The sequence below is a fragment of the Vanessa atalanta genome, chromosome 15 (genome assembly GCF_905147765.1).
Source record: "Vanessa atalanta chromosome 15, ilVanAtal1.2, whole genome shotgun sequence".
In the NCBI taxonomy this organism is placed as follows: domain Eukaryota; kingdom Metazoa; phylum Arthropoda; class Insecta; order Lepidoptera; family Nymphalidae; genus Vanessa; species Vanessa atalanta.
In genome coordinates this window covers 6,192,346-6,316,257 of record NC_061885.1, presented here as the reverse complement: position 1 = coordinate 6,316,257, position 123,912 = coordinate 6,192,346, and the positions used below count along the sequence as shown (strand labels likewise).

General features: G+C 31.3%; 21 protein-coding genes and 1 long non-coding RNA gene across 22 annotated transcripts; 11 read left to right on the top strand and 11 right to left on the bottom strand.

The window, feature by feature from the left end:
• Positions 1–5,804: 5,804 nt before the first annotated feature.
• On the top strand, positions 5,805–6,722 carry LOC125069222 (cuticle protein 38-like). Its single transcript, XM_047678634.1, has one exon. It carries the CDS (start codon positions 5,857–5,859, stop codon positions 6,619–6,621), a length of 765 nt encoding a protein of 254 aa, XP_047534590.1. The 5' UTR covers positions 5,805–5,856; the 3' UTR covers positions 6,622–6,722.
• Positions 6,723–9,218: 2,496 nt separating this feature from the next.
• On the top strand, positions 9,219–10,505 carry LOC125069221 (cuticle protein LPCP-23-like). Its single transcript, XM_047678633.1, has one exon. The coding sequence runs from the start codon at positions 9,277–9,279 to the stop codon at positions 10,417–10,419; it is 1,143 nt and encodes a 380-aa protein (XP_047534589.1). The 5' UTR covers positions 9,219–9,276; the 3' UTR covers positions 10,420–10,505.
• Positions 10,506–14,066: 3,561 nt separating this feature from the next.
• On the bottom strand, positions 14,067–14,997 carry LOC125069185 (cuticle protein 16.5-like). The gene has a single exon (XM_047678585.1). The coding sequence runs from the start codon at positions 14,924–14,926 to the stop codon at positions 14,099–14,101; it is 828 nt and encodes a 275-aa protein (XP_047534541.1). The 5' UTR covers positions 14,927–14,997; the 3' UTR covers positions 14,067–14,098.
• A 23,467-nt stretch (positions 14,998–38,464) lies between these two features.
• LOC125069292 lies at positions 38,465–39,044 on the top strand. Its single transcript, XM_047678730.1, has one exon. It carries the CDS (start codon positions 38,472–38,474, stop codon positions 38,985–38,987), a length of 516 nt encoding a protein of 171 aa, XP_047534686.1. The 5' UTR covers positions 38,465–38,471; the 3' UTR covers positions 38,988–39,044.
• A 4,438-nt stretch (positions 39,045–43,482) lies between these two features.
• LOC125069336 lies at positions 43,483–44,112 on the top strand. Its single transcript, XM_047678797.1, has one exon. It carries the CDS (start codon positions 43,516–43,518, stop codon positions 44,047–44,049), a length of 534 nt encoding a protein of 177 aa, XP_047534753.1. The 5' UTR covers positions 43,483–43,515; the 3' UTR covers positions 44,050–44,112.
• Positions 44,113–47,926: 3,814 nt separating this feature from the next.
• On the bottom strand, positions 47,927–48,720 carry LOC125069096. Its single transcript, XM_047678457.1, has one exon. The coding sequence runs from the start codon at positions 48,688–48,690 to the stop codon at positions 47,989–47,991; it is 702 nt and encodes a 233-aa protein (XP_047534413.1). The 5' UTR covers positions 48,691–48,720; the 3' UTR covers positions 47,927–47,988.
• Positions 48,721–53,565: 4,845 nt separating this feature from the next.
• On the bottom strand, positions 53,566–57,887 carry LOC125069540. Its single transcript, XM_047679060.1, has 4 exons — positions 57,197–57,887; positions 56,870–56,880; positions 55,957–55,979; positions 53,566–54,314 (listed from the first exon to the last, which is right to left on the bottom strand). Exons 1-4 carry the CDS (start codon positions 57,847–57,849, stop codon positions 53,601–53,603), a joined length of 1,401 nt encoding a protein of 466 aa, XP_047535016.1. The 5' UTR covers positions 57,850–57,887; the 3' UTR covers positions 53,566–53,600.
• A 7,251-nt stretch (positions 57,888–65,138) lies between these two features.
• Positions 65,139–65,939, top strand: LOC125069095 (cuticle protein 38-like). Its single transcript, XM_047678456.1, has one exon. The coding sequence runs from the start codon at positions 65,160–65,162 to the stop codon at positions 65,889–65,891; it is 732 nt and encodes a 243-aa protein (XP_047534412.1). The 5' UTR covers positions 65,139–65,159; the 3' UTR covers positions 65,892–65,939.
• Positions 65,940–67,915: 1,976 nt separating this feature from the next.
• LOC125069097 (cuticle protein 18.7-like) lies at positions 67,916–68,534 on the bottom strand. The gene has a single exon (XM_047678458.1). The coding sequence runs from the start codon at positions 68,517–68,519 to the stop codon at positions 68,007–68,009; it is 513 nt and encodes a 170-aa protein (XP_047534414.1). The 5' UTR covers positions 68,520–68,534; the 3' UTR covers positions 67,916–68,006.
• A 2,591-nt stretch (positions 68,535–71,125) lies between these two features.
• LOC125069094 (cuticle protein 16.5-like) lies at positions 71,126–72,083 on the bottom strand. Its single transcript, XM_047678455.1, has one exon. It carries the CDS (start codon positions 72,034–72,036, stop codon positions 71,227–71,229), a length of 810 nt encoding a protein of 269 aa, XP_047534411.1. The 5' UTR covers positions 72,037–72,083; the 3' UTR covers positions 71,126–71,226.
• A 2,896-nt stretch (positions 72,084–74,979) lies between these two features.
• LOC125069100 (cuticle protein 70, isoforms A and B-like) lies at positions 74,980–79,449 on the bottom strand. Its single transcript, XM_047678461.1, has 3 exons — positions 79,388–79,449; positions 75,656–75,835; positions 74,980–75,171 (listed from the first exon to the last, which is right to left on the bottom strand). Exons 1-3 carry the CDS (start codon positions 79,397–79,399, stop codon positions 75,067–75,069), a joined length of 297 nt encoding a protein of 98 aa, XP_047534417.1. The 5' UTR covers positions 79,400–79,449; the 3' UTR covers positions 74,980–75,066.
• A 3,013-nt stretch (positions 79,450–82,462) lies between these two features.
• On the bottom strand, positions 82,463–82,999 carry LOC125069099 (cuticle protein 63-like). Its single transcript, XM_047678460.1, has 2 exons — positions 82,921–82,999; positions 82,463–82,801 (listed from the first exon to the last, which is right to left on the bottom strand). The coding sequence occupies exons 1-2, from the start codon at positions 82,936–82,938 to the stop codon at positions 82,493–82,495; spliced, it is 327 nt and encodes a 108-aa protein (XP_047534416.1). The 5' UTR covers positions 82,939–82,999; the 3' UTR covers positions 82,463–82,492.
• Positions 83,000–83,895: 896 nt separating this feature from the next.
• Positions 83,896–84,454, top strand: LOC125069098 (cuticle protein 12.5-like). Its single transcript, XM_047678459.1, has 2 exons — positions 83,896–83,913; positions 84,008–84,454. The coding sequence occupies exons 1-2, from the start codon at positions 83,896–83,898 to the stop codon at positions 84,431–84,433; spliced, it is 444 nt and encodes a 147-aa protein (XP_047534415.1). The 3' UTR covers positions 84,434–84,454.
• A 1,041-nt stretch (positions 84,455–85,495) lies between these two features.
• On the bottom strand, positions 85,496–86,228 carry LOC125069539 (calphotin-like). The gene is made up of 2 exons (XM_047679059.1): positions 86,211–86,228; positions 85,496–86,128 (listed from the first exon to the last, which is right to left on the bottom strand). Exons 1-2 carry the CDS (start codon positions 86,226–86,228, stop codon positions 85,496–85,498), a joined length of 651 nt encoding a protein of 216 aa, XP_047535015.1.
• Positions 86,229–89,632: 3,404 nt separating this feature from the next.
• On the bottom strand, positions 89,633–97,311 carry LOC125069538 (calphotin-like). The gene is made up of 4 exons (XM_047679058.1): positions 97,262–97,311; positions 96,893–97,156; positions 92,517–93,545; positions 89,633–89,975 (listed from the first exon to the last, which is right to left on the bottom strand). The coding sequence occupies exons 1-4, from the start codon at positions 97,271–97,273 to the stop codon at positions 89,643–89,645; spliced, it is 1,638 nt and encodes a 545-aa protein (XP_047535014.1). The 5' UTR covers positions 97,274–97,311; the 3' UTR covers positions 89,633–89,642.
• On the bottom strand, positions 92,511–93,653 carry LOC125069093 (vegetative cell wall protein gp1-like). Its single transcript, XM_047678454.1, has 2 exons — positions 93,642–93,653; positions 92,511–93,545 (listed from the first exon to the last, which is right to left on the bottom strand). The coding sequence occupies exons 1-2, from the start codon at positions 93,651–93,653 to the stop codon at positions 92,511–92,513; spliced, it is 1,047 nt and encodes a 348-aa protein (XP_047534410.1).
• Positions 97,312–105,128: 7,817 nt separating the features above from the next.
• On the bottom strand, positions 105,129–105,971 carry LOC125069472. Its single transcript, XR_007119841.1, has 2 exons — positions 105,909–105,971; positions 105,129–105,382 (listed from the first exon to the last, which is right to left on the bottom strand). It is a non-coding gene; the product is annotated as an uncharacterized LOC125069472 (long non-coding RNA).
• Positions 105,972–108,772: 2,801 nt separating this feature from the next.
• LOC125069440 (vitelline membrane protein Vm26Ab-like) lies at positions 108,773–109,292 on the top strand. The gene is made up of 2 exons (XM_047678936.1): positions 108,773–108,799; positions 109,006–109,292. The coding sequence occupies exons 1-2, from the start codon at positions 108,788–108,790 to the stop codon at positions 109,246–109,248; spliced, it is 255 nt and encodes an 84-aa protein (XP_047534892.1). The 5' UTR covers positions 108,773–108,787; the 3' UTR covers positions 109,249–109,292.
• Positions 109,293–111,595: 2,303 nt separating this feature from the next.
• On the top strand, positions 111,596–112,072 carry LOC125069442 (vitelline membrane protein Vm26Ab-like). Its single transcript, XM_047678938.1, has 2 exons — positions 111,596–111,616; positions 111,775–112,072. The coding sequence occupies exons 1-2, from the start codon at positions 111,605–111,607 to the stop codon at positions 112,015–112,017; spliced, it is 255 nt and encodes an 84-aa protein (XP_047534894.1). The 5' UTR covers positions 111,596–111,604; the 3' UTR covers positions 112,018–112,072.
• A 2,559-nt stretch (positions 112,073–114,631) lies between these two features.
• Positions 114,632–115,399, top strand: LOC125069441 (vitelline membrane protein Vm26Ab-like). Its single transcript, XM_047678937.1, has 2 exons — positions 114,632–114,658; positions 115,134–115,399. The coding sequence occupies exons 1-2, from the start codon at positions 114,647–114,649 to the stop codon at positions 115,374–115,376; spliced, it is 255 nt and encodes an 84-aa protein (XP_047534893.1). The 5' UTR covers positions 114,632–114,646; the 3' UTR covers positions 115,377–115,399.
• A 2,731-nt stretch (positions 115,400–118,130) lies between these two features.
• On the top strand, positions 118,131–118,615 carry LOC125069439 (vitelline membrane protein Vm26Ab-like). Its single transcript, XM_047678935.1, has 2 exons — positions 118,131–118,157; positions 118,333–118,615. The coding sequence occupies exons 1-2, from the start codon at positions 118,146–118,148 to the stop codon at positions 118,573–118,575; spliced, it is 255 nt and encodes an 84-aa protein (XP_047534891.1). The 5' UTR covers positions 118,131–118,145; the 3' UTR covers positions 118,576–118,615.
• A 3,771-nt stretch (positions 118,616–122,386) lies between these two features.
• Positions 122,387–122,852, top strand: LOC125069444 (pupal cuticle protein C1B-like). Its single transcript, XM_047678940.1, has 2 exons — positions 122,387–122,439; positions 122,617–122,852. Exons 1-2 carry the CDS (start codon positions 122,428–122,430, stop codon positions 122,839–122,841), a joined length of 237 nt encoding a protein of 78 aa, XP_047534896.1. The 5' UTR covers positions 122,387–122,427; the 3' UTR covers positions 122,842–122,852.
• Positions 122,853–123,912: the final 1,060 nt, after the last annotated feature.

Below are 123,912 nucleotides of genomic sequence, written 5' to 3'. Positions count from 1 at the left end.
TTGTGTGTTTGCACAAGACGGGCTTTCCAGTGCAGCGTGAACCGGACCTGTGCGGGCGCAACAATCTGACGTTAACGCTTGAGCTTGCGCAAGAGTTCGCTGAACCATTTCTATGTCTTGCCGCATTGTGTATACTCGCCGGCTTACTTAGGGTTAAATATTTCTTTTTTCAAGCTACTATATCGTAATTTCATCATAGGAATAAGTTCGGATGCAGTTCAATAAATGAAAAATAATAATAATTGTACCAAAACAGACCGAAAATATCACGACAAGACTTGAAGCTAATTAGATATCTAGCGGGTTTCAAACGGAAACATAATAGATAAACATAATATACTAGCGAACATAATGCCATAGCGTTCTCAAATGATACGCTTTCTGCTTTAGTTGAAACGTATTATCTGTGACAATAAAATAGTATTCGTATATTACATGATGGACAACTTCTATTTTTATTAATACCTTCTTAGTGTAGGAAACTCTATACTTGTCACTTTTGTCACTAAAACTGTCTTTGATTAAATTATGAATTTTTTTAACGAATGTAACATTAAAAAACAATAGAAACTTGAAAGTGACACCCAGTTAAGTTACTTTAGGAGTTTTTTGAAAAATAGAATTATATTTTATAGATTCATATGGATCGATTTGTAAAATGGTATTTTAATTCACATAAAAACGAAAGGCTGCTCTTTAAAGGAAGAGGTTAAGAACTTATTCTTCACGCTGTTTTACTATGGATTGGTGGATATGGCTTTCGAATTATAAAGAACAATAGCTCCGCAAATATATAATAAGGAAATACGTATCGAAAAATTGCATGTTAACATTATATAAAATACATTACATATTTTATGTATAATACTTAATAAACTTACTGATTTGCTTTAAATCTCGTTTTATTTACGATAAGAAAAGCTATCTAAAAAATATAATATAAGTAAAAGAGTAATCGACGTTTCATAGGTTCATACAAACAGTGACCCTCTTGCTACACACTGGCCGAGCTGAGATCATCGGCACCGCGATTATGTAATAACCGCTTGCGGCTACTCACTTCGGAACGTTATTTACATTTTTTATGCTATCTTCTGTCTTCTCGTGAAATGAATCAATCACGATGTAGGTTGTTAAACCTATACAGCCTATTTCGTGGAATGTGGTTCTGTTTTTGTTTATTATAAAACAAATATAAAAATAGTATTTTTTTATATTTGTTTTGAATTGTATATACAGTAGATTATTAGTAAAGTTTTGGAGTATTTTCTTATATAAAGCTCCCCTTTTATGTAAATAGCGTACAACATATCAATTCATACATACAAACATATTTACAAAAAATGTAAACAAATCTAGGATGTCAATTTTATTCTACTTTAGAATATCTATCAATAGTCATATTCAAATATCCATTTTTGCAATAAATTCTTAAAGACTCTTTAGTAAATACTATTAACTACTAATATTTTTACCAAATTACTAGAAAATTTATGTTGCAAATTGAACACGGGTTTTCCGAATGCCGTCTATTGCAACTCGCAGTGGAGGCCGTGCAAGCCTTATACAAAGACGAAAAAACTGTAGAATTGTTCAATATATTTTTTTAAATATATTATATAATTATAAATTATGAGCGACCAGAAAATGAATATAACAAATAGTATTAAGTGTCCGTCCGTCTAATGAATAGTTCGATTAATAAATTTAAATAAAAATTGTTTCTTAATGTTGTGCTATAATTTTCCGTATTTATACGGAGATATTCATAGTTAGGTACTTTTAGAGTTTATTATTGGTTTTTATTATGTCTTTATTGCATAACTGCGAGTATTACGTAACAATAAAATGGAATAACTAAATAATTATTGCGTCATGTATATACTTTAATCAAGACGTATTCCAATACCGTGTTTGACTAATATTTTTTATTTATCATTAACAAATATTTAATAAAATTTTTAGTAGCACGGATACTCGCGGATTTCGCTGCGCCGATTTGTTCGATGGCCTACATTTCGTTGATTGAACGGCCCGCCACGTAACAGTGGGCTTCCCTGCGTTCCTGTCAAGGTCTATTTCGTACAGGGACGCTATTAGGTTTTTACGCTTATTCATTTAATATTTCGATTGCATGCTAAGTGCAACTACATGAAGTGTAAGAACAAATACATAAAATTAAATTTTCATGTTTATGATTTTATTATTATCTTTATATCATAACTTACATTATAAATGCGAAAGTGAGCTTAGGCATTTGTTTGTTAGTTACGCTTTTACGTCTTAACTGCTGTACCGTTCAGCATGAAATTTAGCATACTCGTAGTCCGCTGCATGATAGGACATAGGGTACCTAACACTTGCCTCTTCCCCGTCATGCACGTCTTTACTCGAGCACGCCAATTCCAAGCCAAGTCGCAGGTAGAAACTGGTAAGTTAAGTTAAGTCAAGTTTAAGTTAATTAAAATGTACATATGTTCTACTATATAAATGAATAATAACAGATTTTTTAAATTGTGAGCAATAATGATATATGTGGTTGATTAGCTCGTCTGTGCAAAGTTCGAGTTATACGGGAAATAATTATTTACTATTTTTTAAAAGAAATCCCTATTTCAAACATTTCCCATAAATAAGGTGTTTTATGAGCATTATTATACTATTACGGAAATTATAATCATACTATTACATGCTATTACTAGATCCGACTTACGATACTTCCCGCTTTACGATACTGCTCTCTCTAAGACACATTACTTGATGACTCATAGTAGAAAAGTAAATTTAAGAATAAGCGCCCTATTACTGGACCACGGCCCCTTAAAGAAGCTAGAAATTTCACGATTTAATAACGCGGGTTGGTGGATACCTCTGTGGTAGAATATTACTCAGCACTGACCCGAGACTAGCGACATAGAACTCCGTATTTTTATCCACGTGGTATCACATATTATTAGAGCCAATGCCGCCGTACATGTCTTAATCATAACCTTTTATCAGTCATCAACTTCAAATATAAATAAACTCATAGAGCCTAAACATTGCATTCTCTATGCGCTGCCTTTGCTATCTCAAATAATATCTAAATCATTTTGTTTTGTAGACATTATTATACAAATATGTCTTGGCGTTTAGAGGAAATCTTTTAACTCTACAGAAGCCCTGAGGCCTTCATTTACCTTTAAGCAGTAGCGATGCTGATTATCCAGCAAGAATAGGTTTTCTCATGATGTTTTCATCCGATGCGAAATGAATTATAAGCACAAATTCAGCCGCAATCCTTATATAGATTCAAGTGCTTTACACACTTCACTACAGGTCGTATTAATAATAAGGTTTACATAACTATAAAAAATAAACCACTCGCATAACAATAAAAAAATACTGTACTTAATACTGATTTTGTTAAAGTAAAAATTAGGGCTTTATCGGTGTCAGGTTGCATGCACGAGGTGCTTTTAGTAATTGGCCTACGGCCTTTTTTTTAGTTTGAATAGAAGTAGTTAGACATAAATTTAGACTTTTAAAATTGGTTGGTGGATGTTATGAAATACCTACATGTAATGTATATGTATTGAAAAAACAGCAGAATTAATTTTAGAAGTCCTTTAAATATATATGTCGTTTAATAAACTTAAATTATAACAAAATTGAAAAAGATTTATCAATAAAAAATTGTACTGCAGATTTTATTATTTAACCTATTTTCAAAATCATACGTGTTAGGTTTTGGGATCGATGATTACGATTCTGACGTCATCATTATAACATTTAAAAAAAGCCCAAGAGTTGATAAAACCGTTTTACGTGATACTGTAAATTAAATCAATTCGATAATTCGTTTAAGAACAACTAAATTTGTTCTGAAAACGATGCGAGCCTTTTCCGAATGAATTATTTATAACTAATTATTAAACGACTAATATATACTTTTTTCCATAAACATGTTATAACTTGAACATTCAAGAAACTACTTAGAAGTGTAAAGTATTGCAAAATAAAACGGCCAAAACTGCAGAGAATATGATTGTAGGTATATCTAACACTGGACAGGGTTACAACTCAAAGGGTTACATAATTTAGATTTTTCATTAGTTATATCTAAGTTTTCATGTTGTTTAAAAATTTTCTTTTATAAGAAAAAAAAAATTAAATCACTTTACTGACATCTATTGTATAATAAGAGAACCTAATAGTTGGAACGTGAACAAGGAGTTGGCTTAATACATTGCCGTGTAATTCTACAAAAAACTGTCTGCATTGTATTTAGTTCCTGCAGTATCTACTAGATGGCAGCGCTTTATTTAAAGATTAATGTGTTGTTTCTTATTATATTTATTTCAATATTACTTCCCTTTATACAGGATTTTCCATTTATTATTACAAGTAAATTGAGAAACTTGATGAAAAGAGAAACTAATAAGGTTTTTATTGGTTTTTCTCGGTAGAATCTATATTTCGAATAAATTTAAATTAATCTTGTAAAAGGAGTACTTGCCTATATTTTGAAATATTTTTTTAAATCGTAATATATTATTACTTCATGCTTTAAAATTCGAGGTTTTTAACTTTATGAATATAATTATTAGTTCTCGATATGTAAAAAAGTTTACATTAATATATATTTCAATTGAAGGTTTTATTCAATTCTACAAGATATTGAAAAGTTATCAAATAAATATGTATTATTTGATTACAAGTAATAAATCTAGTTTATTTAAATAATAATTAAAACTAATAGTAGAGTTCTACATATTCACGCTCAAACACACAAGACACAGAGATGTATATATTCTAAAGTTATAGCAGATTTTTTTTAGATATTAAATTTGTTCCATTTTCATTATATTCTTCTATTAAACAATATTTTTAATAATATTTTATTTATTGTAATCCTATGTGGCCTTATAAGTTAAGTTAAATTCAAATGTAAATATGATTTTTGTTGATTACAAATAAATCATTGAGACTACATAATACTTTCAAAGTGAATCTCTCATTCATGTTTCGGCTCTTTTAGAATTGAATGTAAAGTATAATAATAGTTAATGAAACTCAATATTTATAAGTTACCGTAATCGATGTTTAAGATTTAAAAAATAATTTATTTTATATTTTTTTAGATTATCTATATATGTAAGAAATACTTAGGCCGCCTAAGGGACTGAAATTTTCTTTTTAATATTAGTTGATTCATTAGTTGTAAAATTATAAAATACCGTGAGATACGTGCCTAATCGGGTTCCAATATTTGCATTGGTTGATACTTACAAAGAAAGAAACATATAGCTCATTGTACGTTTCTTTTTTAAATTATATTTAATTTAAAAAAGAACGGAACTATTTTCATAATTCGGTTTGTTTTCAAGGAAATAACTAATAGTTTATTTGTTATAAAAAATATTAATATAACTACATATTTAAATATTTCTATAAAAATCTTGTTCTACAAGTTAATTTAATAGATAGATAACGCAAAAAAATCGTTAATGGCTCTTAATATGACTTTGTATTGAATACCGGATATTAGTTTTAATAAATGTATATCCTACTACATCCTGATTTGACTTTAGCATTTTGATATTATTCATTTACAAAATGTCAATTGCCTCAAGTTGCCACTTAAACAAAGCGACGTGTATCAACATCGACCTTTTTAGACGCCTTTTTCGGCGATAGTTTTCAAGGACACCAACATTTATGTTCCTGTACGCCCAGTATTAAATGATCTAAATACAGTTTTGCATAGATTATACACACTTGTATAAATAGTTGAACATCTATGAGATGAACATCAGTCGACCGTGACGGTTTGAAGTGATCTTTCTAAGTCTCCTTACACAGACCACGTTCATAATGAGATCGCTGGTGGTGTTAAGTGCATTATTTGCGGTATCTATTGCTGCCCCATCGTATAGTGCGTTGCATTATCAAGCAAAGGCTTTAGGAGGCCACGATGCTATTACTGCTACCGTTTATGAGCCCGTAGTTGAAACTCACGCATTATATGCTGCACCTTCTGCTGTATATGCAGCTCCGGCAGCTGTTTCTCATCAGTCTCGAGTAGATGTACGTACTTCTTCGCCCACGGTGGTTGCCGCCGCACCTGCCGTTATTGCTGCACGGACTGTTGTAGAACCCGCTGTTGTTGCACCTGTACAGACAGTAGTTGCAGCTCCTGCAGCAGTATCTCACCAATCTCGTGTAGATGTACGATCGTCAGCACCAACAGTTGTAGCAGCTGGACCAGCCGTTGTTGCTGCAAAGACTTACGGATCTGGACAAACAGTTATTGCTACTCCAACTTTAGTTAATGTGGTTCCATCTGCTACTGTGTACTCAGGAGGTTCTGCTGTGTCACATCAATCTCGCGTAGATGTTAAGACATCACCTGCTGTGATTACGGAGCAAGTAGTTGAACCTACATATGTTGCTTCACCAGTTGTCGAAGTTGCTCCAGCTGTTGTTGATGCCCGATCTGTATACGTGTCTCCTTCTAACGCAGTTTATTCTGCCGGCTCAGCTGTTTCTCATCAATCTCGAGTGGATGTCAAATCTTCACCAGCTGTAGTTGCAGAAAAAATAGTTTATGGTCCGTCGGTATACGCTACGACTTGGTAATGAACAAAACAAATAATAACGATCCTTTAGAAATATTTTCTATTGTAAAATGTTCGTATTTTTTTTTTGAAAGAAATAAAATAAATAATATTTAAAACAAATGTGTATTTTATTGTCGTATATTTATACTCTCGTATATTTTTAAGTTTTTATATTTTTGCGGAAATATGTAATTATATAAAAATATTCATTATTATTCATAAAACTTAATTTTTAAAATTTACTTTCGAAATCGCTTTAAAGAAAAAAGAAAAAAATAACAATGTCCAATATAAAAAAAGAGATAGGCCTTGGATCTTCCGACCTTGGACCTATGCGATGTATTTTTAATGTATTTTTTCTAACCCATATAAAACAATGGTTACATTAGAGCATTTCATATAGTTAGTGTCTTTGTCCTTTAGTGAAACTTTCAAATGTTTTAACTAATAAATTATGCAATATGCTTGTAATCGTTTTTGTTAGTAGTTTTATAAATAAACAAATATTAGTTCCCGAAAAGTTTGATTAGTACTATTTCTTATCTAAGTCGTACCGGCACAAAATATCCATTTTACACAGAAAGCAAAAGTATGAACTCAATAAACAGCTGTTAAGTGTTTAGTGTTATTTGGAAAGCAGGCGATCTTCAGACCTTTTCAAATACAAATCTATACAATGTAAACAACTGTCCAAAAAAAAAAAATTAATCTCGTGAAGTTCGCTGGTTTCTTTTCGGTCTGAGGCTTCTTTCCGAACCGATAGTAGATTATTATTGACAAACAACAAGTAATGGTAATACATTTTGAATTATAAATATTCTGACTTAAACTATAATATATTTAATCCAAAGTGCTAAATAGATATGACTTTTTTTTTAATGGTATAGTTGGCAAACGGACAGGATGCTGATCTGATGGAAAGTAAATACCAGCGCCCATGGACATCTGCTATACCAGGGAACTAGCAGATGCGTTGCCGGCCTTTAAAAATGTATGTCAATTGTTTTCGCTACAATTATATTATTATTAGTTTTTTAACTCATAATGTGTTCAAAAGATCTTAAAAAGACGTGTATGTGGTCAAGTTGTTTACACCTTTAATGACGTATCACTTTGTATGTTACCCAAGGCAGATATTAATTTTAAGTGCTTAGTGATAAGTTGATGGTGTAACTTTTCCAATAAATAAATAAAATAAATAAATAAGCCTAACGACGAGGATGTCAAAAAATATTTACATAAATTAAAATGTATGTCAAATGTAATATCTAATGTAATAGCTCCAGATCTATTTAATTAAATTATTATTATTAGTCTTAAAATGTGTTTAACTCGTGTATAAAACTTTAGCCATTTTAATGTATCTTTCATTTCTTTAGTGTTCAGCCATAAAGTAAAGAAATGATTATTAAAAGACAATTGTTATATTATTGGTAGGAGATTTTTTTCTTATAAAATACAATTACCTACGTGTCATATTATAAAATTGTATTAGAGTAGAATACATTTTTATAGTTTATTTTAAGGTTTTGTTGATAAGGCTGTAACGATTTTATAAAATTTTATCCAAGGTTTTGGAGCAATGGAACCTACAACATTATTTTGATCAATCTTTTTTGACGAGTTATATTTTCGTTACTCATTTTCCAAGTGACTGTGGCTATATTATAAATAGAATTTATATATAATAGGAAATGATCTATTACTGTTTTTGGGTTCACGAGAAACATGATAGCAAAAGCTACAATTATTTTGGAACTTTTAAATAACGATAAGTTATAGTTCTAGCAGATAGATACAGGTATATCCATTTAATATATTGAATATACAGCTTCTTATTTAAATATAGTTACAGACAGAAAACTGGCGGTTCAGGTTATCCAACTGAACACAAATTTATACCAGATACAACAATAGTGCCACTTTGCTTTGAAAAATAGATTAAGTTCAATATAAATTCTTGTAAAATTTTAAAAGCAGATGAATTTTAATAATTTACATAAAAATTAAGGCGCGCAAGACGCACAGTACGCGTGTATAGATAGTATGGCTCCATACTGTTTGTATTATAACACTACTAGATCTATTTATTTACATGTAGATATGTCTATTGCTTATACCATTATAGAATACTTTATCATTTGTAAGACCTGAACGTTCTAAGTAGAATTTACTAATTATAATAAAATATATATTTTTGTTTTTATAATGGTTTGGTCTAAATAACAAATCAACGATGCAATTGTAAATTTAGTTTTAGTAAAAAGTGAAATACGAAGTAAGATTAAAGCCCTTGTATCAACATACAAGGGCTTTAATCTTCACGATTTAATGCTATTTGCTTAAAATGTTTTTGTATCAGTAAGTTAAATATATCGGGTAACCAGGAATGAAAAAATAAAACAAATACAAACGATTCTTATGTAACATCTAAAAAAATTTAATTAAAAAACAATTATTTTAGTCACACCAGAGGTACAAGGAACAAGGCATAACAGAAATATGACACTTGACATTGGCCTTTCACTCATTATAAATTTAAAGACCATGTGTAAAATTGAAATCTGATAATGCTGTCAGTATAAAAACCGCCGAGTGCATATTAAAACTATCAGTCGGCCGAGAACGGTTTGAAGTGATCTAGTTCGTCAGAAAAACACAGACCACGTTTATAATGCATTCGCTGGTGGTGTTCTTTGCTCTCGCCGCTGTGGCTTACGGCTCAATCATCCCGTTGGCGCAGCCCGCGCATCACCCTGCACTGGTACTGGACCCCCACGGTCGTCCCCTCGACACCGCTGAAGTCATCAACGCTCGCGCCATCCACCTGCAGGCTAAGGCCCTGGAGCCCGTTGGACATGCTGCTTACGCTCCTTTGGCCCATGCTGCCGTCGTAGCCGCCCCCATCGCTCACTCGGCAATCGTCGCCCCTGCAGTGGTCGCCGCTCCTGCTGCTGCTGTGTCCCACCAGTCTCGTGTGGATGTGCGCACCAGCCCTGCCATCGTAGCTCACGCCGCTCCCGTCGTAGCTGCTGCTCCCGTTCTCGGTGCTCACTCCCTCGCCGCTCCTTGGTTGGGTCACTCTGCTCACGGACTCGTTGCTCACGGACTTGCTGGACACGGTCACTACCTTAAGAAACGTTCCCTGGGACACATTGCCTACAGTGCACCCATCCTCGCTCCCTCTGCCGTGTCTCACCAGTCCCGTGTTGATGTAATCTCCAGCCCCGCTATCGTATCTCACGCCGTGGCCGCCCCAGTGCTGTCTCACGCTGTCGCTGCACCCGTCGTAGCTCACGCTATCGCCCCTGCTGCGGTATCTCACCAATCCCGTGTTGATGTGCGCACCAGCCCCGCTATCACAGTTGCTGCAGTCGCACCCGTAGCTCACAGTGTCGTTGCTGCCACTCCTCTTATTTCTGCTCACTCTTACGCTTCTCCTTTGTTGGGCTACTCCGCTCACGGTCTTAGTCATCTTATTAAGAGACGCTCCCTTGGACACCTGGTTTACAGCGCTCCCGTTGTCGCCCCTGCTGCGGTCTCTCACCAATCCCGTGTTGATGTAATCTCCAGCCCCGCTATTGTTTCTCACGCTGTGGCCACCCCAGTGTTCTCTCACGCGGTAGCTGCACCCATCGTAGCTCACGCTGTTGCACCTGCCGCAGTATCTCACCAATCCCGAGTTGATGTGCGCACCAGCCCCGCTATCACTGTCGCTGCTGTCGCCCCTGTCGCCCACAGTGTCGTCGCTGCTTCTCCACTCATCCACTCCGCTCCTTTGGCGCATGGTGCTGGTCACTTAGTTCACAGCTGGTAGAGAGCTAATCTGGCGAACTAATATCGATAAAAATAATTACAATAATATAAAAATATTTATATACAATAAAGTATTTTACAACAAACTATTGTTTTATCACTAACCTGCATTTTGGCCCGAGCTATATTAGTTTTTGTGCCGCGAATGAATATTTTAAATGTACTTGACACTCTTTTAATCGTATTTATGAAGACGTTATTCAATTGGATTTTTAGTAGCTCAATGTTTAATATTTTCATTGTCTATAAGAACAAAACCTTATATTGTATTTGATTGATCTCTACAAGATTTCCAAATACTTAGCAACTGCGGGCTTGATTGTTAACTAATTCATAGTATCAATAAAACGCTCTGTTGCGAGCATCAACAATAACTCTAATTCTACACTATATTCTATCACTGTACTGTTCTGAGGGTAAAAGCATAATGGAGCTGAGATTCACAATATTATATAAAAACATAAATATGATGCAATCACATTTTTGTCTAACAATAATGTTTTAGATAAGCATTTACAGAAAGTTTTGTCCTATAAGATAATTGGGATAAGAACTCAAAATACGGACGTATTGTCTATGAGTTAAAATATGAGATTTGTTATTTTAGAAAGTTTATAATTATTATACAATGTGTGTAATGGTTTTTTTCAAAACGACTGCATATTTTATTATGTGTATAATCTGAACCGCAGAAAAAATTGCTGAACAGTTTGGTACTAATTAAAAATCATAAAATTGTTTTACATTCAAAATTAAGAATATTAAATTACACGTAATATATTGTTGTAATGAAACATATGTATTTTTAACAAAGCTGATATATTTACCCTAAATAGTCTTCAAAATGCCGTAAGAAAGCATCTTGTTAGCTAGGTTATTTATTCGATTTATAGTATAAAAACTTAAATCTTCCTTACGTATATTTCCATTGATTATTATGGTAGCATTGTATAGTTCTGACAAGTATCGTGTAAAACATAAGAGAACTACATATTTTTGAGGCTTTGTTAATATCGACTATGTATATACGTCAATACAATTCAAACTAGTGATACTTTTTTTAAAAAGTCGTCAGATAGCAATGACTACGATTTTTTTTTATAATAACAGCTTGTTAACAGGTGATATACTTTCGATCAAACCTTTCTAAAATGTTAAGTATTATAATTTAGCCTCGGCGATTTTTATAAATTAAATTATGACTTTAATTTTTGAATTTTTAAACGCAGTATTATGAGCAACATTTCGTTTTTGTATTTAATTATTCGTTTTGTTATAATTTTCATACTAACGAAAGACAATATCGTGAGGAAGCATTTGTATATATACTTTAATCCAATCATAACAGGAAAAAAACCAAATAAACAAAATTTGACAGCAAATTAACGCGATATCATTGGTCGAGAGCTTGATTAATCTATGATATTCACTATGGATTAGCGAAAAAATGGCGTTTTGCATGTCGACGAAACTGTTATAGGTATTTTGGAAGTAAAGTGTTGTATTATAAATAATGATATATTAATCATAAACTCTTAGTAGTGCACAATAGAGCTGAGTTATTAGCAAGTCCTTTATTCCTACTTCCATTGGAATATAGAAGAAGCTTTTACTTAATATATGCCAAAGATAACTCTGGGGACCGGGTCTCTGGGCTTAGTATCATGTTGTTGTGCATAAATATATAATACGTTGTGTGGTAACAATCGTAGTTATCAAGAATTATATAAATAAATATTTTTTTATATGTAAATGTAATTCTTTATACATAAAATATTATTAAATGTTAATCATATTTTTTATTGTTATTATCACAGTCAAAAAATGGGCAAGTGCGAGTCGGATTCGCGCACGAAGGGTTCCGTACCATTATCTATAAAATATTTTAAAAAATCACGCCTGTTGTATTCGACGCCCCTTAAATATTTATTGTATTCTATTTTTGAGTATTTGTTATTATAGCGGCAATATAAATACATACTTTTTTACAATTTCAAGAGTCTAACTATCATGGTTCATTAGATGATACAGCCTGAGAGACGGACGGACAGAGTCTTAGTAATAGGGTTCCGTTTTGCCCTTTGGGTACGGACCCTAAAAAGTAAGATATATATAGCTATTGGTTTGTGATAATATAAATAAGAAATTATTAATATAATCAAAGATTTTTTAATTTACTATTTCATAGCAAATAGCGTGAGGAAATGTTTTAATTATATAATAAAAGCCTCGATTTTATTATATAATTAAAACATTTCCTCAATAATTTTTAATTGTTTTACGTTTTGACTCCCTCAGTGTCTAGTTTATTACGGATATCAACGACCGGCTTCGAATCTTGGCCTTATATATTATTACAATAATATACAATATATTATTTCATTTCTTAAGAACTTTTCAGTAACAGCCCAGAGTAAGATAATTGACAGATACCTGCGCCTGACTTCTCTACGGTTGGTCTTATTGATCTTTTGAGAAAAATAAAATAACTAGTACAGCTGTGTCTGCGCATACGCTTTTACACTAATATCATCATCATTCATATCATATATCATTATATATATGTGGTATAATAAGATATTTAGGTTAATTATTTTAATGTTAAACCTCCTTATTAGATGATTTATTGTTTATAAAGATGATATACTGGACAGTGGTCAGGGAATGTAAGGCAATGTAAGACGTGTTAATTGAAAATCCGAGATTATTAAAGAAATATTACTTTTGAAAACGTGTCACTCACAATAATCCCACAATCCCACATATATATGTATGTATATGTTCATTACTTAACCGCTTTTTCATGGTTCTATTGCGGTTTCATGATTAAAGTGTATCTGAATGTTAATTGTTAAATTATTTATTGTAAGTACTTTAAGTAATTTTATTATATACGGGAAATATATATAAACATGCATGACATATTAAATTATTGATTTTTATAGAAATAAAAAACAAATGAAATGGAAAATACCTTACGTATAATAAATAATATGTATGAAATAATATGTCGTACTTAATATGTCGGAAAATTATATAGATTCACAGAGGTGACAGCTCGGCTTCATGCACAAAATATTTGACGCAAGAATAGTTAATTATCTGTGTTTGAAGTAAAAACTACTAACTGATATTTATTTTACTTATTAATATTTTTTTCGCATAAGCAAGTTGAAGCTGTCTGTTAAGTTGATTGTATTGAACTTGACAATGACTCACATGCCATATAAAATATTCATATTAATAATAATGAAAATTTTATAATGGCTAATGTGTTTGTATGTAACGAATTTGTTTTTGACATATAATTTAAAAAAGTTAGAACTTTTAAAATCTTATGTAACAAATGTTTTATCACTGAATTATTTATTCTGTTAAAAGTTTAAAGTGATATTTGTATTTCTGTTTTTCTCTAAAGTATGCTAATTTCTGTTTTTTTCTAAAAAAAAAAAAACAGAAATTAGCATTAGCAAAAAAAAAAATGCTAATTTCTGTTTTTCTCTAAAGTACTGAGTTATTTAGTATTGTTTGGAATAATTTTTTTTTTTATTAAGAAGACAAAATATAAGCACTGGAATAATGAAAGTAAAGAAGTTTCCTTGTTTAATATTTTATTATTTATAAATATTTTTTTTATTATTTTAAATATTGCATTAATAGGAGTTCGCCAGATTTGCTCTTCACCAACCATGAACTAAGTGACCAGCACCGTGCGCCAAAGGAGCAGCGTGGATGAGGGGAGCTGAGTGGTAGAGGGGGGCAGCAGCGACGACACTGTGGGCGACAGGGGCGACAGCAGCGACGGTGATAGCGGGGCTGGTGCGCACATCAACACGGGATTGGTGAGATACCGCAGCAGGGGCGATAGCGTGAGCTACGACGGGTGCAGCGACAGCGTGAGACAGCACTGGGGCGGCCACGGCGTGAGATACGATAGCGGGGCTGGAGATTACATCAACACGGGACTGATGAGACACGGCAGAGGGGGCGAGGATGGGTGCGCTGTAGGCAATGTGTCCCAGGGAACGTTTCTTGAGGTAGTGACCGTGTCCAGCGAGTCCATGTCCAGCAAGTCCGTGGGCAACGAGTCCGTGAGCAGAGTGACCCAACCAAGGAGCGGCGAGGGAGTGAGCACCGAGAACGGGAGCGGCAGCTACGACGGGAGCGGCGTGAGCTACGATGGCAGGGCTGGTGCGCACATCCACACGAGACTGGTGGGACACAGCAGCAGCAGGAGCGGCGACCACTGCAGGGGCGACGATTGCCGAGTGAGCGATGGGGGCGGCTACGACGGCAGCATGGGCCAAAGGAGCGTAAGCAGCATGTCCAACGGGTTCCAGAGCCTTAGCCTGCAGGTGGATGGCACGAGCGTTGATGACTTCAGCGGTGTCGAGGGGACGACCGTGGGGGTCCAGCACCAGCGCAGGGTGATGCGCGGGCTGCGCCAACGGGATGATTGAGCCGCAAGCCACAGCGGCGAGAGCAAAGAACACCACCAGCGATTGCATTGTAAACGTGGTCTGTGTTTTTCTGACGAACTAGATCACTTCAAACCGTGCACGGCCGACTGATAAATTCGACTCGCGTTCAACCATATTTATACTGAACGGACATAATTAAAAAGTAAGGCAATTTCAGTGGGTAATTGGTCAGTAATGCTAGAACAATGTCAGGTGTCAATAAAATGTTTGACCTCGGAACGCTTGGCGGTCATAATAAAAGAATTTCGTGGTCACAGCATGTAGTGCGCAACGTGTGTACGTCTTACCTATGCAGCGATAACATCGGTTAGCTAACCGACGACGTTATAGTATTTTAAAAAGTACATTTTTAAAGCTTTACTCGAGTTATTTTGGATTTGTGCGTTATGGCCGACTTATTTAGTATAAATTTGCAATATCTTCGACTCTATATGCGATTAAGCTATTTCGAAATATGCAGTTGCACAGTTGTTCAAAATTCAGGTTAGCCCATAGATATCCTATAATTCATTCACTAGTAAATTTATATAGAATGAGAATAGAAAGGCAGCCTTGTTTGTGCAAGCGGCGTCGGGTATACACAAAGAAAGGTAGGTATTGGCCGGCCTCTCAACTTAGCCGCTGTCGATACCTACATAAGTACAAGGAACTTATTATACCTACTTACCTACTCATAGACTACTTCATGACTGTTTGGTTCCGGGTTTTTTGATACTTATACAAAATGTTATTGTAATTGAATTTTATGAAAAAAATACTGTTATTAAAAGTTAGAATAACTAAAATTACTAAATATATTGTAGAAATTGTGTTAATATCGTGATATTAACACAATTTCTTTTGTTTTCAGATCATAACAGTTCGTTTTCAAATATAATTAATGGTTATTAAATAAGACTTTAAAGGTTACAAAAACACAGAATTAAGAAAGTTTAGTGATAATATTATGAATGGCAGAGAGTTTTCAAAAGATTGTTTTATCTGGGATTATTCAAATTCAATAAAATTAACGATTCTAGTATTTGTATTGAATACGTTGATAAGTATATTCTGTTATAAATAGAACGCTCAAAGTGTCGTAATACAATTAAAAGGTGCAGAAAAAAACACTTTTGGGTGCTTTTCAAGTAACGAGTGTGTAATTGCTGTTAACTTGCAAATTCAGGGTTAGTACCAGGAGTTTTTAAATAGAAAATCCTCACTTTTTATGGCCAGACTCGAGCATTGTACTTAGGCCTTGGTTATTGACAATTATAAGATAGCCAGTAAAGGATCGAAGTTAGTATATAGGCATAAATAATATGATATAGTTATGTTAATAGTATAAGTAACAGTTTGCCTATTAAAATGAAACATTACGGATGTCAAAGGGTGGGTGTCGTGAGATAAAGGATCTACTCGATTGTTTCTAAGAACTTGTTTATTGTCACAGTCGGAACGTGCATTTACATTTATTACTAAACCTCCACATTAATTATTCGTTATGTATTTTAGTACTGGAAGTTTAATAAAACTTTCTTTAACGCGAAGTTTTAACAATATTTAGACTTTGAATGTGTGTAATATTATATATAAGGATTCCCAGTAGGAGGCAATATTTAATAAAGTTCTACTATAAGTAGTCTCGCTCTTTATATATTAAGTCTTATGGAATATTGTTTTGTGTATTTTCATTTTTACGAGCATTTATCGAGATGAGTCAATAAAAAAATATCCCATGCATAAATGTTATATTTGTTTTTGGCTTGCTATTAGGCTTAGTGTATATACGAGGGAGCCACAATTGCGCCGGACCACATTTCTATCTATACACGACGAACACGCATCGCAACCTCAACTATTCATTAAAAGATACAACAATGCTGTAAGACAATAATTATAGGCATAAATGTGCTGACGTCTGATAATTAACAACGATAATAATCAATTCTAAGGAATTGATTTAATTAATTAATACATCCAAATAACCTACAAATAACGGCGATTCTACATAAGCGGTGAAGAAGAATAAAAATGATATATCTTTTACTAAAATATTTTTTTTAGTATATATGGAAGTAGGAAGAAGTGTATGTTTGTTTAAGTTTAATAATATTACGATTACATTTTGAAGAAGATACGTATAGTCGTATAACTTACACAGAATTGTGGTGGTAGGTAAACATGTATGTAAAGTTGTGGTTTTGTAATCCGGTGCGGCTTCAGCCCGAAGTTAACTAACCCTATAATAACCCTATTGGTATGATGGCTTCTGTCTAAAAAAACAGTCTTATAAAAAAAATTATACATATATACAGACAACATTTGTAGTCTAAATTTGTGTGTTGTGTAATAAAGCTTTTGTATAAAACCATTACAATTTTAGCAATGTATTCGTATGTACTATATGTTAACATTTGATTTATAATCACTTGGTCATATTCTTCTGTACTGGATTTTAAAAAAGGGTGGAATTACGAATTAGTTAATTCAAACTTCAACCTATTTAAAAAATATTCTTGGGTAAAAAAATCTAACACGTTTTTCTCAGCAGAAAAAAATATTTTGATTTTAATCTAATTAGTGAACAATGAAAATTGTCGGGCATATTTTTAGTACCTATTTATTACAAAATTACGGTAATGAATTTAAATTTTTCTTTATTATTATTTCTATTATTAGGTAATTATTAATAATATTGATATTACCATTTTAATATTTCATAATTTGTATTAATACTTTGATAATAATATGTATTCAAAGAATCGCAGTTGAAATCGCGACATTGTACTGTGGAATTTGGAATTACATTGTAATAATATAGTTCCGTGTCGTTGCCCTGTCAAGGCGTCGTCATTATTCTTGAGATTTAATACAATTATTTGTAATAATGAATTAATTATAACCAATTGTATAATTTCGGGTGTTTCGAATATCGTCAATAATTTTACTTATAAGTAGTGGTTGCCAAGTGATTAGGATTCCATAAATTAATTCTTAATAAAAATGAGACAATGTAGACGAATAAGATATTAAAAAAAATAGTGTGGAAGTAGTATCTGAGAGTAACTACTTAGTTTCTTGCATGTTCTTCTCGGTAGGATCCACATTCCGAACGGATGTGGTAGTTTCAAATTTAATAATGACGATTGAATAGTGCTCGCAATTTACATTGTTGTTAATTTCAATTCAAAACTTATTTTTTTAATTATATGCATTAAAATTCGGAAAGATAGGCAAAGAGAGGCCGACATAAACATTGCTTTCCGTATGCGCAATATTCTTCAAATGTGAAACAAAGGTTTTGATATTTATGTAATTGTCATAAAAATTACACAAAATGTCTTTATAAATGCAGTGCATTTAAAAACGACGTATAAAAGAATTGTTGGTTATAAGGTTATTTATTAAGCATGTCTAAGGTCATTGAATACTAAATATACAAGTATAGAGGTATGGATCGCAATATAAAGTAAACTGGGCCATTTTATTCTGCATTATAAAATACCCTTTTGTATGCGTCGTACGACTTCGCGAAAAAGGAGGCCTCGCTCTCATTACAACATTGAGAGTTAAAACAAACGACTTCCAAATGAGGTTTTGGATATTAGTTCAACACCTTTTAAGTATTCCGTAGCTCTTGTCAACCTCATTTAATTTTGTACTTGTCGTTTTGAACAAAACTTATAATTTTGACTTTTATGTTTTATGTTTAGGCGGAAATGAAAATTTCGGGTAAAAATAAACTAATAAATTAAGAAAGGATGAATCTTGTAGCTCAGTAATCTGCATTCAAATTAAAGCGTTTTATTTTAACATTGATTGTAACTGTATTAAAACGACATTGCAGCAACTTGTCTCTTTACTATTATTACTATTTAATAATTTGCTCCACAACTCAACACGACTGGTTATTTTGCGGAAGGATATTGTTTAAATTCTTTGTCGTATTCGATTGCGAGAGTAATGTTTTTCGTAGACGAAAATTGTAATATTTGTAAGTAGTCGATGTAACTTTTCATTTTTTGATATTTCGTATACCTAATGCGGTAATGTTACGTGTAGGTATATAATAATTTTATTATACAAATGACAGTTATTGTTTTCATTAACTATCGTTTCTTTATTATTAGGTATTTTTTTTTTAAATTTCGCCGATCAGCAATACCAAGTAAGTATGGTTAAATCTAGTACAAATTAGTTGTGACAGCTTGAAATAAAATAAAATCAAAATATACTTTATTCAAGTAGGCTAACAAGCACTTTTGAATCGTCATTTAACAAACTATATTAAGTAAAGCTACCACCGGTTCGGAATGCAGATTCTACCGAGAAGAACCGGCAATAAACTTAGTAGTTACTCTTTTCCAACATCTAAAAATACAGTTATGTTAGTTAAATACAATTATATATGTATGTAATGTATCCTGCCTGGAAGTCAACAAGCATTAAACATAAAACATTGAAGCGTGTTTAATGATAAATTAAAATGAGGAAGGATGGAAAACAGTTATTCAATCGCATTTTAAGCCGGTTTCTTTATCATTTATTAACGAAAAATTATATATAGATATATACAGGGTTATTGGTAATTCGACGTATTACTGTTAGTAATAGGGGTGACTCCTAAGTTCCTAGTTGTAATACATTTTTGGAGAGTTAAGAAAACGGTGATGTTTTTAAATAATCTGCAGGACAGGTGATATAACGATTTTTTTTTGTTTTTAAGGCATCTTTTTGGAAAAAAAACAAAGAATATTGAAATAATATCGTTTTACGTCTCAAATTTTTAAATTTGGAGCGATAATTATTGTTTTAATACTGACAAATAACTAGTATTTAATTAGTTTTTATAAATCAGAAGAAGTAATTAAATTTAAATAGATAAATCAATTAATTTAAAATAAATCTTTGAAGTTTCATTTTCAAAGAAAAAAGTTAAAAAAGCATGATAACTCAAAAATGGTTCACTCTTGCATTATGTTTGGGGGGGGTTAAAATTATCGCAAGTAGTCACCTCCTAACGGGAATACGTCGAATTACCATTAACCCTGTATAGATGATTGTAGCAACGAACTGTATATATACATATTGTTGGTTAAATCATAAAACTATATTTGTTTTTAAATAAATTAAATACATTTATATATTCTTTTCTTCATCTAAAGTTAGGAACTGACGAATTAGTAAAGAGTAGTAATTATTTACTTTATTAAAAAATCACCCTTTCTAAAAATATTTGTAAGAAACGATTTAGAAATAAAATTGTTAAGAATATTTCTTTATGAGGCACTTTTGAAGGGATAGCGAAGTGAAATGAACGAAATAAGGTCGTCAACCTTGATTCAACATTAAGCCGCAAATAGGAACTATTTACCCTCCATCCCTTGTGAACCCATCATAAGCACATTAATGTAATTTAAATTTCTGAACTTTCTGAATTTTTTATCATTGTTATAATAATTGTCAAGATTGAAAGTCGAGAACATATTTACTAAGGATATCGTTTTGTTAAACTAAATTCCATGTAAAGACTATTAGATTTTTATTAGAAATTCGCGGGTTTGTGTTGCATGAATAATAATAATATTTAAATTTAATAGATTAATTATCAATAGTACGTTTTTCTTCATAAGATTACTAATATGATAAATATACTTGATATTAATTTCGCTTGTATGTAATTAACAAATTCAGAATGTATACAAATTCAGGAAGCCGATTTTAACCTTCGAACTGTTGTTATTTAAAGTGTACACTGTACATATATTTCGGATGACAATACTTTATTGGTTTAACAATGGAATAGGTAGGCGGTCAAAGATATCTTCGATACCTGTTTGAATACTCGGGTTTGTCTTGTTTCAACGAGTCCCGTAGATACTTTGCCAAAGTGTGATTTTTACTTATGTTATATTTTGGGGAATAAGGTAGGTTTTACCGTGAACAAAACATGATTATATACTGTGTGTAAGCCTGCAAATTAATTTAAAAAATAGGTTACTAAGGATGTATTTTAGTAATAAAATAAATTACTTATTGGATATATATTGGCGGACGGGCATTTGGGCTACCTAACTTTAAGTGTTCACTACCGCCTATAAAAATTGCCACCACAATGCGCCACCAACCTTTACAACTAAGGTTAATTATCTTCCTTGTGCCTGTAGATACATTGGTTCACTCACTCTTCAAACCGGAACAATAATATTAAGTATTTCTATTTGGGGGTAGCATATATGATCAACGATGAGTGGGGTTTCTACCCAGACAGCCTTGCACAAAGCTCTACTACCAAGTAACATATATAAACTTACGTTTGTTTATTTTTTTAATTTAAAATAAGTCAAGGTAAGTTTGATTCTCACATAACTATTGCAAATATTTCGCTATTGTTGTTCTTGCTAAATCATAATTATGCGTCAATGTTTCACAACAAGAATTTCATGTGTGACGTGGTGATGTTCCTGCAGCGCTTCATTATTTTTTACTTATGTAAATCTCTATATTTATATCATATAATAAAACTGTAACGAATGTTATTAAAAAAGTCATTATTATTTATAATGAGTCAAGATTATTTTTTTAAATATTGTCTGCGCACGCAACAGACCACCTCTTTACATCTGTATTTTATGTGATATTGGTAATTATGACAATGAAGGAGAAAATCTTCGCTTCCTTGTGCTTCCTCCTTGCTTTCTGTAAGAAACAAGGTAAACAATGGTTAAGTATAAAATCCCTGAGTTTTTAATGATATTTATATGATCATATATAATTTTTTGTCATTATCTTATTTATTTTTATGACTAAGTGCATAAATTACATATATATCAACCTTGTTATTTCCCCTTCACAACCTTTAAACTTATTACGCAGAGTAAATAATATAGTATATTTGTAAAAGTTAAAAATGAACTCATTTATGTACAATATATAAAGCAATTTTAAAGAATATAATAAATAAAGAATATAAGAAAAAATATCAAGATTTCAATACATATTATTTCGATTAGAAGTATTTAGAAAAATTGCTAGTTACTAATTGTGATCCACCCCGGTATTCATTTTTAACAAAAACAAGAAAAAAAATACATTTACAATCTGAAAATTAACCAAAATAATTTTAATTTAACTTATATAATAAATATAAAATTATTAGACCGTAAATATCAGACTATGCTACATTGTTAAGCATGCTTGGAAATTTGTTTCATTAAAAAAAAAACACATTTAGAGTTATGTTGATCTGGCGTAAAATATTGCGTTAATATTTGTTACTATATATATTATTATCTGTGAGTATAATTTAAAACGCTTAAAAATGAAGTAAATCTTAGCTTAAGATTTCGAAAATTAAATGTAGTCTTGTATTGTTTTATTTAGTAGCAATTGTAATTAATGTTCTCATCATATTATATATTTTCTAGTGGCCTGTCATTTTTATATTTTCATTGATGTCCTATGATACACAGTTTTAGCAGAAACACTAGCCTTTCATATTCACGTAAAATTTATTAGGCAAATATCTTCTTTTCATTTTTTAAGTTAATATATAACGATGAATACATCGACTCTCGTAAATTACTGAAATGAGATGATATTTTACATACTTAATTAAATCAGATTTTTCTTGCGTATTTAAGTTTTTTAAAGTAATCGATTATAAACCTACATAAAATAAAACAAAACATTAACAACAGTGAAAGGCGTTTAATTTTAAAATCTTCTAAATAATATTATCTTCCAAGTAAAATTAGTAACATATAAGTATACATATATATTACAATTATAATTGCTTTGGTATAAAATCACAGAACCCATTAATATATACAAATGAGGCACATAGAAGTTCTCATTATCAAAGTAAAAGTCTTCTATGTGGTAAGAGCTCTGAAAATGAAATATTTTTCGGTAAACATTGGTAACTCGGTATAAATGTGAAAGTAACTCTGTCTGTCTGTCTGTCTTTCACTACCAAACCAATGAACCGAATTTGACGAAAATCGGTGACGAAGCCGCTGGCAACAACTAGTATTTAATAAAAAACAACAGTTGTAAAACTAAAACAAGTAAACTACATACAATATTAAAATAAGTGACGAGACTTAAGATTAATACAATAGATTTTAATTTAATTTAAAAAAATATATATAACAATTTTCTTTATTTGCTAAAATTAATGTTGTTCTGCTTATATAAAAGATTTGGATTTTCTTATTTGTATATTATGTATATATTAGCGTTTATATTGTTCTGCTTTGTTCGGGAACCGCAACTTCGTCTGTGTGAAAGTAGGTTTTAACGCACCCCTGATCTTTAAAGGTCAATAACTTTTATTATCTGATTTTATTAAAACAAAGGCTAAATTTTGCTCAAAGATAAGCCTAAACTATCTGTAAAACTGTCAAGAAAATTCCTTAAGTTGTTTCGGACGTTAGCATAAATACAAAAAGATATTTATTTTCTATAGAAATGATATCTTGTGTCTTGTTACGCTTTTTATTGCCCACTTAACATACGATTTCGACTGCTCTATTATGTATATAAATTAAAAAAACGAAATTTAAACAATAATCTCTTTGAAAAACTTAAATCAATTTGTAATATGTGTTCGAACCTTTGGTTGACACGAAACCAGAACGAACTCGTACTAAGTAACGATTTCAATTGAAAATTGCGGAACTATTATTTCGCCTTTCAATACTTATATTGAAAATAAAATAACTTCCTAGAGAATGATTTAATATAATATAGTCTGGTCAAAAAGACAATATAATAGTAAGCTTACAATAATTAGCATAAATGTGAACATGAAATATCAAAAGTACAACCGACCCCCCGTTTGCAAAAAGAAAATTCAAGGTCAAATGTCAAAAGTAATGGGTGTGTATTTTCCTCCTAAATGGTGAGATTTATAAAGATAGAGTGAAGTAAAATAACAGCCTGTAAATGTCCCACTGCTGGGCTTAGAACCCCTCTCCCTTTTGAGGAAAAGGTTTAGAGCTCATTCCTCTATGCTGCTCTAATGCGGATTATTTGATACACGAGCGGCAGAATTTAATTGAAATTAGACACATACATATAGATTTCCTCACGATGTTTTCTTCACCGCCAAGCACAAGGTGAAATATAAATACAAATTAAGCAAGTTGTATTATTGTCTTTATTCTTATTCATATATTATAAACATTACTGACAAGTAATTGCTTATTGTATATTATGAAAGTGAAACTTACAGCTATTATTGGACAATCTACAAAACCCGTGGCGTTCAGGAAATCATCAAAAACATTTCTCAGAGCAACATGGAACGCTTTGCAAAGCGGTTTTCTCATTAGGAATGATCCTTGTTTGTATCCTCCTTCTTTTGTCAAAGCTCCCTTCATTTCATCTGTAAATAAAATCACAACAAGGAATCGTTAATATGGCAGTGGCTATATTTTGAAACTAAAATAAATGTAGACAGCACAACTGCTCAATATGAGAACGTTCTTGGGCTAAGTAACATATATAGGTATAGATAATTCTTGACGACGATTTCCATATCTATATTTTGCATATAATATAGTTTATTAACGTTTCTGTTAATACAGCTAAATGTGCGAAAGTTCAACAATTAGCGGCATATTTACAAAAAATCCCATTGAATTATATGCCCTTAGATATTTGTAAAATAGCAACGAGGTATTTAGTATATGCGCTGGAAGTATGAAAGAGCATCATGCTCTTTGTTGTTAGATCTTAATTTAAGAATATTTATTGGATATTACATATTTAGATTTTTTATTTGCAAACTTACCAACATACGATTAAAGTTGAAGTGTATTTAAATGGTATAATAATAAATAAAATCAACCAATTTAAAACAATTCAACTAAACAAAGTAACTAATTATTGTTCGGTTTTATTTATTATTAGTAGCGTGTTTATTTGTATTTGATAATTGATTGTTATGAAATGACTTCTATTCACTATATTTTTTCAATTGGTATGTTATAAATGAGTGTCTACTTTAAACATTTGTTATTTATATCACATATTATTGCATGATAATATCATTATTTCATATTGCTGTTCCAGATAATGACTTTATTGTTTATTAATCCAATGATTTTCGTTCTTTATAAGACATAGTAAACACTGCCAAGTTCAATCTGTTACTGGGAATTTCAGGATAAAAATTTCAGGCACTTTTTTGCGCCGATTCGGAGCTTTCTAGTCTAGGATCTCGGGATCGACAGTGTTATAAGATAGCTACAAAAATCGCGCACCATAATGGAGTAAAAGCAGGGAGCGAATGTGTTTGTTCACCACTTGCATTTGACGAGAATTATAACATTAAATGATGGTAATGTTCACTATTAGGCTTAAGCCTAACTTAGTAAAGAAGTAGAGTTTTTGTAGGCAGCAAGCAGCAGCAGTCTTCAATATAGAAGAATCAGTGCTGATGATCAGCGCACACTGACAGAGTCATATCAGAGTTGCTTGAGGCAGAGCAGACACTTATCCTAAAAGAGTATCATCAAACAAGGCTTACAATTAAACAAGGATTCTTACCTTGTTTGATTGTGCAACTTTGAGATGAATTAACGTGGTACTGTTTTTCAAGAAAGGTGTTAAATACTACTGGGCTAGATAGGCTTTCTCTAGTCATGAAGATAAGTAAAAAATATAAAAGTTGTCACTAATCCGATTAAGCATAATCATAGCATACATAGCCATCTACAAAATATGTATTGGGCAGAAGACCAAAATGTCCAACCAAAGGTATATTCATTGCAAGGCTTTTATGGATTACGAGAGAGCCTTTGACTCTAGTACCTAAGTAGTGCTTAACTTGCTGAGGTCAAGATGTCCTAGCTATAATCAAAATCCAGGAGTAAAAATTACGGTAATTCTGAAATATTTTGAGCAGAGGGACAGACAGAGGTATTTCATATTACCGAAACTGTTAATTAGTGTTGGGTTATTTCAAGAGAGAACAAGATATATCAGGGCAGCTTAGACTAATTTTCATAGCTTGACGCATTAGCAGACTAAAAATAGAACCATTAACGTTCATTAAGGCAGACGAGTCCTAGAGTCGAATCGACAAACCCTGCAGCAGTGACCTGAAGAAGGCGATGAACCGGAAGCTTAGGTGTACCTTGAATGTTGAATGATTGCTGTTTATTTAATTATTCTTAATAATTTGACCGCCGGTGCAAATCAGTGCAATTCGTGCAATCGTAATCGTCAATTTCGGCGTTTACTAGTATATTTCGGCGTCGGCCAAAAATTTGTATTTTGCAATAATTTGTTTAATGATTACTATTTTACATAAATTGTAAGAATCGTTTTTAGATGAACATTCTATATTTTCTATTATTTTAATAAATGCCTAATAATCTACTTTGGTAATAATAAGTAGCATTAAGATTATAATTTCGGAAAATTTGATGGTACCATTTCATGGTCAACTAGTAACGTGTGCGTTCATTGGTCAAATCAAATAACACGCGCTTCCCTACCTATAAAACACTTCCATCCCTTTTCACGTAATTGCTTCCACAGGTTGCAGGAAAATGAGAGATGACAAATGAAAATGAAAATATTTTTTTATTTTCAATAAAAAATAAAAATGTATATACATACATGATTTTATTATTTCAAAGATAATAAAATAGGACCACAGCATAAACAAAGACAATAGTTACCCCGAAATAAATACAAATAATAAAACCTGCATTTATGGAAAGTAATGGTAAAATAAATATTTTTTATGCACGTCTAACGTGTTTCGCAGTCTAAATACCTAACGTGTTATAAAAAATGACAATGTAACATTTAATTCACACCTTATAAGGAATAATTGCTTTACAGTCCGCTAATATGCCTTTATACATACATGAACTGATTGTATCTGTATGCGTGAGAGTTTTATTTTTATTACTAACGTGTTTTATCTTTTTATTTGTGGGGAATCAAGCAATGACACATTCGCTTATCTATATATTTTTATTTATTATCTGCGTACTATTGTATTTCTTTTATTTAAATAACTTTCATAATTTTTCTTAAGTAAATATTAAAAACATTTTGACTTATAACGAACTGATATTTTAAACAGTAGATGTGAACATAAAAGTTATTTTATAATTAACATGTTCTAAGTTAAAGCTAGATCGTCAGGAAACGGTATTCGAACAGTTATAATAATCCACCTTGACCAAGATTGTCTTTATGAATTGCATAATAGCACACAACATTTTAAGAGTTAATGTCATCACGAAACCGCAAGAGTTCGGTACGATAAAATGATTAAGTTCAAAATTAATAAGACATCACAAATATATATAGGGTTCCGTTGTAATCCCGTTGAATGAAAACTTTTTTTTTTTAATTATTTATTTTAGCCAATCGGCCTCCTCTAGCTAAGTGGTTAAAATAAACATTGTTACTAAAACTAGTCCAGTCATTATTTACATTTGGAAATGCAAATGAACCGAGAAGGCTTTTTGAATATTTTGTAGGGAGGACTTAGAAAAGCTTTACTCGAAATTGTCGACCTCGATATCATATGTGCGTTCGCCACCATCTTGAAAAAAGGGTTGAATTTCATTTTTTTACGATAACTCGGCTGTCCTTCGTGATATGCGAATTATGAATACATATTTTTTTGTTGCTTTATTTATGTTCTACAATTTAGATTCTATACATTTTTAACCTACCGTTGATGGTTATTGAGATATCGAGGGCGACATTGAAAAATAATACCTACTGTTATTATTATGGTAAAAAGGTTTTTATTTAATATTTGCGCAATAAATGCGAATATTTGCAGCGGAAATAAGATCCGTTCTGATATTGCGTTCAAAATGTTTTCTATAAATACTAATATCCTGCCTTGAATTAGCACAAGTAAAAGTTGAATGTCAATGATGTAAGTTAGAGGGTTATTTCATCACCCAACCTAATGGCCCTAAGAAATAAATTAATAACCCACAAACATAAAGCTGTTATCACACTAAGTATTTTAAAACAAGCCAGATCTATTTAATTAGGAAGGTACGCCCGCCCACGTTAAATTCTATGTTATTATTAATAGCTAATTGCTTTAAAAAAATATAGATCTATTTAATTAGGAAGGTATGTTCGCCCGCCCACGTTAAATTAAATTATTTTTAATAAATTAAACTTTACTAATAAAATTTGTGAATAAATCACGCACCCTGATAATAATTTAAAGTGAAGAGACGCGCTTCGTGAGTAAATAAATCTGTGATTTCAATAATTAACTAACATAATTATTCAACCTTTTATACATATACTCTATTCCAACCATAAGAGGTGAAAAGCCAAATAAGCAACATTTGATATCAAATTGTCGCGATATCGTTGGTCAAGACCTTGATTAAACTATGGATCTGCGAAATAATGGCGTTAAACTATAATGGATATAAGTAGTCAAGTGTAATAGTGTTGTATTATAAATAAAGATATATTAATCGTAAACTCTTAGTAGATCAAAATATGGCTGAGTTATTAGCAAATCGCCTGAAATAATAATCATTACCTGTGATATTTTATTTTAGTTACCTTTTATTTACCTCTGGCTCAGTGATCAGCATTATAAAACTGTCTGTAGCAACCCGGAGCATGGAAGTTCTGTGACATCGAAAATGTATAAGCCAATGGTTCAACGTCTGAAATTAGTATGGTCTTTTCAGAAGTGCCGTCTCCTCGAATTATGATAGTTAAGAAAGGATAAAAGAGTGCATCTGTTTGTTTGTACTTCAGTCGGCTATGGATAATATTAAGACATCAGGATCAATTTCGGTAGCCATCATCACAATTAATAGTGTATTGCTTGCTTAGGTCTTGCGAATATAATTTAATGAAAAATCTCATTAAATATATTTTTTTACGTCAAATTACATCAAGATTAGTTTAAACAGTTTCGTATTCTTCATACAATTTTTACTTCAGGCCATTACTCTCAAATTGAGTTCACGTTCGTAACATAAGGTATCAAATAAAATAAAGTAGCAAAGCAGTGTTGTAAGATTGAGCAATCATACATCATATAGATCTGCTTTCATGGATCTACGAGATCGCTCAATCTAAAAAGATATAATAAAATGTTGGTCTTTTGTTCTTTGGGCACTGGTTGAAATTTGTTTCTTAATCGAATAAAATTATCGTTGTTAGATTTTTATCAATAATAAACTTTTGAAATCATGAATTTGTCAATTTTTTAAGTGCTTACAACAAAACAAAATGATCTATTTGATAAATTTGAAACTTTTATAAAATATTTATGTTATAATAAAATTTTAGCCATTTTAGAATCTTCGATTTTAAAATGGCGCTCAGTGTGAACAGAACAAAAAATAATAATTAAATAGTAAGTACTTTTTTTGTGATTTTGATGGTTAAACACAATATTTTCGAACAACTTTAAATTTTATTAATATCTTATGTTACTTACACGTCAAAATTATATAATACAATAACATCATTGGGTCTGAAAACTTGTTCCGAAGTTGTTTGTTCGAAGTTCATAATATGTGTGTAGGTTAAACAATAGTAAACACATTATGAACGTAAACTTATGAAGCTAAAAGTAAGATTTATGGAGGATGAGGGATTAGTATGTAATTTACAATTAACTTTTACACAATATATTTTAAGGTTTTAGAGTTTTTAACAAAACACATATTTGTTAAGTATGTTATTTATAGCTAATATAATATTGATTTGTTTGTTGTTTGTTTGCTTCATAAGCGTTCCTTTACCATTCATCGGATTTACTTTGAACTTTGTATCGTTCACACTTATCGCTGACACATTTTGCTCAGATTATGTATAGTTTAAGTAACATTCTTATAAATAATATAATACATACTTAATTAATATTATATAAATATATATATTATCTTGGAGACGCATTTAACAATTAACCCTGCGCGAGTAAATCGTAAACCTTTGTCTCGGAAATCAAAAACAATGGAAGGTGTAAAAGGAAATAAAAACAACGCCAACAGATCGATCACAGATTTATTTGTTCAACAATCGTATTTATTTATACATGTCACTTGTAATTCTTGTCTCACTTTACTGGATCAAGGTAATCCGCGCGGTCGACCAGTCGCCATAAAGGTGGAATCAGACGGTTTCATTTTCGTTCATTTTGTTAATTCACGCAAAGTATTACGTCTAACCAAAACAATGACAAAAGAGTGTCAAATGAATTGTTTGTGGAGCAGATTCAACGATATTATATATTGGCATTCGGCATACAAATTAATATTCACTCGACTCAACATTCTTCAAAGTGAATGTGTATGAAATAACCTTAAGCTCCCTAGCGTAGTAACTATGTATTTGGTCACTTGTACAGATTGTAACTTACTTTGTTCCTTATTTAGTTTAAGTAATTATTATACATTTAATGTAATAAGGATATCCTTGATTAATACAAAGCGAGGAATTTTTTACAAAGATTCCTTTATTAAAAAAATCCTCGCTGTGTACAAATAATAGAATTATAAATTTATAATTAAATTTTATATTTATACAAACAAATATTTTTATAAAAATTATTTTTAAGTAATATCTGCTGAGCTAGTTGCTTTACATTTAGGCGTTAAGATCTGGGTTGAAATTTGGGCTTTATTTGTCCTTATACCGTACATATATAAACTAATGATATGTGCTTATTATTACGAGTGTAACCTTATTTTGCCCAAATATATTACGTGCAATTTTTTTGCTTAAAACGTTTCTATATAAGATAAAATTTAAAAGTATAAAACATATATAAAAAAATCGTGTATAGTCTTCTTATACCATAAACTGCCATAATATGAAATTCTTATAACGATTGGATAATAGCTTTTATTCGGTATAAACAAATGAAACTTACCTCTTTGTGATAATTTGTTAAAGAGTCAGGTTATTTTTAGCATGTAGCCGCGCTTATTATATAAAACCAGTACAAAAATTAAGAACCAGAAGCTTTTATAAACACATTATTCTGTAAAGACAAACTGACACCGCAGATCACTATCTTGAAATGTCAGTAAATGATGTGCGACACAGACTTTAATAACTATAATATTGAAAGGATACATGCATTAAACTCTAATTCATTTATTAAATGTGAAGCATTACATTTAATTATTGATGGTAATTGTAAAAACTGTAACCAAATGTCAGCACTATCTCAATTACCATCAAAATAGCGTCGATTCGTAAGTTGAATTTTCGAGTTCGACATTTCTCACGCGAGCGTAATACGAAGTGAGTTCCAGAGTAGCAATGCAAAACATAGCTTATTATTCAGCTCAATATAAAAACTACCTTTAAAGAAATAATATCACGAAAATAATTTTATTTTTTCTTTAATTTCATTCGATTAAATCAGATGAAGGAAGTAGGCTGGTCATTGGTTGAACGAAGTTTTTTACAATGTGTTTATACTTGTACATAGAGCATAGCCTTGAATTGTACGCCGTCCGGTCTCGCTTGATAGCGGAAATTGTTACATATTAAATTGCGTATAGCGAACAATTTGTTTTTCTTTTGTGAATTCTATTCCTGTATTTAATATTTTTAATCTAATTTAATTTATTTTATACAATTATTATGCATAATTTGTTTAATTTCTTATTAATTACGTTAGATACATAAAAATACACTTATGTACATAATAATTACACAAAGGATGCAATTAAAAATATATATATATTTGTTATGAAAACATGATATTTCTATTTAGAACTCAAGGAACCCCTTGATTTTTACTTTGCTTGACCCTGATGAAATAGCTCAACAAAATTTAAATCATTGATAGTTTCATTGTTTTCATATAGTACTTAGACCTATAATTTTCTATAATTTTTGTTAAGTAAATATTGTATGTTACACATGCTAAATAAGACTGTAAGTGTAGTATACAATGTAAGACATTTTTAGTAAATTTTATCTACTTACTACTAAAAATTTAATTGTTATTGGCGATTTTCTTTTTTTTTCTTTGTCATAATCTATTTAACTTATTAATATTTTAGATTACAAAGAATAAAAAAGAAACTACTATCGACATTTAAACGTAATTTAAATTTTAACAATGGAGCTGCCATTGAACATAAATCAAAATGTCTTTATAATAAGATGAATCTGAAACGGAAATACATACGTAATTATTATATTACTTATAGGTCACTTTGTTTATGTTTCCATAGTAAGCAAAGTATCAAAATTAAGGCAGATTATTAATAGATTATTCACATAAACATGTACAAGTGATGAATGTGTATTTTATGTAATGTTACAGCTAGAATATATAATCAGGTATTTCGTAAAGTGTCCACATTATTGAAACTTCGAATTTAAGCGAGTAAGGCTGTAATCAGTTGCTTTAATCGTAGTGGAGGTGGTTTAGCGTGGTAAATATAATTGAGCTGTATTCTATTAAGTGGAGTTTACCTTGAAGTTTTGTAATACAAAGAAAACGTATACGACTAATTCCTATTTTTAAACTATTTTATTTAATATTTTTAGGTAGCGAAAATAAAACATAATTTGTGTTGATTACAATTTAAATTCTTACGGATTTGTACTTTTAGGTATAAATAATCCCGTTGATGTATATCTGAGTATTATGGTTGGTTTTCTCAGTAACTTCATGACCGATTTATTTTTTTATAAAAGTTCGCAACTGTAAAACTAAAAAAAGATTTGGAACATAGCGATAAAATCTACTACGATACATAGCTAGCGTTCTATTTCTACTAGCAAGCTTTAGGTATAGTGTCTCGATTTGTACACTGATAGAAATGTTATCAAAATATCTCATCATATGTTTATGTTAAATGATCTTTAGCTTTTATAGTTTTATATCCGTCGTTTTTGTTTCGAGGAAACATATAATACGTGAAGGTTGTGATAGAAAAGGAATAAATCATTTTACCAAGTAGCCATTTTCTTTAACTAAGTAATATTTTTGGGGGTGTTGTTAATTATTTTAGAATTACTTTATATTTGGGTCTGATAAAAACGGAGTGAGCTTAAGCAGCATTTGACCAATTTTACTATGTTTTTCATTTGTTAGCTATATTGATAACATTCATAAAAATAAGTTATATTTTATAACAATATTTATATTGTAGTGTAACTGATGAACTGATTACAGAAGCATGCAATTTTGCTGGAGTGAATACTTAATATCTGTCTGTCAAAATAAAATAAAAAGATGATTTAAATAATGATGATGAACTTTGCGACCGGAATCACGGCAAAATGTTAGTAATGGTCGTTTCATAAAAGTGCATATTTTAAGATTTGCAGCAACATCACATTCTCATACGTACGTAACATATACACATGTATCGTATATCTATTTGTAGACCGGAACCGTTATACAAGTTCAAGTAGTATGTGTTTTGGTTTCGAGTTTCCTGACGTCACGTAGTACGTAAGGTATACAAACATTTATGATTCTTATCAAAGCCTTATTAAATGTTTGTTTACATCAAGACAAATTTTACAGGATAATTATTTCGTTGGTAGCATATTATTTTATATAAAATATGTAGTTGGCCGTTCTAACGGGCCACCTGATAATTTGTGGTCATCACTGCGCTTTAAGAAATTTATACCAATCTTTACGTTCCAATGCGCCACCAATTTTGGGAACTAAGATGTTTTAGAGGTCCATTGACCTCTGGTACCACTGATTCAATCACTCTTCAATCCTAAATACTGCAATGCAAGTGTGTGGTATTTACTCATACGGGCTTGCACAGACTCTTGCCAGGTAGTAAAATTGTCTCTATACCTATCGATGCCAAATAAATTTACTATTACTATTACCACAGTAGTTGTTTATACTTCGTGTATATGAATTATAATATACACGATATTAATTATATAACTTAAACTTCGTCTAACCACTATAACAAATAAGCAAAAAAAAATTTATAATTGTAAATCATTGACGAAAAACATTTTATTGTTTTAAATAATAAGTTGAAGAAAACAAAGAATAGGTGATACAGACAACGAGGTTTAAGTTTTCAGTATATTATTTACTTTAATTTTTCATCATTTATGTAAACATTGTCTCTTAAGAGGAAAATGTCGTTGATTCCATAATATATAACAATATAATAAGTTATTTTTTTATCTGTATTACAGTTACCATGGCAGTCCAAAGCTCTGACCTCTTTATTAATAAATAAGGAGATGTTTTGTTTGTAATATCTAACTTTAACTTAGTTTAATGTATATTATTTATGTCGCTGTAGTAATAGGCGAGGGATTCGGTGTTTATGGTTGTGTTGATGAATTAAAAACATTTATCAAAGCCTTTTAAAAGTTTCTCAACCAAAAAGTTGAAAACTAGCACGAAAGATTTATGAAATTTTGTTATTTGGAAATCGTAATTAGGAAATAATTTTTGAAAGTTAACAAATCGAAATTAGTCGAGTAAATTCTACTCCTAATTGTTGCATCGATTTGAAACCTTGTCATAGATACGTATTTTATATGAGAATATTTTTTATATCTTTAATAAAGAGTGTTCAATAAAACTTTCTATACAAGGTATTCTACATTAAAATTTTGCAGATATTTTTAACTATTCCAAAAATGTTGCCTAAATAAAGTAAAACTGAATAAAATATTATGTAGACACTAAAAAAGCGTGGTATTAGTATTTGTTGATTTTTATACAGGATATATTAAAATAAAGTTTATTTTATATTCAATTAATTATATTTAATTAACATACCCATTTAAATTAATTAGTAGAACGGCGTAACTAATAAGAACTTTGTTTGTTGCCGGTTAGTTTCGTTAAGTATATATATTTCGAATTGGTGGGTGTTATATCTTATATATAAAAATGTATTTATGAAATTTCGTATATAAAATATGTACATATATACATATATCACGTAGTTGCAACTCGCCTCTAGATGCCGATAATGTACATAGCCTTCTATACTGTTATCATTTGAACATATAGAATATTTAAGCGCAAGTCGTACCTCATAATACTATTTGCACCCAAATTTGTAAAGGCGTTGCTAGCGGAAATTTTAATATGACTTTGAGATATGACAATTCAAATTTGCTTATAAAAGCTTACTTTAATAAAGTACACTTTCATGATTAATAAATTAAAAATTGTTTATAAATTAATTATAAGACATAATTAATAGATCAGTATCTAAACATTGTAGAAATATATAAAAAATACTGTATTCGGAATTATTAAAATTTGAGTTGATTGATTTAATCTTTAAATTTTAAATATTTAGATTTATGTTTTAAAAAGGTTTATAGTTTCACTTCATGAATTTTTCTTTATTATTATTCAATGTCTACATCAATGTAAGCCCTTAAATTATAATGTTACACTTACGATATGTTAGTTTTAAATTTAAACCGGATTGATTCTATAAAATAAAGTCAATGATAAGGAAATTTTGTTTTATATAAAAGAAGCGCTTGTCGGACAGCTGTTGCTATTGATAGATAATATAAATAGAATCTTAAAATAAATTCAAATTTTATACGCAATTTTTTTCATTATTTTGTCGATTTTTTTTTAAATTTTTTATTAGATTTTATTTTGTCCGTTTTAATTCAGGTGCACGGAATAGGTGGAGCCGAGATGGCCCAGTGGTTAGAACACGTGCATCTTAACCGATGATTTCGGGTTCAATCCCAGGCAGGCACCACTAAATTTTCATGTGCTTAATTTGTGTTTATAATTCATCTCGTGCTCGGCGTTGAAGGAAAACATCGTGAGGAAACCTGCATGTGTCTAATTTCAAAATTTCGAAATTGTGCCACATGTGTATTCCGCCAACCCGCATTGGAGCAGCGTGGTGGAATATGCTCCAAACCTTCTCCTCAAAGGTAGAGAAGGCCTTAGCCCAGCAGTGGCTGTACATGTATGTATGCATGTATGGCACTCCAGGGAAAGTCACGAAGCAGCATTATAATGAATGATTAAACAAAACTTATTAATATTAGAATTTTCTTATTTCTCGTAATATTATACAGACCGAAATACAAATGGAGTCTGCGGTTACCGAGTTCATCGGCCGACCTAATTGCTGGAATAGCTTTTTATATTTTTAGAATTACGCGTTAAAGTAAAAATATTAAGGAAAATTTATTAATTATATAAGAATATTTATATATACCAGGACAAAACATATTTTATTTAATCAATTCGTTATTTTATCTTTTTTTACGAGTAATAAAAATATGGTAAAAATTATTGAACAATTTGAAAGTGTATTATTATAAAGTTATTGGAAGATACATTTACAACGTAACTTTAATTAATTAATTAGAACATCTTTAGACATTACTGCTCCGCCCCCGTAGGTCTTAAAGTTATGTTTCATATTATACGGTCCTGAGATTAACGCGATTAACCAAATGCTTATTTATTTTTATAACAGATTTATCTCGTATGTTTGTGGCTTCGTTTGTTTTAGGGTTTGGTCGTGAGGTGCTAGGACTAAAATAGCCTATGTGCTTTGAGGTTCTAGCTTGCTTCATAACATATTTGAATCAGGCCATGAAATAGCAGCAGACAGATAGACAGAGTTACATTCGCATTTATAATACTGATTGTTGAAAATAGGTGATAATTTTCACAACAACAATTAACAATTAACTTTAACAATTAACCTAAGCCTAAAAACCAACTTTCATATTTCTAATATTAAAAATGTCGAATTCCGACGATTCATACGATAATTAACCCCCTTAGGAATGTATTTTGAAAAAACTTTCTCAGTACCTACTAACTTACGTTATATAAAGAATACCTCTTAAAAATTTCAACCATTTAGAAATACTGTGGTTGATGACATTCAATCATTTTAAATTTTTATTAAGTAGATTAACCTATTAAACCCAATAATGGTTACTACTTAAAAAAAAATTGTGGTATGTATCCTTAAAATAAATTTCATGTATACTCGTCATATAATACAATAAAATTGTAATACATAACGTTAATTACTGAAATAAATTACACAGTTGGTGATTGAAGCGAACTTATTTTGAAGTACAACGTTTTACGCCTATAGAAATTATTTAATAAATCTATACATATCTATATACCAATATATATCCCTAACATGACACATGTAAGAGTTGTAGAGTTGTAGTTAATTTAACAAGAACATAATGAGTAAGTAGGAGGAAAGTTAATAACTAGGGATGTTTTGAATGCTAGTTATACCGAGTAACTGATACCGACTCTTCATTACAAGTTATTCGATAGAGCTTTTTGTAAAAACAATTACAACGTATCTTGTTTCAGATGTCATATTCCGCACTGATTCTGTTACAAAATATTATTCAAAATGACAAATAAATACCATAATCCTAAAGATTTTATGGACCAGTAAGGTGAAAACCAATGTTCACTTTCTAAGCCATACTCTCGAATCACTTCGAGTGGTTTTTCTAATATTTTTATACTTAAAATGGCTTGTAGTAAGGTTGAAATTAATATATTTTTAATTCATTTCAGTACCTTTATTAAAATTTTGCTTTTTTCCTGTAATTATAATTTTAATTAAATTATTTTTATTGAACAACAGACTGGTCATGTCATGAAAAAAAATAGACAGAGTAGATGTTAGATACATATTTTATGAGTTATTTTTATTGTGTTTTAATGTAAAATATAACAATAAAAATATTTAAAAGAATCAGGTATGCTTGTATATAATACCTTTTTTTTTCATTATATTTATCCGCTGTGTGCGGAGCTATTTTGGACCAAAAACCTTCACAGGCATACTCAGAACAATTCACCAAAGTTTCATCTCAATCAAATAAATTACTTTAACTACAACTTACTACAACCATACATACGTTTCTGTTTATTATTAAAAATTAACAAATAATAAATGTAATATTTTTTCTATAAATGGCCGATTTATGTTTCAGTAACTGAATACACATAAATAATAAACTCCTTGTATTAAATTCATATATAAAATCGTACCACGAATTTGTGTATGATTACGATTATACATGATACAATTATTTCAAAAACCAAAGTTTTTGAAATAATTGTATTTAATTTCATCATAACTTACATTATGTTTTGATGAAATTAAAATACGTTGCCAAAAATAATACGACTAAATAAAATCTAAAATTGTATGTATATTCAATGTAAATAAAATGCAAACGTATTCGTAAGTTTAACTTGTACATAAAATACGTGGTCACATAAAATTCTATAGAAATTATTGTATTTACACGGAGGTTTGAAGAATTTGAAGCTTTACGTGTATGTTGGTAAAGTGAATGGATCTTTATGATGCGGAAAAATAATATCGTTTGTTGACGTTCTAATGACTAATTTCAAACGCTGTAAGGTTTCTTATTATCTTTTTGATTGATTGTAAATAGTGGCGCCTGCGCTACCCTTGGAACGATTATCTTTCCGAGTATGATGAATAAGTAATGCACTATTGCATAATATCTAACGTCACAAAGGTATCTGGAGTAAGTCCTACAAGTTCAACTAGTATAAAAGCTTAACTTACTGAGGAATATGTCACAGTTAGCTTCTGAACTGATAGCAACACAGATCAAAATGTTCAAACTGGTGGTGTTGTCTGTTGTACTGGCTTTGGCCGTAGCTGAGCCCAGCGCCATCGCTTCTTTATGGGGAGGACACTTAGCTGCTCCTTGGGGCGCTGCACTTGCCGCTCCTTGGGGTGCTGCAGTCGCCGCTCCTGTTGCTTTGGGCGCTCCTATCGGTGCGTACAACTACAGAGGCCCACTGTCACTCGCCCCTGGACAGCCTGCTAATATCTTGGCTGCCGACGGCAGGCCACTTGATACCCTGAGTGTTAACGTAGACCGTGCCGCTCATTTGACCGCGAAAGCTCTTGACCATGTCGGTGCTCATCTATTGAAGAAGAGATCAATCGTCGGCGCTCCTTTGGTAGCAGCTCCTTTGGGCTGGCATGGTGTCGCTGCTGCTCGCGTTATTGCACCCGTTGCCGCTGCACCTATTGCCGCTTTGGGATGGGGACACGGTGTACCCTTGGGACACGCTTGGTGAAAATTTAATTACGCTTGAATCTTCTGAAAAATGACCTATTAAAGAGAGTTACTATTATAACTTGTTTCTATTCCTGACCTTATAAACCTTACTAAATTTTGTTGTTATTTATTTATGTGTGGAGTATTTCAAAAATAATAATAATGTATTACTATTAAATTATTTATTGAGACACATAAATGATACATAATAGAATATTAAAATATACAAGTCTTTCTTTAAATTATGATAACTTTTATGGGAACATTGTAATAACGTTAAAAATATACGAAATAGTATAATATATGAAGTATTGACATGTGCTAGTATATGTTCTTGTAATCAGGCTATATTAATAAATTGATTATCTCTCACAGAATTTTAAGAGGTATGATTTATATACAAAATTGCCTTTCAAACTTTACGATTTGAAGAGTTATTTTTCGGTAATTTAACAATTATTTTTGCATTATATAGCTGTTTTGTTGATAGTAACATAGAGTTTAATAATTCCTAAATAATTGACATTTTTTTAAGTATAAATCAATATTAATTAAAAAGTATAATGTTGACTAACTAAAAATTAAACTAAATTTGAGTACATAGTTATTATTATCATCTTTGTGATATTTAGGAAGTTATTATGGTTTTTTTTTCTGCGTGGAAACCTTAGATAGATTATATAATACATATACATATATTAAAAAAACAAAAGGTAGGCGGTAAATTTTTATGAAATATTATCACAAATTGGAATATAGCTTCTGAGAAGAGGAATTCCGAGAAAAAAAATGTGTCGCTAAATGTAAAACGGTGTGGAAATTCTATTATACAGTGGATTACACTAATCAGGAAGAATTTCCTTTGTGAATTCGAAAACTTAGTGTTAAAAAAAAGTAAACTTGTAACTTTATTCTCAATGTTTGTCAATTAATCTGTTGAACACTGCTTTGAAGTAAAAATATATATTTAAGATAAGTATTTCTATATTTTTTATAATAATCATAATAGTATCTGTAGCAATACTGTTTTTTATATAGTTAATTTATTGTAATCTTGTAAAAATACAAATTTATATATTTTATTTATGAGCTAGTAAGCATTTAAAAATAGTATCAAATATTTTTATATATAACTGGTGACTCGTGTATAAAATTCATATAGCCAAGTTACAAAAATGGATAATTTTATGTTTGAATAAGTTGTACTATCAGATATTTACCTTCTATTACATATGTTTTTTTATGATATAGGTTGGTGGACGAATGGGCCACCTGATGGTAAATGGTCACTACCCATAGAAAATAACGCTGTAAGAAATATTTACCATTCCTGACATCACCAATGCGCAACAAACCTTGGCAACTATGATGTTATGTCCCTTGTGTCTGCAGTTACACTGGCTCACTCTCCCTTCAAATCGGAACACATCAATACTGAGTACTGCCGTTTGGTGGTAGAATATCTGATGAGTTAATAGATGGTATCTAACCTAACCAGACGGGCTTGCACAAAGCCCTACCATCAAGTGTAAAAAAATTATCTTATGAAATATCTAAAATCGTAAAATGGAGAGTAACTCTGGTATATGTTGAAGACAGCACCCCTAGGCCTGTGCTATTAATTATTAACCTACACAAAATTATCCATGTATCTTGTCTACAGGAATCTTTTACCCCGAGCCATTACAATATTATATAAGTTTCAGTATGATAAATAAATATATTCGTATATATAAGTAAACTGTTCTTACAATTAGGCTTACCTTTTGTTGAATATATTTTGTGCTATGAAATAAAGTATATATGTATATATAATAAACACGTTAATAATAACTTACGTAATTTATTATAATCTACTAAACCTTTCAAATGTTCGTATAGCACTCCAGAGACCAAGATAAAATATAATATTGGCGAATAGAGTTATGGTTTTAAAGATAAGCTGTCTCCCCGTAAACATACCGAACATAACCTTTATCATTTGTAAGTAACAACATCAAATACTAACATTAAATGTTGATATTAAATTTATAAACAGATAAAAGGTAGAAAGCTACTTTAATCCCGAGTGCTACAGTCGCACCTGTACCGTATAAATTGCATCGGTGAGAATCGAAGATAATAAAAGAAGATAATATATGTTTATTAAGGACTGGCAAGCCCTTTGCCAGTCATTAATAAACATATTCTATCGGTTATTACAATACAGTATTCCTTTGCAAAGGTTTTGGATGTTGTGTCGATTATTTCCTGACAAAAATCATACCTTAAGAGATATTATTGAATAGATTTTTTTTTTAAACGATGACTTGTTGTCGCTTTGTTTTCTGCCCGAATAATTTTCAAGGAATTGCATTTAACTGTAAAAATGTAATTATAAAATAAAAATAACCGATTTCGTATTAATAATAGTTAAAGCATTGTTTTTTACGTATTAATATTATCTTTATCTATCTTTTATTACTTTTGTTATACTTATTTAATTTATATATACAAAAAACAAAAGAACAATTTCATGATGACGATCATAGGATTTGCTTTAATAATGTGATGTAAAAATCTTGGATATGTCCACCTTTGTACATTTTTTTTTAGTTTATTTTACTCCTTGTATAAAATTTGAGTGCGAAATACATAGCAGAAATTATAATCCAGTATTTTTTTACTGACTCGACCCTGGATCTGAACTCTAGACATTGGTAACCTAACCTAGCCATTAGACCATACAGACAGCTGAGAAACTAACGAGGAGTAAACTAACTTTATAACATTATATATATTCCGTAATAATAATTATTAGTTCTTTTTTTCATAATGTAAGGTCCACATAACGCAGACTTGGCACAGATTTCTATTGAATTTTGTCAGTGCAACTTAGCAGCGCAGACAAAAGTCGGTGTATTGGAAAAGTCTGAGCTTTGCATGAAAAAGTCGGAGCTATTCATGAAAGTTAAAAATCTGTATGTATGTCTGTATATTACTGAGAGCAAAATAATTAAATAAAATAATTAATTAATTCAGGTTTCGAAGGATACTATTTAGAAAATTGTTTGAAAAACTCTCCATCACAACTTAAAGTAGGAGGTAATAAAAGTCCGCACAGATATTTTGTCGATAGACATTTTTACTCAGACTTGTAAGTTTGTACAAATGTATGTGGCAAGTCTGTGTCGTGTGGATCTACCATAAATATGACAGAAATGGTTTAAAAGGTGCACACGAACCATATCACACTTTATAAATGAAATAAATAATTAATGCATAACATAGGCATTTATCTTTATTTTGAATATATTGTAATTGTTGGAACAGTCATTATAACTACAACCTACATAATAATATCGGGCTAACTTAAATTGAATATCAGTTTTATCTATAAACATATAATAAAATTGGAGTGTCTGTTTGTAATATTAAAACAACCGCTTTTTACTAAATGCATATGTATGTACATACGGTACATATACCAAAATAACATTTTTTGCAATTTTTCTCTGTCTGTCTGTCTGTTTGTTGTCTGTGTGTCTCTGGGACTTAATAAGGAGTAACCTAAGCTATATCAAAAACTTTTTTGTTAAATTCATCCAGCAAACGAAGTCGCGGGCACAGCTAGTACAAAATAAAAAGTGCGCACAAAAATGTATACATCTCTCATTTCATGTGTAAAGGCCAGGCTTTATTTAGGTATGATCTATGGGCGAGGGCATTATACTGTTCTTCGGACACAGGGCATAGCAGAGATCTATGCGAGGTTTATTTATCAGTAGCGCACAATCGAGCAAGGTTGAAAGCGTATCCAACTCTTAAGCGATGATCTCGGCTTCAGTCCCGGACAAGCACCACTGAATTTTCATGCAATCTTTCTTATAATTTAATACAGTACGATGTTTAAGAATCCTGTATATCTAAGATTAAATACCAAATGGTTAAAAAAATACCTAAGACAGTTACAAATTAAAAATGATGTAAATTAAGTTTGACTTTCGTTTTTATATTTTCTTTATCATAGATTCATTCTCATCAAAAATTATATATTCAGTTTAACCTTACTTAACGAATCAAATTTATTATTTTAATAAATTTATATCAATTTTAATTTGAAATCCTTGTTAATATAACAAGATGATTATTTGTATTGTATTCACTTTGAATATATTTGTTTTAAAGCTGTTGATATAAATCTAGTCAAGAATTTTTTAACAAATTTAGGATAAACAAGATATTTGATAATATTATCAGTAAAGTGAATGGACCTTTATGCAGTCCAAGGTAAACTCGGAAGTGTTATTATATTGTTAGAACAGCTCTGACACTAATTTATTACGCTATAAGGTTTATTATATGGAATTCAATTACTAAAATGCGCCTGCGCTACCCTTGCAATGATTTTCTTTCCGAGTATGATCACCGGCCAACGCCCTGTTGCATATTATGTGACGTCACAAAGGTATTTGGACTAACGCCTCCAAGTTCAACTAGTATAAAAGCTAAACCTATAAGGGAATAATCATCAGTTAGTTTTTGAACTCATAACAACACAGACCACAATGTTGAAGCTGGTGGTGTTGTCTATTGTCCTCGCCTCCGTGGCCGCTAGTGGTATTGCACCTTTATGGGGTGGGCACTTAGCTGCACCATGGGGCGGTCATTTAGCTGCTCCCTGGGGTGCGGCCATTGCTGCTCCTATCGCTGCTCCAATTGCTGCAGCTCCACTTGCTCCAGTCGGCGCGTACAACTACAGGGGCCCACTTTCTCTTGCTCCTGGACAACCCGCTAATATCTTGGCTCACGATGGCAGACCACTGGATACTCTTAGTGTTAACGTTGACCGTGCTATTCATTACACTGCTAAGGCACTCGACCATGGCGGAGCTCATCTGCTGAAAAAGAGATCAGTCGTCGCTCCTTGGGCTGCTGCTCCATGGGCAGTTGCCGCTCCAGCTGCTGCATGGTCACACTCAGCCCGCATCGATGTTCCTGCTGCTCGCGTAATCGGACCTGCTCCCGTTGCCTTGGCTGCCGCTGCACATGTTGCTCCTTGGGGCTTAGGACACGGCGCTCGTTTGGGACACCTTTGGTGAAAAGTACAAAGAAAATAGGCTTATAATCTTTAAAGACATGATAATAAAAGAGAGTTATTCACATTTTTGTGTTTTTGTTCTCACTTTCTGAGAAAGGTCATAAAAATAACTATTTTTTTTATGATCGTTGATATATATATATATATATACACATTTTGCTGGCTTTCGGAAAGCACCTAAAGCAGTTGGTTACATCTGATTTTCAAATGTGCCATCCAATGGGATTGTTTATTGTTTATTGTGTATTATTTGTATATTTTGTTTATTATATATCGATATAAATATAGTTTAATTTTTGTTGGATATTTTGCATCCATTGTTGGTAACATTTCTTATAGAACAGTGAATATTTATAGCCAAAAAAATCAGATTATGAATATAATTTAAAAAACTATACAAAATCTTTTTTTAATATATATAATTATTTATACATAATTATAAGTAGAAATAATCATGACTGTTTCTTTATTATAAAGATTTTTTTCTTTCTCTGAAATATCTCTGTCTCTAATGGACATGTCGTGATAATATTAAAAAAGTAACAGTTCTTGTGTTATTTTTATTGACAGACAAAAGAATGATATAATATTTGAGTCCAATTAAAATTTGTATAGTAATCAGTAATCCATAAACTTAGATTGTAATGTTGCCTGCGTCGGTTGCCTGGAAATAAAACATGCTGGCACTTCAACGCTCACGCAAATTAAAACAATAGAAAAATTCAAATACGGACAAAATTTGACTATTTAAAAAATTAAAAATTATCAATCGTTTTAATATATAACACATTAGATACTTAATTATAGTATTTATTAATAATAATTTATTTTTCATATCTTTTTTATTCTATTAATAGTTTCTTATTAATCATCTAGACACGCGGTAGCGTGTCAGCCAAGTTCTATTAACAGAACTGGCGTGCAGCACCGTGTGTAATATTACACGAACCATTTGGAGCCACTTTTGACCTCCTTATAACTTAAAAACTATTTGACATAAATGTGTCAAATTTGGCTCATATATTGAGACTCGCGAGATACATATGTGTTCTAAATTTCATAAACGCATCTTAAATGGTTATTTAGATATTAACGTCTAAAAATCGAGATTTTTATCACTGACTGACCTATAGATCAAAACTATAACCTACTTCCAGGTGACCTAGAAAGTTGAAATTTGGCATGTAGGTAGATAATTAGGCCAATATAAAGGAAAAAATCTGAAACTGGTAATTTTTTATCATTTTATTATAATTTTTCATTTTATTGGGTCTATAGGAAGACTTATATACTTAGTTTCTGTAATAACTGTAATAAAAAAAATGATGTAAGAACCAGCAATCAAAACTTATGACAGCCGGTCTTAATGTGGATTTTAAGGTCTTCACGTGAATATATAACAAGTTGAATACCACCCTTAAGTTTTTTTAAATCCAAATATTTCCGTTTTATTACTTATTAGTATAGCTGACTTTGGTATTTATTACGTTATTAATTAGCATTTAGCGCACATCAATGGTGCAAAATCTATATATATACTTAAAAAATAATAATAATAGGCATTTCGGTTCACGGCGCGCGACGTGACGCCGAAGCAGCGGGATAGAAGCGTTGTGATTAAACCTTAACGCGGACGTGTCTGAGCGAGTAGCAACCGCGCTCATAAGAATTATTTCAATGCCTTCCGATGGAAGCTGCCTAGTCTATTCAAATGCATATTTTTTGTTTGAGTATACTAGTATACAACAATAAAATAGGTTTCGTGAGACTGTAGTAGAGTATGTATATCGCAACAGGAATGATTTAAGTTTGTACTCTAGCGCTACAAACGGGGATCCTTATTGCTTGGAAGAACAGTATCGAGCGAGCATGCTAATGTCAGCAAAGGATTGGTGAATGGGTCCAATGGAAAAATAGAGAAAGTACATTGAGGACGTCGACAACAGCAATAGCGCACGTAAAATAACAATACAATTTAAACATAATTTAATTTGCGAACTAGAAGCCAAACCAAGTTACAGATATTAAGTAATGTACATATATGTTAAAAGGAAACAATTCTCTATTTGCTTAGCATATTCTACTACTATACACAAATCACAAGGCCATCGCCTTGACGGTGCTCTTTTCGACATAGGCTCCTCTATATTAAATAAAAAGCAGGCTTACGTTGGCCTCTCTAGAGTTAAAAACTTAGATGGAGTACATCTTATCAATTTAGGTCCAAGTCAAATCAAGACACAAGAGAGCTCTATTGTAGAGTACAACCGTCTGCGCACATTATACCACCCCTACTTGGGCAAATTAAGTATAAACAGAAAACGCGTAAAAAATATCCGGACACTGAATGGGCAATTGACTCGAACATTTAAGAGGTACCTACAAGAAAAATAAGAACGTATCAAAAAAAAGACAATTATACTCCGTAAACATAAGAAAATAGAATAGCTTAACAAAAACCATTTGGTATTAATTTTGTTATTAATAAGTACCTACTAATAATTTATATACAAAAAGTAGTGATATCCCATCAAAAACATAAATGTAAAAATGAATGTTAAAATGATGTATTCTAAACACAAACTACAATTTGTGTTTATAAACATATAAGAACTAGCCAAGTCAGACCTTAGGCAACAATATATTACCCCAAGTTAGAAGAAGAAATGATATTTTATGTAGTTATAAATAAATTTCAGAAAGGACTATTTAACTTGGCACAAATTTAGATCTCACTTCTTTTGTCGTCGAAGTCAACAACCAAGGTATATATCATAATATTTAACTTGGCTCTCATTTTTACATTTATGTTTTTGATGGGATATTTATATCAGAAAGAGAGACTTTTGTTCATAACTTTATATTCGGTTTCAAAAACTATATATGTAAATTTTTCGATACTATAACGATTGAGTTCTCATTTTTTTAGTTTAAAGTATCAGGTCCGACAGAGGTTTTATACAATAATCGTATTGTGTAAAACTGATTTGTATCGACAACTATTATTTATTGTTCAATGAAAGTAAAAACGAAATATATATTTGGACAAATAGTTAAGTTGAGAGGCAATTGTCCTTCTAGGCGCATCGAAAGCGAAGAATAATAGTAAAGTAATATTCATGGTATTTTCTCTTACGGGTAACACTACAGATATTGAAATTGTTTTTCTTCTGCAAAAAAAGGTGTCCAATAAAGAGGGTATTCTTACAGCTGGTCACAAAATATTTACAATATTAGGTCTATATTCACAATAATATAAATCTTTTTTTAAATGAAAAGTGTAAATTATAGTATAAAAAAAACAGGAGTAACACAGTAAACATAAATACTTAGTTTCTAATTTCGAAAATTCTATATACTCTTCCTGGGGCAAGGTATTCGTTTCTAAAGTAAGATTTAACATTTATTTAAACTTTGTCTATTGACAAATCGCCGGCGAAAGCTGGTCCACAGAGTGTTGGACACACTTAAACAGACCTTCAACAGTTTTGTCCACAAACGGCATATAGTAAGCATACAGGGTGCGTGCGTACATGTTCATAGGTAACGCCCAATCGAGCAGGGTTAAGAGGTGGATCTATGCCATTAGTATATTTTGGAGAAGGTTTTAGTATATTATATTATTATTCACTTATCAGTATGTGTCATATATATTACAAATATTTGCAATTAATTCATTAATAAAAGTGAAAGCATAATAATTTTATTTTTAAACATCAAACGCCCAAAACTTGTTTCATTTATGTCATGTAAATGACCTTTATCAAGCAACAAACAACAATGTATTAATATACAAAAATATATTACATGTTTTTGCATAACTTTGGACAAAAGAAAATTAGCTTACATTCCAATAATCATAATCAATAAAACTCTTATGTAAATCATTATAAATCGGTTTTATTTGCTTTATATGTACAATTTAAAAACATGACACATTTTAGAAGACGTGAGCGAAAGGGCCTGCGGTATAAGTGACTGGTCTGATGTGTGTGGCAATGGGCGCTGAGTAGCCGTAGGTGGAAGCGATCAGTGGCGTCCTAGCGACGGTTACTGTGCTGTAGGGGGCAATGAAAGCAGCTGAACGTTTCTTTAAGAGATGTACTTCACCGTTCAGAGCCTTCGCTGTGTAATGAGCAGCACGGTCCAAGTTGACGTCCAATGTATCAAGAGGCCTGCCGTCAGAACCCAAAATGTTAGCGGGCTGTCCTGGGGCTAGCGATAATGGTCCACGGTAGTTGTAAGGCTGAAGAAGAGGCGCGGAGTAAGCCAAAGGAGCGGCGTAAGGAGCGGCGTAAGGAGCGGCGTAAGTAGCGGTGTAAGGCGCGGCGTAAGGAGCGGCGTAAGGAGCGATCAAAGCAGCGGAGCGTTTCTTCAAAATATGGAATCCGTTGTTCAGAGCCTTAGCGGTAAAATGAGCAGAGCGGTCTAAGTTCACGTCCAAAGTGTCTAAGGGTCTGCCATCAGAAGCTAGAATGTTGGCAGGTTGACCAGGAGCGAGTGAGTAGGGTCCGCGGTAGTTGTAAGGCTGCAAGAACGGCGATGAGTAGGCCAGAGGCGCTAAGGGCGCCACGTATCCAGCGAAAAGACCCGATGCGGACGCCGCCGCCAGGACGCAAGACAACACCACCAGCTTAAACATTTTGTAAGTGGTCTGTGTTGTTTTCTGAATTCAGAAACACTGATGCTGTTCAAAAATTACAAGACTCTTTTATACTCATACATATGAACGACTTTAGGGGCGTCGCCGGAATAAATTGGCGACCGTGAGAGGACAACTTTTGATAAGATACTAAAGTTCACTTGAAAGGGCATTTTTTCATTAAATAGTGAATACAATTAATGATGCTGGTAAGCGCTATACTTGATTTGTGATTTTGATAAATGAGTTTTGAGTTTTCAGAGTATTTCAGTATAAAGGTAAAGAAATATCTTAAAATTTTATAATTTAAACAATGTATTGCAGTTAAATCAATAAAATAAATATTTTTTCTGCTCGTATAAGATGATTTTATTATTTAACTAAAAGAAATTATAAATGCGAAAGTGTTTGTTTGATTGTGCTCAGCCTATCATCATAATTATTGCATAAATGTTATCCGTACAGAAAGTGTGCCCGTCTCTTACTCTCCGGTCTCGTACGCGGACAAAGCCGCGAAGAAAATATCTAATAGTCTACACATTTAGTTTATTTTCTATAGCGATATTCGTTGTCAGAAGTTAATATATGTGTAACTGTCAAATGACTTGTTTATATTCAAACAAAAATTAAAATAATTACCTTCATGAAATATTTATAATTGATTCGAGTTATTATTAAAACATTTTATGTTTGCCTGAATATATTCTTTAAATCATATTTTTTCATGAATTAATATCACACAATATTGTGGGTAATTTGTTTTAACTTTTATTTTATTATAAATGAGTTTTAATACTTTTATATTTTTAGAACACAATATAATGTATGTATTAGCTAAAAGATCATGAAATTCACACTTGTAACGTCAATCAACGTCGTCAACGTAAGCTTTAAAATGGATGAATTTAAAATGGGTTCGAAACGTAACTACTTATGTAATAATATACTAAAAAAATGTCCAAAACACTATGCATCATCTTCTGTAGTTTATTAGTTTTTTTTAGTTAAGCATTTCTAAAAACGTCATCCCCTTAAGTATCGATTGTAAAGTTATATAGAATATTCTTTTCAATAATTATATTAAAATAATATTATTTAGATCGTTAACAAGAGATTAATGCTTGTCCTATACTAATTCATCTTACTGCACTGATAAGTGCCGTAGAGTTTTTTTGTAAGGAAAAACTCGAAACTCGAAACACGATCGTGAAATGTCATATAGGGGAACGATATTAATTATAATAATCATAACATTTAAAGAATAAACGCACACAAAATAACGTATCACATAAGTCGATTTTCAACATTTCACGAGTGACATACGAAAAATCTACAGAACAGCAACAGTAATGTCGACCACATGTCAAGTGAATAAGTGAATTAGCAATAAGTATTGACTTTAGTAGTATTGATATAAACCGCTTAATGTCATTTATTTATTATTGATGTGATTAGTATTTATGTTTGCGATATAAATTGAATTAAAATTATGAAAAAATTATCATTACTTAATATTATGAAGGCGGAAGATTTTATGTGTGGAAGTATTTTACTTTCGCAAACACTGAATGGATTTTAATGAAATTTTACAATAATATAGCGTATATATGAGAATAACACAAAGGCTATTATTTTTTTAAATATATTGTGTGAATTGTCCAAAACATAACGATAATGTCAAGTAAGAATGAAAATATTCTGCCAACTGCGAGCTATTTTGGCGTGCTCTGTTAAAACCGTTAGAGTTACCCGTTATCTTAAATAGCCCTAAACGAAAAAAGCCCGCGACAACATATATTTTTATAGCATAACATTTTATTTACGGATTGATCTTTTCGTCAAAAATAAAAAAAATAACACGTATTAACGTAAAGGTTTATTCTATTTGTAATATGGATATAATAAAGATAAAGACAAAATAAACGAGTACACCAAGGAGGTACACATACCTACTAAGGAAGTTAAAAAATGGAAATTAATATCAAAGCCGAATACGGCTATAAGGCACTGATATGGTTTTCTTTCAATATTTATCAGGTATTTTTATTTACATTCCTTTGTAAAGTTATTGTACAATCAATGAAGCATTAAATATAATATTCTACTAGCGATTCGATTATTTTTAGTTACATTATTGACATGGAGACTGGTTTATTTTTATTTGTATACAATATAGTTAGGTTATATTTAAAAATAATAGCTGCTCTAAACTTATAAATTAGAGAAATGTATTTAATGCGGCGAATAAATAAATTTGCATTTGAGATATAAATTAAATAAAGTTGATATCAAAGTAATGAGGACGCAGCTATTAAGAAGCATTGAAATAAGTTGAAAATATCTACCACATAAATCAGTTAAGGTTACACTAAGATTTAGTTTTAACTTGAAATCGGCTTCGATTCTTTGTTTTGGTACCAAAGTTTATATCAAGCGAAAAGCTTTTGGCGACTAAAAACGTTAAAGAGACAAACGTATTTATAACTGCGGTTCTATTTCAAATAAAATAGATGGATTTTTTGTATATAATAAATAATGACAAAAAGGTCACCCAATGGTAACAGGTCACCACTATCGATATACATTGGCGTTATAATAAATATTAACCATTCTTTTCCGTCGCCAATGCGCCACCAACTTTGGGAACGAATATGCTGTATCTGTAGTTACACTGGCTCACTCACCCTTCAAATCGAAACACAACAATACTGAGTACTGCTGTTTGTACAGTATCTGATGCGTGGATAGTATACCAACCCAGATGAGATTGCAGAAAGCCCTACCACAAAATGAATATGAACGAGATCTTAAAAAATAAGTATTTTGCGACATTTTAAATGTTATAGCCCAAACTAATTAATATAATAATCGCTAATTTTGTTTTAAATTTTCCTATATGCCAAATCTCTAATAATATTAGTTTCAAAGCAGTTATTTATAGTTCCTCTATGATTATATCCTATGGTTTTATTTGACATGCTTAGTATATTAGTTACCGTTAATACAGCTGCCATCATTAAATTTATAAATATTCAGTAGGCCACTTTGAGGTTTATCCAATACAATTGTCGCCGAAATAATCAATGGCCTACATACGTGATTACATATTAAACAATTACCCTTAAGTTATTGGTCGTCTGGACAAATGAAAGCTAAATTGAATAATAATGTTTATTAGGTTTAAAAAGGACGGAACCAATGATAAACCACAAAATAATATAAGTATGTATTTAAAATTATTTTTTTTATTATTTTTAGCATATATCTATTCTCATATAATTAAATATTTATGAATTATTTCTTCAAAGGTTTCTAGAAGTGATATCATCTCTATATAACAGAAAACTTATCAAATATAACCGTTCATCATTGTATTCTTAAAAATAAATATTTCATAATGTTATATTACATTACGAATATTTATTTTATAAATACATTCCTGTCTTCTAGCGTGTCGACTTGGAAACACAAGTCATAGTAACATAATATCGATCAACGGGCGCTATAAAAAGTCAAAATTGCGGATTAAATGGTCGACCGCTATCACAAGTCAGCGTTTACCGCACCACCTTATCACCAAATCTAGACATGCGGTAGCGTGTCAGCCAAGTTCTAGTAACAGAACTGGCGAGCAGCACCGTGTGTAATATTACACGAACCATTTGGAGCCACTTTTGACCTCCTCATAACTCAAAAACTATTTGACATAAATGTGTCAAAAGCCAAGTCAGACCTTAGGCAACAATATATTATCCCAAGTTATAAGAAGAAATGATATTTGATGTAGTTATAAATAAATTTCAGAAAGGACTATTTAACTTAATTTAAGAGCCGAGATGGCCCAGTGGTTAGAACGCGTGCATCTTAACCGAAGATTTCGGGTTCAAACCCAGGCATGCACCACTGAATTTTCATGTGCTTAATTTGTGTTTATAATTCATCTCGTGCTCGGTGGTGAAGGAAAACATCGTGAGGAAACCTGCATGTGTCTAATTTCAACGAAATTCTGACACGTGTATTCCGCCAACCCGCATTGGAGCAGCGTGGTGGAATATAATCCAAACCTTCTCCTCAAAGGGAGAGGAGGCCTTTAGCCCAGCAGTGGGAAAATTTACAGGCTGCTAATGCTAATGCTATTTAACTTGGCACAAATTTAGATCTCACTTCTTTTGTCGTTGAAGACAACAACCAAGGTATATATCATAATATTTAACTTGGCTCTCATTTTTACATTTATGTTTTTGATGGGATTGAATATTAACAGCTGTAACTGTTCCACTGCGGGACTGTAGCCTGCTTTCCTTTAGTGGGCAAGATTTGGAGCTTATTGTATCACGCTACTAAAATGCCTGTTCGGGGATTGAATACAATCAATTAATTTGTTTTTTGTTGGGAATTTTTCATTAATTTCTAGTTTGTTTTTCGTATTTTGAAAGTAACGTCATCGCGTTACTTATTTTAAGTAATATTGGTATTGATTATATGAATATTATAAACAGAATACTATGTACAGTCGGGTAACGAATATTTTCAAATTGACTTCTTGTGTTTTGCCATACATGTAGATAATTTAGAAGTGTTTATATTATATGTTCTAATAATAATATCATTTTCAAAGATTTGCTTTTCAATGGTATTGAAACCGGTCTTAAATCATATATATTTTTGAATAAATAATGGTTTTTGGTGTACTAACTATTATTAGTACCAGTTTACTTCAATTTTCTTAGTTTTGCCTGATTTAGAATAGAATTTATGGACCCGATGGATAATTTTTAATATTCAATTGTACAGGTTTATATAAATAATATAAATACGAACAAGTTTTGGATTAATTAATATAAAAAGGCCAATATTCTGAAATAGTCATTTATTTTTATTTACATCATCGTTGGCAAGCGTTACAGTTGTTAGAAGATGTGTGTGATGGGGCTGGCGGCGTACGAGATAGGTTTAAGGTATTGGTGGGCGAGTGGTGAAGCATACGCGTAGCTGGAAGCGATCAGTGGCGTCCTAGTAAAGGTGACAGTGTTGATTGGGGCGATCAGACCGGCGGAGCGCTTCTTCAATAGATGTACGCCATTGTTGTACTGTGCATTGAAATGGGCAGAGCGATCCAAGTTGACTTCCAAGGTGTCTAAAGGCCTGCCGTCAGAGCCCAAAATGTTAGCGGGCTGTCCAGGGGCTAGCGATAATGGTCCACGGTAGTTGTAAGGCTGGAGAAGAGGCGCGGAGTAAGCCAAAGGGGCGGCGTAAGCCGCGGCGTAAGGAGCGGCATAAGGAGCGACGTAAGGAGCGGCGTAAGGAGCGATGAAAGCAGCGGAGCGTTTCTTCAAAATATGGAAACCGTTGTCCAGAGCCTTAGCGGTAAAATGAGCAGAGCGGTCCAAGTTCACTTCCAAAGTGTCTAGGGGTCTGCCATCAGAAGCCAGAATGTTGGCAGGTTGACCAGGACCAAGAGAGTAGGGTCCGCGGTAGTTGTAAGGCTGCAAGAACGGCGATGAGTAGGCCAGAGGCGCTAAGGGCGCCACGTATCCAGCGAAAAGACCCGATGCGGACGCCGCCGCCAGGACGCAAGACAACACCACCAGCTTAAACATTTTGTAAGTGGTCTGTGTTGTTTTCTGAATTCAGAAACACTGATACATTTTTGGATCGTCCAAAGTCTTATATAGGGAAAATATCGCGTCGCGTCGCGTGAATACATAGTTGGCCGTGAGAAGACAAGTTTGTTAAAGAAAGTTTTTCTTAAAAGGGCACATTGTTTAAATAGCTTTTGTTCCATTTTCGTATCATTAACGTTAAATTTTTAATATATTTAGAATGTCCAAAGTTTCTATAATTATTGACATTTTTATAAAAAAGATATTTTGATAATAATTGTAAGCGTAATTATTATATTAGAATAATGCGAAAGAAGCATTTATAGGAAGTTTATTTTTTCGTTTTTTGTTTATATTTAATTATTATTTTTAAACCAAATTGCCATCATGGCCTGTTGGTTATGAAACGAGAATATTCATAGAAGATTGCGTATTCTAGCTTGGGCAAGCACTACTAAGTTATTATAGAAAAAAAAAACAACTTTATTTATTATCATAACAGATTCGAATATACTTACTTGGGGTTCTTTAACTTTTATAAGTTGTATTTATAATAAAGATATTTCTAAGAAAGATTATTTATTTAGCAAATAATCTTTATCCTTCCCATTTTATCTTCGGTCGTACACATGGATTAAGTGTTTTATTTTTTCAAACAAGGGATTGTTTTTACTTCTGGTAATGAAAATACAACCGAAAATTTACAATTATATTTAGATAAATAATTTTACTATATATATTATGTATAATCAATGAAAGGACAAATAAAAGACTGAGTTAAAAGAAAAAATTGGATTTTTTTATCAAAATATGAAGTATATTTTCGAGCTTTTGAATCGCCACTATACAGGGTTATATTAAATGTAAATTTGCCATCTGAATGATTTGGATCGTTTCTCGTAATGTGTAAGAGCGTTAAATGTTGGGCAACAAAGAATTATTAGCCCTGTGTTGTCGGGTAACTTGTTCCTAATACTAATTGTATTTATGTCGAAAATTTCTACAAATCTTTTGTATTTTTACGAAAAACCATTACATTACCAAGTATATATTGAGAAGTGACAGTCATTATGTTATTTTTTTTATTTTGTTTAGTTAAGTAACTTTGGGGCCCAGGTTATACATTACGCGAATAGCACTCTTCGGAAACAAAACACTGTTATACTTTGTGTATTATACGTTAACTAATACCTACATTAACGCGATGTTTAATCCATCTATTCGTCGCATAAATTAATAGTATATACATACATAGGTAATGTAGTTACGTTAAAAAAGATTTTTTTTTTTTGTTAAATTTTCTTTATTAGTTTCTTTAGCTTTACATAAATCTAAAAAATAAAATTAAACACATGTTTTCTGATGGCACAATATGAAATGAATTCTACAAATTTACATCTACCTACGTCTATTTATTTTCGATTGAGACAGAAAAATATAACTAAAGAAGTAGTTATTTATTTAAAAATTTATTCACTCACGAAGGCGTCATTTCGCTATTATGTGCGATATTAAAAAATACATTTTTGGTTGTATTTTTTCCAAATCATCATCAAAATATTCTTTATTCAAGTAGGCTCATAAAAGCAATCAGCATGAATCGTATCATGTTTTTATTTATTCGTACATTAGTCATCTCACTCTAACGGCCGTTTTCAATTACCAATCTATCCCTAGTTTCAGTACCTAAATATAGCCAAATCAATATTTAATCTATTTTCAATATAGCTAAATCTATTTTAATAATATTTAATAATGTATGTGATGTTGTCCAATAATAAAAAAGAAAAAAAAAATGACTTTCCATTTCCTGTCGAAACTAGTCATAGTCAGGAGTAGTCAGGACGGATACTAGAGATAGAAACGCTTATAAAAATCGTGCTTACCAGCATTTTAATAAAAGTTCCAAGTCACTCTCGGATAGACGAAGCTATCTTTAGTAACGTCATTCGATTATCTGTCAAAATCGGCTGATAAATTTGGCTTTTGAAAACAAGGCACTGTTATTTCTATTAATCCCTCCAAAAACATTTTCATGTAAAATATTGCAAGGACCGTATGACTCGCAATGTTAAAAAATTATCAGATCTCATGTAGAGCCAAGCTTCTACCTCCACACACCCCAACTATAGCTTCACAAACTACACCTTAGTCAAAATATGGGTAAAATAGTTATTATAAATATGCATAGTCATTTCACTATATTCACGTGGCCGTAAGGTGATAAGTGTATCCACTGTTCATTACTTTTCTGTTATACAATAGATCTTGTAGTAAGGAAACGACCAAGCCACATATTCACGTTAATCCACATAATCGAGGAAAGCGATCTGTTCGTACTGTTAGATGGATTATTAAAAAAAGCCATTGAACCATATATTTTACTGAGCACGAGCGTTACTTACACCGTCACTAAATAACTACATATTATGTATACTATAATTCAGAGAGGAGGGTGCTCCTTCGCAAATAATAGGTATATACCGAAGGATTTTTGTACGATTGAAAGGTTAAGGAATTTAAAATCTATTTTATATCAAGGTACGCTGGAGATATTCAGCATATAAACAAATTACCTGAAATTCTCCTGAAATACACAACAGCGCGAGTCTTAAAGGTAGATCATTTTTTCGACATTTGATATTGCATATTTATAATTTCATAGATGTAGCATCTACAAGATAACAAATTTAAAAAAGAGGTTACTGTATACAGTAGTTTTTTTGCTAAACTAAAATTTAATATTTTGTTTTGAATTATTTAAAGCTATAATTTAATTTTATACTGCAATATTGAACCGTTTTTTTTTTTTTTTTAGGAATGAAATAAATGTCATAATCTTTTAACAGGCATATAATTTGTATAATTATTATATTTACATCTTAGATTATAGCGAAGTTTACAGCACGTGAGCGATAGGTGCGGCAGGATAGGCGATGGTGTGGCCTAAATGTGCAGCTGCTAGGGGTGCTGTATATCCGTAAGTGTGGGCGATCAGTGGCGCTCTGGCAACGGCGACCGTGCTTATTGGAGCCAAGACAACAGAGCGTTTCTTGAGTAGGTGTACGCCACCGCTAAGGGCCTTGGCAGTGAAGTGTGCTGAGCGGTCCAAATTTACGTCCAAAGTGTCAAGAGGCCTGCCGTCAGCAGCTAAGATGTTAGCAGGCTGTCCTGGAGCAAGGGATAATGGCCCACGGTAGTTGTAAGGTTGGAGAAGAGGCGCGGAGTATGCCAATGGAGCTACGAAAGGAGCGGCAATAGGTGCAACAATAGCTGCAGATCGCTTCTTCAATACGTGGAATCCATTGTTAAGAACCTTAGCGGTGTAGTGGGCAGAGCGGTCCAAGTTTACGTCCAAGGTGTCAAGAGGTCTGCCATCAGCTGCAATAATGTTAGCGGGTTGACCAGGAGCAAGAGACAGAGGTCCTCGGTAATTGTGAGGTTGCAAAAAAGGTGCAGCGTAGGCCAGAGGCGCTATGGGCGCCACGTATCCTGCGAAAAGACCCGATGCGGACGCCGCCGCCAGGACGCAAGACAACACCACCAGCTTAAACATTTTGTAAGTGGTCTGTGTTGCTTTCTGTGAAGAGAGACACTGATGATATTATGAAGTTGCATGCGTCTTTTATACTTGCATATTACGATTGACTTTATGGGCGGCACCGGAAAACATCGTTGGCCATGAAAGGACAACTTCTACAAAGAAACGAAAGCTAGTTTATGTATCAGGACGATTTGTGTTCTCCTTTAAAAGAAACATAATTTGCGAACTTGTTCTGATTTTTTTGCGTGTATACCAAATGATATACTCGAGCCTTTCCCAAGTTTCAATAATACATCAGACTTGTCTTGACTTGACTTGGTTACATAGCATCTTATTTCAACAAACGGCGAAACGTTCAATAATTACGACTTCACAAAGATTAAAATTAGATTTATATTTTTTAGTAAATTAATTTATAATTATATTTCTATTTCTATCGACTCAGTTTATTTTCACTATATGTCAATCGTATTAAAGAAAGATACTCGCTATGTTTAACAATACAGATATAATCTTTAATATCATAGACTTTATTAAGAACAATAATTAAAGCTACCAAATGTAAATAATATATAAAATACATCGGCATAGTGATCTTTTATTTTAAGTCAACATCCTGAATTTAGGTTAAATAGTAATCCACTTTATGAAACTTTAACGTGAGTTCTCCAGGGACAGTCACTGACACTCTATATTTTATAGATCTTTCAAAATTTATTAAATGAAGTCGGATTTATCGAATTATAAAAATATAATTATTTTGTATAATAGATGCTTATAACAGAATGAGAATTAGAAGTTAAACGCTTTTTTTAGAGTAGTACTCGCGGAGAGCTTTTCATAGATTTTCTTTTGTTTTGTTAAATGATAATGATAAAATATTATGATGATTTAAACTAAATTAAATTAATAGAGATTTACAAATTTATGTATTAATTAATCAAAAAGGTTCAGTGTTTTTTTTGTTACACATTAACGGAGCTAACATTGACGTTAACTTTAAAAAAATAATTAACACATCTCATATCTAAGTTACATAGAATATTATTATCAAAGATTATTTAAATAAAATAAAAAAAAACAAATGAGGTTGGTTTTCTTAGACGTTCGCCCACATCCTGATTATATAAGTTAAGTATTATTCATGATATAGAACATTAGTCCCTTATAAAAACAAATACATTTTCTTTAAAACAATTTCTGTAAATAAAAATTACTGTTCTCGTTTTACAATTAAGACTAGTATACTAACTCTATTAAATATACTATTTTAGTTATAGGAATTAGGATTAGGAATACACGTGTAGCCACTTTTGTAACATGTATTAGTGTTGTATGTATAGGAATATCATTTTTGTGGTTTTATGTGTCTTCATTATTTTTTAGTAAAATATAAATTGCAATGCCATTTTATGTTTTAATTCTATTCTTACTGAACCGGTGGTAGCTTTACAGTAAATTCAATATGTAACAGTCAGCATAAAAGTTATTTTATGCTATGCTTTTTATATATAAGTGTATATACACTTGAATAAATAATATTTCGATTGTGATTTTGGTTAAGAATTACTACTACTTAAGATTAAGCTTACTCAAAACGCTATAATAATAATGCACTTTCATTATATTAAGCGTTGAACAGCTTGCTTAATTACTAAGCGCTAATATATTAATACTTAAAAAACGGGTTAAATAAAGATTTAACCATAGATATTCTATCACTAAACAGCACTCAGTATTATTGTGTTCCGGTTTGAAGTGAGTGAGTTAGTGTAACTACAGGTACAGGCACAAGTGACATAACAGCTTGGTTACCAAGGTTGGTGGCGCATTGGTGATGTAAGAAATGGTTAATATTTCTAACGGCGCCATTGTCTATGGTCGGTGGTACATATGCATTTACATATGACGTTAGCCCGCTATTCACAAGTTGTCATCGTTATTATAAAATAATATAATTTTTATATACATACATACTTTATTACAAATACATTCCAATCTTTATGAACTAAGTTGTATATATTGCTAGGAGAATATAATAGTACTTCATTTGAGCTTGACACGGCTTCTGGTAAACAGTTAATGCATTACAAAGACTTATTTGAGTTATTTAATCATTTTTAAAGCATTGATGTTATTTTTTATGTTGACTTGTATTTTTTTTCTTTTTGATCATATCTATTGTATATACGTCCAGCATGTTGCGTATACATAAAGAAAATATTGTTTGTAAATGATTATGTAATATGATACGAGTACATACCTTAAACCATATAATATTCTGTCTACACTTTAAATGCTTAAAGTTTTAATTAGGTTCTCACAAATCAAAATATTCAGAGCTAGAAAATAACTTAATCCATTTTATTATTTATGATCAACTTATATAGTTTGACTTCAAAATTATACAAATACTTGTTTCTACCCGTGGATTTGTCCGCATGTAATTATCGGTTAGGTCTAGGTACACCTATATATATAATCTTTATATCATCTTTAACATCGTATATGATTTTATAATGAGAGGTTAAGTTAAGGTATGCTGCAAACCAACAAATTGACATTTATACGGATAGGAAAATAATATTAAATAGGATTTTTAAAGATTAATTTCTTTATATATGAATTTTATAAGTCGATCTTTGAATTAAATCCCATTAGAAATATTGTATATTTCCTGAATGAAACCTTGTTCGTTAGATACATAATATATTAATATTTAGATTTTGTAACACGTTGAATGGCCTTATTTAAATATATAAATTATTCAGGAACCATACCGTAGTGTATCGACACTACGTCATTCAGAGTTATATGAATCTTGGCTGACCTAAATCTAAGGTAAGATCACGTTACTTGTTCACACCTCTGAAGCGTTCAACGATGACGTTGATGCTATTTTTAGAGAAAGCCCGCGATAGAGAAATGAAAAGCGCTGAATTTAATTACGATATTCAATGTTTTCAGTACAATATTTTAATAATCTTATTATAACTTAATTCATATATCTAGATTCAGTGCCGCTCTACAAAATACGGGTCAACTTTATTATCTCGGTGTGCGTGACAGCTCTCCATGGTAAGCAAGTATGACGCTTGACACTCGCCAAGTTTCATACTACCATACTAGTGTTCGTGTCCTTAGTGGCCAACCGTTGGCTACAATTTTTCTTGACGCATTCTTTGACAATCTAAATAGATATTTAAATAATCAAAGATTAAAAAGTAAGAGAAAACTGTAGCCCCCATTTCCAATGCGCGCACGAAGAAATGTTTGACTTGACATGGTTAAAGTTTGTATGGAGAAGGAGTACAGAAAGAGAAAATGTATGTAGTAAATTGTGTGTTACGAACATTTTATGTTAATTAAAATAAACATTCTTCGTCCAGCTGAGCCTCATTTTGGTTATATATACTACTAAGTGATAATTTTATTTTAAGCTTCTTATATATGTATAAACTACTCATATTTGAACTATATATCTACTACCAGTCTCAACTTCGAAAGGTTTCAACACTTTTGTACATTAAAAAAAATATGTATAAAACAAAGTAGGCTAGTGGTTAGATCATGTGAATCTCAACTGAAGTTAACAGGTTCAAGCCCAGGCAGCCATTGCTAAGTATTTTTGTTATTGGGTTTATAATTCATTAGTAGGATGAAATTTTACCACATGTACATCCACGAGCTAGCATTGAAAAAGTGGTAAAATAAAACTTTCTCAAGGACGCAGCTGTAGAGGAATATTTACAGTCAATTAATATTAATATACACACCAGAAATAAATCACAAAATGTCATATCATAAGATAGCTACATTGTCAGCTCATCTCTTAAAGCAATTACTGTCAGCATGTATACAATAAGAAAAAAAAGATATATAAATAAAAAAAGCGGTCAAGTGCGAGTCGGACTCGCCCATGAAGGGGCCGTAGCAGCAAGTAACAAGGTTTATGTTTAAATTAAATTTTTTATTTTTATATTTGAGTTGATTGAATGATAAGTAAAATACATCATATATATTTTTTAGTTTTATCATTCTTTTATTTTAGAAGTTTCAGGGGAAGGTTTCACATTTTACCACCTTGGAAGTGTCTCTCGCGCAAACTATTCAGTTCAGAAAAAAAAATATTGGAAGCTAATATAATTTTTGAAGACCTTTCCATAGATATGGGATAGATAAAAAATATTTTTTTTGAGTTTTAGTTCTGTGTATTGGGAACCCCGAAAATTTATTGTTTTTTTTTCTATTTTTGTCTGAAAATCTGAATGTGGTTCACAGAAAGCTGAACGGATAGAAAGATGCATTCCGTCTTACAAAGTTCAAAAACAGTATTGTTCTTATTTTTTCGAAAAAAAGACGGACGGACAGACAGACAGACACGGCGAATCTATAATGGTTCCGTTTTTTGCCATTTGGCTACGGAATCCTAGAAACTCTATAGACAATTTATATTATTATTTTTTTCGGATTTTTTTTTCGCTATAATCAATATATATTATTTAATACAATATTTTGTTTTAATATTTGACTGAAAGACACCAAAGACTTTAATTTAGACTAGAATTTAATCACTGATTACTTGTCAGACGAAATGTTAAATACTCAGTAAATATGTTTTTGTTTTGACCAGCGGATTGGTAAAGCCAATCTAAATTTTAATTCAAGAATTTTTAAATCTCATATATGATATAATTATTTTGTGTTTCCTCGTGTCATAAATTGTACGTTCATGATAAAATAATATTATTTTATAAGTTAATTGTATGCACAGCACACAATCTTAATCTTGCTCTGCTTGTTTCAAAATAACAAGCTACGTATGATTAATTATGGACTGTACAAGACGATAAGAAAGGTAATAATATTGTGTTTTTTTTTTTTAATAAATCTAAAGTAGAATATTTTAAGGCCATAAATGTTAAGCCCTAATGTATAATATAGAATATTTTATTTATTATATAGTTGAATATATTAGTCTATAATACGATAATAATATTTACAGCTAAATATTATAATAAATTTCTTTATAGATTTTAAAATTTTAGTGAAGTGAGTGAGTTAAAAAAAAAACTTATATGCTGACTAATTCTCTAAATTAGTGATCATGAAATATCCAATGATGTTTATAAAACCAAATTCGTCAAATTTAAAATTAAAAGTTTTATTTTAACAAAAATAGAATTACACATGCCTATGATAATAATTATATTCATATTTTTTAATACTTATATTTGAAGTATTTTTGTCATAAAATTAATATTATACAAAATTTTATCATAAATGAGCAAAATTTTGAATATCGAATTGAGCTTTTATTTCTTATTAGGCAATACTTGATCTGAAACAAACACAATAACTCTATGGTTATGTTCATAAAAAAATAAATAAGATAAGTTTCAGTTTGATAATGTCCCAATATTTCTCTCAAGAAATCTCTTTCTGAGAAATACTTTCGGTAAAAATTAAATTAATCTTAACACTAGGCTAATTAAAATTAACAGATAAAATTTGAAGTTCGTTCGTACGATATTTTCAAATAAATAATTACCGTTATCATTTCATTTAGAATACTTTAATTGAAAATATTACTGAACTGGCTTTTTCAAATCAAAATATACTTTATTCGAAGAGGCTCTAGCGAGCACTTTTGTATCGATCGATCATTTTACAGGATTCATTACACGTTTGTGCTACCACCAGCTTGGAATGTAGATTCTACCGAAACGAACCGACAAGATTTCAATAATTATTAATAATTATGAATTATTACTTATAACGCATAGTAATCAACAAATACTCAATCCACACTTTATCATCTATTTATCAAATAATACGCCCTGTTGCTAGAACTCAAAGCTATTAATGTATACTCACTTAGAAAATGTTTAAAGGCCACGTGCCGCGCTAAACAATGGTTTGTGTTACACAAATAATAAGGAGAAGTATGAAATTTTATAGAAAATAGGTGTTATACAAAGGGCTGATTGAAAATGCATTAGCTTCACGAGAAATAGTTTCTAGATATACAATACCAATAAAATCTATATTAATTCATCCTTAGTTGAACCAGCTAAGGATTGGAAGGGGTTTATTTCAATGTTTTTATTTTGGCTTTTGTCCATACTTAAAACGTTGGTACAAGGAAGAATGAACACATACAAACTTATCACTCATGTTATTCGAATGCATGGAATTAATAAATTGCTAGTGGGCAATGTATATGGTTTTACAACACTATTTCAAAACGGCAAACATATACGGTCGAGGCTAAATAAAAAAAATGCAAATTGTTGCTTCTCTACAAAGAGTTTTTACAATAAGTAAGTTCGTAGATGATACATATATTTGGATATGAAACTACTACCGATGTTTTTATCAAATATAGAATTTTAATTTTAGAATTATAATTTTTTTATAAAAAGAGCACAATATCTTCAAAGATCTGATTGGTACTTTTTATTGAAACTATCAATAATGTAATGCTTCCACATTAAATAAATTATTTGTATTAGTTTAATTTCATTTAGTTAAGCGTACAGTTTGTTTTTGCAAAAGCCATGTGACCATAAAACCCTAAGGGATAACGCTTGGCGACCCATATGCCGTTGACCTATTTTAAATAAATAAATAACAAAATGTACTTTACTTTACATGTTTTTTGGAAATGTACATTCGATAAGAACCGGCAAGAAACACTCTTTCTAGTTCACAAATAAAATGATATATAATTTGACGACAATAATATCATTAAAAACTCTACTAAACGAAATATAATAACTCTAATATAAATGTTGTTAATGGTTTTTTAAACAGATTTAAATCAAAGATAACCTTATTTAATTCTGTAGTGTTACTTCAAAGCCGTCGCCGTCACACATATATATGCAATACTATCAGTTAGTTGTGTCACTTTTCTAACAACATATTGGTATGGATAATTTAAATTAATAAAAAAATAAATCGTTTTGTTACAATATTAAAAATAATATTTAATTAAAACAAAGTCGTGATGATAAGTATTTGCAGTACACATTCAATAACTGAATTTCACTGAATGGAATTTTATTCTTAAATAAAAAAAGTCGTAAAACTTGTTCAATATAGTTCGCTTTAATTTCATGTCATTGGACTATCGTGACAGTGATGAACCGAGTAGTGTGAAATTCTGGATGTCCTTGCTCTGTGTAAATATCAGCTTCCTGAATGACCTTCTTACACCGGTTTATAATACGAGATTGCCCTTAGTATTACTTTCTATAAATACAATGCAAAACAGTTTCAGGCATCAGTTGCTTCTCATCCGATCAACACAGACCAAGATGTTCAAATTGGTGGTGTTGTGTGCTTTCCTCGCCGCGGCGGTGGGCGAACCCAGTGGGCTCTTTTCACCTTTGGCGTACTCTAGAAGCTTTATATTACCGGCTACAACAACTATCACCAACCAGGCCAGCAGTGTTATCCATCCTTCACCAGCATTTTATTCCGCACCTTGGGCTTACAGCACACCTCTAGCCCATTTCATCAAGAAACGATCAGCTGGATTCATCAGCTCTTATCACGCACCAAGCTACATAGCACCTACTCCGTTTTTGGCTTCATACGCTGCTGCTCCTTTGCCTACCACGTACTCTTACGCTGCGGTCGCTCCTTTGACCACGACTTACTCATCGCCAATCTACAGTACCGCCGCTCATTTGATTAAGAAGCGATCGGCTGGATTGATCTTGCCTACTACATACTTTGCTCCTACATACGCTGCAGCAACTCCTTTGGTGACGTCAACATATACCGCTCATGCACCCGTTTTCTCAACGCCGTTCGTGTCTGCTACTCCGATAACTTACTCGCATTTGATAAAGAAACGATCCGTTGCTCTGAACTTCCCAGCATACTCAGCACCTGCCTCCTACTCGCATCAGTCTAGAGTTGACATTAAAAGTTCGCCTGCTATTACTTCATATTCGTACTCAAGCCCAGCTACATACTCAATCCCTACTCTATACTCAAGCCCTGCTGTGTACTCCAGCCCTGCCTTGTTTTCTCACATTTAACTCAAAACTTCAAGGATAATAAATAAATGAAAAGAAACCAAAATCACCGAATATTCAAAAATGATAGCAAACACTTTTTTTTTACGTTATTGTACAATGTACATATGAACATGTTAGATCACTGTAAAAAATAAAATAATAAAATAAATGAAATATCAAAATATAAAGTTTTTTATTTGTGATTAAGAAAAAAATCATACATTTATATTCAGTTGTATGCTTTATCCACATTGAAAGATCAATAAAAATTGTAAAAAACTTAATGAAAGTACACTCGATCTTTTTCACCTTTTATTATATTTGCCAAGTGATTACCACATTCAAATTAAAAACTCATCATTAATATCACCTATAAAATATTTGAGGATCCAAGTTGTCTATAAAACTTTACATACTTTAATTAATCAAATTTAAAAAATATGAACAATTACAGAAATCGTTAAATTCGAGGTGGTCAATTTAAAGCGCCAGTTCAATTATTTTGCCATACAAATATAATTTGTATGAATTATAGAAGATTAAACATAAGCTGTAATAATTAATGCATGCACCTCTGGAAAAATTTACAAAAATATCAAGTACAATTTGTTACCTAAAAATTCATATAACTAAAATAATGCTTAAACATAAAGTAATTGAATTGAACACTTTATGACAAGAAAATTACGTAGCATTCATTTTAAAAGTCTTAAACTCTCTTTGATAAATATTTGAATGACAATGTATGTATCATACTTGTGTAGATACGATTATATTATCTGTAGTATCTTCAACAATTGTATCATTTTTCTTCACATTTTCTAATTCATTTTTCGTTATTTCTTCAGAATCTTGATTTTGTCCAATAAAAATCGGATGTTCTAGAGCTCTTGCCAATGGTAGGTTTTGGAAGAAGCTTAACGCTATTGGTGTAAGGACCACATCGTTTGTCACCGGAGTTAACACTAGTTTACTTGTTCTCTCTTCCATAGTTGGATATGTTGCATATACAGCCGGACTATAAACCACAGGTGCAATAATTTCAGATGAATGTTTTACGTCTATTCGAGATTGATATGAAACTGCACTCGGCGCGGCATATATAACAGGTAGTTGATGCAGTTGACAATTGACTTTACATATAAAAAAAAATATTAAAATTTGTCGATACATTTTGAAGTGGTATTCTGTTATTGGTAGTATAAAATTGTTGATCGCTGTTTTATAGATGCATAACGGTAAATATGCATCGATTGCGCGTGCTTATGAATTCAAGTTCGTGGTTGATGGTCAAACAGGTTGTTGCATCACAGCGGGCGATGGCCGGATTAAGATGCACGATTCGTTTTGATTTATGTGTGTCTTTTACATTTGTGAGTCAGTTTACTACTCATGTTGTTTTATAAGATGCATACGCTGTTAATAAACTTGTCACTCTCTCTGATAAAGATATTTTATTTTTATATAAATGTATGCGATTATTATGATATAATTTAATATAACCGGTTCCAATAAAACTTACTAATTATTTACTAGTGATTATTTATTTTAAATCACACGAATCATATTTAAATCATAATATCACGAGATAGATTATAACATAACATTTCTCATTTTTAGTGCTTTCTATTAGAAACTTAGTGTTAGTACAGATACAGCCTGAAGCAGAATTCGACTTTTTATACTATTTATAGATAAGCAATTTAAATTTGTAGATATAGATCAATTTAATCAATATTTTTTATTTGTGAATGAAAAGTTATAATAAACTGAATTTAAAAGTCTGAATTTGTTCTGCCCAGTCATAATAATAATAAGTAGTATTAGGTTAGTTTTCTATCGTTAAAAAGGAAAAATAACTTGAAATAGACTAAAGTTGTTTTCATGTCTGTAAAAAATATACGAATCTATGAAATGTAAGAAACGAAGAATTCAAAATAATATATATTTTAGTGTTTCTATTAATTTGATTGATACCCAAATAAATTAATTATCAGTTATAAACATTAATTATAAATTATCTACATGAAAATAAAAGATTTTGGTTTTAATAATTCATTTATTTCGGCAGTATCGACTTATTTGACATACAATAGCTTAAGTTTTTTAAACATAGTTCGTTGTGACTATATTTATTTACCAGGGGTGCACAGAGAGAGCCTTAGGTACTACAGCGGAGTAGCCGTAAGTAGATGCGAAAGGAGCAGTGTAGGTAGTCCCATAAGGTGCTGAGTAGACCGGAGATACCACGTTGTGGAAACCAGGAGCAACCACGGAACTGTAGGTTACTGGCACGAGTGAGCGCTTGGCGAGATGATGCACACCAGCGAGTGCCTTGGCTTGGTAGTGGGCGATACGGCTGGCAACTACTTCAGGTGTATCCAAAGGAACTCCGTTAACAGCATCGAGAACGACAGCGGGAGAGTTAGGTGCTTGCGATAAGGCAGAGACAGGTACGACGCCAGTTACGTATGGCGAGTATGAAGCGCTGTATACAGCAGGCACGACGGGCGCTCCGTGGACTACGCTGTTACTGTACTGCGACACTGAGCTGACAGCTGGCACCGCGGTGTACGCTATGGGTACGTACGGACTGGGTTTGGCGGCAGCCAAAGCCACCGCGGACAATAAAACCACCAACTTGAACATTGTAGAGTGTTGAGATGTTCGATCGATGAAGGAACTCGACTGATGCTCCACACTTCGCTTCTAATGCTTATATAGTAAGATTTAAAACTTATGAGCCACAAAAAATGCTACCGAATCACCTTCAAATGATAGTCTTAGATAGCCGTTGTCAACCAACATTGTTTTTTATGATGTATTTAATATATACACGACTTTTTTAGACGGAAGTCTTCGGTCTAAATATCAAGGCGTCTAAAATAAAACATGAAAGGATAACGATTTTCATTTAAATCTGTCTAATAATCTAAAATATGAAAATTAATAGTTTTGCTAGCAAAATATTAGTTTCACACGTTTTAATTTAATATACTGAGCTGATACATATAGCATATACTATTTATTTTCATTTCATGATAAGTACTTTTTTACTTATTAAATAAATATATATATATATTTACTAGTTCTTTTTTTCATCCGCGTTATTTGACTTCCCGTAATTGATATGCTCATGACGTCATTCAAGTCCCATTCTGGCAATGGCTATCTCTGTCAATTTTAATTACGATAGATTCAGTGTTCATTATTCGTAAAGTAACAGAGAGTGAAGCAACCCTTTTTTATTAGTCTAATATTCCTAACCGGATATTAAAACTAAACTTGAAGTACACACAATGAACATTGCAATAAATAAATTTACTTCAAGATACATTAACATATTTAACGCTTAAAGTTATATGTTCATTTGCCAAAACATTTAGTTCTTCTTATTAACTATAATAATTAATACTAAACTATAATAATAATATTAAATTATTTTTCTATGTTATGATTTGAATAAATATAAATATTTTTAAACAACAATGTTGTTGAACTTCTTTTTTCCTGAGAATAATTAGAATATATAGTAGTGTATAATGTAATATATTAAAGGCAAATGTGTTTAGAATAAAAAAGAAACAGGATACCTTTTTGAATAGTTGATATACCTTATCTAAATATGTGTTATTTAGTATCATAATTTATTCGGCCAGTTTTTACCAACTGCAAAAACTCCTAATTCTTAATAAGACTTTGTACATACCTTGGATATACTGGTAAAGGATTTAATAATATAATTTTAAAGACGTTTATATGAAACATATTATAGGATTTGTTGTCGAAAAGGGAGGTTTCTTTTTTAAATGACTTACAATTGTTATAGGTATTGTTGTGGTCTTACTGACAAGTTTATTACACGCGTAAATGATATTACTCAGTGAACTTGTAAAGATTGTTAAATATAAAGTGAATTCATGTAAGCGAAGATGTTTATTTATCGGAGGATTTTCTCGTGTTAGCGTCGAAGTCTGGGTCACACGTGGCCCGCGAAAACAATACCCAAACGGACGCGTGTATCACTGAATGTAGGTTTCAACGTTGCATCGAGAGTTTTCTTATTACCGATAATGGAAAATATAAAGCTTTTGTTTTTATAAAAACCAATCACCAACCAACCAACCTACAACACTCAACAAGAATTTGATTTGTTTTATAATAATAATTCTGTTTGGCATGGCTTTTTTTTCTTCTTTCGTAACTGGTCAATAATTTTTATATCGAAATTAAAGGTAATGTACCAAATAAAAAAGATCACATATAGCCATATTATCGGCAAGGGACCGCTAGGCAGAACTAAAATTGGAAAATTAAGTTAAAAAGTCATAAATTGTTCAAGCTAAACACTTCTCTTATTTGAATAGGATGATGCACAACATCCTCCAGACTAAAGTTATTATAAACAAAATTTGCTTCGTCGTAGAAAAAATACATTTAAAAAACCTAGAAAAGTGTAATGATGACCCGAGACGTGCACTGCCTAAGGCCCCGACATGATTAGTCTGGCCCTGTAAAACATTATTATTTAGTTGATTTTATAAAGAAAGAAAATTACTACAGCTTAGTTATTTATTTGGAAATTAATAACCTATAATCCTATACTATTTAAAAAGTATATATAGTAAGCCTTCTGCATATTTGTAATTAGTTTCAAACATAGTATTTATCTCTATTAATTTTACTGTATGGCTTTTAAATAATAATAGCTTAAAATGTGTGTCAAAATAATGTCATTAGTTTTAATTAGTCTATGCAGATATATATACTATTTTGTATACCAGGCACATATAGAAGATACACAGAAGTACTCATTATAAAATTGCGAAAATAAGCCGAAGGTTTCTTTAGTCTAGTCTACTTAATATTCGAATGTAAATAAATAATAGATATATGTATTGTAAAAAGATATTAATATATAACTATAAATAAAATGCATAGCCAGTGCTATCTTTAATAATTTTATCAAGGAATTATTATTTATAAACTAAATGTTTCGTTCTAATTTCAAATAGTTAATAGTAAAATTACTACATATAAAAACACCTCGAATGGAGACTACGATTTAAAAAGAGAGCATTGGACATGAGGTGCCCTGAGAAACATCTGAAAATCGTGTATTTATATTGTGTCCAGCTTTAAATATGTTCAGGAAACAGTAATTTAATCTTTGTTACACTATCAATAAAAAAAAGTCATATATTTACGCAACGCTCTCTCTCCCAACGTCTTATTAGGAAATTAAAACAAAATAATATGTGTCTATTTATTTATTTTAGATTAAAGTTTAATCAATCCCACACTGAAGTCTTCACAACTGAAGCGAAGATTCTTCTTTTCACTTTAATGGTGACCTTTAGTAAGGATGGATTCCGTAGGCGCTAGTGAGGACTGGTCCTGATACAGCAATAGGTGTTCCTGTACGAGTTATAGTTGCTGGGTACACGAAGTGGCCCGCGTAATTTGGTATGATTGGGGCGGCTGGGTATGAGGTCGCTAGAAATCCAGGAGATCTTTTCTGGATCTTATGCTCCTCGAGAGCCTTAGCTTCAAGGTGAGCTGCGCGAGCAGCGGCAACTTCAGGTGTTTCAGTAGGAGCTACGGGCAAAGCGGCAGCATCAACCGATGGCAAAGACTCGATGTTAACAGCTTTCACAACTGGCACGGCGGGGGCGATAGCAGGAGAGTATATGGATGAGGCGTACGTAGCAGCTAGAGGGGCGCTGTATGCTACTGGAACGCCGCCAAGCGTGTTGAAAACGGGTGCAGCAGCAAAAGTGTCGATAATTGCTGGAGACGATTTGATGTCCACACGGGACTGGGATGATACAGCAGCGGGGGCGCCAACCAATGGAGCAGCAAACGCAGCAGGTGCCGCGAAAGTGGCTGGTGCAGCAAATGCAGCAGGTGAAGCGTATGCAATGGGTGCCGCGAATGCCGGAGCAGCAACAATTGCAGGTTCAGCGATAACGGCACGTGTCAGTGGTTCTGATTGAGTAGCAACTATGGCTGGTGATGATTTGATATCTACGCGGGACTGGTGTGAAACCGCTGCAGGAGCCACTACTATGGCGGGAGCAGCATAGCTCACTATACCAGATTTGAGTCCACTAGGCTTGGCAGAGGCCAGGGCCATCAAAGAAAGTAACACCACCAGCGAATTCATCGTGGTCTGTGTTAGTTCAGAAGGGATCGACTAGGGAATATACACTGATGCTTTCTTTAGGGCGTCGAACGTATTTATACTCGAGATGCAAATGCATCAAAAGTCAAGTTCATGCGGAGGTACATTTACTCATCGCATGAAATTAACGTGTAGCTCCGAAAGCACTTATTGGTAGCGTTAAGCGTTCAATAAATCATTAAAAAATACATACTTACGATTATATACATATTATTACAGATATTAAAACATATTAACTTATTTAAGACATTTTTGTGTAGATTTCTGTTAACTCGTAAATAATTTTAATTAAATATACATAGGTTACATATTTTATTGTTATAAAGTTAAATGAAAAATAGTTGTATCATATTAATTTCCCATCTGGTCAATATTTTCATTTTTATCCTTATAAAAAATATATTTACATTCACGTTAAGCAATAATAATACTAAATAGCTTTATGGACTTAAACATAGTTTTGTATGTAACTACAAGAGGACGGGAACGAAAGAAAGAATACTAGTATGTATAATTAATTTATATAAAGAAGTTAAGAATATTTTTTAATTTTTTGGATTCACGCAAAAATACAAATCGTATTCGATATGAAATTTTCATATTATGATACATTTATGTTTCAGAATGGACATCGATTATATAGTATGTTGTGATTTTATTACATTTAACTTATTATAAAGTAGCGAGAGAGATTTTTTTCAACTCAAGCGCTTTGCACGCGAAAGTCTAATACACGATAACTTTGTATTTGTTAGTAGACCTCTAATACTTATTAGGTTATATTAAATATTGAAAAAAGGCATTACTCCTTTGACAGACCGACGGTTGATCAATACAAGATTATACTAATGGTAAAAAACCAGGGCATAGTATTTGTTGATTTCTAGGCAGGATCCATATCAATTTAATTGTACTTCATTGACATACTACGTAATTAAAACGCCGGAAAAAAGTAACTACTGGGTTTCTTGCCTGTTCTTCTCGGTGCTAGCTTTACATTTAATTCGACACTGTTAACAACGATAACGATTCAAAATTAATTCTATAAGTCTACTAGAATAAAGATTATTTTGATTTTTGAGTTTGATTGAATTAAACAGAAATATAATAAAATTATTATTTATAGAGCCGAGATGGCCCAGTGAGAGCGGAGATGGCCCAGTGGCTAGAACGCGTGCATCTTAACCGATGATTTCGGGTTCAAACCCAGGCAGGTACCACTGAAATTTCATGTGCTTAATTTGTGTTTATAATTCATCTAGTGCTCGGCGGTGAAGGAAAACATCGTGAGAAAACCTGCATGTGTCTAATTTTAACGAAATTCTGCCACATGTGTATTCCGCCAACCCGCATTGGAGCAGCGTGGTGGAATATGCTCCAAAACTTATCCTCAAAGGGAGAGGAGGCCTTTATCCCAGCAGTGGGACATTTACGGGCTGCTAATGCTAATGCTATTATTTATTTTGTATGAAAATCTTTTTTTTTTAAAAGGTGTAGCTATATGAATAAATATTGTTATCATTATTTATTATAAAATACCTCGCCTGCCTGCTTTACACGATAAACTCAAAAACTACCGGCTTATCTATATATTCAGATTTATTATTACTATTGTTTACCTACTAAAATAAAAAATAAAACAATTCATTCGTGTAATGATAATAAACAAATATGTGGTACGTTTTTTTTTATATACAATCATGTTTAATAATTTAAAATATTTCAATTACTCGTCCTCCGTTTTTTAGCATCGAAGAACAATAAATAAAACTTCTTATTAAATCAAGTTTTAAAGACTGTTATAAATATATAGTAAATGTCGAACAAGTCGGGCTAGTACAGTAATTTAAGCCCGTTGACTTGTTTAAAGTATGGTGATTATTTCTTTTTATTATAATTCTATAAAGCGAAATGTTAAGGTTTACTGTGCGGCCTTGAGCGAGCTTTCGTTCCTTGCCACCGGACCAATGGGCGGAGTTTTGCTCTACTATCTGTATAGAGCTGCTACATTGTTTATTATATAAATAATAAAAATTATTTTGTTGTTTTGAACATTTTCGTTTTAAAAAGATAAAATATATATATATATATATATATATATATATATATATATATATATATATATATATTTTTAGTTTATGTTTTTGATAATGTTAAAAATTTTAGATTTTATCTTGATAACATCGAATCGCAGTGTATCGTAACAGAAAAAATACATGCGTCAGAAACGTTGCGCTCAAACGCTACGTTTAGTAATATTGCACCAATAATTTTACTCTAATATATAAATCTAATAAGTATCCTAGGCATATGCATATGTGTTACTGATAATCAAATCTTATCAATAAATCTATATTAAAATTATAAATGCGAAAGTAACTCATTCTATTTGTCTTTGCCACGAACCGTATTTGATGAACCTTGGTATTAAGTTTAAACTCCAAGGAAGGATATAGGCTTATTTTTTATACTTAAGACCTCAACAAGCAACCCTTAAAACGCGAAGCTGAGAGCGTCAAGTAGTAGAATATAAAATAAATTTTATTAAAATGACAGCTCCTAGTTTATATAGAACAGCGACAGATACTGGCCGCATAAAATGGTATGCGGAATAAGTGCACCATAAATGGGCATAGGTTTATCCACTATTGTTTGTTGTAACATTAATTACTCTATAGTCAGACAGCAAGATGTAGTCGCACATTTAATCTCAAAACAGGTTTTTATTTCATCCAAAAAAAAAAAACATTTTGACCTACATAAAAGAAAATTAATTTAAGTCTTGTTACTAAAAATAATGACATAACCTCATTCATAAGGGTGATGATATTTGTGTTAAAATTATATAAATTATGATTAGAATAAAACAATAGTTTTAATAAATAAATATTTAATTTATTTTGTATATCCAAACAATTTTTCCAAATGAGCTTAACTTATGAATTAAATAAATTTGACTGTTGCGTGTCTTGACTGAAGCCGGGTTAATGTGAGGCTTAGTAAGCTAATCGCTTACCAGCCGTGGGCTAAGCCATGACCGAGGGGAGCAGCTAAAACGGGAGCATGAGCGGCAACAATCGGTGCATGTGCAGCTACAGCAACAGCAGGAGTCGCGATCTGTGGGAAAATTTTTTACATCTATTTTATTTAAAAACCCAATAACTGAACGTCGATTTGATTCGTCATCATGGACCTCTGTATCGGCGTTATAAATTAGTCACTATACCAACGATTCAGTCAACCCGACAAAGGCAGTCTGCCTCTATATTATACATATAAATATTGGTCTGTGAAATATATATATTCAATAAAAACACACTTTTGTACCTAATAATCAGAATTTAAATCAATTTAAAACGCGGCGCATTGATAGTATTATTATTTCTAATATGAATAGATTTGGCAAAGGAGTTTTTATATATATTGGCGAATTTAATTTTGAAATCCGGTCTATATCTGTCCTGTAGTTTTTGCACCAAAACTGGTCACAAGAAAAACAAAATTGGCTAAATGTTCTAAATAAGCTATCATTCCTATCACGACTTTAAATAATTTAAATTGTGTGTGATAAATTCATATAAAATAAATATATAATATTTACCCTGACTGTGTTAGCGTATGAGGTGGCTACCGGGACGGCTTGTTTGACGATGGGGGCGCTAATGATGGGTGCACCGACGACAGCGTGACCACCCACGAGACCATGTCCCCAAGGAGATGCAATGGGTGCAACTAGACCGGGGGAAGCGACAACAACAGCTAGAAGGGCGGCGAATGCGACCTGAAAGTAAACAAAAATTACACTAAATAATAGTAGAGTACAGTGACTATTAGTTGACTAATATTTTATATATTATATCTTATGTAATATAATTATGCAAATGGCTTATTAAATATATGTGTTTTGTTTAAAAATTAACCTACAATTTGAATAGATTGATCGATTTTAAGAAATGAGATTGGCGAAAGCGAATAATGGTATTCACTAAAAAATCCTATTTGCAAAATTGTACATTATTAAATGTAAAAATCATTCAGTATTACTGTTAAAACCATGTAAAGCAATTCAGTTCGCAGATATACACTTATTAATATTGAGCATTGATGGTAATTGCATTTCTCGTGGAAACCATTTTAAGATTATGCATAAAAATATAACCCCAAGACACAGTATATGTATAAACTATGGGCATGTTTTACATAAAAATAGTCTATCGCGAATTATCACTTTTGGTAAAAGTCGAAATTTCATTTCTATTAAATATTAATATACATAGACCCGAATTCTACATAGTATAACTATTTAAAATGTTTGCGATTGATATTAAAAATTGGGCAATTTTTTAAATTGCTATTTTTTTAAATTATGCTATTGACGCAAACTAATGTGAATAAATGATATAAGTATATAATCTAGCGTCAACTTTAGTAGGTTTGTTAAGGCATCACTTAGGCTATCTTTGTATCCGATGAGAGATGTTTTCAATTATATCGTTCCAGAAGCACTGAAGGTCTATAGTTGTTGTCGCATTAATGGTATAAGAAATTTTTTTTTCCAACATTACAATTGTCCATCAAAGGTCTAGTTGTGCGATCAATTGGTTCTCATCAGTTAGCCATCAAGACACTTTCGTCATAACGACACGTTAAAAAAAATTAAAGAATTCTAACAATAATTATATAATAATTTAACAATGTAAACAATCAAAACATTATTAAATAAAAATACAGTCCAAAGTGCAATTGATTTATGTTATTACAAGTAAATTGCACTTTTTAACGCTAGAAATATTATTTCCAAAGCGTTGTTTAAATATAGTAATTACAAAGCTATGTTAATATGTAAGGCATCGATCATACTGTGTCCTTTAAAGTGAATGCAACAAAACAATCATTACAAGTTACTAGAACCTGATTATAGTTTTTACGCTGTATTTGTAAGGTATTTTAGTTAGTCATGCGAAAATCAACACGATAAGAATATTATTTAAAGATAATATCGTTTATTGCAATGTTTAATCTATCATTTATATATTCTGTACGTATGAGAAGAAATAAAAAGTGCGCTTATGACTTCAAAAATGCCTTCGTAATATTAATATTAATATAACAAATTCAACTCAACTTTTTCAACAAATAAGTATGTAATATATATGTATATATCATTCAATACGGATAAGAATTTTTGTTTTTAAATGTCAATGTTATTTAACAAACTTTGAATCAAAGGTAGCGTAGGTTTATTGATCTAAATATGTGGGTATTAAATCCTTTCTAACAAGGCTGCCTCGGACAATCACGAGTCACGACATAGGCGCATGCGCAGTAATGCTTTATCTATACAATATTACATCGCAACTTTGTTCACTTGATATTTGTTTTACATAATATTTGCGATTACCTGGATAAATACTGTCAACATAATGTTATCAAAATCATCGCATTAATAATAACTATATATACCTTATATGGTCGATATGTTAATTTTATATTATATAAGATGTTACTTATTATTTGTGGCTAATTATACTAGCCCACTGATGCTTCAAATTGAGTCAGCAGAACTGTTTAAATAATTGAAGGTGAATAATATGGTAGTATCTAGTAATTAAACTAATTAATTACATACAATTATAGTCGGCGATCAGAATAATGCTCGTTTCAAATGTACAAAACGTTGTCAGTATCTTAGCATTATTAATTAAGTTATTCTTCAAACAAGAGCCGAAGAGATAAATCTCGTGTCAACAAATGGCAAAATCAATATATATTTTCGAAGCAAGGTTTTTGGCATTCGTTTATAGAAAACAATATCACGTATTTCTAATAAATGATACATTTAAATCGAAACTTAAAAATATATATTGGTCTTATTATTCTGTGGTTTCTAAAACTACGGAAAATGACATTAGTCTTAATGTCAGATTTTTCACTACCCTATTATTTAAATTATTACCGTTCAATCACCATCGTGTCTTATCCATCGCACGTGACATTGTCGAAATAATCTGTGCCCTCTGGGCACAAATAAAACCAAAATAAAAAAATTGAAAAATAATTTAAATGATATTATAATAATGTTTTAATTTCAGTAGTTCTGCCTCAAAGGTTACCTGGAAATGTTACATTAAATAATAAGGTCGCCTTCGCAAGCTTTTATCACATTGTTTACGCTGTGCAACCATTTGTGTAATTGTATGCAATATATTTTATAAATAAATTATGTTTGGGAAAGGAGTTTAATAACATTCACCACAATGATAAACTTATAATCGCACGAGAAGCGAGTCTTGCATTATTATTTAATTTAAATGAAATAGATGAAATAAATAAAACACGGACAAACAATTGTAAATGACGATTGTAAAAATGTGAAATTATAAATAGTTTCCTTGACTTGTCTGTAAATATTGTTTTCAAAAGCTTCAATTTTCGTCGTCTATTTACGCGTAACGACTAATATTACACTTTTTATACCCTATAAGAAGTTGGCCTCGACAGGTCGTTGCCGTTAACGAGAATGTCAAGTTCAAGTCAATAAAAACACGAAATGATATTGTAAAAACTTGAACACTTTCACGGCCTACTGACATGATGGACGTAAATCTCTAATCTAAATCTAATCTAATCTATTTATTGAAACAATGACTATTTTAGTTTAAATTATTTACAAACACATCTTTGTACGCTCGCGTCGTGTATGTTTTGATTTAAATTGTTTTATAACAATTGTTATTAATATTGTTGAAATATTATAATATTCATCAAAATAATTGAGGAAATAATGGGAACATATTAATTTATAAATGAAACTATGATAGAATGTTTATCGACATGAAATTGAGGGGTAAATAGTGTTGTTATTATATAATGAGGTTTCACATACGCTATTTCGAAATTTCAAAATCATGACGAACATTCTTCGAAATGTCATCACGTCGACTGACGACGATAACGTGATCCCACTTCACGATGATAACTATAGTATTCCCGAAACATGTCAAGTATTCCGCGATAAATAAGGTAAGCGAAACTGGATTATTAATTAATAATTTATTTTGTAGTAATAAATCGATATTGGCGAATATACTATACTCTTACTTACTTTAAAATATGAATACATATTATAGAAGGTTCTATATAACAGACATGTATGATGTCAAACCTCTTTTTGGTCTGGTTAAATTAATAAAAAATAAAACATTTTTTTTGATGTCAAATTTTGTTGAACTTATTTTTATAATATAATATACATTTCGGCATTATTATATTAATTATTCAGTAATATAAGTTGAAATACATTATTATTTATAATTATTTTTTTAATTCTTACCAGCTTGTACATTTTGATGGGGGCTTGATGAAAGGATTACTTAGAACCGAAGAAGAAGTGAGTAGGTACGAATGTGTAAAGGGCCTAGAACTACCGAGCTTTTATAGTGCTTAGAGACATAACTCGGCCAAATCTGTCTAACCCTACCTCCAGCTGGGCCTAGGTCATCGATATCAATTTTAATCTGATATCTCGGTATAGACAGAAAAACAAATCAATACAAAAATGCATTAAACATCAAATATCCATCATATACATATTTTTATGTGCGTAAAATTGCATTTACATTTACGTAAGAGGTAAGTTTATGTATAGCTATATACGTAAAATTAAAGTATGTTCTTAACGTTAACAATTTCATATTTTAATAAACCATCGACACGTCACGGAAAAAAAACGCAATTGGAAGCAAAATTATTGCTTTGCACGTTATTCGTTTATAATAATCTATTTTGATATTTTTATCTTTCAAATTTAAATTATGGGCAAATGTAATTAACATTGTTTTCTGAATATTAAATTTTAATCTCGTATTGAATTTATCAAAACATTGTAACAATACATAATTATTACATCATTGGCATTCGAATGCTCACTTATTTTGTTTTATAATATAAATTCAAGGTAAAATATTTTGCTTGTTGCTTTGTTTTTATCTTTTATAATAAACTTGGAATAATTGGTGAAGTGGGCGCAGTGAATTTGAAAAAAGTGGTTTAAATCACCAATGATAGCTTTAGTGATGGTGGTGTGGTAGTGTAGCTTTTATTTTAATAGAAAAAAATTACCAACGAATATATCCATATAATCTTGTTGGTATACTGAAATTTCGTATTTAAATTCAATAAAATTAAAAACGAAATGTATATACGTTATTTAAGTAGGCTCTTATGAAAAATTTCAAATAGTTAACTCTTAAATTCAAAGCTAACTTTATATCACATACACATGCTTACTTTATATAGAAAATATACTAAATATTTACGTTAATTTATATACATATTTCATAAACGATATTAATTTCTTACAAACCAAATTTTCATATATTTTTTTTATATTAAAAGAGGAAATAATAATCATTAGAAAACTTTTAAATAACCTGATAATGTTCTTGCTAACCGTACTTCTACCACTTGGTCGTACTGTTGAACTTATTTTTAATTCCACTCATTCCATGCATACAATATACGGCGATAAAAGAACTTTGATATTTACAATACGAACAACTAACAAAAACCATCAAAGAATATTAATCAGATTATTAAATAAAATTAAAAAAGTATACATTATTATTCCTTAAAATAATTAATGAACTAGAAACTCCATTAATAAAAAAGACAAAACGTTACCATACGCGACAAAGGTTCAAATATCGGATGGAGTATTTTATTAAATATTTTGAATAACTAAAGTTTTATATTTATAACTTTGTTTTAAATATAAAGTACTTAGTATTTATTTTTAGAATATAATTATATCACAAGATGATCAAAACTATTTAATCCACCTAAGACATACTTTCCTGGGTATGAGTAAAGTAAATAAAATTTATTTATCTTTGCCTTTATGAAAATAGCTTGTTTGTAGCACATGACACTTTTAGAGCAATAATTATTATACAGATATACGAGTATTTTGTAGATTATTTAACGATTAGATCCAGAACCAGTAAAAAGAGGAATTATTTGTACCCAAAATAACTTATAATAAAAACGAAACCCCTTTTTTTATAATTACTTAGGCGGACGGGCAAATGGGTCACCAGATGGTAAGTGGTCACCACTGTCCATAAATATTGGTACCGTCAGAAATTTTAACCATTTCGTTCATCGCCAATGTGCCTTGGGAATTAAGATGTTATGTTCCTTGTATTTGAACACAATCATAGTAAGTATTGCTGTTTGGCGGCACAATATGTGATACCTACCAATACTGCCTTGCACATGCATATGTGTGTCCAATCACCATGTTTCCTGGCAATTTAATCTGTCTGTTCGTGATTTTAATGAATCTTTGTGTATCGATAATTTATATAATAATAATCTACTTACTGTTATTAATTATCTTATTTGAATAACTATGTGGTTCGAGGCGATATGTTCCTGTCGAAGTTACGGATACTAAAATGTAAAATAGATCATTTTAATTAGATGTTAAATACAAATTTAATACTATAATTTTACGCTTTTATTAATTAATAAATTATAGTTCAATTAACAATTAAGTTAATGCTGATTATAATATATTTGCTTGAGCATATTTGATTGTTTATCCTATTTTGACAAAAATGCTTCAAACATCAATTAATCGGATAACTTAAAAAAAAAGTTTAATAGATTGTATGAAATAATCTATGGTTCTAGTCTATATCTCGTTACGTTTGCTAAACGAGGGCAGGGCGTTTCAATGACACTAATCGGTGGTCAACTTGTTATCATTTCATATCACACGACACAGGCATTCATTATTTTATTTTTAATAAGTAATAGACACACATTTCTTTTTAACTTTGATCGTGGGGTATTCTCCTAATGAGCTCAATAAATAAGCCTTATAACTGTTTATTTATGTAATATATGATAATCAATATGAAAAAAAACATCCAATATACATGTCGCAGATTCTATTTATTGTTTTAACTGAAAGTTGAAATAATGTCAATATCGTCTTTAATACGCTGGAGTGAAGAAGATGGAGCGGCGGCGATGAGCTTCGGTCACGGGTTGGCAGCGGTCAGTGAAAAATGAAGAAATTGTCAAAAATTTAAAAAAGAGAATAAACGAGCTTAAAAATGATTTTAAACTCGTATATTCTCTTTTTTAAATTTTTGAGCTTAAATATTATTTTAGTTTGATACGATGTCACATGACCATCTAATTACGGATCTTATAACGAGGTCCTCATTTACCTTCGTTATATGTACATATATATCATGTAAGTACATGGTATTCATTATGCATAGGTGATGTTAAGCACAAATAAAAGGATGTTTTTTTTATGGAACAATATTATTTATTCATATAATATATACATATACCTACATATATAATAATATAACACAGCTTTTTGAGCAAGTCACTGGGCAATGATAACACCAAAATTTGCTTATAAGTAGTAGGGGGCGGAGACGTATCTAGCTGCCGCTACGTATGGGTTGGCAATGTAAGGAGAAGCGGCTGCGTAGTAAGGGGAAGCGGCAGCGACGTAAGGGGCAGGGGCAGCAGCAACGTAGGGAGCGGAGGCGACAACTGGGGCAGCAACGGCGTGGTTGACTGAGTGTGCAGAGTATGAACTAGCATAAGGTGCCACAGCGTATGCCGCGGGTGCCACTGCAGGAGCCACAAGCGCGGCAGGTGCAGCAGCGAGCGGTAGCACTCCGGCATTGGCGGCGGCGACGGCGAGGGAGAAGATTACCTTTAAAATATAATAACATTAAAATATATTAATATAATGTTAATTTAAAAAGTATTAGATAAATTATTAATTTCTTTAATTGAAAATAATATGAAAATATATAATGTATAAATACTTACAACAAATTTGGCGATCATTTTGCTTGATTTGGTGACTGCTCACTTGTTAGTTCACTAAAGGATCCGATGGACTGTGTCGTCTCGAAGGTACCATCACATTATATACCAAATGCTCATTTCATTGAGCAATGGTACGTACAGCGAATACGTAGGTAACTAATGCGCAGGACATCGCTGTTGGCACCACGATTTTTGACCCAGACTCGGCTGACGGGCAATGCATTCTAATTTAAACTTTGTGTACATCAATTTCTATAGGTTATGTAACGGCCGAAAGGGAAAAGTACTTCCTAGATAACTAGCAAATAGACCACTAATTAACTAACTAGAATTAAATGATTGTTATCCATAGCTAGGTTAACATTTAGTATAATCTATAAAAAGAATAATTAAGAATGAAGTCCCACATTGGGTTTAACCGTAAATTAAACGATTGCTTAATTTCAACCTTTGTTTTCCATCCATGGTATACGATAATACAATTATTTTTTTTATATTACTTATTTATTGTAGTAACTTTTTTGCTTTGTATTGTGTCAGTATAATTATATTTTTTTGTTTGTATAATTTTTGCTCATTTACCTTAATATAATTTATTTCAACGTCAAATATTATTGAAGTAGTTTATTATATCAAACCTTCTTTTTATTTGTAATAGTAGCAGGAATTACACTTAAAGTGTATGTGCTGTCAATAGTATATTTGTGTGTATGAATCACATAAGTATGCAGGTCTTATTGCAACTTGCATCGACTTAAAAATAAAAGCAACGAAAAAAGTTTCCCAATGTGATCCATTTCTCCACGCGATCCTTCGCGAATCCAAATCGACCGACCGCAATCCGTCAAATGTTTATTTTGTCGAACGTTATCTGAATCACAATAAACAAAGTATAAAAGGCTTTAACTTTTTGATGTTAGACACACTTCACATCCTCTTTTCAATAAGGAAGGTCCACTTCTAAAAACAAGCAAAATGTTTTCCTTGAAATCTGTAAGCATTGCTTTTTTTTATTATTATATTAATTACATTAATTAATTACAACTTTATTTTATACTGAGATATACTTAATTTACCTATTTTACAGATCGTACTCATAGCTGCAGTATTCGTGGGGGCTGAATGCAGTGCTGTTGTTCCAGCAGTTCCAGCCGCTCCTTTAATAGCAGCACCAGCTCACGTGGGATATGCTCATACTGTACCCCAAAACATACCTCCATATGCATCCCAAATCAGTGTGGTCAATAGGGCAGTAAGCCCAATAGTTGCTACTCCATTTGCGTCGCCCTTCGCCGCGAGATTTGCACCAACAGCTGCTGTTGCGGCTCCACTCGCAGCTCCATACGCCGCTGCTCCATATGGTTATCCTACTGCTTACGCTGGTCCTGCTGCGTACGCTGCTCCTGCCGCGTATGCTGGTCCTGCTGCGTACGCTGCTCCTTACCCATACGGTGCAGCTCCAGCGCCCCTATTACGCGCCCCTTACGGATATGCACCAGCGTTTGTTCGATAGATTTAGAGTAAAACTACTAGACCTTCCTTTTAAAAAAGACTTTGTAAATAGATTAAGATTTTTATTATTTTGTAATAAAATTTTAAGATAAAATAATATATTTAATTATTATTTCTACAATTCACCTGAAATTATTTTACATAATTAGAACAAGAAATCGTACCCACTTTCATTTATTATAAAACGACCAATTTATTAACTTATTTATCGTCATTTATCAACAATCTAATATAGATTCCTTTATATTTGTGGTATTTTTGATACTATAATAGTTAATTGTTATACTAGGTAGCTAATTGTTTGATGTATTGACATACTAGATATATGGCTACAAACATTTGGCACAAAAAGGGTGTTGAATGTTCATTTCAAACAAACATTATAAACTCAAAACAAATGTACAACATATTGAAAACAAATACTACTAAAAAAAGAAAAAATTAAAGCGAAGATCGTTTTAATTTTATCTATCTTTCATTCTTTCTACACAAATTTCATTAATAACTTTGCTTATATAAATGATATGAAATTAGAGAAAAACTAAAATATGCTCTACTTTTGCATTTTTTAATCTTTTTAATCAAAAAAAAATCATGCCAAAGTATAAACCAATATATAATAAGAACATTTAATATGGCAGAAAATATAAGAAAATGGAGTCTGAAAATGGGTCTTATAAATTTAAGGCTAAGCATTTATAATAAGATTTTTAAGCCGACCAAAGAAATAAAAATGCCTTGTATCATTAATTTCAAGTATTCATTTATAGTTTTCTAATTGTCTTACTATTATACTCTTTTAATATATTAATATCGAAATAAAAAACACATTTATTTCAATATCTTGTCATTTTAAAAATGATGTAGTAACATGATTGTTTAATTGCACGTAGAAAAATAATTATAGGGCTTCGAATTTGGACGATAAAAGACAGATATAGTTTAGTTTCACATATTTTATTTTGACAAGTACAAAATGACTTAGAATACTAAAACAATAACAACATACTTCTACAATTAAAGCGATAATAACAATATCTTTGCACTAAATATCAGACTAGAATCATTTCCATGCAAGATGTTTGTCTAATGGAGCTGGGTGTAAATGAGCCGGAACTGGATAAGCTTTTGTAAAAGCAAAATGTGGTTGTGAGAAAATTGGAGCTGGTGCTTGTAATACTGTTGGAGCTACAGGCCTAACAATAGGTGAGAAAGGTACTGATGGTAGCGCAGGTAAGACTCTGGGAAATACAGGAGCTGCGGGTAAAGCGGGAACAGGAGCAAATCTAGGGTATGCTGGATAAATAGGGGCAGGGGCAATAGCTGGCGCAGGTGCTAATACCGGTGCCGGTAAAGGAGCAGGATATAATGGCGCTCTAAAAATCGGTGCAGGAGCCGGGAATACAGGAGCTGGAGCTCGGAATACAGGAGCCGGGAAAGCATGAGCTGCTGCTGGAAATATTGGTGCTGGAGCTGGAATTATAGGCGCAGGAGCTGGTAAAACGGGCGCTGGTGCTACTGGAACTGCTGGAGCAAAGGCTCGTACTACTGGGGCAACTGCGTGTATTGAGCGAACTCCATGTGGAAAGCTATAAAATGGAGCATATCGCACTACTGGTATAGATTTTATTGCCGGTATGAAGTGTCCAAGCCCGCTAGCTTCACAGCTTGCTATAATTGCAATAGCGGAAATGACCTGAAAAGACAAGGAATTAGAGATTTTCATCAATATATAATGTAGATTTTTTTAAATAAATTAAATATAATTTTATACTTACTAATCTGAGGAAAGACATATTTTTGGATGCGTGACGACTTGATTAGTCGAAGGGATATGTAGAAGTATATTAATGTATGTGTCACAGGTCGTTATATACTTCATACTGTTGCAAGCATTACGTCTATATTCGTCCGAATCGGTTTCACTTTTCATCGTCAGGACATTCGCATTCTCAATTAGGTGTCAATGCGGACATTATCGATAACCGAATATATCACTCACTTGACCATCAAAGGTTGGCTTATGTAACTAAACAATATTACATTATTTTGTAATCGTGATACCATAAAAATGCACAAATTGGTCCTTAGGACAAATTTACTTTTGGTGTGTATATTATAATATTTTTAACTTGGCTGATTCATAAATTCAAATCATTTGTAAAAATACATATAAAAGAAGCTTATTATTCAACACAAGATTATATGAATGATAAAAATGCGTGGAGCTAGTACTTGTTAACTTAATTTCAGGCAGGATATTGTATATTTAACGAAAATAACTTTTTATATTTGAAATGTCGGAAAAGAATAACTAATGAGTTTCCTGCCGGTTTCTCTCGGTAGAATCTAAATTTCGAACCGGTGGTAGCTTCACTTATTATAGTTTTAGTATTAAAATGTCGATTCAAAAGTGCTTGTGAAAGACTATTTGAATAAAGTATATTGTGACTTCGATTTTTGATAATATTTTACAAATACTTTAGTGCTGTCACTGTATATTGATATACGTTATAATAGTTGTGTGTCTCGAGTCCGAATACCGAATCGAAATAAGGAATTTATTCGGTGCTATTTTTAAACATTGAGATAGAAACATTCGACAACCTACCTTTTGTTCAGCCGTACTGTGCTAAGGCATCGTACAACATCCTCCGCATATTTTCAACGCGTTTGTATAAATATCTCGTAATATTTCTTGAACAACTATTTCAGTTTAAAATTATTTTATTTTTCATATTTACTAATCCGAAGTATTGTTCGTGCTTATTAATTTTAAACTAAAATTTCCGTAATTTATTTCCCATTTTTTATTAAACATACAAATAATTTCTGTGAGTTATGTATACAAGATATAGAGGTATATGTTGACATTGACTTTTCAGACATAGGATAGGTTTGAGTGAATCTTTTGCGCTGACAATTTACTCTACAATTAAGTACATCAACATAATAAACTATATCTAAAAAAAAATTCAAACCTATTTATTAACATACATTAAAGTCGTCCATTTTTAGGGTTCCGTAGCCAAATGGCAAAAAACGGAACCCTTATAGATTCGTCATGTCTTCTGTCTGTCTGTCCGCCCGTATGTCATAGCCACTTTTTTAACGTTATAAGTAGCATTATTATTTAATTTATTTATGACATTAATTGCTTAAATATAAACAAATAAGAATTAAAAATAGTTACTGTATAAATCATGACCGCGTAGAATGGTGGCAAGAATGCTAGCAGCATTTCCCCGTTGAATCGTAATTTGGATCCTCTGCGCAAAAGACGAATCAGGGCTTCTATCACCAGTAAAGGCAACAAAGGAAGATGTTATACTTTTAATTAAGCTTTTTGCGACATTCTATTGCATTCTAATAAATGAGTATATACCGTTAAAATACAAGTCAAACCGCTATAGATGTCCTCATTCGTGTATTATACTGATGTAGACACTATTATTTAAAGAATTCCGAAATGGCCTACATTTTTTTTTACATTTCTAATATTTAGATCAGGGACGTAAGCCACTAAATATCGAGCAAAGTACACACATGTTCATACAATTGCCATGTTCGTGTTGAATAACTAATGAAGCTCATTCGTGTGTAGGTTAAACTTTGTATTCATCAATGGTGTTGTTATAAGTCAGTCAAAAAACGCTATCGGATGGATTTGCTATAAATAAATCATGTTCGTTTAACTAAGAAGTATTTATGCGTAATCATTTTTAATCATACGATTATGATATAAGGTATATTATGGTTTTGTTTATAAGCTAAATTCATGTGTTACAGCCTTATTATTAAAAATATATTTGTATGACATAGATAGGTGGACGGTCAAATTGGCCACCTGATGGCATTGGCGCTGTAAGAAATATTAACCATTCCTTACATCGCCAATGCGCCACTAATCTTAAGAACTAGTTGTTATGTCACTTGTGCCTATAGTTACACTGGCTCACTCACCTCTTAATTCGGTACATGACAAAGCTATGTTTTGCTGTTTAAATATCTTGTGAAAATCTTAAATTTATATCTTGGCGGTAAAATATCTTATGAGTATTTATTTATATTCATGTTCAAATTACATTTTCGACAAAAATCCACCCGGATCCTTTGATCTTCAGACTATTAATAGTATTTCGTAAATCAAAATGAATAATTAACGATTACGTGATGATTTTGTTGTCCATTTATTTATTGGCACTACGTGACTACATACATACTATCTGCCCAGACATTTCTACCAAATGCTCAATATTAAGTAACTAATAGCTGTCAATCTTAAAAATGAAATGGAAAGCTCGAAGAAATAAAATAACATCTATTAAATATGATGACAGGTAATATCAATATAAATATTTTACCGGATAATTTTAAGCACCATTATTATTATAAGGGAATTAATCTGATTGTAAATAAAAAATTATGAACGGCGCTTATTGTTTTGATTTAAGTTTAATTATAAACTCATTAAACTAAACTAAAAGATTATAAGCTGTAAATTAAATGTACCGTTCATATCTTTTCGACAGCTTAAAATTAGTCTAGATTTATTATAAACCAACAGTCCTTAGAATTTTATGGTGTCACGAACATATTTAGTCATCACGTCTTACTAATGAAAACTAAAAGAAACAACGAATAAAAATTGTGTAACTGTTTCCAAAAATCGTAAATAAAATTTAAAAATATAACTTCAATTTTATAAACTGATAGATTTATGTAAAAAGTGTATTTTCGTTCAATTTACTTTAAATGAAATAAACAAACTTTAAATAGACATTCATTTATATTAACATCGAAGGCATAAATGAACTGAAACACGATCAATTGTTTCTTTTGTTTATTGGCTTCTGTGCGTAACGAAATATAATGCCGTACTTACTGATATTTACTTTTGTCAAGGACTTTCAGCTTCCTCATTACTCTAAACATGAGATCGTTTTTCTAGAGATTTGTACGTAATATCATATACTTTTATTTTAATGTTCAAATGGCTATTTTAATACTAATTATTATCTTTATATTAAAATATATATTATTTTTTCAGATTTCAGATCAGATTGTTAATTTTTAACTGACTCTTAATTCTAAATTAATTAATTAATTCTTATCAAACAATGTACTGTGTGAAAACCAAATAATACAAAATATTGATTTATATTTTTTTATTATAACATCATTTCTTCTTTTAGTTGGCAACATTTTTTTCACTTAAGGGCAATCAAAGGGGCGGAAGCTGCGTAGTATGGTGATGCAGCTGCTACATAAGGCGATGCAGGAGCTACAAATCTGGCTGCGGGTGCATAGTAAGGAGCAGCAAATGCGTATGGGGATGTAACCACAGGTGCTGAGGCGACCAATGGAGCGGCAAATCCATTGTAATTTCTTGAAATATATTGAGAACTAGACGCGGTGACGATAGGAGCAGGTGCGGCAACCAAAGGAGCTGCGGCGGCAACTAATGGCGCTGGTGCCACTAGAGCAGCTGGTGCCAGGCTAGGTTTGGCAATAGCTACAGCAATGCTGGCAAGGAAGATGATCTGAAAAAATAAATACATTTTAATCTCTTTCTGTAAAATATTGAATACATATGATTATTAAACGCAATTTAGGATATTTGTTTATAAGAAATCGTTTTCTACCTTTCCGAACATGTTGCTTGTTTGTGTTGTTGTTGTGTTGATCGAAAGATCTCGATGTGATGTATAATGTTCGGTGATAGGACGTACCTTTTATACAAAGAGAGTAAGATTCACCTTGCAGGTTTCGTCATTGGTATTGCACGGGTTTAAATCGTCGCTCAGCAAGCATTCGGGACGCGTGCTCGGCGTATTCGATTACAAAAGCAAGGCTGGACTGACTGATAACGAATAAATGTCGTTACGCGCAGTTTGAATGTCAGGTGCATACGATGCTTCGCTTTTGTAAAGGTATCGTTAACAAGTCATAAAGTATTGTCTACATGTTACTAATTAACGTATTCATGTTGTTACCCTCGTTACTAAGTTGTTATTATATTAATACAGCGTATTTATCATTGCTATAAACAGTTATTTTAGTACCATAATAAAAAAAAAAAACTTGAATTTGGTTGACTTAACCTAATTTAAATTATATCTCTTATAAAAGTGACTACATGTTTTAACTTATTGCGCAATACTGATGACGTCATAAATCTTACATACTGTCATAAGTAATATACAAAAAAATGTTAGGAATATATTGAACGATAAGTAGAAAGTATAAAAGCCAAAGATACAATAAGAATATGACTTTATCGTGCACGTTAATAAAAATACAAATGAAACCCTAAATATTTATTGATTCTTAATATCGTTTATTCAAATATTAGGTCTTATATATGTTTATCTTGAATATTTTTTTAATATAAGTGCCAGTAAGATATCTGGCAGAAAATTGTAATTTTTTTTATCATTCTAGAAGTAAATTAATAAATGCAAATGAGACCTCAATATTTACACCTCTTAATAAAGTTAAACTTATATTTATTCATTGTGATATTAGATTATAGATTTAATTACATATATTGTAGACGCTGTTATGGAAGTGAAATAAATACATAAACTTAATTTAAAGATATATATTTGACCAATAAGAAAAAATATGTAAACTGAAAAGTATGGAGAGGATTTATAATTAGTAAATTGTGGATACATGAAGATTTATAAAGTGCACGCTTCGCTTTCATGAGATTTGAGGTAAATACTAATATTCTACAAACTCTGAATGTTAAAAAATGCATTAGTATTGGAAAGTCAGAATCAGGTCCTCAAATTACCATTTTTAAAATGTTATTACGTCTTTGGTGGCTTTTTATCATATTTTTTTTTCAATTTTACTAAATATTATCAAATTTTATGATACTAATGCTATTACTATTATTAATATTATTTTTAATATAATATGCGAAAAATATCATTGTGATTATATGACAGGTGATACTATACAATGACATTTATCTTTGGGGGTTTTTAATTTTTTATTTAAGTCTCAGAATTATTAATGCAATCTAATTCAAAAAGTAATATTTTTTTTTGTTTTGGCATCTTCATTTCTTCAAACCGGCCTACAAACTTATAACTACATGCGTTTATACGAGCATTTGCGTAAATGCATACGATAAAAGATTATATTTATTAACAGCTAAATATTTGTTTTTATTTTAAATCAATTATATAAATGCGTAATGTTTCTGTCAAACATGGAAATTGTTGTTTATTAAGAGAACCTATTATTAAAGAATACCCGTAATATTTTTATTTATTTTATTTATATAGTAAAATATATACGTATGTGTATTATAGTAATGTATGTATGTAAACACCAAACAAACAAAATATAGTAGAGAGAATGGCGGCGCAAAAAAGGCATGACAGACATGAAATGTCAAAGGCATATGCGGGCGTCATGCCGTTTCCCGCCAAGACATACGGTCTTACCCCCCAAAGCGAATAAAAATATATTTCATATTGAAAATACAAATACCAAACTTTTACGATCAATAAACGTTACATAGTTCTTCAGAAAGGAAAGAAGGAAATATAATCATAACAATGAACAAAAAATAAATTAAGCTTAATATGATTGTATATACTTCTATTTAGTTAGTAATCAGTTATAGGTCAGCTAAATTATTTAAAAAAAATACACTAAATAAGAAAACAGGTTCTATTAAATATGTTATGAATGTGATAGTCATCAGTCAAATTAGCAATATAAAACAACTGTATTATAAATTTTAAATAATGAAAATAAAACGGAACCTTATAAGACTATATCAGTGTTAATTCATAAATATAACTGAAATAAAAAAAAATGGATTGTTGAGTAATGACGTAAAATTTTTTGAATAGTGTAGTAATAAATGTACTTTCCAATTATTATATTTACACTATTTTACTTTCGTTGAATATATTATTTATTATAGGCTGTAGGAATAAAACCAAAGAGATAAAAAATATAAATATATTGTATTTACAGTGTCCATTTTAACAAGTGTATATTTTGACTATGTTACCTACTAATATAAAAAAAATTGCTAAATGTCTATAAATTTATACCCTGGGTGGCTTGGTAAAAGGAAAATTCACTGGACGGAACGTAGTAGGTTCTGTATCTCGTGATCTGGATTGTATATTTTGTGGGTATCTCTTTACCACCTTTTTAACCAACTTTGGTGGTCCATATTTAGCAAATCCTGCCGGAATTGTAACTGTTCTGACCCGTAAAGGCGAAGTGACAGGTCTTATTATTATTCTTGTCTTTGGTATGAACGTATGAATATGCGGAACTACTTTAAGCGCTTGATGTTGATGGTGATGATGGTGATGCTGGTGATGATGATGGTGATGTAGATCAAGCGGTGGTGGAGCAATATACGCTAGTGGAACAGGCACCACTTCTACATTAGTTTTGACCTTTTGAGGTCTCGGATTCGGTACTGGTCTTGGTGCAGGTGCTGGTGCTAAATATTGTTTGAAATTAACATTCTGGTTGGAAGGTAGAGCCTGCGCAAAACTATTGTCAATATTTGATGGCACTGGTGTTGTAGCTTCTTGCACACTTTCGGTTGTTGTTACTTGGGTTGAAGTTGTTCTTCTAGTCGTTGACTCCCTGTTGATTTTGGGATTGTCTGTCGGTTGTGGTGGGGCTTGTGGTGACTGTGGTATAAATCCAAATGAGGGTGGTAATCCAAATGGATATGGCGGCAGAAGTATAGTTGCGACAGGAGCGGCAGCATGAGCTGTTGCAACTGCGATGGCCACATTTGGATCCGAAGGAGCACTTTGTGATGGTATTGGACTTGTTGGATTGCCCACAGGTGTGGTCCTAGATGCATCTACAACCACTGGTCGAGCAGGGGGCAGAGGTAAAACTGGTATAATAGGTTGTGGTGCTGGTGCTACTGCAATTGGTGGCGCTGGTGCTACAGGAATAAATGGCTGTACTGGCGCTGCGACAAGGCGATTAAATGTCCTTTCGAAATACTGTGAACTTGCAGCTGTAACTATCGGCGCTGCACCAGCTGGAGCGACCGGATGAAATCCAGAACTTTTGACTATACCGCATGTTATCGATAATAATATAACCTAAAACAGAAAAATAATCATTATTATTTTTAGTATTATATGTAACAAACACAATAATTATTATATGTTAAATAAATATAAGTTATGAAATTATACCGTCACAAGCATGGTGGAGCGTCTCCAACGAGACAATTATTCAATTGAAATGCGGACCATAGAAAATGGGGTGTGGGCTTATATATAGGTGTAACAAATTTTGCATCGTGGTGTGGCAATGTAGCCCGTGTAGCGGAATACCTAATGTTGCAATGGGTAAGGACATGAGCCTTGATGGCTACAAAAATCGTATTGAAATTACGACGTAAGAATAATAATAACTAGATGTGGACAACGCGAAAGTACCAGTTATTGTCACTAATTCATGTACATATTCAATAAATATTGCTTAGTTCTTGTTAGTTCAATATATTTGAATCAAAAATGATCCAAGTGAAATTTTCAAAATGTTAGTAAACCGTAATTGTAAAAAAAAAAGTTTATTGTAAGGACTCAAGGACATAAATCTACAGATTTAAAAAGTTGAATTAATAGACACTCCAGAGATACGAGTATATAATTATATCTACATCATTTTTAAATAAAATTAACTTAATAATTTAGTTCCTGTAGTAAATACTTCACTTAACTTTTTTTTTTTTATATATTTTGCATTAATATTAAAAATTAATAAAAAATAATAAATACCTGTATGTATTTCTATCTGCACCTACAGTGTTTCTCCATTGTAAGTTAATGGACAAATGATATCCTCATGATTTCGTCCAATTGTCTTCTCGTTCTAATGTGATAGAACGAGTACTGAATAATAAAAAGGCTAAGATTTACAACGTGATTAGTCTGACGTCAATTACGTACTATAGAGAAAACACTCAAAATGAAATTATGAAAAATAATGGCCTTGCAGAAATGCTTAGTGCTATTGTGTATATTGTTGTTCGAAGGGTGCGTTAGCCAGTGTAGCCACAGGCGCAAGGGATATAACATCCTAGTTTCTGAGGTTGATGGGCGATGATAGGAATGGTTAAAATTTCTTACGGTGCAAATCTCTTTCGGGGAGCCTCATATTATCAGGTAGCCCCCATCAACAGTCTGTCAACCGGTGTTATGAAAAAAAATACCACCATATTGCTTCATTCATAAAAATATGATAATATAAATTCAATTAAGAGGCACGTGCAATGTGAAGGTTGAAATTTTTAATTAATATATTTTTTCTAGCCACAGTTTTGCAATTAAAATAGTGTAGGCGCTATTATCGAACATATTTTTAACACGTGGAAGTCACATTTATAAAGTGTAAATAGTGTTCTGTTATACAATTTTAGGAACAAAATATAATAACAGATTACTAATAACTTCTACTTATCCAAAACTAATATTTCTTGTTGTGTCAAAAATAAAAAGTTTTTTAGTTGAAAGTTGAAGTGACATAATATAGTTTGAGTTAATAAATCGATAGGTCAAAGGCAAGTCTTACTATGCTACTCGAATGAAAGAGCACTACTAGAAGTTTTGTGATAATACTGGTAAATAACAATTTCTAATGACGAGTTGGTGATCAATACAGGCATATTATGCTTACGCTTGTCTAAATTTATTAAAGTATTCATAACAATCTAATTTAATATAAATATAACTTTTTGTTATTGAAACCTTTCAAACGAGGGATTTTAAAAAGTTTCAAGTTCACCATCTTCAAGTCCTTAAAAAAAGCAATAGCTATCAACTTCGATATTACTGTGTACGTTTTATAAGGCGCTCTAGAAAAAATTTGAATGAAACAGAAATAAGTTCATATTTCGAATAAAATAATATATCTATTTTTTGTGAGCAAAATATTTAACATTTGGAAATATTCATTATAGTGTCCATAACATCCGTTGTTTATTTAAATATCCTTTTTATTAAAATACACTACAATGGCCAATTTATTAATACTAATGTTTAAAATGAGGTATTCAATTAATTACATAAACTTTTCGTAAACGAGTGATGATCTATTTTATAAATATATCATGCAAAAGCGCGCCCCTCCACGTTAAATGATTTTAATAAAATTAACTTAATAAATATGATCAATTTTTTTATGATACAGATAGTTGGACGAGCAAATAAACCACCTGGTGGTAAGTGGTCACGACTGCCCATAGGCCCATAGACAATAGTGGTGAACAATTTTATTCATTTCTTACATCGCCAATGCGCCACTACCACTAATAACTTGGGAACTAAGATGTTATGTCCCTTGTATTTACAATGGCTCATTCACCCTCAAACCGGAACACAAAAATACTGAGTACTGCTGTTTGACGGTAGAATATCTGACGACTGGGTACTGGTACAGATCCAGATGGACGTACACAAAGCCCTGCCACCTAGTATCATTATACTTTAAAGTTATTCAGGTTAATTTCTGTGGAATCACAGCAGGTCATCTGGTCTAAAGGATGCTTATGGACTGGTGTGATTGCTGAGTCAACGTCCAGCTGTGGATTGCGATATGCTGCTCATGATGATGATGATAAACAGTAATCCTGGTCATGACGACAGTATTTGTTATCTGAGAACTTAGGAGTCTCCCTTCGTGATGTTCTTGGTGAAATAGGAATACTTACGGTAGCATTACGATATACTTACAACATAATGCGTATCTTTTTCACATACATAAATCGATATTTTTTTTAAAGTAAAAGAAAGCATTTTGTGAACACAAGAAGTACTGAAAAGCCCCAATTCAGTTTTTGATTTGACATAGCTAGTACGTCTTTCTCTGGATAGCATATGATATTATATAAAGAAATTTTGCAAAGCATTTTACATTTAGCTGTATTTAAAATCAACACTAATGTTTTTTTAAGAAATTTTATTTATGGTGTAAAAAAATATTTAAACGAAAGAAGAGTTCGGAGTTCGTATTCGTTGATGCATAATTGTGCATTATTTATTACATTTTTTAATTGACGAAAAAAAGTAACTACGTCTATTTACCGGTTCTTCTCGGTAGAATGTACGTTAATTCCGAAACAGTAGTCGTTCTAAACTAATATAGAATTAACGGTATAAAATGAAGATTCAAAATGGCAATAAAGTACATTTTGAGAGCCTAATCGAATAAAGTATATTTTGATTTTGAACTTATTAATTATAGGTTTATCAAATAGCATAAATACAGTAATCTATAGTTAAACAAAAGTTAAACTAAGTTTAAGCTACTAATAATAATGTATTAATATTTCTTTTTTGTTTTTAGTGTAAGTGTAATAGTAAAAAAGCCAATTCAATGCAGTAGATCATTATTTTATTTCATAATATCACAATATCGGGGCCGAATTAGGAAAACATATTTAATAGGCAACGACAGCTGGGGCGGCGACGTAAGGAGAAGCGGCGGCGACGTATGGGGAAGCTACATAAGGAGATGCTACGTAAGGTGCAGCAGGAGCGACGTATGCAGCAGGAGCAGCGTAGTATGCGGCTAAGCCGTTGTTGATGCGGTGGTAGTATTGAGAGCTGGTCGCAGTCACTACAGGTGCAGGAGCGGCGATAAGGGGGGCGCTGACTAGAGATGGCTTGGCGGCAGCAATGGCGACCAGCGCAGATATGAGGACGATCTATTAAAAATAAAAAAAATATATTAATAAGTTAACAATTTGTTACTTGAACTTGTGACGTCACTATATATTAGAAAAAAAAAGTTAACAATTTTATATACTTACAATTTTCATCATTGTGAATTGGTTTGTGTGTTTTTGATGCTACTGCAAGAGGATAAGTGATGCTCATTGGCGACTTCAGTGGACGTTTTATAGTAGGCAGTGGAGACGTGGCGCAACGCGATCCAAACTGAGTATCGTCTCTGGCATTGGACCACGCGTGAGCTGAATCAAATTCAACCATCGTTTCGCCACTGAGAGGGATAAATCATTCGATTGCACTTTTTCTTTTACGCTCGTATATTATACAGATTATATTATTTATCGATTTAATTTTCACCATTCACAAAGTTTTCTTATACTCATTATTTCATATAAGAAATGAATAGATATTCATTCTAAAGGTATTTTTCAATTATAAATATTAATTAACATTTAAAATATATTGTTAAATGTTATATAAAAATCTTATTGTCCCATTTGATATTTTTTTATGGGAAATTTCTTTAGTAGCGATATTAATAATAATTTTGTGTTACGTTTTTATCAACATTTGCGTGAAGAGCAAACAGCTTTCACTATTATCATTTATTTAAAATAAATTTATAACGATAAATCCAAAAGCAAAGGTCTATTCTCCCAGTTAAAATAAAGGCTTTGAAATTATAAATAAAATAAATATTGGACAACATCACATACATTACTCTGATCCCAATGTAAGTAGCTAAAGCACTTGTGTTATGGAAAATCAGAAGTAACGATGGTACTACAAACACCCAGACCCAAAACAACATAGAATTTATTAGAACATATTAATTTTAAAAGAACTTTTTCTACATTAACTCGGACGGGAATCGAACTCGGGACCTCGGAGTGGCGTACCCATGAAAACCGGTGGACACACGACTCGGCCACGGAGGTGTAGTTAAGGTTTTAGGTGTATGAAATTACAAATATTTTCGTTTGCATTTTAAGTTAAATATTAAGGACTTATTTTACCAACATTACTTTCGAATATACTCGTATTCTGCATGCTAAGACATGCATTTATTCATTAAATATTCCGAACATCCAATTCCTTAATGCTGTAAATTTAAATATAACTGCAGTGAAAGCAAAATTGTCCTAAATGAACTTAAAAAATAAGAAACTTCTCAAGAAAAAAAACACCTGATATTTATCCCATAAATTTTAACGTAAAATGTTTATTTGAAGAATATTTTTTTATTTGATTACAAGGTAAGCCTTGACATGAGTACAATAAGTTTCTGCACAAAACGATTGTACTGAAGGACAAAAATATAACAGGACATGTCTTTTTCGGCCAGAACCTTCGCGGGCGTACGCTGAATAACTCACTAAAGCAAAGTTTTGCCACGATCGGGTGAAGGGTGAAGGGATCAGAACACGGAGAGACAAACATACAACAAATCGTTCTTTTTACTTTATTAATATATTAAAAGTAAATATATTTACTTGCCTTACTTTACCTTATACTTATTACTTAACCACAAGACTAGTCTGGAAATTAAAATGCTGAATTTATAAAAAATAAAGGAATCGATGGCCTGTTCCAAGATAACTTCCATATCAAACATTAGTAGTCAGTTTTACTATACTAGCCTTACATACATATTAACAAGAGTAATATCACTTTAAAGTTGACTGTTGAATCAACATTAAGATTCTGACTCGAGATAATCAATACAGTTTTCCTAAATTAGCATTAGCATTTTAGCATTAGCAGCCCGTAAATGTCCCACCGCTGGGATAAAGGCCTCCTCTCCCTTTGAGGAGAAGGTTTGGAGCATATTCCACCACGCTGCTCCAATGCGGGTTGGCGGAATACAAAAGTGGCAGAATTTCGTTGAAATTAGACACATGCAGGTTTCCTCACGATGTTTTCCTTCACCACCGAGCACGAGATGAATTATAAACACAAATTAAGCACATGAAATTTCAGTGGTGCCTGCCTGGGTTTGAACTCGAAATCATCGGTTAAGATGCACGCGTTCTAACCACTGGGCCATCTCGGCTCAATTTGTTGTTTTCCTAAAGTATTCGTCGTTATATTATATGACAGAAGTATAGATATATGTTATACATTATACGAAGATTCCGACATTTTAACTCATTGATGATTAGTAAATAAAAATAACCAAAAAATTAAATATAAAATCATTGATAATACTTTAATTCATTTATGTTAATTGATAACAAATAAAAAGTGTGAAAGATAAATAAATTTCTTGTATTAACACTACTGTAATTTTAACAGATAAAGACGACATAATTTAATATTTAATCCAATACTATTTTAACATTACGATAGGAAATTGATTTTATAAGGCTACTCAAATAATAACTTGATTTGGTTTCATACATAAAACGCATAAAATTAATATCATGAACAGGTGTTTATGTAATAACTGGGGGAGTGTTGTCAACGTCTGCGCCGGACAATGCATTGTCACTCGCGACTATTTAGCTCCGAATCCTGTTATGCAATAACAACATACATTACATTATATATATGTATATATGTTGTTGTATGTTTAATAATAACCCGGCCCGTACTAAGACGAGATTAAAATTTCATAATTCAAATTATTATTAGTTGTCAGTTGTTGAATTATGTATACAAACATTAAATATGTATATTTTTTTTATTATGTCCGATGTGGACGGGCAAATGGGACACCTAAAGGACACCTACCACCGTCGCTCAAAGACATTTTAACGATTCCTTGTGTCCGTAGTTGTAGTTACGTTTACTAATACATCAAAAAAAAATTTTTTTTTACATCACACATTTAACATTTAATACTACATTAAGTACTGAACTTGAACTTATTGTTTTTGTTCTTTAGGTATTACACATTATTCTATTTATCATATATATTGCTGTATTTTTATAACGAAATATTATTATATAATTCTTTATGGGATCGTATATCGTGGTGCCGTGGTTGGTACCCGCAAGAGAGGCTTGACTAGTGCGGGACCACTGGATGTTACTTAACTTTTCATGTCAATAAATTTATTTTTATTTTAAGAATAAACACATGACTCAAACTTTAAACAGAAATATAAAGGTGTTGGGCCGTAGATTTAATTATAAACGAGTGCTATCACGACAGGTCTGCAAAGTATTGATGTTAAGCTTTAAATTAATTATGCACGGCTGGTTTTACCATCGCACCAAACTATTAAACAGATACACAAAACCAATAACAACAGCTTAATATATATATATGTATGTATGTATATATGTCTAAACTTGCCTTTAAAGACATAACACGTGATTTGAATTAATTTTGTACCTAATTTAAGATGTGATTCACATTTAAGCTTATCAATATTGTGTGTAGATTTCAAGTTCCACGCGCCTTATAATTTAATTAATATTTTAAGATAGCATATGGAAAACTATTACATTAATTATTCTTATAGCCGATATTAAGTTCTTAGAAAAATATTACATTATTTACAGAAGATGACCATATACTTTACGCGTTATTTGTTACCTAAAATTATTTAGGTAATAGTTCTAAAATTTGTAGAAAAAATGAATTTAAATAAAAACTGGCCAAGCGTGATTCGGACTCAAGCACGGGTATAGACTAGGCAAGCAAAAATAGATACACAAATTTCATATTGGATATGATGGAATTACCCTAAAAAAAATGCATAACGCGACACACCAAATATAAGTAAATTTTCTTTAAAATACTTAATTGTTAAATAAAACTAAATATTTTGTTAATGTTTCAAGCGTTTACCTGGTGCAGATTTTAATATCGGGCAAAAACGACAAAAAAAAACACTTTTGTTGTATGAGAGCCTCTTAAATATTTATTTTATTTTGTTTTTAATAGCAACAGAAATACATAATTTCTGAAAATTTCAACTGTAAGCTATCACGGTTCTTAAGATACAGCCTGGTGACAGACAGACGGACAAACGGACGGACGTTTTTACCCTTTGGGTACGAAACCCTAAAAATATATTTGATAATGTTCGCGTACATTTGTAAAACATAAGTTTTTTTTATACCTTGTTAACTTAAACTTATACTTAAATTTAAGTTTCTAATTTATATTTGATTTTTATCAATAATAGTGCATGCTTTGGTCTCCAATAATTGAAGGAGCACGCAACTTGTAAACTTTACATTGATTAATCTCAAGAATATGTATTTAGTGTGTATATTTTGATGGAGACTCATAAATTAAACAAAATACTGTGAATATGAGAAACAAAGGAAGAAATATCTTATGCTGGTTTTTTTCAAGTTTTCCAAACCGCTTATGATATTTTACGATAAATAGGCGAGTAAAATTAAAGAATTTAATACTAGTATAGTTGGAATTATTTACTTAAAATAGTTCTATTATTTTTTAAATTAGTTTAACATTTAGTCAATATTGAGACATACATACCATATTCATTAATGTGTATTAAGTGATAGTTCTTAAAATTATAACGAATCCAAATTACTTTTACTTAATGTAAAATCAATTAAAATTACTTTTATTATGTCGTTGTTACGTTAGATACATATTACAAGACATCTATATATAAGGCAGGTACAATATTTTTATATTCAAATTAATTTAATCTTAAATTTTGCATGTACTACCCAGACTTTACCAACTAAGAATATTATTACGTTTTGACGCAATTTTCTTTGACGAGTACGGCTTCCCACGAGGAATAAATCCTAAAAAATCGATATAAAATAGGAATTAATAATGTCATTATAAACGCACAACCAAACCTACCTAGAAAGCTGAAATTTGGAAAAAATATTATTTTGTAATTTAAAAGACGAAAGAAGCTCAGCGGTCCTGACTTTTTTTATACATATATTTTAACAACAGTCCATACAAAAAAACCTTGCTCGTTCCTTCTGTATTTTTTATTCATGGTAGAAGTTCGGAATTCAAAGACTATATACATCACTGGCAGTGAATTTGATTTTTTCGTTGAATGTCTTCGGAGAGTTTAGGCGAGCTATATTATATTTATACTAATTAAATTAAATAACGTTTTATGATTAACTGATTCAATTCTATTCTAACTTATTTCAAACGAAACCCTAGATAGATCGTAATGCGTAGTATATACTTTACAAAATAATACAAGATAAGTAATCGCAATCCGAATTACTGATACGACAGACGTAAAACTCCTGCTATTTGTTTCACGATATACATCCTTATATAAATTTGTGATTATCATTATTTATCTTTATGATTATTATAATATGCATATAGTAGTAATATTTGAAATACTTTATATTTTAAATATTTTTCCGGTGAAATCATATCGCTTTTATAACATATTTTTTATAGACTGGCAACGTTCACGTTTTTCCAAATGCCTACTATTCAACAAACAATTAATGATCTTTATTTTTAAAATATTTATTCCTATATTGATTGTAAAAAAATATGTTTTTTTTTTTAATTATTTATTTATTATTTAATATCATTAATATCTTGTCAAGGTACTGCCATTATTTACACTGCTAATATTAATTAAAGCGTCTGTTAAAGAAAATGTCGCTGGATTCACGTGACGAATGACACGTGCTGTTTACGTCGCGACGACTTGTTATGTCAGGGGTATACACAAAATAACGAAATCGAACGAAGAAAATTTTCAAATATAGGAATACGTATTCACGGACATGCGTATAAGGTTGAACTTTCGTCACACCGTCGAGCGCATTGCAAATCTTGAATAGCAAATTAGGTTTTTGAGTATAACGCAACAATGTGTAGTCTTAATTGCAAATAGATTTCTGATATGTTGTTGATATGTCTTAACATAAATACGAATGCGACCGATGCTTTCCTTCCTTCCCTTAAACTGAATCTTACTAGTCCAAAGAATTAAACCTGTAAACTTTAATTAAAATCTACGTGTTCTGTTACATCTCGTTTACATTTAATTTTAAGAAAAAAATACGTAGTAATAAGAGGTTTATCGAATACCCTATACATGTAGATTTTTTCAACCTACTACATTATTGACCTAATATAACGCCGACAATGAATGAGTTACAAAATCTAAGGCGATGGAGAGTAATATTGACTGGCAACCGTGGACTAGATACTTGATTCTTTTTCTTTGCAAATGTGTGGAGCTATGTGTGCTTGGATGTATTGTGCGTACATAAATATGCACTGACATTTTAACGCCTTTTTCCACCGTTATTCGGCGATTATATTAGAATTGTAGACCTTATTGATAATTGGGCACTTTTTTAATTTCAATATAAATTATTTAGTCTGTTAATGACTAAATTATTCTTAAAAGCAAAGTTCTCACAGTTCCTTATAATTAACGTGGACATAAAATTACTTAAATATAGTTATAATATTAATTAACAAAATATCAAGGTATTAATAAATGCGTCATGAATGTTTTAACATTACCAAGTCACATGCGCTCAGGAATCTATAAGAGTCGGTGCGTCATCGGGCTTTCAGCTACAAAAAGTATTTTAAATATGATATAACATAGCGCAACAAAACATTTGATTAAAATAAATAAATCTATGGGAAGAAATATTATGATTTTTACAGTAAGTAGTGCTATACACAACATTGTAGATCCAAATGAGTTTTGATTTGGCGGCATTATTGTTTATGTTTGTTATTCAACGTTTTTACAAAACTGAAGAACAGGAATTATGATGGATTATTAGTTTTATAATGTGTCATGGAATTGGAATACTCTCAGTAAAGGTAAATTATAGAAAACTACAGAAAACGAGACAATCCATTACACTTAAAACTTAAACGAACATCTGAGACGTCATTGTATAAATTACACTCAATTATAAAAAAAATGCAAGCAAGAACTAGTTGTTTATATATATTTTATTAAGCCCTTTCATTTAATATTCAATATGGCACATTTATGTTCTTTAGAGACCCAACTACTATCTCTACCCTATATCCTTTAGAGTTACGTAACCAACGAACGATCACCATGCTTCTAATGATATCTAAATCCGTAGACAGGTAAAAAATAATTTCTACGAATATTTATTTCTAGTAATAAAGCATATACAACTTTAATATATTTCTAGAACCAAACACTTGCGGTTCTATTTTTTTATTCGAAGTTAACACCTACTCACATGTTTTAGCATTTTGTATGTTCTATACAAGCATACTCTATTATAATGTTAATTTATTCAATGAATGCATAATATAGGTAACAGAAGAAGTCTCAAAAGTACGCGGCGAGCTAGAAACGAAAACGTGAAAATATATACAATGAATTTAATATTACAATTAATAAAGCGAAACGAGAAATCAGCGATCACGTTTGAATAAAGAACGAGTTATTTCGTTTTTTTTTTCGATTACTATAAATGTCATGTAACAGACGTCTTGTGTTTTTGATTAGTCAACTAATACTTTCAAAGGACATGAAAAAATGAAATTCTAGATGGTAGATGGAAGTATTGTAAATCATATGAGGACGTAAGTATATGTTGATGATGATAGTGTCACCACCGTGTCATTCTTAATGGCGAATAGCCAACTGTGTCGATATACTAAAATGTTCAAGTGTGTGCATAAACACAGACGCACGCTCTATTCTCTCATCCCCATAATCCGATGGGGTGGCAATACGAGATGATTGGAGAAAGTTCAGGCGCCAGGACCAAATGTTTTAAAGATCAACTTTCAAACTACACTCTGCCATCAAGAATTTCTTGACGGCAATTTTTTTACTGGCCCAAAACGGAGTCAAAAACAGATTTTCTCTGCTTTCGTTAACAGAGAACGAAAACACAACGTCTAATATTATGTAATATAACTATTTAATTATTACTTATCATTCTTATAATGTTTTGTATGAATATATTTAGGTCACCTACAAGGTTAATAACAAAAAAGGCAAGTTATTTTATGGAATAAATATATTTTATTTTAATCTTATATAAGATACAAATAAAGCTTTTTAACGTACGAAATAACTGTAGGGGTAGGTGTATGGTGCATAATCATATGCACTTGCGTATCCTGGGTAATAATATGGTGCAGTATAATCCACTGCTACTGGCGTCGAGTAGGAAGCTACCGACGCTATCGGGTACTCATATTCCACAACTAATGGCTTTGCTGAGACTAAAGCTAAAAGAGCAGCGAAAAACACCTGGAAAGAACAGTTTTCATTAAAAACAGATAATCTTTATACTTATAATAATATTTAATCTTTGTCGTATCTGTGACAATTTTAATGTCTATGGAAATTGAATATTAATTTTTGTAGATATTCTTAACACAAAATTACTATTTTATACATTTTAATACCCATCGCATCTTATGCGAGTATGCACGCATACTTACTAAACTCTATAAATGAGAAACAAAATAGCTAAATCTTTGAGAGAGAAAAAAATCATTTTGACAAACACACGATATAAATAATAGCAAAGTCTTGTTTGAATTAAACTCGTTTCCGTGTATTTCTTCTAAAATAAAATCGACCTAAATAACTCAGGTGTTGTTCAGGATTTGACGTGATTTTTTTATTTAAACTAGCAGCACGTTCCGACTTTGTCCGGGTAAAATAAGAATTAAATTCAATATTTATTGCCAAAAAAACACATAAATACATGTACTAAGCATATCTACGGCAACGCCCTGATTGATATCGTGTAATAAGAAACATAACTTACGTATTTGAACATTGTGATGATGATTTATTGTATCGTTTAATTTGGAAGCAAATATCGTACTATGATACGAATCAATTGTTCTTCTATTTATATAGGAACTTGATGCATTATGAGCGCTGTAAGGCGGATAAATAACTGAACATCCTTATCAATCTAATTTGAAATTATGGTCACGGAGAACCTCGTAGGAATCCGGCAAATGTAACATAAGGTCAAGGATACACCCGCCTAAATTTGGACTAGGAACGAGTTATTTTATTCTTGCACGAAAGTAAAACGGTCGCAACTTCACTGTGGTTAATCTGTCTCTCGATCTGTCCTAACAAGGCTAGTAAAGATTGTTGTGTACAACCGACGGTAGTTGTAACTGAATGTTAATATTTTTATTACCAAGTCATGATCATATTTCGAGCTATTTTCGAGATATGTACGTGTAGAACTATATGCCTGAATAACAAAAAAATATATTTTATTATATTAAAAGCTCAGGTACATACTTGAGAAAATAATTCAAAAAAATATACCTATACAAAATTATATGCTTTTTAGCAATATCTATGGTTATGAGAAGAGATCTTAACCTTTTTTTATTCAATAGCTTGGCGGACGGGCAAGTGGGCCATCTGATGTGTGTATGTGGTCACCACCACCCATAGATAATTAATAACCATTCTATATATCACCAATGTGGCACCAATTTCGGAAGCAAAGATGTTATGTCCCTTGTGCATGTAATTTCAATGCCTCACTCTCACAATTTTAAGTATTATGGTTTGGCGGTAAAATATATGCTAATTAGGTGGTACCTAATATTATTTACTACGAAGAAGTATTACCTCTTAATATGTAGAGTAGAACAACAGGCGACAGCGGCATTTTTAAAGTATATACACAAATATTTTATCTTCGATATTTGTCTTAGAAAATATATTATTGTGGAGGAAATATGCATAACTTTGTCATTAATTATAATAAATCATATGCATTTGAAACGCGTACGATATTATTAAGCACAAGTAAACCTGAGAAGTGGTTATAGTAAGCATCGCCAAGCTTTCAGCTACACAAAATAAAATATAAAAAAAAAATCTTAAACTACGAAACCGTATGCATAGATCTATTTACGCACCAAGGTGCGCCCTTCCACGTTAAATTTTATCGTGCATTTGGATAACTGACACCGTACTTACAAGACATCTTAGAACAGTGAGATAACTGACATAAGACTAAAGAGAGCCACAAAATAAATACAAATTGGATTAAAATTCGGTAATGCGCGCCTTAAAAGATTTATATACGTAATATATATATGTCGTTGATTATGAATAATTATTAACTTAGATGATTTTGTTGTATCTGTGGCGTGTGAACACCATGACATAATGGGTCACGTGATCGGAATCGTTTGAAGAGACAACTGTCACATTTTGAATTCTTTGGAGAGCGATGAGTCGGAAGCTAATTTTTATTATAGAGAGCGATACAGTTCGGGCCTTCCAAACGGGACCGTTGGTTCACGCGACTCAGACAGTTATAATATACCTACTTTATAATTTGTAATTGCTGATTACCTACATAAAGTACAAGAATTGTCATATTGTGTCGTTGTGGTTAATTTCCTGAAACCTACGCCATGAACCCTGTACCAGAAGCTCATACCGATGACGGGCGTGCCGCTGATCTATTGCAGTCGCCGTCATATATATTACAAAATCACACATACACATTTTTGTAGCTTCAACTTCGCTTTCAGTTTAAAAAAATAGCACTAGATCAAGCATGTAGTTCTCTCAATGAGTGTCCTTGCTTATAAATAGCTTTTATTTACACTGTTTGTTCGTGGTCGGCCTAGTGTGTTCAATTAATTACTTTTAAAAGATTTCGGTTAACGTATACGGTCGAAACCGAGCCTTTATTGATAGTAATAGAGTAAGATACTTTTGATAAAGCAACGGTTAAGGGTATTATTAATAGACATCACGAAAAATTTTTAGTTGGATTCAAACAATTATGAATTAAATTACAACAAAAATTAACGTCCTATAACTCTAATGAAATGATATGGACGTTAGGAATTATGGAGGCTAAAAATGTATACTAGTATACACTGAACATATTTTAGTACGGATCAATAAAAATACTATTGAAAGAATAGGTTCATTAGATTACTGTACATAAAAATTTGAATTAAAGGACTCAACATATTATTGTATGTCCAAAAACAGTGTAAAGTTCAAATATGTTGATTTGTTAGATTTTAAAAACTTGCACACAACTTACACAACAGAATAATGTAATAAGGCAGTATGTGATATGCAACTTTGACTATAATAATTATAAAATTTATAGAAAACATGTATTAAAATGCTATATATTATTGTAAGTTGTTTGCCAACATTTCACGAGTGAGATTCAAAGTGAATTCTAACAGAATCGCACTGCTCATAGTAATTTCAAATTGAAATTGCATTGTAATGTACCGATTAAGAGTTATTTAAAAAACCTACTTGAAATTAAAAAATAACAAATAACTGAAAAACGAAGTATGAATTTAATGAATATAAATAATAATAAATCTGAAAAGATATTTTAATTAAGCTTGATATTAAATTTTTAAATAAACTTGATTTTGTTCAATATGTAATAATACTTTTATTAAAATTCAAAGGATTTTTTTTTATTATTTTGCAATTACCCAGATGAGATATATAAAATTTGACTGTTGATTCTTATTTATATTCAAAGCGCATCACTCAAGGTTGTTTCTACATAGGAGGCAAAATGAAAACAAGTATAAAACGGTCCGGCGCCAGAGATGTAGTACCACATACATTTCTTGTGTTCATTTGTTCACTGGACAAATAATTTCAACAATCAAAATGTTCAAACTTGTAAGTATATGAAATAAAATAACATAATTATTTATTTATAGTATACGAAGTAAAAGTAGAAAATAACTTATTAAGCAATACTGCAATACATGTTGTAAATAGAACATTTAGCTATTGTATATATAAATAAAATTTCAAAAGTGTATTTTATATTTATAGTTAACGAAACTAACTAAATTTATTAAAATATAATTATTTATTTACAGTTCATCTTCGCCTGCTTCCTCGCTGTCGCCGCCGCCAAGCCCGGTGTCTTACCATTGGCATACACCGCTCCCTTCGCGGCAGCGTACACAGCCCCAGTAGCGGCAGCGTACACAGCTCCAGTAGCTGCGGCGTACACCGCTCCAGTGGCTTACTCTGCCTATTCGGCTTACACCGCTCCAGTGGCCGCTTACTCCGCCTACACTTACGCTTCTCCTTACTCCGCCTACTACCTTCGCCGTTGATTTTGTGATATTTAATAAACTGATGAATAAATAATTTCAAACAATTTTTGTGTATTCCTTATATTTTATGTTATTATATTTAAAAACGGATAAAATATTTTTAAAAATCTCGCCCTTTGTGAAAATATAGCTATCGCAGCCAAATATAAGATATTTCAAAAATTATCAAATTGTTAGAAATGTAGTAAATCCGGTATTCAAATATTTCTACCCAGTGTATATTGGTTACTTTTTGTTAGAATATTTCTGAATTTTGATTTGTTATTAAAAATAAATTATCAAACGATTTCATACATTAACTAATCAAAGTGATCAAAGATAATAGGATTTAGACATGAACAATTTTAATCATTGTTAGATTCCTTATAAACATGTCATATTTTACACATGAAAATTTAGTCGTTCTTGTCGGGTTATAACCCGCAATCATCGGTTAAGATGCCATGCACGCGCTCTAACCAATAGGCTATCTCGCCTCAAATTAATCTTTACGTGAATACGTTTGTATTTACTGTTTTATTACTAGGATACTGATTAAATTTTAAATTTGTATAATATCTGAGCATACATCTACATATGTATATGCCAATTTTATCAAATTAAATTGTAAAGAAAGGCGATAACTGAATACCTATATTCAAAAAGTCATAAACAAAACCAATTCAAAATTATTATTTTTTAATTTCAGTTTCGATTTAAAGTATTCATTTAACGATATCTGAAACCATGATTTTGGTTTACAATTACTTTCCTTTGGAAATATTTTTATACAAAATTATACATAAGATTGATATCGTCAGAGTCAAAATTAATCTTATTTGATTCCATAATTACTCTTCGCCGAATGGGATTCAGAGAATATTTACAATGAGCCTATACCATATCACGTATATAAAAATTATATTTATTTATCTAAAAGACTGCAGCTTCTTGTAACGCACTTACCCTTCTACTACTTCAAATCATAAGACATAATCCGTCGAAAACCTTAATGCAGTAACAATAAGAAAATTTATTGAATAATTATATTTATTGCGGGCCTATTTAAAAAGGATTTTAAAAAGGATTAGTAACAAGACCTCAAATGAATTAAGGAATGACTAATATTCCTATTTACCCCTCCTGCAACTTTTAACTTTTAAAATTCATAGGCGGCCCGTAAACTATTACTCTAATGACGCTTTATATAATTAATTAGTATTTGAGAATGCAATATTTATGCGCAAAACTGAATGACAATTACCGTATGTTGTACCTACTTCTTTTAGACAATATCATACCTATATATTTAATTATATAAATAATTATAATAAGCCATTTAACGACGTCCAAAGCACACGTATATTAACGCGCAAAACGCTATACTGAATATATCCTTTCTAATATATGATGCGTCGTGATACAGATGCTATTATTTTATAAATGACCAAAAATAGTATTGTCAATTTAATTATACTATTAAAAAAATATAGTTAAGCCCGTGCTTTGCTATAACGTAAAACCACTTGAGCAGCATGTGTTGAAAGAAATTCTGCGAGATGTGTTTCAATCAATCCGCACTGCCGCGTAATAAGTTTTGCTCAGAATTGTGACATTTCCAATGTAGCTCTATATTAATATGCAATAATCCCATTTATGTAAATGTCTCAAGAAAAAAATGTATTAAATAAAAATGTACCAGTTTATTATCAATGTGTTATCAAAACTTATGATAGTGTTCTGAAGTGTTATGGTTATCACACTTTTCAAAATTCAATACGGTACAAATGCTCTTCATTGTGCACTAATAAAAATACTAAATAGAATAAAGTATAAGAAGATGATAATCGAGGCCTTATTGATAAGATATATATCAAACAAGATTTCGGAAAATATACCAGTAATAAGAAGTATTGGATGATACGAATCAAATTATGAATCACGTAAAGATCAAGAGTCATTTTCTTCCTTTAGGAAGGAGACACTGTTATATCTAGTTTGAGCAATATAACATTTTTTATTTTATTTTTTAAAGTAATATAAAAAATTTAATCTTACAGATATATTTTTTCCAATTTACTGTTTTATTTTTAATCTAGGCTCAGTTTGAGTAAATACCATAATTTGATTACTAAATTATAAAACACTCATCGATCGATCAATCGATCCACAAACATATCGATATAAAGTATTGGGTGAAATTAATCAAATTATCAATTTATAAAGTTTTTGTTATTCCAAGCGCGTCCCGCAAGGTTGTTTCTTCATAGGAAAACTAAAGACAAGAGAATATAAAACGGCCCGCTGACAGACGTTTAGTACCACACTCATTTCTTGACTCCATTTGTTCGCTTGTCAAATAATCTCCACAATCAAAATGTTCAAAGTTGTAAGTATACGACGACTACATTAAGTTAAACTGACATTTATAGTGGTATTATTAGGTCTCAGTGTTAATATATTTTATTTAAAATATGTGCTGTTTATTTAATTATTATTTTAATGTTTTTTTTTTAGTTGGTTTCAATCAAACCATTTGTTTTACAGTTCATCTTCGCCTGCTTCCTCGCTGTTGCCGCCGCTAAGCCCGGTGTCTTACCGTTGGCATACACCGCTCCCTTCGCTGCAGCGTACACGGCGCCCGTGGCGGCAGCGTACACAGCTCCCGTAGCTGCGGCGTACACCGCTCCAGTGGCCTACTCTGCGTACTCGGCTTACACCGCTCCAGTGGCCGCTTACTCCGCCTACACTTACGCGTCTCCTTACTCCGCCTACTACCTTCGCCGTTGATTTTACCAGAATGATAATGATTGTATTAAGTGAACTAATGAATAAATAATTTCAAGCAAATTTTTGTATCATATTTTAATATCTTTATATTCATAACAGCTTGTAACATGATTTAAACTTGATTGATTTTAGTGATAATATTTATATTTTTATTTTACAATAATATTTTTATATTATATTTGGTAATTGCCGGTTACTTTTTAGTAAGTTTTAGCTATGACTTATAAATAATGAAATTGTAAAATATTGATAAAGACACAAAATACCTGAATCTAACCGTACGAACACGGATTCAAATATGCACAACCACAACTGGGCTTCATTTTAAAAGTTTGAAATTCATCTCGTGTTCCACGCTAAAAGAAAATATTGTAAGAAACTGAAATTCTGTAAATTTTATATCAAACCTTCCATGATAGTATGGCGTAATTTCTACATAAAGAGAAGATCTTTCCAGTTTTGGGATTAACTCTATGTTTCTCATAGTTATTGAGCATACACATAATCGTTACATTGAGGCCAAAAGAAAAAGTGCATCGGGTATTTTGATCACAATTTTTAAATTGTGTACAATTTTTAATCGATGCTAATATTATAAAAAGGTAAAGTTTGCTTTTTTCTATGTGTGATAATGAATCAATTTAAAAAAAAATCACTGGTTGAAAGCTTAGCCAGGCAGGAAAGAATAGCTAAGGGGCCAAGGTTGTCTTTTCATCTTTAAACATTTTAAAAGTACATCAACTTTTACGCAGTTGCGTTGCCAGCCTTTAAGGAATGATTACGCTCTTTTCTTGAAGGTTCCCAAGTAGTATCGGTTCGGAAAAACCGCCGGCGAAAGCTGGTTCCACAAAGTGGTTGTGCGAGGCAGAAAATGTCTTAAAAATCGCGCTGTTGTAGATTTTCGGACATCTAGGAGGTGCGGATGTTATTTGGAATTTTGACGAAATGTCCGAAGGTGAAACTCAGCAGCCGGGATTAATCCAAGCAATTCCTCATTCCCCGTGAAAAATTCGTTAAAACTTAAGCAACTTTTATATTAATATATAATTATACTAAGTCAATATAACAAAAATGATAACAAATATATATATTGTATAGAAACATTTATGTAACAATTTAGCTCTAAATATAAATGACGAAATATACCCAATGAGTGTTTTTATAGCCAAACTATCAAATAGCTTTGGAATTATTTTAAGATTCCATTTCAAATTCAATGTATATATTAACAATGAACATTTTTCTAATTGTTTTGATAGTGTTCTGGAATGATAAAGTCATTTTACAATAAGAAAAAGAACTACTTCGGCTACTGAAATTTATACATGCAATATAGTGATGGCAATATCTTTATGAGAGCCTCTTCCAGGCAACGTAAAGGAAGATGAAAAAAGCAAAAACACATCCACGCATATTTACATGTATTGTAATGTACATATGTAACATTACAATACAATCACAATAAATAAAAATGAAAACATAAATAAATAATTAATAGAAATATACGGAGTACTTAAAAATGACCAATCAGATTTAAATAGTTTTTTAAAATAATATTAATAAAGGCATATTGTTCAACACAATATTATATAGATAAAAAAAAGTGTGGAGTTAGTTCTAGTTTGCTTTCAAGCAGGATATAAATAAATAATATTTGATTTTAATTACATTTAATTGACTACACATGGTAATTGTGGAAAAAGTAACTGCAGAATTTCGTACAAACCGGTGACGGTGGTAGATTCACATTCTATATAATACCATAAAATTGCTATAAAAGCATCCTTGAATAAAGTATATTTTCATTTTGAAGTATTTAAATATTATATAATAAACGATACAAATCGCGAGAGTAAGATAGAGTTTTTTTTTAAACGAAGCATCTTTGTCCTTCGATTCGAGAGCAAATGAGTTCCACAAACGAATAGTTTATATTGGATTATCCTCAATCGTATGATTAAGACTTAAACCTTCGGCTTCGTTTTTATTCGAATTCATTATCCCCAATAGCCGAACGTGATAGATTTGAGATTGACCCATTTAGTATGATTTTTAAAAAGTTAATAATAATATTGACTTTTTAAATATTCACAACTGAACATTCCAAGGTCAACATAAGTTTTGAAGTTAAAACTGACCTGTATCTCGAAAATCACGTGCTTTATCTTTCTTCGCGTATTTTTAGGTACTAATTAAAAATAAGCAAAACGATACAAAAGATAACTACAAATCAATACCACTTGATTGAACTAAATAAAACTTCGGAGACAAAATTAAAGGTAAAGTTGTTACTTTAAATATTTTTTTACGGGCGGAACTTAGTCCAATACAGCACTTAAATTTGAGTTCGATTAGGATTCACGTGTTTCAAATACCGACTCAAATGTAGTGTAAAATTCATTAAAATGTACTATTATGTAAATTGAGTATATCAATAAAATGTATCTATTGTACGAGATGAATTACATTCTCGTCGTATAGCGTTATTGATATTCCAAGCGCGTTCCGCATGACTGTTTCTTCATAGGAAAAGACAAGAGGGTATAAAATGCTCTGGTATCGAACATTTAGTACCACATACATTTCTCGAGTTCATTCGCTCACTTGTCAAAAAAATCCAACAATCAAAATGTTCAAACTTGTAAGTATATAAACGAGTTATTATAGTCATTATCCATTTTACACGAATTGTTCTAATAAACTTCGATAAAAACACTCAATTGAGGATTTTATTTATAAATTAAAAGATTAAATATATATATTTATAATTTAATAGCCTCGCTGTTCTAGAGGATTGTTTATAAGGCGACGGATTTTGAGGTTCCCGTTTTGAATCCTGGGCAGCTCAGTAAATATTATAGAATTTAGTTTACAATAAATTCTCATTTGTAACCTGAAGTAAGAAATATATCAGCTTCATTCTCTCGTGGCTCGAAAATGACAACAAGCTTGTTGTACTGCGACTAATCTCTTTCCTAATAGGGGTGACATTATCGGACAACGATCGGTTATATTGTTGAGTGTAATTATTTGCATATACATTATAATACCTCTGCCGCATCTGTGTCATTAATCAGTCAGGAACAGGACAATACTAAAATCTCTTATTTTTACAGTTCATCTTCGTCTGCTTCCTCGCTGTCGCTGCCGCCAAACCCGGCGTGTTGCCACTAGCATACACCGCTCCCTTCGCGGCAGCGTACACAGCCCCCGTGGCGGCAGCGTACACAGGTCCAGTAGCTGCGGCGTACACCGCTCCAGTGGCCTACTCTGCGTACTCGGCTTACACCGCTCCAGTTGCCGCTTACTCCGCCTACACTTACGCATCTCCCTACTCTGCCTACTACCTTCGCCGTTGATTTTGTAACATTGAATGAATTGACAAATAAATAAAAAAATATAAAAAAAATCTTGTCTTTTTTAATGGACTACATATAATGGAATATAAATAAAATAAAGTAACGGCTGTCTGAAATAATATATAATCGTATAAATATATGTAAAATGCAGGTGATGTCTAGCTATGGAAACAGTTTCCAAGAAGCTTATGCTGAAAAATAATATGAAACGTATAACACAATATTATATAATAAATGTTTCTATATACAACTATATAGTGTTCACAGCTTAAAAACAATAAAACAAAAATACATCTCTTTAAAACTATTTGATAAATAATATAAAAATAAAATATTCGCAACAATTTTATCACAAAAATTAATAAATTTATACTAAAAACATTAAGAAGTTATATTTTAACACTTCTTTTATAACACATTTTATGACAGCTTAAAATACAGTTAATAAAGCTTTACCCCTTTACTTAGTAGGAAAGTTATCTTTACTGGAATAATTCGTTATTAAACTATTGGCCGTAAATAAATAAATAATATTGGACAACATCACATACATTACTCTGATCCCAATGTAAGTAGCTAAAGCACTTGTGTTATGGAAAATCAAAAGTAACGATGGTACCCCAAACACCCAGACCCAAGACAACATAGAAAACAATAAAGTTTCTACATCGACTCGGCCGGGAATCGAACCCGGGAACTCGGAGTGGCGTAGCCATGAAAACCGGTGTACACTCTGCTCGACCACGGAGGCCGTATACCTCTTCGTTCTTCATATTTTATATTTAGTATAGAAAACGAATGCTTATTTTTTTAAAAGTGCTTAATAATTATAATTTAATTGTCACACGTAATATACTAAATATAATATAATTATGATGATGATGATGGTCGGCCACAGCATCTAATTTTAAAGGAGAGTGTATAAGCATGATCTATTACATTGCATATGTGTAGTGCGTACACAGGTGCACTCTCTGCTACCTCGCTCATGATCTAATGGAAAGGCAAGTCTGAAACGACTGGATATAGTTTAGGCGCAGGACCAACAGCTGACATGCTTTCTGATCGTACACACTTTCAACTACCAGACTCTAGCACAACTTACTATTAATAAATTTTCAACACAAAAACCCAATAAAAATAAACCCAACCTGGGGTTTTTGTATCCCAAATGAACATGAACAAAATATCAAATAAAATCAATTACAAATTAAGCCATTGCTTAAATAATATATACCAATAATAAGTTTTATATATACATAACAAAGCTGTAATTAACGAACTAGTACATTAATATGATCAATAGGATTTCAAAAATAAGTTATTTATACCGTACATATTTTTATGGGTTTAATTTATTTTTAAAAATGAATTAAGAAAACATTCATGAAAATATGCGTGAATTATTAACCAGTATTTGGTTTTTTTTTTACTTTTTTCTAATTCTTTAAGTTTTTTTACAAAATGTATACAAAAAAAAAACGATATTTATTTCTTCTTTCTATACTCATATATTATGTATATTATAATGTGCTACTCCGTATGTTGTTATAAAATGTTGTTTTTAAAATCATTATTATAATATAGAAATCTATTAAATTCAATTATAATATTTGGTTCAGATAAATATATCTTCACATGTATCTTTTGAAAAAAGAATAAATATATATGGATGTGTATATTGTGATACGTTTATATAACTCTTCATAAGTAGTTCGGGATTTTCCTTCTCGTTCAATTCAATATGCATCGCGTTATGTTTCTTAAATAACTATTGAGAACTAGGATTTTATATATTTACGACAAAGTATCTTGAGATTAAAACGTATAATATCTACTGTACTCACTTAACTATTAATAAGAAGAAGATTTATAATTAAACTTATGTTACTAAGAATTTCGTTTGAGGTGCTAACATAAGGGGCGGATTAAAATAATTTTAGTAAATTGATAACGTGTTTATTGTTGTAATGTATAATAGTTGTATTATAATTCAGTATTATTTCGAATATATTTCAAACTTGAACAACGGCAACATTTTTCTAAGCAAATATTATTAAAAGGTGGTCCGATTAGATTTACTAATTAAGAATTGTAGATTCACGTCCTGCTTAATGAACGCTCAACTAGAATACTACTAGACTAGAAACAAAAAGAAACATTTACGCGGGTGAAATCGAGGCTATAAGCTATCGTTTCCAATAAGTCTACCCCATACGTGCCCATATCGTAATGTCGTAGTCCATCCTTGTTGTGAAGGATGAACTACCACTCTATCTCAGCAGACGACAGAGTAGATTTTTTTTTAATTTTATACTTTGGGAAAATTAGGATTCAATATATATTTCCTACTGATTGACTCTTTTATATTATTTCTAACTTTAAAACTGAACTTTTCTTAATCAGATGTATAATACAATGGTGTCTTTTCGAATATATGTAAATAAAGAAAAATCTAACGACTTTTTTCTGATTTACTATTTCATCAAAGTCTATTTTCTTATGAAATCGTAAAATTTAATTTTAATCCTCTAATCTACAAAACACTTATCGATAGATCAATAAACATGTCGATTTAAAGTATTGGGTGAGATGAATCAAATTATCAATTTATAAAGCTTTTGATATTCCAAGTGCGTCCCGCAAGGTTGTTTCTTCATAGGAAAACTAAAGACAAGAGAGTATAAAACGGCCCGCTGACAGACGTTTAGTACCATACACATTTCTTGACTTCATTTGTTCGCTTGTCAAATAATCTCCACAATCAAAATGTTCAAACTTGTAAGTATACGACGATTACATTTAGTTAAACTGACATTTATTATTTATGATATTATATAAGTAGTATTATTAGCTCTCAGTGTTAATTTATTTTATTTAAAAATTGTGCAGTTTATTTAACTATTATTTTAATGTTTTGTATAATTAAATTTCTATTAAACCCATTGTTTTACAGTTCATCTTCGCCTGCTTCCTCGCTGTCGCCGCCGCCAAGCCCGGTGTCTTACCGCTGGCATACACCGCTCCCTTCGCGGCAGCGTACACAGCCCCCGTAGCGGCAGCGTACACAGCTCCAGTAGCTGCGGCGTACACCGCTCCAGTGGCCTACTCTGCGTACTCGGCTTACACCGCTCCAGTGGCCGCTTACTCCGCCTACACTTACGCATCTCCTTACTCCGCCTACTACCTTCGCCGTTGATTTTGTGATATTTAGTGAACTGATGAATAAATAATTTAAAGCAATTTGTATGTTTTGTTCATTGAATTTAAAATAACGCTTAAGCGCTTTAGATTTACGCTTCATGAAATATAAAAAAATACATAATAGTTGTCTACACATTATTATAGTTATAAAGTCTTAATAATTACCTATAGTATAATACCAAAACCAGTAACCGAGTTAATTTAGAATTACAGATTAAATTGGACTAGTTTTATTATTATTAAAATACTTTTTATATTTTTTTAGAATTATCTACAACTTTTACAATTACATTAATATTGTTCTTTACCAATCACCTACAAACACGTTTGCACTTCCGTCTTTACATATATTGCAAACTGCTTTTTATTTTATATTTAAATCTATTGTTTATAGCAAAGCTAAATATATAGAAGCAACCCAAAAGTCTTACGTTGTTAAATCTAAGAATATATCGTTTTAGCTAGTAGTTTTAGGGAAAATAATTTAATGATATTTTGCGCCACCTGGATCTGCAGACGAATACAAAACAATATGTTCGTCAAAGGACAACCAAAATGTTTTTAAACATTTAAACACGAGGAATAACCACGGGAACAGTGTGCATATATTTTTATAATTATATGTAGTAATTCTTCGTACTCAAGGTCAGTCACTGAACTACCTACTTCAAAACGGATAAATCTGCATTTTGGTGTTTTTTTTGTTGCTTGTTTTTGAATGGGTCGCTGGATCCTGGAAAAAATATGTATATTCCGTACTGAATCGGGATAGGCAGCTTCATATATATAGTTCAAGCGCGTTTTAAACTATATAATAAATTATATCATATTACAAATTTACTTACCGCTTCCAAAAATTTTGTATGTGTTTTCATGAATGACATTTATTTATTTAATTCACGAGTTTCTAACAAAAGATACACACTAAATACATATTTTTAAAATTAAACAATATAAGGGTTACAAGTTTTGTGCTCTTTCAATTATACCACACAGCATGCATTTAGCTTAAGCAAAAAAAATAATTTAAATATCATTATGATAAAAAGTGAAAAAAATATACATAGCCATAATAAAAGAAATATAAATAAGTAAATAAAAACTAAGAATAGCTCATTAATTAAACATTTTTTTTGTATTAGGTTAACAGTTTATTTAGACACACTATGAATTTGGACAAACTGTAACGATGAATCTCGTAATCTCGATAGATCATTATTATTCCTAGAAAGTGTGTTATATTGTCTACAGAGCCTTGGAACAGCAGCGTTATGGCCTAATTTTGATTGAAATGTAGGAATATTAAATAAGTTATATGCTTTTATACGGGGTATTCAATAAGGAGCAGTAACTTGAATCTTTTGAAACAGATTACTACAATTAATGACTCCATGTATTATTTTGTGTAGAAATATAAGATCTGTGCTGTCTACGATTTATAAAAGAGGTCATGTAATAATATTTAAGTCTATCGTTATAACTCGTGATGTTTTTAGCCTGTAAATCGCTGTAAGAGAGATGGTAAAAACATGAATAAAGTATTCATGAGGTTTCATTTCATTATAATTTTTATTTCAAACTGGAATTAGATTGTTGACTGATATTATATCGGCTCATACTGAATTTAATAACTTTAATAAAATAAACTATAATATTATAACCGTCCCCAAGTAAAATTGGGATAAGGGCAGGAGGATGAGGATGATGATTTGTAAAATCGGAAATTCGAACATGATATTTGAATTATTATTATTAATGTTGAATCAATTTATGATATAACTACATGCAGTTTTACTATACCTTTATATATATACCTACTCGTATATGCTTTAGATAGTATATATTACACTTTTTTTAACAAAATAATTAATAAATAAAAAAAAGTAAAATTTGACTAAAAAGAACTTGATATTATAATTAATTATAACAAACATTAATATACTATTGTATTATTTTTTTTAAATCATGCAAAACTAAAATATATATATTTAGTATTTTATTATGAAATATAGAAAATACACCGAAACTTATCATTTCATCGAGTACTAAAATTACTTGTAAGAATAAAAATATATATAAAATATAATATGTGTATATTATAACATTCGTCTCAAAAGCATAAAGTATGAATGAACTTACGTATATCATAATGAGGTCTATTTTAATATTTTATTGTACGTTTTAATGTATTATAAGTGACTATTAAAAATAGATTTTCAGATGAGAATTATTTTAAAGGCATCCTTCTAGTTATTTTACTGGTACGAAAATATTATGAAATATACAAAAAGCAGAATAAAATTTATACAAAAGATAAGGAAGAGTGGTTATTAATTCTAGTATAAATCACAATATAGTGTGAATAACTTTAGACTCAAAGCTTCAGTTTAATCCTCATTTATCATGCCTCACAGATAGACTCGGCTTCCTCAGCATGCACGGTTAGACAAGTTAGACAACGAACAAATGTTGTTACTGCTCGATTAGTATATTTTGATTACTTATCATAATATTATATCTTACAAAATTTGGGCACTGTAGCCGTTTCTATAAAAAGTTTTTTTTTTAATCTGGCTATTATTTTGTAATAAGATTCTACAATTATTTGTAATATTAAAAAAAAAGTAAAGATCATCTCAAAAAAAAAAAGATATATAAGGCATATTACTCAGTACATTATATTAAAGATAAAAACTTAGTATTTTTTATTTCTAGGCAGGATATGTATAATATAATTCTAATTGTACCTTATTGACATATGTACCTGCTCTATAATTAGTTATATTGTGAAAAAGAGTAAATATTAAGTTTTTTGCCGGTTTTTCTCGGTAGGATATATTTTCTATAATGTAGGTAGCTTTACATTTAATTGAACACTGTAACACGACGGGGGCAGGGGGAGAGAAGACCAAACGATCGACAAACGACAAACGCTCTCGTTCACGCATAAAAAAACAACAAAATACCAAAATTAATTTCCATGAATTTTGGTATTTTCATTTATAATGATTTTCTAACGAAATCATTAATCGCTGGGGAATATTATTTATCTTCTAGACTTACTGTTTACTGTATAAAAAGAGTATTCAAGTATATTTTCAATGAAATACTTTTAAGTAAAATTAATTAATTCGTTTTTAATTAAAATAATGCTAATATGAAGATTTATATTTGTAACACCCATATTAATAGGATGAGTAACTTGTACTTAAAATTGTGATCAAATTCAAAGCAGATTCGGGTATTTGGTATATTAGGTAACTTAAATATTTGTTTACATTTTTGAATAATGACGAGAAGTCAATGATCGTCGACGACGATTTTGGTCACAGAAGTTAGAAGAGATTACATTAGAGGAGAGGAAAGAGATAGTACTATATAGGTATGAACTGCAACCAACAGTGCAATCGGACCGACATAAATTATGGATTAAATTAAATATATATTTATATTAATTAATAGACATAGGAGACTTATTTCGTTTATAGCACAAACAACGAAAAAATCTACGAATGTCTTGTTCACGAACATAATGTCGAAATATCGAGCGAATAAAAATAAAAAATATGGTAAATATCCCGTTTTAAATACTGTTAGTAATTCATATTTATTTTGTGTAATACACGAAAAGTTCATTTAAAACATTACATTTGTTTTCATACTCGTATTACATTTAGACTGCATGTAATTTCCTTCCCTATTTCCGAGGCTAATCATAATTCAAAGTACATGTTGACACTCAAGAGAATCATTGCGCATTCCGGCCTTCGTTTCTTTAGTATAAAATTCACTACGGACTACAATTTGACATCATTAGCTCAGAAGAAGCAATTGACAATCAACCAAAATGTTCAAACTGGTAAGTGGCTATGCATCCCAAAATTAGTTTGTTGTGTGACAACGAACTAATGGTTTCAAAAAAAGGAAGTTTCTTGTAAAAATATTCTCAGTTTGTTTAATATCTATAATGTATCGCTATTAATGCAATTTTACGCGTTAGATACATGTGTTTTTAATCAATTATAATTATTTTCAGTTCATATTCGCCTCCTTCCTGGCTCTAGCTGCCGCCAAACCTCTGGTCTCAGTGGCATACACGGCACCGCTAGCAGCTGCTTACACCGCTCCAGTGGCAGCTGCATATACCGCTCCTGTAGCAGCGGCATACACCGCACCCGTAGCTTACTCGGCATATGCCCCATATGCTGCTTACTCAGCTTACCCGTATGCTGCCCCGTACTCTGCATACTATTTGCGCTGAATATGATATCCGAAAAAGACTACCTTCGCTTTCAATGGGAAAATAGAAAATAGTATATATATTATATGAAAATAAATTTTGTTGAAGTTATAATAGAATTTTAATTCACCCTTAAACATTTATAAATTATTAATTAACAAACATCCCCGTTAATTTAAAATGTATTTTTTTATTCGACTTTTTGAGTTCCGGTGTAGCAATATTTAATGAAATATCTAGATAAAAAAATTAATCATGAACAATTTTACAACTATTTTTGTCACGTCGACGTCATGGAGAGATAACGTTTAAGAATGCTTGTAGCAGAGAGTTCATTTTAAACAAAATAGTTTGTATGTTCAGCAATAAAGAGTTCTTCTTACTTATTTTATTAAATTTTATTTTGAAATTATATATTGAAAAAGGAGATATTATTTAATATACATATATGAGTCAAAAATTCCCAATCCTAACACACTTTAAGCTTAATTGGAGGGGTAAATATAAATACTAGTAATTCCTTATAATGGAGCATTGCTTCAAAAAAAAAACACAAAATAAAAGAAATGGTGCTGTCCCGCCCAAGGATTTTATTGATCCTAGAGTTAACCCCCATCCCACATTAGGATTATGTCAGAAGCTGCTTATTTATATATTTCTTTGGATCTGATTAAAACGCGGTGGCCTTTCAACCCACTCAACAATTTTTAGTAAAATTAATATAAAAACATGGTGAAAAAATGTGGTTAATTCGATTCGTCGTTCACGTCGACAACAGAAATTTCATGTTTTTTTTTTGGTAATCATCAAGCACTATTCATTATTCACTCATTTTTTCATGCAAAATATTTATTTGAATTCTGCAGAGCGATGAATACGAATATGTATAAATTAAAAACTTTGTTACTTTCTTATTACATTATTTTTTTACCAGGCATATGCTCGTCCAAATGTGCGTTTCTGTTAGAATTCAGATTATAAATCCTCACGCTCGTGTTCTGTCGTGAGTTTCGAGTTCTTTCTTAAATACCTCTCTCATATACATATCTGACCACTTGTACCGTGCATATGTAAGACACTTTAATGTAAGAA

Excerpts from the sequence above, each read along its gene's own strand:
- LOC125069222 (XM_047678634.1), top strand. The coding sequence starts at position 5,857 with ATGAGATCGCTGGTGGTGTTAAGTGCATTATTTGCGGTATCTATTGCT.
- LOC125069221 (XM_047678633.1), top strand. The coding sequence starts at position 9,277 with ATGCATTCGCTGGTGGTGTTCTTTGCTCTCGCCGCTGTGGCTTACGGC.
- LOC125069185 (XM_047678585.1), bottom strand. The coding sequence starts at position 14,926 with ATGCAATCGCTGGTGGTGTTCTTTGCTCTCGCCGCTGTGGCTTGCGGC.
- LOC125069292 (XM_047678730.1), top strand. The coding sequence starts at position 38,472 with ATGTCACAGTTAGCTTCTGAACTGATAGCAACACAGATCAAAATGTTC.
- LOC125069336 (XM_047678797.1), top strand. The coding sequence starts at position 43,516 with ATGTTGAAGCTGGTGGTGTTGTCTATTGTCCTCGCCTCCGTGGCCGCT.
- LOC125069096 (XM_047678457.1), bottom strand. The coding sequence starts at position 48,690 with ATGTTTAAGCTGGTGGTGTTGTCTTGCGTCCTGGCGGCGGCGTCCGCA.
- LOC125069540 (XM_047679060.1), bottom strand. The coding sequence starts at position 57,849 with ATGTTTAAGCTGGTGGTGTTGTCTTGCGTCCTGGCGGCGGCGTCCGCA. Across the intron at positions 54,315-55,956 it reads CTGAAACTAGGGATAGATTG|AAAACAACACAGACCACTTA; the intron begins GTAATTGAAAAC and ends TTCTGAATTCAG.
- LOC125069095 (XM_047678456.1), top strand. The coding sequence starts at position 65,160 with ATGTTCAAATTGGTGGTGTTGTGTGCTTTCCTCGCCGCGGCGGTGGGC.
- LOC125069097 (XM_047678458.1), bottom strand. The coding sequence starts at position 68,519 with ATGTTCAAGTTGGTGGTTTTATTGTCCGCGGTGGCTTTGGCTGCCGCC.
- LOC125069094 (XM_047678455.1), bottom strand. The coding sequence starts at position 72,036 with ATGAATTCGCTGGTGGTGTTACTTTCTTTGATGGCCCTGGCCTCTGCC.
- LOC125069100 (XM_047678461.1), bottom strand. Across the intron at positions 75,172-75,655 it reads CATACGCTAACACAGTCAGG|ATCGCGACTCCTGCTGTTGC; the intron begins GTAAATATTATA and ends ATTTTCCCACAG.
- LOC125069538 (XM_047679058.1), bottom strand. Across the intron at positions 93,546-96,892 it reads CCCCAGCTGTCGTTGCCTAT|GTTATATTATTATCGATAAC; the intron begins TAAATATGTTTT and ends TTTCTGTTTTAG. Across the intron at positions 89,976-92,516 it reads CTTTTACCAAGCCACCCAGG|ATCATCTTCCTTGCCAGCAT; the intron begins GTATAAATTTAT and ends TTATTTTTTCAG.